The 144179-nt window shown below is 43.3% G+C and overlaps 1 protein-coding gene across 1 annotated transcript; it reads left to right on the forward strand.

The window, feature by feature from the left end:
* The first annotated feature begins 1257 nt into the window (after positions 1–1257).
* On the forward strand, positions 1258–70800 carry COL1A2 (collagen type I alpha 2 chain). Its single transcript, XM_085630839.1, has 50 exons — positions 1258–1474; positions 6159–6194; positions 7198–7272; positions 12082–12138; positions 20233–20277; positions 20643–20696; positions 20804–20857; positions 21893–21946; positions 22140–22193; positions 23445–23498; positions 24613–24657; positions 24874–24927; positions 25038–25082; positions 28728–28781; positions 29662–29760; positions 29869–29913; positions 31345–31443; positions 31589–31642; positions 31753–31860; positions 32539–32592; positions 32689–32787; positions 33676–33729; positions 34178–34276; positions 34809–34862; positions 36721–36774; positions 36864–36917; positions 37121–37174; positions 38073–38117; positions 40963–41061; positions 41195–41302; positions 42556–42609; positions 44006–44059; positions 45157–45210; positions 45324–45377; positions 45473–45580; positions 46757–46810; positions 46905–46958; positions 48633–48794; positions 49659–49766; positions 50655–50762; positions 52700–52753; positions 52842–52949; positions 56547–56600; positions 56830–56937; positions 59673–59726; positions 59838–59945; positions 60869–61118; positions 64864–65054; positions 65834–66076; positions 69859–70800. The coding sequence occupies exons 4-50, from the start codon at positions 12136–12138 to the stop codon at positions 70003–70005; spliced, it is 3822 nt and encodes a 1273-aa protein (XP_085486965.1). The 5' UTR covers positions 1258–1474; positions 6159–6194; positions 7198–7272; positions 12082–12135; the 3' UTR covers positions 70006–70800.
* The last annotated feature ends 73379 nt before the right edge of the window (positions 70801–144179 follow it).

Genomic DNA, 144179 nt, shown 5'->3' on the forward strand with positions numbered 1-144179 from the left:
ACACGCATGCAGACATGTATAAATGTAATTAGTGTGCAATTGCATTGGCGTTTTAGCCTGATATACACATGGATTTACGAGACTACACGTGTTTTAAACATTGATGTGAGACAACTTTTGTCTATGCAAAGTCTAAAGAAATGCATTTTTTTAGCTTTCACCCAACGTGACATTTAACTTTAACGTGATGTACTTTAGGAAACATTTTACGAACTTTTTAGGAGTGCAAATAGCCAGGCTAATGAAAATAAATCGTTTCAGGGGCACGTGGCTCTCCAGAGAGCACATCTGGGTGAAAGGGTCAGTCAACGTCAAGTGGTCGAGTCAGCCGACCAGGCAGCGCGCTTCATCAGGCTCTGGAACATCTGTACTGGAGCTGGCCAACACCTGTGCCTGGTACATGGCAGAGGTGGGTGCACACCGTCCTTCGGGAGGTGCAGGTGGCTAGCTGGAGAAGTGACTTAGACTTCCTCTGGGGGTGCCGGCATGCAGCTGGAGAGCGGAGGTGCACCACCCCGAGGGAGATGCAGGCACCTAGCTGGTGAAAGGGGCTTAGACCACCCTCTGAAGTGCAGGTAGCTAGCTAGAACGCCAGCACAGACCACCACCGGAGGTGCAGGCAGCTAGCTCAAATACGGCCATGGAACACCACCTCCTGGGAGGAGTGGGGTGGAAATGAAGGCTGCAAGGTGAGAGCGCCCTCCTGCGTACAGGTAGGTAGCAAAATAGGGAGACTTAGCCCACCATCCGGCGGTGCAGGAACTAGAAAGAGAGAGCCCTCTCTAGGGCTTCAGGCAGCGGTATGACGAAGAAGCTACCCTCCGTGGGTGCAGGCAGCCAGCTGAAGAACAGGCGCATACCACTTCCCGGAAGGGACAGGCTGCTAATCAGAGAACTGCAGTGCATGATGTGGCAGCGGCAGTACCTGGACAGCTCCCACTTTGAAATGACAGCACAGCTCTGCCAGCCTGGGATTCTGGAGAGACACAAAAAAAACACACAGACTAGAAAAGGGATGAACTCCCTTTTAAAGCTTCAAAGTGTCCACGTCCTCAAAAAGAATGGAAGTAATTTAGCAGGGCTGCCTTCGTCACCGGAGCCCCTTTGTTGCCAGAGAGGCAGGAGATAAGGACCACATGACCCCGCGCACTGGAGTCTGGGCGGTAAGGAGCGGGGATCCCGCGCTTCCTATTGGTCCGGAGGCGCGCGATGACAAAGCAGCCCAGGGAACCTCCTGCCATATAAAGGGGGCTGGACGTGCATTATTAGTTTAGCATCACGGGCGGCAGGTTTCTGCTAAGTTTGGAGTTACCAATCATCACGACTGCATGCCTGCAGCCCCCAGGTCCTAATCAGCCAGGGTCTGCGTCACAAGGAGTCTGCATGTCTAACAACTAGACATGCTCAGCTTTGTGGATACACGGATTGTGTTGCTGCTCGCAGTAACTTCACACCTAGCAACATGTCAATGTAAGTGTTTTCATCTTTTTTTATGGGACCTAACTCTCGACTCACCCGATGCATCGCAATTTTTGGGGGGTCCGGAAAACGAAGGGGTTTTACCACGCATAAGGATTTTTAAAGCTTTAATCCCTGCATAATAAAAATGCACATTCGATGAAAAATATCATTTTCCTACGGAGTAAACATCCGTTAAAACGGCAGTGTTCTTACTAAAGTAGGCAACCTGCCAACGTTTTTATTCTCGTCTAGATAATATATATTTGAGGAGTTATAACTATGTCTTATCCGTTTAAAACAAGCAATCACGTGTTCGAATACAATTATATCCACTTTGGGAAAAGTTTTGAACATTTTCGTCCTGCTTTTACTTGGACTTGGATGTGGCAGAAAACAAAAGCTTCCATCCCCTTGTGTAAATTCAGGGCGTTGTACTGGTTGAATGGAACAAAGGCGCTTGGCCGCCCTCTGGTGGACATAGAGGCAAAAGCAGGGATAACGTCTCCACACATCAGGGGAAAGTGTACTCCCACCAACGCACAGGAAATACTAGTTTTATTATGGCTTGCTGTTGGTCAGTCTGTGATTTTAAGAACTTGTGCATATGTATAATCATAAAATGACAACGTATCTGGGCAAAATGGTCACGCGAGGGGCTGGTTTACAAATTACAAGATGCAGCATAGCAAATACCAGCAGATTATATGACTCTTCAAAAGAGTGCATAATGTATCGAAAGGGATGTGTCTTTTATGAAATGGAATATGTAAATGTAATGAGAGCGACCTTTATAGCGTTACTTTTTAGCAACGCTACAATTTTGTTGAGTCCAAAGTCACTTGCGGACAAAACAGCAGCGCCACTTAGTGGTCGAGATCTGCAACATTTAACTGTTCTGAAAGGAATACGTCTACAGTAGTAAATTGTGCGACATTTCATTTGTATTTGGAAATTGTGGAAAATTTCATTTGTATTTGGAAATTGTGGGACATTTCATTTGTATTTAGAACAAGCATAAGTGAGGTTAGTTTATGTTATGGCTGTAAATATTGTTATTAACCTGGCGTTGGCTATTTTATTTTAATTTAAAAAAAAAAGGTCTGGTGATGTTCTTGTGCACTAAATTCCATGTGAAATGTGAGTGAGAACACGTAGCCTGCTTGTTGAAAAGAGAACGGCCCTACCAGGCCGTGTCCCTGGCTTTGCCAATTTTGATAAGGTGGGGTAATCAATCAGATTTCTCTTCACTCATTGGATTCTCTGCACTGTTAAGGAGGCGTTTCATGTTAAAAAGGCAAGATTGGTTTGAGAGATTATCACTTGCGCTATGTATTTGGTCGTCATGGACACATCTGTCTATCTGGTGGATGTATACATCGCAACAGCTGCGCATTGAGTGGCCCAGCGCTTTATGCAAGACTGATACTGAGTGGCCTGGAATGTCCGAAAAGCCACGCTATAAGAGATGCTTAGAGGTCTGAATATCCTCTGTGCCGCGCTGTGACACAGGGGCCCTTGATAGACTTTAAAAAGACCTGTTGTGGCAAATTGTGAGCACGATGTTTGAAATGTCTTCTTGAGCCTTTTAAAACACATATGCAATGACACTCTATAGTTAACACATTTGATATACGCGAATGATCTGGAAGTTGCATGTATAAAACATATGAACTAAAATGCAAGCGACACGTTGCTGAAGCTTTGTCTCTCTCTGCTGGCACTTATGGGGTACAACATCTGTTTTCTTTTTTGAATGGAAAAAGTGGCACATTGAGAATTGAAGCTGTTACAGCCGTGGCACGCTGAGGCCTTTTGAGCATATCTCTGATACTCGAAAGTTGAGGGGAGGTAATAGAGGTGAGGGGAGGTACTAGGAGAGCAAGGCGTTCTCTAAGAGAGCAAGACCCCCCTCCTCCATCCACGTCGGCGGGGTTAGGTTTCGACCCCATGACCCCAAACTTCCCACGTTGCTTTTTCTTCCTCATACATTCCAAATTACCTTTACAACTGATGATCCTCAGTATTACACTCCGCTAGTTATGGAACAGTGTGCTGCATACATGTATACATTATAGTGTGACATATATATTGCATTAATATCAAATATTTACTATATAATTCCTTTTATTGCTACTGAATATATACAACATGCTTATATGTGCATCTATGTATATGTGTGTGCAGCATATGTATATATTACATATGTATATATGTTCACCTCTCTGCATTCATTCCACCTCCTCCTTGTGTGTGTGAATATATATATATGTATATATATATGTGTATATATATATATATATATATATGTGTGTGTGTGTATTTATAAAATCATTACCATTTTGCATTCGTGTATGTATGTCTGTATATATGCATGTATTTCTGTACATCTACATACACACACATACATATATATTTATATATATATATACATACATACATATATTCAGTAGCAAGTAGACAACATATGCTGTGAGTAAATTAAACATGTGTGTGTTCATTGGTGTTCATTGGGGTTGTGAAATAATTGTGTGTGATCGTGTACACACACGTACATATACACAAACTCACATAAAGTTACATGTGCATATATTTGTGTATATACAGTATACATTTATACATATCTGAACAGCACACAGATATACTCTAACGTATACAACTGTGTATACACATACACACATATTCATTATTTGCATAAATGCAAAACACAGAGATGCATATTTGAGGCCTGTACCAGTGCATACCCTGGCCAGGATGTTCTCTGTTTACCGGTTGGCATTACCCTTAGTTAGACAACTGTCCTGGGAAGGCTGCTTTTAAGAAGCTGCTTGACATCTAGCCCACTCATGATTAAATACAAAAACTCCTGCACAATGAAGGTGATAACTTCATGCTAATGTGCGTTATTGAAAAAGGCTCAATCATTAGTTTCTGTTTATAGGAACCAGAAGTCGTGGGCTCTAATCACTGCAGTGATGCCATCATGGTACAATTGAAAATGTTTTTGTTTTAACTTGAAAGATATGTAATATAGCCAAATCACGGCCCCCAGCTAATATTATTGCTACAACACCATTCGATGGTGAATATGTTCTGCTACATTTGACACCTCACACAGTCATTATAAACACTGCTATCTAATAGGCCCTTTTACAGACTGTGAACATAGTAAAGTAGACGTCGAAGCTGGCTTTCACCTGCAGGATAGATGTTTCAGTTTGTTTGACTTCCCAGGGACTATTTTGCAGTTTATATGGTCATGGATTTAATGTATATAGATAGTTTCCTAATAATATCAATTTTTACAATTATTTGAGTACAGTATTTTAGAGATGTAAAGTAAGGACATGATGTGTTTAGTCAATGAAATTATGCTTGTCTACAGAAAGTTGGAGGTATATTGTACTTATATACTCTTTTACTTCTCTTTTTCCCTTAATATTTCTTCAAAAGACACAAATGAGGTCAGTATAAGTATTTCCACCCGTTTTTCAATGCTCAGCAATATATAAATAACTGATCTGCTTGTTTTGAAGAAAATGGACATATTCAAAATAGATTTCATGGCCGCGGCCATTTTAAAATCAGCTATTGATGCGAGCCTCATGGGGCTGTCCACACGTGTGTCCTCCCCAACTTCCTTAGTGGGCTGGTCTTCAAGAAAGACTGCCCTCACACGGGCACTTCAGTATAAAAGGGGGCAATAAGGTGGGTAAATTTCAGGTTTGCCCTAAAGGTAAAAATCGCAGGTGGGCGCTCAGCAGCAAGCACATTAGGAAACGGTTGTCTGTTTCTGAACTTTCGGAGGATTATGGCACTCAGCAGGTGTGTTTTTTTAGTGCATGCACATTTGTGGGAGTTTCTGGGGAAATACTGAGCATTAGAGTGCTAATTTAAGTGATCAGGGGACATATTTTTAATAGTATTGTTCAACCCGTTTTTTTCCTATTACTTTGATATGAAGGGCTAACTGAGTGGGTTTACCGAGAAAAATAGGCAATACTGTACCAAGATTCAGAAAGTAAAATAAGTCATATATTCTCTGCGCAGCGTGTTGTTTTCCTTGGTGACATCTGCAGTGCATCAATGTGCACACTAGGTGCAAACAAAATACTTTCAGCTGTTTTGCGACACTTAGTAACTTGTGCCTTTCTCTGTTTTCCTTCCTGTAGGCTCTCAGGGTAAGCACAGTTTCTTTTCAAATCAACTTTTAATATTGCTCATGGCACTGTGAAACGTCTGGCACACTGGTTTAATAATTAGAAATGGAATATACTCAGAGAGTCTATCTCGTTCTTAGCTAGTTTTAGAAAAAGTTAAAAGTAAGTTATTTCTTGAGGGTGTTATTGTAATATCCAGTACCACGAGATCCCCAGATATAGATCTAGAGGCCTGTTTAGAGCCCTCTTCTCTGCTGATGTGTGTATTGTTTTTATCTCTAAATCATGCAGCAGCTTAGAGAACCTCTAGCATGAGTGAACATGCACAGCTCTGCTGTACTGTCGGGTGGGGAGAAGGTACGGCTGCATGTAAAATGGGTTCTCTTTTAATGTTAAAAGTAATCTGTTATATTAAGTTTCCTGGTTGGATGAATCAGTCCAGTAAATATTTATACCATAGAATAGAGAAGAACATTTTTAATCAGATCACTGAATTGTTTGCTTAAATGATGCTAATGCATGTTTTCTGGCTTCGTGTAGGGGCCCAGAGGAGACAAAGGCCCAGAGGGAAACAGGGTAAGAAATCACACGCCTTTTCTAAGCCTGTGGTCGCTACTGCTGTACTGAGAACATACCATGATAGCGTAGAGTCAAGTTTGTTGCAGCTCTGCACTGTTTGTAAAATGCTTGTCTCCTAGCGATGCCACTCTGCTGTCAATAGAAGGTGCGTCATAACAACTGCACAACTTCACAAATGCGCTAGTCAGACAGGAAAGCATGTTCCAATGTACTGTGCATGAAGGCAGACACAACATATGATGGAGTACTTGCATATGATGACAAACGCTTGTGTCTTTGTAAGTGTGCAGTGAGATAGCTGCACTTCTTGGATATATGGAAGGTAAACATTGGTTGTAAAAATAGGATCTGGAAGGCAAGCAGCTTGGTTTAGAGCAACCACATCAAGGCTTAGATTGGCACATCCTAGCGAGGCATGGAAGTTGGATTTAGTCTCCCAAAGCGGTCTTGTAGAAGGTGCACAGTACTTACTGCATTGCTTCGTGTCCCCTACTTGTATGAGTGGAGATGGTTGAGGGTGCCCCTGCTGTACTTTTACCCAGAAAATACATCCAACGTGTGCATATAAGATTGCAAACCCTACCACCCGACCCTGTAGTATGTCCACAATACCTTATTGTTCCAGTTCATAGGGCAGATTTGAGCTGATCATGTAACTAAGACGCTAAAATCAAAGACATGAGAGCATTTTAATAGTATCCACTTTGTACCAATGTTTATTCTCATTATTAAGCTAGACCGCCAAGGGCAGTGCAATTTCTGACCATTCCCATGGTGTTTTAGACTATCAGGTCGCATCTTTGTTATCACAACTCCGATCGTACAGGGCTCTCTTATCACAGTTGAAGAAGTAAACACATTGATTCTGTTCCCATTACTTGAAGAAGTTCACAACATTGTATTATTATGCATGTAATGGTGGCTTTTTGGCCAAGCTACCATGTTTTTAGTCTCTTTCTGCTTAACATGGTGTAAGGAAGTGTTTCATGTTTGTTTCTAGGGTCCACCCGGAGTCCCAGGCAGAGATGGAGAAGATGGTCCCCCTGGCCCTCCCGGCCCACCTGGACTTGGCGGAGTAAGGCATCTCTACTAAGCTATGAGTGAAACTGAGCAATTTGTGTCAACCATTGCACGACCACAAGAATTGCGATTTTTTTTTCAAAACAAATAATACACAAGATCTACCTGCACATGGAAGTGGAGTTTGTTGTTCTGCGCCCAAAGCTCGTTAGAGACCCGCAAAGGATTCTTTGCTCCTCTACCATTTGTCCAAAAGCCAATATGTCTACCTCAAAGGAAGAAGAACACGCGTGGCATCTGTTTCATATCCATGCCGAGTAGACAACATTCATTTGTATAACATGGGCACAGTTTTCATCTTCATGAGAGGGCTCCTCAGTCCATTTTAGAATGGTGAAGCACCTTGGCAGCGCTTAATTTGTAAACAAATAAGTGCGTGGCCCAAACATGTACTTTAGGATCCTTCCCCTGGTGATGCTAAATGCCAGGGTTGTTGAGGTTTCCAAGGCTTGATTCCACCTTATACCTCTTCTTCCTCCACCCTCCACTTCCTTTCTCTTTATCTCATTCTTGCAGGTTCTTTTTCTTCCCAACTTTCTCACTTTCGCACTGTTTTCATATTCTCTACTTCCTCCTTTTTCTACCTTCTCTGCCCACATCTCTCTTCCTCTGGGCCCAAGCCTTATATAGCCTGAGAATGAAAAATAAGCCCTAGTCCAGACACATGAATGGTAGTACCCTCCACCTGCAACCACCTGCACAAATTAAGAACCCACATGAGTTGCCTCTGCAAAAATTAGACGCTTTTTAAAAGATAAGTTGAAAGAATACCAGGAAGGTACTGGGGAAATATTTTGATTACCCCCGACTAATATTACAGCAGCTAGAATTTATGGACTTTTTTACAATTCAAAATGTTAACAAACATTGCCAATATGTCTTGCTTTGGCTTCCAGCTTTTTGGCTTTGCCAATGCTTGTTTTGATTTGTCATGGATTTTGTAAAACTTTATTATTCAAGAAGCTGCAGACCCTAATGAATTTAAAAACAGGGCTAGAAGCAAAAATATTTTTTGATCACAAACAACACACATTGCCATAGTAGCAGTCCCTGGCCATGGAAAGAACTACCTGGATGTGCTCCTTGTGACCGTCAGAGTGCCGGCCCTCACAGTGAAGTTAGCATCGCTGAAGTGGGCTAACCCATTGCCCCACACTGTAGGCTGTGGTGGGTGGAAGAAACATGTAACTGGAACTATAACATGCCAATGAATGATAATGGTTGTCTGAAAGCCCCTACAAGTAAGGATGTTACACATATACCTTTAGTAAATTCAAAGGGTCATGCCCAATGCCAGACCTAAAACTGGTGACATAAAATAGGAACCTTTACAATATTTTATTGGTGATGCGCTGTATATGGCCTCTTATAATACAGACGCATATGCCTACATAAATCCTTAACAGTGGAACATGAGGGAAGGCACCTTATAAAATACTAAACAAATCAATCCATACAACACAACGTAGTGTGCACTGGATTCTAGGCTTAATAATACAATTCAATGTATTGGAAGGCACCCTTCACAATAATCATGGTTCCCATTGTTTTCATCGATTATCTCCAGCTGGGAGATGTGATGGAAAGGGTTGACCTCAGGAACCTGAACAGTTCCATTTGATAAATGTAACAGGAAAGCACATGTACACTGTAGAGGTTTGATCATTATATGGAAAGAACATTTTCTACTTGTACATGACTATGAACAGATTCGCGAACAACAATGGCTACATGAAAGTCAGCTGACCTCACACTGTGATTTACATTGACATTATAGAACATGCCACCTGGTCCTAGCCATGGGGCAAATGCGAGCCTCCGACGCCATGACTTCCAAGCAGTAAGAAACACACAACCTCACAGAAGGAGGGCACTTACTACATGTTATTGACCAGTTTACAAGGTCTTTAATCGTACTAGAGCAGCAATGCACAGAAAGTATTGATTTTCGGAACGGAGGCAAATGAGTCTCACCATGTCTTACCTTTTCCTGCTTGTTTCTTACCTCTTCTCGCTGTTCCCCTCCTCCTTCCACCCGTCGCACCGCCATCCCCCATTGATCAGGTCCTCGTGCCAACTCTCCCTCGTGTTCTTCTTTATAACTTGTCCACAGTCCGCGACCCTCTGCTGCCTCTTTACCTGCTGCCCTCTGTTTGTGCCTCCTCTCCTCATTTCTTGCTCTGTTTTGCGTTTTCTGCCCTGTGTTTTGCATTTTCTGCTCGTTTTTCTGTCCTTTGTTTTGCTTTTCATTCTCGTTCTTCTGTCCTCTGGTTTGCCTTTCCTGACCATTTTTCTGACCTCCATTTTGCCTTCCTCTGTTTTTCCTTTTCTGCTCGTTTTTCCTCCTGCTCTTTTGCCTTTTCTGCTAGGTTTTTCACCCTCTGTTTTGCCCTTTTCTGCTCTGCCCTTTCTGCTTTTTTTCTGCCCTCTGTTTTGCCTTTTCTTCAAAATTTTATGCCCACTGTTTTGCCCTTTTCTTCTCGATTCTTCCCTCTTTCCACAGTTTTCTCAAGGCCCTGCTCTGTTTTGCCTTTTCCGCTTGTTTTTCTGCCCCGTCTGCTCTTTTTTTACCCTCTGTTTTGCCCTTCTGCTCTGTTCTGCCTTTCTGCTCATTTTTTTGCACTCTGTTTTGCCTTTTTCGTCTCATTTTTTGGCCCTCTGTTTTGCCTTTTTCTGCTCGTTTCTTCCCTCATTCCACCGTTTTCTCGAGGCCTAGCTATTCGACGGAGACCTTGCACCCCAGTGCCCAGATCCCCCCCAGGGGTGACAGTGAAGCACTCTACACATGCTGATTGATTGACCATAGCAAATAGACAAAATAGGGGCATGTCTCCCAGAAAACATTTTTTTAACATTCAATGACAATAAAGAAATATACACCAGCACTTAAAAGAACTAGAGTAAACTAGGGCTAAGTAAGACCAGTGCAAAGAAGGAAATATTGTGTAGCCCTAAAATTTATTTTGAAGCTACTTGATATCTTGTTCAAGTGCAAGAGAGGAGAAACTGAAAAATGGTTGCTATCAGCAGCTATAGAGTGATACCTCAATATTCAGGCTGACTTTCATACTAAAAGAGAAGAACATACAATCCAGGATTAGATAGAATATGAACCATTCTTCCAGACTAACTCTCAGTTAAAACTATGAATTTATGGGAGTCTATTCTGTAAAATGATAATCTATATTCAAGTTCTCATTGTACGGGTATAGAAACCAAGGCTATACTGCAGTGCATGTTACCAGTAATCTTGGTTTCAACACATTCTTTGTATTTCATGAGTGTTTCCTGTGTTTTGTTGCTTTGTAGCAAAACACATTTCAGATTCCACAAAGCCAAATATTTTAAACTGCAGTATGTTTGCATTAGTGCTATGCTGTGGAAAATAATGGTGTGCTAGTCCTGTATGTAATCTGACCATCAAGGATAAATCATCCTCTTTCTTGGTGAGAACAGATTTAAATTCTGGAAATATTGCTTCAATTCTACATGTCTTCTGTGATCAGCTACAATTTTATCTGGATAGTTCACATTCATGACTGTCCTATTTTACAAGGACATTTGATTTGTAACTCTGCTTGGTTAATTTTTTTTTACTCAAGCAAATGAAGGGGATTGTAGATTAAGCTCAACATCCAACAGACCCCCAGGTATAGGACAAATCCTTAGCTCTAGAAGTTTCCACATATATTTTGAAGAGGCCTTCATGTTATCACAGTAAAAAGAAAAGAGTCCATAAAATATCCAGAAATCAGCAAGAAGTGTGATCAGTCAGCATAAACAAAATCTATCCCTATAAAATGTCGCCCACGATCCAAGAAAGTTTACAGATTTGTGCTGGAAATCTAGACAAAGATTCATGCAGCAGATCTTCAAATATTTTCCTGGTTCATGTGCTCAGATGTTTGCACAAAGCCACTGAGCTTCTTTAATTTGTAATTCTCCACTCAAACGGTTTTGATAATCTTGGTCATCTCTGCAATCATGATCTGAGGGATTTGAGCGCCATTTATAAATTGTTAATCCACACCATAGCAAGATCAATATGTGCTTACTTCCATGCACTTGATTACAAAATGGGTAATGTTTAACCTCTCTCTGTATGACTTACAACAGTAGTAAATTCATATATTTACAGTTTTCAGCCGGCCAAGCCATGTATGATTTAACACAAATTTGTCTACCTTTGACCTACGCTGTCCTAGATGTTTTGATACCTACTACAGCCAGTGCAAATTCAAGCACCATGTTCAAACTTCTTCAAGGGTTCTATATCATTGACTACAAATATTTTCAAGACAGAACCAAGATATACCCACATAAAAGGGTTGATTTGTATATTAGTGGATTCTTAAGAGCAAGCAGTCATCGTAAAGGTTGGGTTAACTTCAGTTCTATTAGAATACAATGAATAGACCAAAGATGAAATCAAGATGATAGAGGCAGCAGGCTTAATATGGCTCTTACAGACATCTTCTCCTAACATTCTGTACTACTACTCTGTGTTTATTTCATTCTGTTTCATTTGAAACATCCTGTGAGTGGATTGCCCTCATATCATAATAGTTCTTCAACCTCGGGCTTCCCCAATAGTTAGCTGCTCCCTCTCTTGTATAGGGCCCAAGCAGCTGGCCAGGCCTATAACTCAGACATGGTACATTAAGTGACTGATATACAATTCACCAACAGGCAAAGATGTCTCTGTTACTGTTAAAACAGATTTTTTTGAAACAATGTTGATTCATGTAATTCTTTGCATATATATGAGATATAATATTAATTACAATATTCATTTTCTTTTCAGAACTTTGCTGCTCAATATGATCCATCCAAAGCAGGAGATTCTGGACCAGGACCTATGGTAGGCAAAACATCCTATTTTGAATGGAGATTTTGTTTTACTAATGTATAGTAATGTTCAGTTTCAAGACAAATGCACATTAGCACATGGTGAAAGAAATAAGTTGTTATGTTGAGTTGTTCTGTTATGCTATGTTATGTTGATATATATAGCACACTAATGACTCAAGATGGCATCCAGGCACTTGAGTTAACTATGACAGATGCTGAGAGTCAGTAGCTTACTATATTGGTTGAGTCCAATGTCAATAATCCTGTTAGAACATCCATATCATATTCTGTCCACTTTGCTTAATGCTTGTAAAACTGTGTATTTAGAAATAGATCCAACAGTATTCTTATCTCAGGCATTATGAACCGCATTCTTAGGAAGCTCATTGTCTGGTATTCCAATTTTGATGACTGTATTAATCATCCCTACATAAATGAATAAGTCTTAAAGCCTTCCCCCCCTTTTGAAAGAAAACTGATAAAAATATTTTATAAGAAATATGAACATATGAAATCTTGGTTATTTAGAGCATCATCTCAATGCCGATAGAACCGCCACCGACAGACCGTCGGTGGCGGTTCCACTGACAGACAGACCTTCGGGCTGACCCACACATCATGGTGCAGGCGATCGGACACCTGAATCTTGGGGGATGGACTGCCGCCTCTGACAGGATCTACTGATCCTGCCAGGGTGGCTGCCATAATTGTGATCCTGATTGGGGGCAGTGCCTGCTCAGGCACCAGCATCTGGATCACCATGTCCCTTTCCAAATGGCTTTTCATGGTGGTTACACCATGTGCTAGGGCCCTTTTCCAGGCCACAGCACAAGCAGCAGTGGAAAAAAGCATTTTGTGACTGTCTGCAGGGTGGTCGTATCGTAAAAGGGCGGGCGAGGCCGCTAGCACATTGTCAGCCGGTCACCTGCCTGCAGCGATGGCAGTTGAACACTCGTCCAACCGCAATTGTAATGTGCTCCTTAGGTGGGGAAAACACACATTTTTCCAGTTCTACTGCAACTTCAGTGATTGTGAAAAGAATCTACTTCACAAACCAAGAGCCTGAAATATTATCACTGTAATGTTGTATTACAAACTATGGGGCATATTATCAACGGCCAGCGATAATTATCGCTGGCCGTACATAGCGATAGAAATATTATCGCCGGCTATCGCTGAATATTATCGCCATGATAACGCTATATTTACAACGCATAGCGCTATGGCGATAATATTTCAGCGATAGCTGTGTTTTCAATGGAACATCGCTGGTTTTCCAGCGATGTTCCATTGAAAATAGCGATAACATTGTTGATAGGACCCTGTGGTCCTATCAGCATAATCCATCTCCCATTAAAAGTATGCCTTAGTCAGGAATTTAACAGACGTTAAATTCCTGAGTTAAGGCTGAGTTGGTGCGATTTTTTTTATCGCTTCACCTCCTTGTTAATATGGCGAAGCTGCCTTCATGATATTAACATGTGTTGTTTTCACAGCCACACCTTCTTTGCATCTCATTAGCGATGCGAGGCGAGGCTGTGAAAAAAACGGGCTCTACATCAAGGAAACACGCGCTAGCGTGTCCTTGATGATATTGCGATATAATTATCGCCGCTTTTCGCCCAAAAACGGACGCTAAAGCGGCAATAATTATATCGCCAGCCCTTGCTAATATGCCCCTATATATCTATATATGTGACATGTTATGTATGGGATAAAGTACCCCCTGCAATACAATACAAGGATATTGCAAGTCACCGAGGAGTTCCATAACCATATAAAGTATCAAGGCTGAGTTCCTTTAAAAGTTTATTGAACTCCATGGTGGCCTGCAATATCATTGTCATGTGCAGATAGTGTCACTTTATGCCTTATAATACATGGTCACACCATTACCTTTCCCACAAACCACCTACATTCTTGTTATGTAGCTCTTTCATATGAATGAGTACATATTTGCAAACATGAGAAATAAAAATATAATCTCTTGTGCATAATTAAATACATCAAAAAAGCGGTGAGGTATTTGTTTCAAGAAGATATTAGAAACTGTTTAATACAAGTCCGTTATTTCTTAGAAAAGCACAGTAGCTTGGAATGTCTAGAAACATGTAGAAACATGCAGAAAAAATCTATCTTTCTACAAGAACCTAAGGATTGAAAAGAAATAAACACTTTGATATCTCCTTTCTGGTTGTCACTGTACAGCTAGAAAAACAGAACTGAAAGAAAGAAAAGTCATGTTTTGTTCTATAAACATCTGCTTCAATTATGCTCTGTGACTTGACCTGCCTTGCTCCACAGCTGCTGGCTCGGGCAGCAGGCATTGTGTAAAGAATTAAATTGAATTTAAATGAATTGAATTGAATTGCATTGTGACGTCAGAGCTCAAATGTATTAAGTTAGTTCAGTTGAGTTTTAACATCTTTTCTTTATAATCGGTGACTGGGTGCCTAAAGAACATTGTGAATGTGTAAGCCACAAAACACTAGTTATCATACATAAATGTATCTGGAGGTTCAGGAAAAACACAAATTCACTTAAAATTCACTGTTTCAAATGAGTTATTACATGTGTGGTCTTTAATAACAGCTTCCATCATCATTTTGCCGTTGTTGAAAATTTGCAATTAGTGCCCTGTGCTAGCTGCCAACATAAATATGCATGTATGTTTGCAAGCATTAATACAAAGTCTATAACAGAGCTTTAAGTGTATGATTATATCTTTGGAGAGCAATTTATGTGCCAGATAACATTTATTTATTTATTTATTTATGGGCTTGTAACGCGCCGGCATCACACCCGAAGGTGTATCTCCGCGCGGTGCTGTGAAGAAACAGGTAGGGCAGCGCTCCAACTAGAACAGGGTTGTCTTTAGGCGTTTCCTGAAAGCTAGATGGCTCGGGCAATCTCTGAGGGAAAGGGGAAGACTGTTCCACAGACGCGGGCCCATAATGGAAAGGGCGCGACCTCCCTGTCTGGTCTTGTTATGTCTAGGAACCTGGAGTAATAGCTGATTGCTGGACCTAAGAATGCGGGAAGGGCGGTGGTATACAAATTTCTCGGCCAGGTAGTGTGGACCGAGGTTGTGAAGACTCCTGTGCACCACACAGCAAATCTTGAATTCCACCCGTTTCCGGATGGGAAGCCAATGGAGGGCCTTGAGGAGGGGCAAGGATGGAGTTCTAGGGGGGGCATTGGTCACCAGGCGGGCCGCAGTGTTCTGAACCACCTGAAGTTTATTAAGCACTCCTTCATTGGCTGCTAAGAATAGGCCATTGCAATAGTCCAGGCGGCTCAAAACGAGGGCCTGGACCAAGGTCTTTCTTGTATAGTCTGGTAGAAGGGGGAACACCTTCCGAAGGAGGCTAATGATGTGGAAGCAGGATCCCGCCGTGGTGCTGGCATGATGGGCAAGGGTGAGATCATGATCTAGACGGACCCCCAGGTTTTTCACCACCTGTTTAGGGGAAGGGGCCTGACCCAGACTGGAGGGCCACCAGTCAGGGGTCCACAGGATTTTTGCCTCTCCGAATAGCATGACCTCAGACTTTCCCACATTACACTGGAGAAAGTTCTGGGCCATCCAGCTGGCGATCGCAGTCATGCCGTTGGAGAAAGCTTGTCTTATCTCCGGGGTAAAGTTTTTAAAAGTGAACAGCAGCTGCGTATCGTCAGCGTAAGAGATGGGCATAAACCCGAAAGACCTCATAATGTTAGCCAAAGAGGAGACATATACGTTAAACAACGTAGGGCTGAGACAGGAGCCCTGCGGGACTCCTCTGGTGATACTGGCCGAGGGGGAGCTGAAGGAGCCCATATTCACCTTCTGGGTACGTTTGGAGAGAAAGCTGGTGAACCACGCCAAGGCGGATCTATCAATACCAATCTCCTTTAATCTGGTAAGGAGAATGGCGTGGGATATGGTGTCGAATGCTGCGGACAAGTCCAGCAGCACCAACACCACTGACATCCCTCTGTCCAGGGACAAGCGTATAGCATCCGTGACGGAAAGAAGAGCCGTCTCGGTGCTATACCTAGGCCTGAACCCCGACTGAGAGTGGTCCAGACTGCCGGTCTGCTCAATGAAGCTGGAAAGGTGGTGATTCACATGCTTCTCCATCAATTTGCTGATGAACGGCAAGAGGGAGATTGGCCTCAGATTAGTCATATCTGACCAGGGGATGGAGGTGTTTTTCCTGATAGGCTTGACCATGGCCTCTTTCCACTCCCGGGGGACCAGTCCCTCGGAGAGGGAGCGATTGATCACCGTCTGAATGGAGGGACTGAGGACACTCCCAATGAGGTGCATGACACGGGCAGGTACAGGGTCCACTGGGCTGCCTGATTTAATAGTCCCGATCAGGGAGTTGACTTGGTCCAAGCTAATCTCGGGGATAGAGGACAGCGCAGCGGAAACAGCGCCGACTATTCCGGGCTGGGGGCTAGAAGAGGGGACCATTTCCTCAATAGGTGGGCTTGCTTGGGAGATGTTTCGATAAATGGAATCAATTTTATTGGCAAAAAACCCAGCGGTATCCTCACACAGTTTTTGGGTCAGCATTTCTGGACTGTCACAGGCGACGGGCTTGGTAAATGTGCAGAGAACCTGGTACAGTAGTTTAGAGTCATTGCCAGCCTCAGACAGTTGGGAGACAATGTGGGATTTACGGGCAGCTCTGATGTTTTTATGATAGAGTCTCATGGCTGAGCCATAGCGGTCTTTATCGGTCATACTGCGTGAGATTCTCCAGGATTTCTCCAACTTCCTGCAGGCCTTTTTCTCCGCACGCAGTAGGTCCGAGTACCATGGTTCCTGCCTGCGGTCAGAACGCCGATTACAGCGTCTTAACTTTGTGAACTTTGCTATTTAGAGGGTGTTACTCAACAGGACACTTTGTTGTGCTATAGTCCTATCATAGCACACATAAGGACCTTCATACACGAAAAATGCTCCAGGTCATTGATGGAGAAAGAGACAGGAAGAACAACTCCATCTCAGTGCACACATTCTGATAAAGGTGTTATGACAGTCATATGTCATTCTTTGTTGATCTGCCCCTTAAGGGCCGTCCAGATTGAACTGCTTGCCCAAATCCTCTCTGAATTTCAACACATGTAACCAAAGGCATGTTTCAGGGTTATTTCACTGGATTGACTCACTGGGCGTGCTTTTGTTCTTTTTGAAAAGGGACATTGATAAGATGTGCAGGCTTGACTGCTGATTGTTCAACAACACAGCTAAGACTAGTTTGCACATTGTTGCTTCCTTATCTGTAAAAGAGCTATGACATTGGAATATAGTGTGTTCAGATTAATTGGCATGAGCGATGTCCTTCATCTCTTGTTTGCAAGTTATCTAGTGAAATAAATAGAACAGGCTCAAATTGAAGGCCCAGGAGGCATTCGCAGATGTGTTAAGAAGTCATTGTTTTATTTTTCCTACCAGCTCTTAAATTTGCCCCACCCAAACCAAAGATAATCTGGATTTATCTTCATATTCCTTGATAGCTTCTTGGTCTGATGAATGTCACATGACTTAATGTATCCTCTCTTGATCCAAACTTGTAAAGTCAGAGTGAAGTTATTTGGGTCATTCAAAATGAAAGCACATTTCTAAATCAGAAGGTGCAGCATTTGAAAAATCTAATTCTATGTATGAGGGCATTCAGTGGAGTTTTTATTTGTATTCTGGTATTTTTAGGTCCATTTGTCCTATTAGAAATTGAGGACCAACAAGCACCAGAATGCTAAGAAAAAAATACCAAGACTGATGAGCCACTCACACATAGAGTAAGCATTTACTCAGATCTCCATTTAAGTCAATATTAAAAGTGCTTTACTTCTCAGTAAATATTCCATGGTTGAGCTGTTGTGTTGCTAAAACTAAACCTGAAAATAGTATAAGGTAACTAGGCCAATTATCTATAGCCAATGCATTTAAAGACATTACAGGAAACCTCATTTTCTATAACATCAGCTTTCTCCTTCTGCAGTTTCAGCATACATTCTGGAGTGTTTAAAGTGTTTACCATTTCTAGTATGATTACAAACAAAATACTCTTTTCTTCTAACATCCCTTTAAAGGTTTCCCAACTGCTTACAACTTATGAGATAGTACTGTATAAATTTCAGAATGAAGGTTTACCCTATAATAGACTACACAGCCCAAATATTTCAATTTGACAGTAACTGATCTCTAGTACCCTCCGAGGGATTTGTGTTTACAGTGACTTCCTGCTAACAATTTCCATAACAGAGGCCACTTTTAGAATTCGGGACTGCCCAGACTAACTGTAGTATATTTGTCAGGTATGCCACATTATCCAACAGAGATAGGAAAGAAAAACGCAGTTCTGAACACAAATTCCTTTGAACACACTTACTTTGGGCTACATCCAAATCCAGGCTTAGAATTTGTATGTGGGAAATCAGTAAATGTAAATATGAAGTATAAAGTTTAGCACTTGTTATGTTTAGGAGTGGCGCTATTGGACTTGGACAATTTCCTCCATTTTTAAAATTGAAATGAAATTAAACTGATAGTCTTAAACACTATTTTGTTTTTCTAAAAGTTAATACTCTGTTTATAGGTTACCTATGCCCCCGCAATATTATGCACCACACCTGTTCAAGTTAACTTCTCCGCAGCTGGGTATTCAAACCACAAGATTCTGAGTCTAACTCATGAGTCTTTAGACAGCTTCAGTTATAGAAAACATTTGCTTTACTAGATTTATCACAAAGACATTTTCAGATTAAGATGTAGGTACATTTGCCAATGATTCTCCTTCGTCACACATTCTTGTTTTGTCCCTAACCCAAAACCTTGCTGTTGCTGATCCAAAAATTGTGAGCAACTCTAAGAAAAATATTTCATTGTGCAACCAAAATCAGTTGTTTTGTAGTACTGATGAGGTCTTTTGGCAACTGCTCTAAGGGAGACAGCAGGTGGATCAAAGTTCCCGTACTAGAATATTGAAACCAAAACATCATCTGACAGAATTATTGTGTCGTAAATATTGCCCCAATGTAGTTAAAAATAAGAAATGTACACCCGATGTTACAATGTTTTGTGAATGATGTTTAAGACATGGTATTTCTGCCAGATGATGTTTTTGCTAACACTATTCTTACATACCACATGAAGGGATTGGCTGTGTTCTATGTGCTTAGTAATTTCCCAACACTTTCTTTTGTGAAATTATTAATAAAGCATACAGTCCTGTTATGCCACCAACAGTTACATTGAAGAGTGAATATTGCATTTTGAAATGTACATTAGGAATTTAATAGTATTAGATAAACTAAATGGATGAGAAACAATGCAAAAAACAGAGTGCAGTTTACAAATTTAAATTGCCAGTTAACAGTGTACAAAAGTGTTCTGCAACTCATAATGGCCTTACAAAACACAATGCATATATCACAAACCTCATGCAAGTTCTAAGAGAAAGGGCGCGGCCAAACTTGCTCTGCGACCATTTTTGTGGTTACAAAGCATGGAATGGGTAAAACCTGCTGAGGGCAGCAGATAATAATTTACAGTATGTAAGCTGTCAATATTTTCAACTCCCACTATGCTTGTGTAGGCTGGGGTCATCTGGAGGAGCAGGCTGCTGGCTCATGGCTTACTGAATGCCATAGCCGATGTCTAATTCACAGTGTGACAATTCTTGTGGCATTATAACTCCTTTACTTTCAAAGGACAGGGGTCACAATGTGGATATATTGCAAATACAAGTACTGGAATGGAGGTATGCTTTTACATGTGGTTTTTGTCCCAGCATTTGCAACTATTCACAGTTAATGTCAAGCTAATTTCCACACAATTGTTATTAATGAGGTTGGTAGTTTGTACCTCATTGTAAACTACCTCTGTCCTGCAAGGGACTTTATGTCTGGTTGCCAGTGCATGGCAAAGTTTTGTGCAATTACCAAACTCTTTGCACATGAGGCCGAAGATGTTTCAAATTATATTACTCTGGATACAAACAGATTTATTGTCAGACACATTGTTTTTCTGACTATAATGTCTTTATAAAGTTTTAGTGTGTGGCAACAGTTTGAGGATGATGAAATAACTTGTTTCTTCTTCTTTTAGGGTCTGATGGGACCCCGAGGCCCTCCAGGACCATCCGGATCTCCTGTAAGTATAAGTGGATATAAGCATTATTATATAGAAATGACCATGATCAATAGAAAAATAATTAGAAAGTAGCCTACAGTATCAAGTGGAAACAGAAATATGAGCTGTTCTCATCATAAAAGCTAACCATTATTATTTTATGTCTAACTGCATGTGTCAAAGTTTCCCGTCAAAAATTGACACAGTGAACAGCAATTTCCCAACACAGAATTGCTGGCAGATTCCTATTATCCTCCGTTGTTGTGGAACTCTGATAGCCCTTTTGTAAACTTGCACTCCCATCTAAAGGCATAGCCATTTTTAAATGTAGTCAGAATCCAATATAGTTATTTACTAAATGTTGTCTTATTATATTGTTCTTATAGGGTTCCCAAGGATTCCAAGGCATTCCCGGTGAGCCTGGTGAACCTGGTCAAACTGTAAGTAGATGTTCTAATATATTAACACAAACACCACACACACCTTTGCTTGCAGGTAGATTGCAGCACTGTCTAAATCTCCATATTTTTGTTTTACAAACTAACAGGGCCCTGTGGGTGGCCGAGGTCCAACCGGTCCACCTGGAAAGTCCGGCGAAGATGTAAGTAAAATTTTCTCAGCAATATTTTGTCTGATTTAGGAAGGAACTTATTTTATTGCAAAGATATCAACAAATTAAAAAGGCACAAAAAGCTGAGCTAGAAAGACAATACTCCAAAACAAGCTTCTTTTTCAAATAAGGCACTAAATAGAAGCACGTGCACCAATATAGAAACGCGTGTTCTTCATGTGGGGTGAGAGAATTGCCTATTCATCTTATGTTGAAGCCAAAAGAGAAATAGTGGGGCATTACCCTGCAATAGTTATACACTAATTGCCTATTTTGCCTGGAGACATACCACAGCTGGCTTCTTCATTGACAACTGCTAGTTGCAAAAATGAAGTTTTCCCATGGGTTCTCCCCTCGACCTGCTGTGACATAGATTCAGGAAAAGATGATACTTCTTAACTTTTTGTGTGAAGAACAGTTTTACCTGAAGTCAATTCACTGAGAAAATATACAAAACAGCTACCGCAAAGAAGTATCTCCCGAAGAATGCTTTATGGAACAATGCTCTTTTTGGATTCCATTCCTACTTGTCCACTTATAAATTGTAACAATGCCCCCGAATTGTATAAGTAACTCATGATTTCCATCAGTTGTCATTTCATATGTTTTATGACATGCTGGTAGTGGAGATCTGTTCTTTCTGCCTTCATAGAGGAAAGCTCAGGATGGAGCCTTTAAAAAATTAAACAATCCAAGTATAGATGAGGTGTGACATAATGAAGAGGCTCCCAGATCACTTTCTTTTCAAGAGTTATGCTTGTTTGTTGCACGTTGTATTTTATTATCAAATACACAAATGACGAATTGAGCATATACAACATGTTCAATAATACATTAATGGGCCACTGTGATCACATGACTTCAAACTGCAGCTATTATGCAGTGTATGGCACCATTAAAGCACCAGTTTCCTTTTTATTGATGCAGCAGAAAAAGAAAGATTGAAGTAAACCTTACCCAATTTCTTTTAATTTTAATAATACAACTTGTTGGATGTACTCACTGATTCTCTCTACTCAACTTCAGGGCAACCCTGGAAAACCTGGCAGACCTGGCGAGAGAGGCACTGTTGGTACTCAGGTAACACAACATTTACTATTTTCTTTTTGTTTGCCTCTGGCTTCAGCAGTTTATTAACTGCTGTAATATTAAAAGTTAGTATTAATGAATAAACGTGGTTTGCTGATTCAGCATGATGGATGAATGAGAAAATGTTTATACTATTTTTATTGCTTCAGTTCATTAAATACGCTGCATTGTAACTCTTTTTCAGGGTGCCCGTGGTTTCCCTGGAACACCTGGCCTCCCTGGCTTTAAAGGAATCAGGGTAAGACAATTGTTTCTTTAATAGTAAGAGATAATGCTAATACAAGTGTGGTCAGCTTTCAGAAAAAATATTTAAAAAAGTCACATCAAAACAAAGGTAAAAATAAGTTATACGGCTCCGTTACAAAATGATGAAGCCTTACAGCGAAGTTTCCAAATACCCAAAGTGGGTTTTTGGATTTGAAAATTAAAAAAACAATGTCCTCCTCGCCACGGGAGCCATCTCCCATGGCGAAGGGGCAATCTTTTGTTTTTACTGCCCCTTACCTCCAGGTTGTGCCTGGCGTGACGGCAGTAAATAACAGTTATAAGTCCGCCCATCCTAATTGGGTAGGTGGACATACAGCCAATTCTCCATCGGCCCTTAATCCATTGGCCGTTGGAGAAGTTTGGTCATGGAGGTGATGGAATATTCTCTTCCCATAGTCAAAATGTGAGTTGACCATCATGTTAGTGGTAAGCACACTCTGTCACTGGTGTGACAGAGTGTGTTTGCAGACAACATTTATATTGAGCCCAAAATATTTGTTGCTAGGCCACCTGTTTCTAAGCACAACAGATTAGGAGTGATATAGGCTATCTAGTACAGTGTAAAAGCTTTCCACCATTAATGAGCCATCTCCAACATTCAAGACATACTGCCTATCAATTTAGCCAGAGTGTAATCTCTTTATACAGAAAAAATGCCCAAAACAAACATGGAGGTGGTGGTCTCTGGCCTACTTTGCTCCCATTTATATCCATTGGATTCCAAAAACTATATTATTTTAACATGTCTTTACACAGGGAAAAGAGCATGAGCAAATTCACTTTAATTTATCTTCTAACTGCATGCAGTAGTTTCACGGTTCTGTCATTTACCATTGAACCTGCTTTGAATGTGTGGGACTGAAATATCCAAGTGAAAACTGTAAGTCTTGGTTACACAGTTACAGATTTTTATTGGATTAGCAACACCTATTCTACAGCTGTCTGCATTGTTTGACACACTTATCAAATTGGAAGATAAAATACTTCACTATATAGCTAAATCTAAGGATATATCCTCTGTGCATAATGTACATGAGACACAGTGTACATCTAGTTTTCAGGGCATCCACAGAAAAGATTGACAGCACGGTTATTAAAAGGTTTATGTTTAGAATGTGATGAGTCTGTATTTGCATATGATGAGAAAAAGTAGATGCAATGAACTAAAAAGACTGGATGATAATAGGTTGTGTAGAAATAACATATACATATATTTTTTCAGGGCCACAACGGTTTTGATGGTGTCAAAGGAGCTCAAGGCATTGCTGGTTCCAAGGTACGTGTCATTCACGCAACACGGTTCAAATTCATGTCTATTTCATTTTTATCTATAACAAGGCAAATATTACAAGATCAAGGGTGCAAAAGATATTTACTACGCACACTCTAAATTAGATGACATTTCCAGATAGAGCCAAATTCTCTATTGAATAAAGTAGTCTATACTATGTTTTTGCAAATGCACATCCGATTAAACATTGGTTGAAAAAGTAAACCATTAGGTAAAGACCTGTGCTCTGTAGGCTCTTGCCCTCACCAAGAAGAGAAAGACACAAGTCCCTATCTTATCAATGATATCAATAGTTGTGTCATGTGTGAGTGGAGTCGCTTTCCATTATGTTGCAATTTTTGCTAGCAGGCAAATCTAAATTAAGACAAATTCACTTAATTATAGGAAGGTTTTTATGGTGTTTGCTTGGTCTTTCTCCTTCGACTGCTTGGATTTTCATGTTACCTTAGAAGATTTGTACCTAGTGTGTTCCCTTTAGTTGCAATGTTTACTCTGAAGAGAAATGTTAAACTTTCTAGATAGGACTGTCTTCTTTTATATAATCCGTTCCTCACTTATCCATTACCTTTGTAACCTTCATTAATATATGAAATTCAATATGCCCACCATTTTGTTCGATATAACAACATGCTGAACGATGTGAAGTCATGATCAATTAATGGAATAATCAGACAGATATAATAAAAATCAACTGAACAACAGTGCACAAAAACACAACACAATAATCAACACAATTAAGAGGATACTCAAGGAAAATGTACTTCTTGTGAGTTATCAATTTTACATTGTGATGTATATCTTGTTTTCACAATATAAAAATTGTCCTTTGTCTTTTTGAGTTGGTAGGGGAGTAAGTTAGGTTTTTTGAATTTGGGGCATAGCTAAGGAAGAAAATCTGCATGGTAGAAAATACATAATTGCTCATTAAACATAAATAATTGGGAAGGATTGTTACATAGACCTTACAGAAAATGGAAACCACAAGACTCGTATGTTACCTAATACATAGAACTTTCCTATAACATGCTCAGCTTTGCTTCAAGGGAGTTTGTTTGTACATTACCAGTGCACTCATTTTTAATTCTTCATTTGTTGTTAGGGAGAAAATGGTGCCAATGGTGAAAATGGATCTCCAGGTCAAGCTGTAAGTAGGCAAAACGTATTGTTTTTTTGTGGTAAGAAATAATAAATAATGCTTTAGCTTTTCATATTTAAAATGGATAGGTGCATGATATTGTCATATATATGTAACTCGCTGGCCAATGCTAAACTTTGAATTGACAAGTATGGTTCTTGAAATATTCCTACATGTATATCATAAAAAAGTTTAGCTAATTGTTAATCTTTATGCTTTTTGTAGGGTGCCCGTGGCCTCCCAGGAGAGAGGGGGCGTGTAGGTGGCCCTGGACCAGTTGTAAGTAATGTTTAGTATAGCTTATTTTCCAAGCTGACAATAACCCACCTATCATGTAACAAATGGTACATGAACTCACATATTTATTCTCCATCTTTTACTTTTCCAAGGGAGCTCGGGGAAGTGACGGCAGTGCAGGTCCAGGTGGCCCAGCTGTAAGTACAAAAACTCATTATTAACCTTTTAATCAGCATCATACTAAGTTATCAATTCCCAAAATAATGCTTTTGCGGCCATTGAATAAATAACAGAAAATATTCAAAATCCCTTTGAGGGATATTATATCATATTTTATACTTGCTTTCCATAAAGTTGTGTAAGCTTAGGTCTCTGTGTTAAGGTTTACTTGGCTTTGCAGAGAATCTGTAAAAGCAAAATGCTTCACGTAAATTTAGTTTCATATCAGAGCAAACTATTTCCTAGAAAGCACTGTTGGACATGATCTCTAGCATGAAAATGAGTAAATCTCCATAATGTGATGATAAAAAAGCATGAAAAGTGCCAAATAAACCAATAAAAAAAATAGGTATTGAAGTTAATATAGGATAATCTGCTGCCTAGTGTATTGTACCAGGATAATGCAAGCCATCAAGACGTTGCACTCCCATGTAGCAGCAAGCAATGCCTAGAGGCTTAGTACGGTAATGGGGTGGAATGCCAAAGTGAATTGCCATTGCCTTGTTACCTAGATTTGGCAGTATTTTATTTCTAATAACACTAGAATGTTAGGGCCTCTGATTTCCTGCTATGATGCTCCGTGACCTACAGATCATGGGAACAAGATATATAAACAAAGTGCTGTGCATTTTGCCACACCCTCAATTTGTGATGTCATGATTTTATTCCACACTAGTCCTATTCTGGGCTCTGTTTTCTCCCCCACCCCAACCCTGAAGTCACCCCCACATCCGTAGTACCATGTGTTACATTTTTAAAGTAGTTTTTTTGTACCTATGTTGTAAATATTCTTATGGTTGCAGTGATGGCATACTGTTTTCACTCATCTTCCTTTAATGAATTATCATGCTTATTTAAGTATTTTACGGTATACCATCAAAGGTAGACATATACTAGCTCACAGTGAGATGCACACTGAGAAAGCAGCATTGTTGTTTCCCAGAGACTGCAGAGGAACTGTTTATGCCAACATAAGAAGTATCAGAAGTGCTAAGAAATTTTAGATGTAATCTGACATTATGTTCTTGTGAAATATCCAACAAGGACTGAAGTCTGGTCTATCGTGTTGTGAGAAAGGCTCTCCAAGATCATTAAAAGGCTCAAACACATGTACATGCAATAAAGCTCCCCGTCTTGTACACTACAAAGATGTTGTCACTGAGAAAGTCTGTGACAATGGAGAGGCTTGCAACCATTGGCGTTTGAACTGCAATTTGATTTGGAAATCCCCTTTATGCATAGTAAGGGATAGTTGCAATGCGTGGGATTTAATTGGGAGACAAAAGGAAGATATAAGGCATGTGATGGAGAGGATGAAGGGTAACACAAAAGACATTGGGCCTCATTAGGATGTTGGTCAGACTGCCACCGACAGGCCGTCGGTGGCGGTCTGACTTACATCCAGTAGAGCGGTCCGACTGCCTCATTATGATGCGGTCAGTCGGATGACATTGGTCGGAGGGACTGACTGACATTCCGCTGTAGGGATTACGATGTCCCTTTCCGTCAACCTTTCTGTCAGAAAGGGACTTTGGGGCCCCTAGCAGGACCCCTGTCCCCCATGGACCTGTGGTTGCCCCCCCCCAAACAGCCATACACCGAGTGTCAGGCACCACATGTTGTCTGGCACATGGATGTTTAAAAACATACCCTTTTCAATTGCAGCTTGTACTGTGATCTTTTTCGGGCCGCAGCACAAGCCACAATGAAAAAAGCTATGATTCCGACTGCCTACACGGCAGTCACATCATAATTTGGCATGTGGCACCGCTGACTAATTGGCGATCAGTCCCAATCCTGCTGTGATGGTGGTCAGACGCTTGTCCAACTGCCATTATACTCGGGCCATTATGTTTGATTACCTTAAATAACTGATTTTTTTTTAACCTCCCCCAAATCCCTGGTGTTCTGTTTGCTGCGCATTTTGCCTAGTTCATAATATTTTTTCTCCACATTGCTGTTTTAACAGTTTAGGTTTTCTTCCACACCCCACTTCAATGTAACCACACCATTCCTTCAAGCACCCTTGTGGTTTTCTCTTACTATATTACCGTAGAGGTGTCTGCAGTGCAAGCACAAACTGATGGTCCATATATATGCATAAGGCAGCTGGCAGACAAGGAGTTTCCTTCTCTCTAAAATTCTAAGTTTCTCACCCAAGCATTCAGTATATGTGACGCCTGCAGGCTGACAAAAATAGCCCTCTTGCTGGAGTCACATAGATTACTTAATGTCCATATACCAAATTTTCTCGTTGAGGAATCATGACTATCTACTGTGCTCTAGTAGTTCACAGTTCCATTGTGTTAACCCTACAAACCATCACAAGCTGACAAGGCCTTATTAAGCATTTCTGACAAGGTTGTTTCACATGAAACTTATTATAATCTTCCTCAGACCATTAACGTCTATGACAAACATACTACATCATCAAACACACTACTTGATGTATGTGTGTAATACCTATACTATCATAGGCCACGTTTCTTTCAGTCAGTCAACTTAACTTAAATATGTTCCTTATCAACAACAAATGCCGAAAATAACCCCATGCAACCATTCCTAGAATGAAACATAGTTAAATACCTTAAAGATACCAATGTTCAAATATGTTAAGCTTTTGCTGATGTAATGACGAAATATTGCAGATCCAAGTATCACATTTTGTCCATTGTTTCAACAATCTTAAATTGCCCAGATTCCCATGTCTCTATTTTTAAAATATAAGGCCCACTTACAGGTTGAGTGGAGTGGTATCCACGAATGGAACACTGCTCTGTTTGATCACAAGTACTAAGTGTTCCCGTACATGGGAGTAGTAGTTATGGAAATACTGAGAATGATTTTCCTAGGTGGAAATGGTTGCTGTAAAACAGAGAGCTGGACAGACATGGGCTGGCAGCAAACATTGAGTTTGTCTTATGGTACAGGGAGCATGGAATACTCCCCACTGCCATCCATCATCCGGGGGGGGGCTACGCATGGATACCCAGGCCCCCAGACTTCAGGGATCCCCATTCGTAGTTCTCACCTGTTGGGAGCAGAAAAGGCCCAGCTATTATACACAGAATCAGGATCAGCATACAGATATTGGTCTGATAAACCCAGGTCTGCATGTCATTCTCTATTCTGGGTAGAAAAAATCACAATAGCCAGATTTAAGTGTGGACATACACGATGGAAATGATAATTATGGTCAGCTGGTATTCCTGCTAATAAATCTGGCTAACTTGTTACAAGGCCCATAATCAACATGTCTACGGTTAAAGGACAAATTGCGATTTGGAATAGGATACAACCCACTGCACCTAATTATTTTGGACTATGAGTGAAGCAAGATAGTTCTTCAATATTCAAGACTAGTTCTTGTGTGGGCTAAAAAACTAAATAGTTGTAGTCAGACTTTAAAGTTCTTTAAATTACTTTAAATTACCCGACTGAGACCCCGGACTTTGAATATAAATTTCATATTAATACCATTCCAATCTGTTTTTAATATCATCGGGGATAAAATGAAGAATTGATAAACGTGAGGACAGTAGGCTTATCAATTTTGTTTAATCTATTGCCTTAACAATGTCTGCTGCCACATTTATGAGTCTATTTTGTTTAAATGTTTACAGGGCCCTATTGGTACTGCTGGTGCTCCAGGCCTTCCAGGTGCCCCCGGTGCCAAGGTAAGGATATCCCTTCAGGTTGAATATTTCCATTTGATGAAATCTACTCCTTTGCATGCTCAATTTTCCACCAAGAAAGAAGACCTTTTGAGTTGTATTTTTCACCATTCATTACAAATATATATCCAGATTTCCATTAGCTGCCTAATGTACTTGACTGTGTTGTGGTACTTTTAACCTAGTAATAACTCAATTAAATATTTCCAATATGAAAAGTTTAGCCTAATGTCAAGGCAGGATTTTCCCGTACCTACCACTGCTTCATTGCTAGAGTAGCATGCTTTAAGTTGCAAATAGGTACAGTTTCAAACTTATGAAGCTATTGTTTTGTGCATAACTTGAAAACCAAAAAAGAATCTGGCATCCTTCATAAGACGTAAATCAACATGGGAGGCTACTGCTGAATAATTCATGCTGCCCAATGGCAATATGTCTGAGTGACCAGTGGCCTTAAATTGCATGACTGACCAACTATTAAATATATGGAATGGATGCAGCAGACATTGGTTTGTATTATAAGAATCTTTAGAACTTTTGCAAGGATTTTATGTACAACTTATTAGGCCTTTACTTCTGATGACTCATAGACCTCCCCATCATTGTTCTGTAGACAACGGCTTCTATCTCAGTACCTGCTCATACATAATTGCCACAAAATCTTGCAAAGGAAGTAGCCAGTGATATGTATTATCATATTAGAATTAATGTTTGCCTCTGTATCATCGTAAAAGAAATGCAGGGAAGTGTCTCTGTGTTTGAGAGTTAGTGTGTTGGGTATGTCTGTGTTTGTCTGTCTGTCTGTCTATAAGAATGTGTGTCACTGGTAATTGAAAACAATCTAGAAAGACTCGCAAGTAATGTAGATATATTTTTCCAATAGGGTGAAATTGGCTCTGCTGGAAGCACTGGACCTTCTGGTCCTGCTGGTTCTAGAGGAGATCCTGGCCTCCCTGGTTCTGTTGGCCCTGTTGGACCTGCTGTAAGTACAGATCAAACATTTCCTTTATGATATTTACTTTGTTAAAAGTTGAAAGAAGGGTGATACCTTGAATATTAGTAACACACATTTCTTTCTTTTCTCTAACAGGGGAATCCTGGTGCTAATGGTGTCGCTGGAGCAAAAGGTGCTGCTGTGAGTAATATTATTCATAATGAGGTGCTTTTAAACATTCCCAGTGTGATGAGGAATATGATGAGTTACATCAAAAATAAAGATTATGCAAATATTTTTGTAATTAGTTCAAACATGTCCTTACTGGTCACTGCCCACAAAGTCAAGCCTTGCAGTAAGCTATAGTACCAAATGTCAACCATTATTCCAAAAGAAAGTGATGCCTATTGGAGACTTCTGAAATAGTCTCAGCCTAATTTTCTGTTAGACCCAGATATCAGCTGAGTAAAAGGCTTAAAATACACCATTATCGATTGTGGCTTGCTTACATTCTCACCTTCGAGTTGAGTGAAAGAGCAGAGAAGTGAAGCAGACTGGGGCAATTGTTGTATGTCCTTTCATCGAAAGATGGGATTTTGGTGACAGGTGGGAAAAGCTTACATTCCATTGAGCATTAGAAGCTATTAGGTAGACTTCCCTCACATTATATGGATTAACATTGATTGTTAGTGGAGCGATATCATACGCACTTTGACACCCATAACATGACAGGGCATGCAGCTTTGGCTACACATTCTGTGTCACCAGATAATTTTCTGCCTGCATTTCACTGTTTGATGGAACAGTGTGTGTGAAGCTGGTGGGGAATCAGAAAAAAAAAAGTGAGGATGTGTTGAAGGTTGTGGGGAAAACCTTTTCAAAATAAACAGGGGGTACAGGTGATGCCGCCTCCCCCATCAAAATAAAAGAAGCAGATGGCCATGGAAACACGAGAAGTTCCAGAACATGGCAGACCCCCATGGGAATGCCACCCTTCCTTGAACAAGGCAAACAGTTTCAGAGAAGGGCGGCTTAAAAACAAACAAGGTGCATAAAGCACAGAGGTGAAGGGCCAGTAAAGTGTGACTCTCACTGTGGTTGACTCGCAAACTTTAATTATGTGTCAGGGAACTTTTCAAGTGCGATGTGCTAGTATCACATGACAACATGTAAACCGTTAGCCCCTCAACACCCCGTATTAGCGGCTGGGAGTCTAAGGGTAAGTGCAGGGAGTGGAAACTATAGAAAGGAAACAAGTATTTTAGAGTCCTGTAATTATTTTTTTGCTTGTGACACCACTTTTATGATCATGGAGACGAAGGGTAGCAAGGGCAATGCCAGCCCTAACAAAGGGGATAGCAACATTCGAAGCTGCTCCCCTGATATTCCTCAGTTAACGCTCTTAGTATATGTCCTTGCTTCCAGCTTGTGTCCATAAAATGAGGCAGGAATTTAACACTTATTAATGCACTCTATAATAGCTACTAATCCTTAATTGTTTGTCAAGGGTGATAGTTATTATGTGACATGTGCTTATGTCATTTAGGACTAAATTCATGTTACTTTATCCAAATGATGTAGATACTGTTTTTTTATAACAGCTGTACCTAAGTAATTGTTTCTCTACTACAGGGCCTTCCTGGTGTGGGTGGTGCTCCTGGTTTGCCTGGTCCACGTGGTATTCCTGGCCCACAAGGGGCATCTGGCGCTGCTGGTGCCAGGGGACTTGCTGTAAGTACAATTGTTTTCAAATACAGTGCTTATTTGCTAATTATTTTAAAGCAAGTCACACAAATGATGAAGGTTCTTGGTCAGTAAATGGACACCTCTTGATACAGAATAATCATAATATCAGTTTTTTTCTGTTTTGCTGTAGGGTGACCCAGGAACTGCTGGTGGAAAGGGAGATACTGGCTCCAAGGGTGAACCTGTAAGTAACAAACAGGTTCTTCCAAATATAATATTCTGGCAGAGTTGAAAACCAACCATACATGTTGACCTGATCCTTGTCTCAAAGTTTGCTGTATTTGTCTCCTTCAGGGATCTGCTGGCCCCCAGGGTAATGCTGGTCCATCTGGAGAAGAAGGCAAAAGAGGTCCAAATGGTGAGCCTGGATCCTCTGGCCCTGCTGGCTCTGCAGGCATAAGGGTAGGTTTATGATCATCGTGGTTATGAAATTGTGGATTAGAGAATGGCAAACATAATAATTTAGCTTCTGATAACTTTGTAACTATTTTTTCAAAGAATATGTTCAAGGCCCTCTATAAGTTGCTGTGTACAAGAGTAGCAAATATATATATCATCCCTATAGCACATGTGCATTATCAATGGAAAAATGACATTTAAATTATATATCTATAATACTGGTCCTTTAAGTGTTCATTCCTAAAAATGATAAAAAATGTGCTCTTAACCCATATTAATTGTTGTCCAAAGACTTAGTTACTTATCATTATCAAGAAACTATCAAGTTGTGCATTGTGAATACGAGTCAGTTGTATATGGAAATCTTTCCACTTTGACCATCATTCCAGAAAAACTTTGTAAGGGCATTATGTATTAAGATGACCTTTCTAACGCCATATAGTACATGTAGTCCGCCATAGTGTCCATATCAGAATGATATTATATCTTAAATTAAAATGACTAGAATATCCTCAGAACTCTTTAATGTGTGCTAGTACCTTTATGAATTATGCCAAATCTCCCTCATGTTGCTTTACGTTCAATATAGTGCATTCATGGACCAAGTATTCTAATAATTTTGCTTAATGACTCTACATAACTTTTTTATTGTATTTATTATGTTTATTTATCACGTTGTAGGGTGTTCCTGGAACCCGTGGTCTCCCTGGTGCTGATGGCAGAGCTGGTGGAATGGTAAGTTTACAGACTGAAATGATACTGAAATATTGCTATTACTACTCATGATTCATGGTTATGTAACTCATAGTCATTGTCTTTGGTGTTTTCTAGGGCGCTCCTGGAAGTCGTGGTTCTTCTGGTCCTTCTGGTGCTCGTGGCCCTTCAGGTGATGCAGGGCGCCCTGGCGAGCCTGGTCTCTTAGGAGCAAGGGTATATTGAAATTTAAGTTTATACATTATGATCTTTAGGAAATGTAAGGAAATAACTTTAAATAAAAGGCAAAGACAATCAGTGGAATGGATTTTTGAAATGTTCAGGCCTAAGTCAAAAGCTGAAGATTTCTGAGCATGCTAGAGCATGGTACTTGCTGTCAGGTACGAGAGCAATTTTTGAGTTCTGTGTCACTAGTAATTCAGTATAATCAGTCATTATGCAAATAATACCCAGCAGATCCAAGTTAAGCAAATAGTACAAATTTTAAATCCTGTGGAACTTAGTGAATTTAGCCCTCTGGTGTTATCTATCAATGCCCATGTGTTACAGAAACCTCAAAGTGGCACGAGATCATTCACCTTAGTGGTGAACTGTTGCAGTTCAAGTCCCTTTTCTCTATGCCAAAGTAAGGAAGTTAAACAGACATCAGTTTGCATATAGAAAATGTTATCTTAAGAAAGCTGGGATGAAAAACCTGTAGCCAGTTGGGTGACACCATTTCAAGAATTAGCATTTCAATCCTTACACCAATAATATTATAACATAATTAAACCATCTTTTATTTTTCAAACACTACTTAACAATTATTAGGATTCTACAGTGTTGCCCTAAATAAATGTTTGAAGTAAAACATATCACAAAGGATAGCGTCAATAATAATTTATAAAGAAAATGTATTGCCCCAATTGATTCTCTTCACTTTGATGCAGTTAGTTTAGATTTGGATGCTAAATAGTCTTAATGAAATGTTTGAAAGTATCACAATGTGGAAATAATGTATTTGTGTATAAGTAATGTTAATTGAAGTAACTACAATTTTCAAAAGTAAGTATATGAGATAATCACCAGTACCGTTTTTTTAACATAATATATTTTTTGTTCTAGGGAATTCCTGGTTTCCCTGGTAATTCAGGTCCTGCAGGCAAAGAAGGCCCCGCTGTAAGTGTTTTATTCTCATGTCTGAAAGCAGTGCAGCATGTGTACATATTTTAAAGAAGATAATGTTAACAAGTAAACAATCTTTACTAGTCTGTTCTAACTATGTGGGCAGGGCTCTTGATAATACCACTGATATAAAGATCAGTTGGGACAAACCAGGTGTTTTGGAAATTGAGATGAGTGATAATGAACCCTTTTACTTTTTAGTGCTTCCTTCAACTAAATGTTGCAGTAAGCATTACATAAAAATGAATGAATCTAAATTGTGGTTGCTTTGAATACATTAATGGCCATCTGGAGATGACTATTTTATAGCATTTGAGATTATGGAAATGGACATGTTCAAATCCAGCTCTGCATAGGGATATGTTTTTCTGATCAAATGGATGAATGGAATCTTAAAGATGCCTGGCCTTATACTAATGAAATCATGTTTTATCTTTTGTAGGGTCCACAGGGCATCGAAGGCCGTACTGGCTCCGCTGGTCCAACTGGTGCTAGAGGCGAGCCTGGCAGCATAGGATTCCCTGGTCCAAAGGGCCCAGCTGTAAGTAAAGTGGCCTAGGATATGAGTAAAGTGCCACCTGCACCATCAGAGACATTTATGGCATTGGAAATCTTCATGAGGCAAATTCAGACTTCCCTTAATTAAAATCAAATTATTGTACTTAATTAACATGGAAAATGTTGCCTCTTGCAGTTTATTGCCATAAGCATTTTCTGGCAAAAGTGATGCCCGAATGGTTGAAAGAGTAAATTAAGTGCTTATTGAAGGCAGCCCACCATGATTTTAGCTTCTTTGTGGATCAAAAGATAGCTAAATTAGACATAACTATTTTTCTCAGTTTTATGGTTGTGTAACAATTCAACTCTTTGACTCTGTGTGGTTGCCTTTACCCGTCAAAATAATAGTTAATTTCAATCTGGAATTTGCATAAAATGAAATTTTCTCACAGTTTCTTTCCGCTATCAGTGCCATAATAACATCCACATTCTAAAATTAAAATATGCTCTTTAACTTTTTAAAATCAGAACATGAATTGTATTTTGTGTAATCAGATTCTGTTTATGATACACAGGGAGAGCCTGGCAAGAATGGTGACAAGGGTAGCGTTGGACCTGCCGGTGTTAGGGTATGTATTTGTTTCTTCTTTTGTATTAATAAGTTAATTGTAATCATAGTGAATCTAAAACACCCATAACACCTTCAGCTATGCTTCATTGTTAGAAACGAATAGATGGATCGGACACACCATTTTATCAGCTTTATTCTGTCTCTTATATCAGGGTTTTATTGCAAATTAGGCTCAGTTCTGGTTTTTGTGTCTATACAATCTGCCCCATATGCTATCTTGGGAAAACAGTGTGGGTAGAGCAGTACGGTATTCTGAATCCCATGCACTGATTATTTTGGTTGCAAGGACTGTTCCTGTCTATTAATACCCTACCTATCTAGATTGCCCAAACTTTAGGGCATATTTCAATACATGGTAGCAAACAGCATACCTCCTGAGATAATGGTGATAACAAGGATACAGAATCAGGCAGTAGATTAGCATGGAGTTCGATTACTAAAATGCAGGGTAGTGGAAGTGACATCACACACCATTTGACCTTCAATTACATCACCAGGTCAACCCTTTATTCCATCAATAGCCTGCTTTTTGTCCCTTTGAAAGGCTAGGGAATAGGCATTAGTGCAAACTATAGTAAACTGGGCTAACGGAGCCACACTTGCATTCTGTCTATGCCGCTGCCTTCCTGTCCTGATACCAAGTGTAAGAAAGGACAGTGCCAAGGATGACAAATTTAATACCAAGGATACAAACCTCTACCCATCACAACCCTTAATTAATATCCATTTAAATCAGAACTTGCAGGATACACCTAGAGGGTCATTAGGATGGTGCGCGGACTTTATCCGCCCGCCATCCTGTCGTGCAATGGGACTGCCCACCATTGGTGCGGGGGTCCCGTAGGTGAAATTAGGATGCGCCCGCCACACTGGCAGGTGCATCCTGCATTCCTGACATTGCGGCGGGCGGTGCTCTCAGCACCGCCCGCCACAATGCCAAGAATGCATGTCGTGCACTGTGCCTGCCATGTTGTGCATGGAACTGCAGGGGTACACCCCCCACCCCTCAGAATCCCTGGGGGCCTGTTAAGGGCCCCCAATGTCAACAACCGCCTGCCTGCATTGTAATATGGATGGCGGTGTCTACCAGACACCGCCACCATATAAAATGCTTTTCCGCCCTGTAGGCAATCGGGCGGATTGCCTACCGGCGGACGGTCTTCCCTTCCGCCGGGGTCCACCCTGCCATGGTAATGTGGCGGGGGGAAATTAGCAGCGAGCGGTGATTTTTAGCGGGCGGATCGCCACTGCCATACGGGCGGTGGCGATCTATCCATTATCCTAATGGACCCCCTAGTCTTTACAGGTTTCTGACAACAGCTTGCAAATAATTGATCTATAAAATAATAGGATATGCTTTTTAAAGTCAAACAACCACTGAAGACTGGTACTCATTAGTCATAGTAAAAAGCAATCCCTCAGGTTGAACAATAGTAATAGAATATATGTGCTAATCTGATGTGAATTATTTTAAAAATGGTTCCATGCTAAACAAACTGGACCCATCATGGTCCAATATCCCTTTGAATTACTGAATGATAATCCAATGTAATCACGGGGAATTTAAGTTTATCTAATTCTAAAACAATTGAATGTGGGTGCAAAAACTATTTTTGTGCAGGCCTGTCTCAAGCGGTAGCAACACTTGCTCTGTGCTCATAACAGCTGATGTTACGATATTAAGAAGAAGAGGAGCTCAGATGCGTTATAGTCTGATGCTATGGTGCACCTGGGTAAAGTGTATATAAACACATAGCAAACCAGTCGAGAAATAGCAGGTCATAGTTTGAACAAAAAGCATGTACTTTTTATAACATTAAACAATACAAGTGTAATGAATGTTTAAGTTTTTTTAGGGAGCTCCTGGTAACGATGGAAACAATGGTCCCCAAGGTCCAATTGGTGTTGTGGTGAGTATCATTTTGTTCACTCATGTCATGCTATTACCTAATTTGCAATACAAGCACCGCTTCATTTAATCATATATTTTCTTTTCCAGGGAAATTCTGGTGAAAAAGGTGAACAAGGCCCAGCTGGTGCTCCTGGTTTCCAGGTAAGAATTTCAATTGTATCATTTTATCAAGAATCCTTTGAACTCTCATGGGAACTCGACAAAATGTAGCTGTCCAAGCATTGCATAGGTTCATTCTACTAGCTTAAGTGAATGATGCTAATATCTAATGTTTTTTTTAAACATTTGATATGTTCACACTTGAAAAAATTGATGTATTTGAATATTTCTTATTTCTTTTTTAGGGTCTGCCCGGTCCTGGAGGTCCTGCTGGAGAAGTTGGCAAACCTGGAGACAGGGTAAGTAATACACTGAGAACAGATGTTTGGGAGTATGATAAAGTTGCTATCAATGAATAAATTCAGCTCGTTATAAATTAGATGGCTGGTGATTAACCCAGTGGGAAATTACATTTGTAATATATTTTGGAAAATGTGCTTTTAGTGACACCTACTTTTGAACATGGTAGGTGTGTGGTTCAGTCAAAAATCTTAAAAGAGGCTTTCCATTCATTATTGGCTTTCTTCCACCCAGTACTAGTAAAATACAATTGTTTTCTAGTAATATTAATTGATATTGTGATAATACATATTAGTATTAGTAGTCGTAGTAGTAGTAGAAATACTTAAAAAATAACTGTGAAGCCCATCCCTTGCCATGGCCACTCCCTCTCACTTCTTTTCTGTTATTAGTTAAACCCTACTACTCCTCAGTCTTCTTCTACCAAGCTAAACCTGGCATTTAACGTAAAGTTTTAAAAACTTGTGCTTTCAAAATTAATTGTGAAAGGTTGTATAAGCGCATGTTAAGATTCAAGAAGGAATCCCAGACGCAGTCCCAGCCTGTTATTTATACACTGAATATTAAAGTCTGGAGAACCCTGATTGAACTCCTGACATCACTCTTACATTTCTAAATAAGCCACTAAAATGAACAGATGCCATTTAAGGGCTGAGCACTTGTGAAAATCTTCAGTGATGCCCACGCAAAAGGTCACTATTAACCCTGTCAACAACTTAATTTACCTTTTTGTAATGAAGAACTTTTGTAATGGACTCAGGTTTTAATTTTGGATTTCACTATGTATTCAAGACATAGACGAAGAACACTGTACAGCATAGTGTACACTGTTTTCTTTTAGATTATTTGTCTGATAGGATATTTTAAAATGTAATAACACTGTTTTACTTGTTGCAGGGTATTCCTGGTGACCATGGTCCTGCTGGTCCTGCTGGTGTGCGAGTAAGTATGAATTTATAATTTGTATTTTGTCAATTAATGTGATTAATTTACTAACAAGCTCATTTTAAGCCAAACAGTAAATTAAAAGTCAGACGCGCATGTTGTTTGCGCACAGCATTTGAGTCTGAGATGGATGCAAATTGCACTTTGACTCAGCCTTTTCCCCACACAGACTCCTTGAGATACTACCAGGTGGAATTTGAATGGGTGAAATGGTTCAGAACAAGGGAAACATTCTTTCCTCATCCTATTCCTTATTTAACCTGCGAGCATAGAATCATGGTGTGCATGTTATAGAGAATCTTGATATGATATAGAAAATGTATTGAGGGCACAAACACCTGAATGTCTCTTGATGCTAGCAGCTAATATGTGCATGTGGGAATTAGGAGCTAAAAATATAGGTTTCAACCTTTTACATAAGGCCAAATGTGAAAACATCTGCCTAAACATAAGAGATAGCTGATTCCAAAGTCGAAGGGCAAGCCATAAAAAACCCTGCCATCCACTGAAGATTTTTTAAAACCTGGACCAGAAGAAGTTTTGAATGGGCAGATCTTAATGCTCTAGTTGTGTATGTGTAAGTAGGCAGTCCTGCTTTGAGAAAATCAGGGGCTTCCCCAAACAGGCACTTGTGTACTTTTGAAAGAGATTTAAATAAAACTGTTTTGTGGATAAGAAGTCAATGTAATTTGAGCAATAAAGTCCCAGCCTTTGTGAAATGCGGGCCTGGTAGACACAATGGGTATCTTGATTTTAAACCATTTGCAGAAGTCTCAGTTGGCTTTTTGGATGCTCAAATAAGGGCTTTGCAGGAGTGACAAACAGTTGCTATTTTGGCAGCAATCATAGATCTTCTAGCAACTGCCTCAAGGAAAAACTACAAAATACACTAATGGTATTTCACCAGGGCACATGGCAGGAATGACTGGTATATTGTCTCACTCTATGTAACCATTTTCTCAACCAATGGCTTATTTCGTTGTTTTCCATAACACATTTTTATTGGAAACTTTTGTGTATATTTTCAGCGAGCTAATGTTTCTGGTATTTTCTTTATAAGATTCCATCCATTTTTATTTTATCGAAGCATCTCTCGTGAGATATATATTAGCTTCCATTAATGTAATCCTTGGTCCATTGCAGGCCTTGGCAGTGGCTTGCTTTAACCTATAGCAGCTTGTCTAAACCTTAAGCATGGTGAACTGAACAAAATCTTTTGAAGCTCCAAATGCTTCTCCTTCTTGATGCTGGAAATTGAATTAATCTATCCTTAGAAGCAATTACATTAAATGTGAAAACTATGAAAGCAATATTATCATTTTGAAAGGAAAGTGGGGACATTCATATCTTACAAGCCATAAAGATAAGAGCCCATTATGATAGTTAAAATGGGAAGTAAATCAAATAAAAAACCATATTGAGAGTGGACACTGTGCTCTATTTGTTGTTTTTTTGTTGGACGTAAATTACAATCACATTCTGGATCTTTCGAATTTTGTTTTTCATTCAATTTTCATTTTCACCCTTTTGAGTTTTGTTGTGAAATAATTTGTGCCTGTCTACTCACACATAGCCATGAGAAATATGTTTGAGGCATATGAGCTGTAGATCGCATACTTTTGCATAGATCGCCATCTGGTGTTCGGCTCGGATGTTTGCACTTTGTTATTGTAGAAGTCTTTGTAGTCTCGGGTTAGGTGACTCCTCCTCTGGTTAGTAGTGCGCATGGGCATCGACTCCATCCTTAGATTGTTTTTTTCCACCATCGGGTTCAGATGTAATTTGCTGCGCTCCGGGTCAAAGCCGTTCGATTCCCTTTCGATGCTCAAATACTCTCACCGCTCGAACAGTATTGTTTCGATCGCGATCTCTCTCGACGTGTATCCATTGCCAAAGACTTTTTCGAGTCCGGTGTTTGTCTACTGACCATACCACTGGAATGCCATGAATCAGTACTTCTGAATATAGGTTGCCATGCCTGCTGAGGAAAGTATTTTCATACTAGGTATATTTCTACTCCTCTCTCATAACAACTATCTGCAGCACATTCTGAAGAATTTTCTGAATTCAAAGATACTGCCTCAAATATTTCATAGAGTAATCTCTTTGAAATTGCTTAAGCAATGATTCAGGGTAGAGAGGTAGAGTGGTAGAGCAGTAGAAGTAGAGCTTGTAGTAAGCAGAAGGAAGTACTCGGACGACTGATGTGAAATCTTGTTTAGGGATTGCATTGCAGTGGCATATGCATGAATACTGCATTATTTAATAGTCATTTCAAACTTAAAGGTCATAACTTTCATTATGCAAACTTGATACCGGGTTGATTGTAATTTATATATCTGAACTTTAGCACTTGAGTTATATATACGTGGGTGGCAAACAGTGTCATTAACAATTATCTCCACATGTTGTTCACAGAGATAATGCCTCCATAAAAAAATCAGAAAAGCAAGATTAACATAAATTAATATAGAACTCTAAAGCAAAATCACTCAATATCAATGTACCCTTCTCAAGAGCAAATAATTTAAGGCTTTGCTATGAAAATAGCATATCACAGGAAAAGAGCTGGCTTGACAATCCAACGTATTACTTTCCAGCTTATGAATTTGTGCATAGCATATGTCCACTGATCTAATCTCTTAGTCGAACCTTAATTTAAGAAAGAACATTGCTTAAGAAAGGCCAGTGCTTCATAAATATTTACTTGTAGCTGAAGTTTTCCAGACCTTTTTTGGTTTGCAGTTTTGTTGTTATATATGTTGCTATATATCACTCAAAACTTCTATGTATTTAAATAAAATGAACCTTGTACCTATACTAATCAACATGTCTTTCTTAGGGTGAGCGCGGTGCTCCAGGTGAAAGCGGCTCTGTTGGACCTGTCGGCCCCATTGGATCCCGTGGTCCATCTGGCCCTCCTGGCCCTGATGGTACAAAGGTAAGTTCAACTATTCCACCTTTTTAAATAATTATGAAATTAGTTTAAAAGGGATCCTCGTTATATGGATAATGTTGTTTAAAATGTCTGAAAGCAGCAATTTCATGACGTTTCTTTCTCTTGTGTTTTTAAGGGTGAGCCTGGCGTTGCTGGTTTAGCTGGTAGTGTTGGCCCATCTGGCTCCGGTGGAATTCCTGGGGAAAGAGGTGCTGCTGGAACACCAGGTGTCAAAGGAGAGAAGGTAAATGAAAACACAGTGATATGCCTCACCTACTGTATCTCTCCATATACATATACTAATGGATTGTGAACCTCCCCTCTGCTTTCCACTGCGCTTCTAATTGGTGTGCATCACAACAAAAAACACTACTGTTCTACAATGACTGGTGTAAAGGACACATCAAACAATGTATAACTCAAAATTATCATAGAAAGCAAACTTAACAATTTAGGCCTCAATTATAACATCTGTGCTAATCCAGGAACAAACTGTACACCTGTAAATATTAATTGTGTGAGGCACAGTATTTACTATCTGCGTAGCTTGTTTTAGTTTTTAAACTCACAGTAGGGGCTAGTTCATGAATCGACTTTTTTCTCCTGTTCTGTGATTGGAATAACACCTGGGAAAATCTTGGGGGTAAATAGTGTGCTGTGTACAACTTCTGCCTGACCCGAAACCTTCATTTAGGCACAAATGGAAGTTTGCACCCAAATCGGGATTTGTAGCAAGGCCAGAAGGAGGTTTTGGAAAAGGGTCACTTTCTCAGATGCCTCTGGTGATGCTAATTGGAACAAACACAACAGCAAAGCTTGATACATCACAATGTTTGTCTCACTAATAAACTATACTCATCTCAATATTACTGAACCAACAAGAGCCCACATTTGAGGTCTTTAGGCACCTTTGACACCACTCTAATCTGAGATTAAAAGGCCTTTAATTTTTGTGCAGATTCGATGCCTCTTTCCCAAAAACACTCTCAGGCTTGGAGCAAAACAATATCATCACTTATGTTAACTTGTAAACCTTAAAATGCAAAACATGACGGCAAAAAAAAAACACTGAACAATACATTTCTGAGAATATCAAACGTAAAGATGATGCAAGATGGGGAACACATTTGGATAATTCCTATGTGATGCCAGTATCACTTATATCTGGAAATAAGCAGCTGCATGGAAAATCAGTACAATTATTTTATGTCCATGCAAGACATAAGTGAATTTTGTAAGATAGGGAATGTCATAAATGTAAAATTTTCAAAACAATCCAAATGTTGTTTAGTTATTAGTGGACTTCCATGCTCAAATGTTGGATGAGCAAGCCCAAGTCATGCTGGCACTGTCGTAGTAATGCCCACCAGCTCCTTAAAGTTGATAAAGAAGTACACATACCCAGTACTGCAAAGCCACAGAGAACCCGGCCATTATGAAGCATGATGAACACATTGCGCTTTCTAGAACAATGACAAACGTTTTTTTTCATTCTAGGGTGAATCTGGAAACCGAGGTGAATACGGAAACCAAGGTAGAGATGGTGCACGTGTAAGTACTTTGAATTGATTATACACAATACTTGCTGGGGTTTCAATCCTGTACTCTCAGATCACTACACTGGACACACAAGGTCCTCTATTATATATTTTTTTTAAATACTGCATCTTGAAATGCATAGTGAATATACAATTTTACCAGGTTAAAATAAGGTGGACTTTTACACGTATTTGAGTTTGATATCATTATAGCAACATGTACCAATACATACAGGTAAACTATTCCTATACAGGAAGTCAATGATAATCAAAATACCTTTGTTTTCCTTTACAAGTTTCAAGTCTATGACAGTCTTAACACTGCCTAGAACATCTTGATAACTTACTTCAGCTTCAGCATGCTTTAAAACCATATATGGTAATTAGGTAAATATGGAGAACATTAAAATTAGTATTATATTTTGAATAAAATACACATCTTCTTCTACTAAATGCAAGCAAAGTGTGTTGCTGGACATAAACAGAGGACAATATTGCAGATTATACCAGCCTAACTAATCTTTCCATTGGTGCTCTCATCAATTAGTGTTTCTAATCCTTCACATTTGTAGTTGGGAGCACATGTTGCTGTGCTGAATTCCACCACTATTATTTTTGGTGTACATTAAAAGGTGGGATCAGGACACAGTGCTCCATACACAGTACTCATTAAAAAGTAGAACATTGAAACTTGTATAGACCCTAATTGAAGGTAATTACTTTTGCCATAGTTGTGGGCCCGAAACACTGGCAAAGATGCATTATAGGAGGGGGTAACTGATAGCCGTAATTTCCATGCAGGTAAGGGCAGCTACACTGATAGCACCCTCCTATTCAGGAGCCGGGAGTGCTCAGCGCAGGAGCTATCTCCTATTCGAAAAGACAAAGAAAAATGGCTCCTTTTTTTCTAGTTGCCCTGCCTGAGCCTCTTCCAGTGCATCCTGTTATTAACACTGCCGGGGCACCTCCTTTTGATTTGGCTAACAGAGAAGACCAATCAGCCAATAGGAAGTAGAAAATGTTTATTTACCAATTGGCAGAGTGTTCAACAGTGGGATACAATACTATAATATTTAATTGAGTAAATAGAGCCAGGAGACTTTTTTAAGTGGTAGAAAATGTGATAGGACACGTTTCTGCTCCTCTTTAATGCTTTATCAATTACAGTGGGGCTTTGTAAATATTTTTAATGGTAGACTAACCACACATTCTAAATAAGGCTCAGATAAACCAAGGTTGGATATGAAATATGTGACAGTACCATGCATGAAGGCTTTCCAATGGTAACAATAACAGACAAAGAGAAATGTAAAGGTAGCGCTTAGACAGTTGATATTTTCAAAAAAATGTGTATTGTTGTAACTGTTTGATTAATCAATGGTAAACATTTGTTTATGTATTATCTTTAGGGTCCAGCTGGTGCTTCCGGTGCTCCTGGTCCATCCGGAGGTCCCGGTGACAGGGTGAGTCTACAACTACATACCATATGATAGTACAAACATGGTTTAACCTTGGAAAAAATTATTGCTATCTGGTTTCATACATTCTGGGTGTTTTTGGCAGACAATTTGTGAATATTACACACCTTTTTGTAAAGTAGACCAGAGAAAGCAATTTGGATTTTAAAAAAGGCGTCACTCAGCCAAACATAAAAATCCACATTATGTCATTCTAACCCAACAGCACCAACAAAAACATCAATAAGGATTTCAGGAAGTCATTCATTGTAATTATGTCTGATAGGGTCTGGGCACCTTCTGGGGCATTATTCACTAAATGCCCCTTTAATACAGATATATATATATATTTTTTAGATGAAAGTGAGCCTTGTTCGGAGATAATTGGAATGTATTCACAACAACCATGTCACATATACAGTTACATGTTACCTGTGTATTTTTTTAAACCTTGATGATTGTGTATACGTTTTTGACTGTATTGACGTTAGCACAGTGTGGGCATCATATTGGTGCTCTCCTTATGGCTTTAAATACTGAAAATCATTAAAAGCAGAGAATCAGTTCACATAAACACTGTGTTTATATACAAACATTATTTTATTTTGCTCATGGATGTTGATTCACCAAAATATAATTTTAAGTGAATATGGCTTAATACACCCTTTGACTGTCAATAACATCCCATCGTTCATTTTGTAATAATCTTCTACTGTTCGCAGAATTGCTAGGGAAAGGGCACAGAGAGAAACTACAGAAGGTATACAGAGCCTTTATAATCTGTACGAAAGACTGCAGGTAGCAGCTGTTACCACTGGCCACCCCTAATTAACATTCAGGATTCAATAGCTAGTATTCTCTGCCCATTTCTGTTGATAGTAATAGGAATTTAGTGAATATTTCAACTTAATATCAAATAATGATAAAAGAAGATATCTCCTAAAATAAGAGTGCACCTTGCTTAAAAATGCAAGACATAGAGCCATGTGTATTTAAAGAGAACATAACTGACCCATATAAACTCAATAAAAGTGGCAATTTATCATGGTCCTTATATGGTACTGATGTAGAACAACATTATAAATTGTTTTCTTCCATTTCAGGGTGAATCTGGTCCTTCTGGCCCTGCTGGTCCTGCTGGCTCTCGAGGAGCACCTGTAAGTATCCATCATTACAAGTACTCCACTCTTATAAAAAATACATTTAACCAAGAAGAGCCATAGTTCTAAGCCTGTATCATTTCTCATCTGATGTTTTTCTTTCCTTCTAGGGTGAACGTGGCGAGCCTGGTCCTGGTGGTCCCACTGGCTTTGGTGGACCTCCTGTATGTATCTACAACTCTTGTTAAATTATTACTAGTACATATACATTTCTTTATTCTGTACTTTAAGATTTTTTTTCACATCCCATTTTGAATAGGGTGCCGCTGGACACACTGGGGTGAAAGGAGAAAGAGGCGAAAAAGGACCTAAAGGTGAAATTGGCTCACAGGGTGCTGTTGGTGCAGCTGGTTCTAGTGGTCCTGCAGTAAGTAGCTTAAATATATAATGCCAACATTATGGAACTGGCTTTGTTGTAATGATGCAGAGCGTTGTCATTGGAGATCAATGTTACATGATTTTTAAGAATATTTTACTGTGTTTTTAGACCCATAGTCTTCATTTTAATAGGACTCTTAAATAATCAGATGGCTTAGTGGACTAATGCATGGATTTGTCTTGATCATATGGCCACAGTATCATGCAATTAAGGCACCTGAGTATATTTCTTGCAGGAGACGTTTAAAGCTTCTTTAGTCCCATTGAGCTTTTATCATAATAATTACTCAACAGCAACGGGTGGGCTATATATGTTATATTGGTCAAAAGACATTTGCGTCGATCATAATGTTCTGGAATTGGAAACACCATATTTCATCTTTAGGATCTTAGGTGGACACAGCTTTGCTGATTCCATCCTTATAAGACAACGCAAGTAGATTAAAACAAATACTAGAAAAATGTGTCTTTTAGATTGTTAAAGTAAAATATGTTTGTATAAGAACAGCGGTAAACTAGAGTGCCATGTTCTTCAGACCAACTACTGAGTGCCACTAACCAGATGGCACATTTGGTCACAGTAAGCTTACAGAAGCAGATCCAAAACTGCAAATGATATGTATGATTATTCAACCTGGAAAAACAAGATCATATAACAAGGACTTTGAAACTTCTCCTGTATCCATTAGACCATCAGGTAAAAATTAAAATATTGGGTACCATGCAGAGACCCTGATGTTGCAAGACCAATGGCTATGTGTAAAAACTGCCCTCTCCCTTCCCCACTAAAGAGGTCTGAATTAAATTGCTATGATACAATCTGTCAGGAGAGATTCAGATGTGACCAACAATAGACTATATAGAGCAATGACAAAGAGTGATAGTGTTTCGCTTAAAATCTGCACCCACTGCAGCTAAAATATGCCTTCAGAAAATAGTGCTATTTTGCATGTTTTCGTGTAAATGATTCTTGTGACATTATTACAACATGTATGTATAATAGTGAGTAACATTTTGTGATGACATCAAAGTAGTTCTAAGTACTAAAAAGATGTTTGTTCAGACACCATGGCTAAGAAATTTACATTTGAATACAGAATTGCTTTTTATGTTGATGTATACATCTGTCTATAATGTTTACATTATACAATGTCTCTCTACATAGGGTCCCAATGGTCCTGCCGGAGCTCCTGGTGCTCGTGGTGATGGTGGTCCAGCTGTAAGTATCACTCATGGCCAGCTTAATATCCTTTCTTCAAGTTTTTCTGTTCTGGTTCTTCATTTTGAAACCTCATATTGGTGTCTGCTTACAGGGTGCTACAGGATTCCCTGGACCTGCTGGTAGACCTGGTGGACCTGGCACTGCAGTAAGTCAATCTTAGAAATAAAAGGAGGCAGAAAACAAGACTCATTTATGACCTTTCTTATTTAACCTGATAAAAAGCATTTATTTAACAGTGAACAGCTGTTTTATTGTAGATTTCCACATTGTTAGCCTGAAAAGAAAATAATATTATTACATGGAAAAGAGATTATCATCTTGTTCTTAAAGTATCTATATATATTCTCTATGTCCTTGATAGTGAATATAATGTATTTCACATTATCAATAACACTGGGCAACATCAATAAATATACATGGATTGGGACATACATGGTACATAAGGGAAATTATAAGGTGATCATTATTTTCAAGAACTTCCTTTTCCTACCAGCTCACTTAATAATATGGTCAGTTGCCTCTTAAACCTGGAATCATGATTTTCTTTTAGTGCTCCTAAATTAATCTGCATTAAAGGAGACATTGATGTTGCAATAGGTATAAATACCCAACCATACACATTGAAACAAAGAAGCATTCTGGAATGCCTATTGTTTGCGATTGTTAGAGATGCCCAAGTACATAAATAGCATTGTTGTTTGTTTTCTCTACACTGGATGGTGCTTTTAATAAATGACTTACTATTTACTCAAAATAACTGCAGCATCTTGCCAGTTTTGCTGTATGGTCTGAACTCCGGCTGAGCTCAGGGGGACTGTTTTCATGCTCTTTGTTTGGGTGGCATATCTATCGGTACAAGCATTTGAGAAATTATTTTGACTGTAATTGGTTAAAAGACTAGGGGCGTAAGTACTAAAGCATTTTCTCATAGCCACAGAATGGGTAAAACCGTTCGATAGATCTGGCCAATGGCTCTGCATTAAAACTTTGCTTTGTCAATATGTTTGGTAAATATAAATAAACACTTTTTCAGATGGGTTGGCCTTCACTATTTGTTCAGTAGATGCATTTTAAGATTAATTTCACCATGTTCATAGCTATTTTATCACATCCATTCTGCTCGTAGTGAAATTGCGATGGAGAGTTAAGACAGTTAGTCCCTCTGATGATTGTTGCATGCACATCCTGTAATGAAGAGCTTTTACCGATTCTGAGTGCGCATAGTGAAGAAAAATGGCAATGACCAACTGTTTACACCAATAGTCAATATTAGCAGTTGTCCCAACACTCCTACTAATAAATGCAGACACACATTTCAATTGTTCTTGCCTGTTTCTTCCCTTTCCTCCACACTTTTTCTAAAAAAGCAAAGAGTAGCAGTTATTGCCTACATAAAAATATTTCTTTTGGTTGAGCCAATTCCTGCATTATAAGGCGGATACTATTACACGCATAATTGTATGTACGTCTCATGTAGTCTTTTTATTAGAGCTAACAAACTTCAGACAAAAGTTTGATATTATATCATTACATATTTGATCTGAGCTCAACAATATCAATCATATTTTCTCACACTCAAATGCCCCTCTAGTTGTTTGTTTCACCCCTTGATGTATGCCATTTCAAATTCACAGCTGAAATAGTCCTGTTTCAAGAGGCAACATAGTGCCCAGTCACGAGCAGATCAAGATAAACTCTACAATGTGTATCCATTATTGGGACCCAAATTAAAGTCAGATCTTATTTTAAAAAACCATAAGCACAACTTAAACATGTGTTTAGTTGTATGATGATACACATTTTCCTGCTTTGTCCCTAGGGTATGGTTGGCCCAGCTGGCCCAACTGGCCATGCTGGTAAAGATGGCCCAAGAGGTCCACGTGGTGATTCTGGCCCAGTGGGTCGTCCCGGTGAAAATGGTGGTGTTGGTCCCCAGGGTATTGCTGGTGACAAGGGTCCTTCTGGTGACGCTGGACCTTCTGTAAGTAATTATCTAATTTTTTGTGTTTTATGTAATAATTGATTATGATTAGGAATTTCTCTGTCATGACCTTTATCAATGAATACCGCTGCTGATATGTAAAGAAAATTCTTTGACTGTACATAGTAGTTCAAATTTAACAAAGTACATCTTCTGTGACTATCAGGGCAAAAATTATTAGCACACTTCATGATAGTTTGAGAAATAATACAATAGAATCCAGTAGAATATCTAAAATTCTGTCTAGTGAGGTATTGTGGGAAGATAGGTTATTAACCAAATATTAACACAAAACATTAATAGTTCATCAGCGTTTGTTGTCACTGATGTCTTGTTCGACTTGGATGCAAGTTAAATGTAAGGCGAGGTCTTGTGTGGCATAAAGACCAGAAAGAGTATTCTGCAGATGCCCAGCACATAATTTGTGTTACTTCTTTTTAGATAACTGGGTTTATCACGTTTACTCAAACATTCTCCAGTATCTCTTGTACTGTAAATAATTGTGAACATCTTGAAATAAAGCCAACAGATCTTGATCACAAATGTCCAACTCTCTCAGCTGCTGGAAATTACCTAGGCATTGTGCTAAAACATAATGCATGTGCCAGTTATCACATCATCTTTATGCAGGGACTTTACCTTGAAGGATACACTAAAACTCCTGCATTGTTTGATGTACCAGAATGGCTCATACCTAGCAGATATGCTGCTGTGTTAGTAGAAAGAAGCATTGGTAACTTCAAAACATTGCCTATTGGGTAAAGTAGATAGAGTTTGTTGGATGATGCATGGAGTAGGCATTATGCAGAATAATGCGAGATGTATACTTACCTACTCTGTACCTGTTTCAATCTCCTTTCTCAGGGTCCTCCTGGTAGTTCAGGTCCATCTGGTGTCCTAGGTTCTCGTGGCATTCTTGGTCTTCCTGGTACCAGAGGTGAACGTGGTCTTCCTGGTGGTCCTGGATCGAATGTAAGTTTTGACTATTATGTACCTCACAAGAACATAACTTAATCAACCAGCATCAGCAAATCCATTGAAGATTCTGTAGCCTTAGGCCACTTCAACCTTTGATGTCTGTCCCCATTGCATACCCATCTATGTACCACATTTTTAATCTTTCCCAGCAGCCAGTATCTCCCTATATGTCTATCTTGTGAGCAGTCCATTGCTCCAAAGATTTGTGTGCAAAATTTAAGTACTGACACCAAAAGTTCTAAAACTATAATGTATTAATGTTAAATAGGTGCACTAATTCAGGAAATACATTACGTTAACATAATTGCAATGCAACAGTTAAATATGATGTGGAATTTATGAACATATCTCATATATACATGCTCAGTCACACATTTTTTAACATCTTACATTCTAAGTGAACTGAGGAAATGCTGCTTACTACCTCATAATATGAATTTTACAAAAAGTGACAGCGGATGACCAGTATGCTAATGGTCAAGTGGCCAATTCAGTGTGGTTTTACATCATTGGAATTATTTAACACCTTGTGTCCTGGATTTAGTTGAATATCTTTGTTTAGGACTACCCAACATGACTTAACAGCATGGTATAAATCACGTATGCCGACCTGCACAGAGTAATATGTCCTTTATTATCAGTGCTGATGGAGTAGAGGGGCATTATGGCCCACTCAAAGCTTCCCATGTAATGAGTCATGGCCCCTTTCCATACACAACTATGGTAATACATAGATATCACATTCTGCACTCCAGAATATATAGTCTATATAAGCATACATATCATGCATTACAATACAATAGAAGATTGGATAATTGTGAGCATTGACTTTTACAATGGTACTACTCAACTAAACTCCACCTGCTTGTGCTTCTTTCACAGGGAGAGCCTGGTGGTTCTGGACCTGCTGGTCAAGCTGGCTCCCGTGGTGCCCCTGGTCCCGTTGGGTCTGCTGGCATGAATGGTGGTCCTGGTGAAGCTGGTCGCGATGTAAGTCAAATGTGCACTACAATCATGAAGATGTGAACAGATAGCAAACTACTGTCAAGTGAAGGTCTGATCCCAATAGCAAACTATCTACTACTGTCAAGTGATGGGCTGATCCCAATTGCAAAATATGTACCACATGTTGCTAGACTAATTTTAGGGGGGGTGTCACACTCTCTCAAACTACTCGTAGTATTCACTTAACTCCTACAACAAGTTCAATTCACTATGCTTTTTTGTTTGGAGCATATCATAGAGGTATCAAGTGGACAGAATCTATAGCCACCGAAATCTCTAGTCTTAACTAGTAACAAAATGAAGCAGACTGCTGGCTGACCAGTTTGCTTTTGTTTAAAACTTTTGGCTCATTCAGTTTTATACATTTGGTAGTTAAGGTGAAATACCCACTGATACCACAACATCATTACAAGAGACAAAACTCTCAGTGTCTCTTTCTAACAGAGGGTTCACATATTCAGTCCTAAACCATTTACACCGAATGCAAGTGCTATCACCTCCAGCTTATCTGCACTTTATGTAGTACAGTATAAATAATCACTTTGGGGCAGATTTACAAGAAAGTGATGCATCTGTAGAGATGTGTCACTTTCCCTGCGCCACAATGCAAAACGCTTGCGTCATCATGGATGTGCCGTATTTACAATACGGCGCACCATGGCGCAAAGATTGACAGATGCGTCAGAAATTCTGGCGCATCTGTTGATGGAAAAGTCACGTATTGCTGGAGTTGTGTCGCAAGCATGGCCCAACTCCAGCAATGCGTGTTGCGGCCTATTCCCAATACACTGCATCACTCCTTACGCCTGCTTCAAGCAGGCGTAAGGTTTTGACGCAGTGGCGTCCTAAAAGTCACGCAGTGAAATCTTGTAGATTTCACTGCGTCACTTTTTCGAGGCTTTCCTGCGTGGGAACGCCTACCCTGCATACATTATACCTGACGCAGGAATAATGTCACCCAGGGCTTTACAACATGACACATCTCCCTAGATGCGTCACGTTGTAAATGGGCCACAACTTTTACGCTGCTGATGCGTCACAAAAGTGACGCAACGGCGGTGGAAAAGTGACGCAAGGGGCTTGTAAATCTGCCCCCAAGTCTTTCTTTGAGCCACCATATCCTCTATGAATCTGCCATGGACCTGGTTGTAAAATTATGTTCCTGTGCAGCAGTAACATATTTAGGTTTCTCACTTCACTATCATGCTATTTACTAACACACTGCACTAGTTCCACTTAACATGCTGTTGGAGTGCAAATGCACACAATGCTTTTAGAATGCCTACATTATTGATTTGAATGTGCATTTGCACTGCAATACTCCATCACCAAATATGTTCTCACTCAAAAATAGCGTTATCTCTATTCTAGCTTGCAAAAATAACACGATTTTCTGATAGTTCTTGTTAGTTAATGTGTTTATCTGGGGCATGGTGCATTTCTGCTTTATTTTGGTAGCTGGGTTAACATAATCTGTATATTCTTCAGATTATTCTTGATCAATATTTCCAGAATATTGCATCAGTTTCATGCAGATTTTTGGATGTCTAAATGTTTTTGGACTACTTTAAACTAGATTCGATTACATAACTGACATCTTATACAGTTTATGGAAGAACAGTTTTCAAAAAACCATATTCGATTACTTAGTAAAATGGCTCTTTTTTATCACTGTAATTCCTGCATGAATAATAAAACAAGGTTCAAATTTGCATCAGTGTTGACCTGCAGGAAATCACATTGACTAACGTATTATTCAGGAAATTAATAAGTGTGTAGAAAAAGTGAGTATAGCATCAGGAAAAGGATAACACATCTTATATCTTAGTTGGAGGAGCTAGACTTTTATAGGATTGATATATGATGCACATGAAATAATTTTGTACTATAACACTTGATATCTCATTTTTATATCCTCAAAGGGCAACCCTGGTAATGATGGTCCACCAGGCCGTGACGGAGCCGCTGGTGTCAAGGTAAGTGTAGTTACTTATATTGATACATTTAATTCTTACTCTTTGCTGCCTCTTTGTAAAAATGTTCTACATTTGTGTTCTAATGTAGGGTGAGCGTGGTTATCCTGGCAACACAGGAGGTGTTGGACATGCTGGTGCTCCTGGACCCCATGGCTCTGTCGGCCCTGCTGGCAAGTCTGGAAACCGCGGAGAGCCTGTAAGTTATGAATTCTGTTTCTTTATTAAAGATATAATTTACAAAAATGGAAACACAAATCCCAGATATACTTATACCTGACCAAATCAGAACCTTTAAACTGCATAATGTAGCAGAGTGCACACAAATGTTTACTTTGCAGCTAGAGCTAGAGTATGAATGTGAACGCACAGATGACTATACAGAAACTACTAAATCTGGTTTCAAACATTGTGGTTAAGTATTGAAGCAACAGAAATGGGAACTAAATGACAACGTAAGAAGCAAGAGTACTAACAAATCTTCAAGGTCAGTGCCACAAAAACGCAGTGTTACATTTAGTGGCAAAGCTGAAAGTAAAAAAAAGAAGTTGACAGAAAGAGACAAAGAATGAGGCCATGTCATTTTAACATTAAAGAAAACAAGGGAGAATCCTCCGCTATTTCAAAACCAGATGATATTTAATTACCTAAAACTGTGCTAAATTCATCCACAGCTCTGCTTACATAAGACTGAACATCCAATTATCTAAAAAAGAAAAAAGAAAAGAAAAAATAGGAAAAGGAATATTTGGACTCTGTACATTGTAATTAATTACTGGGAAGAAGTAGGCATGGCAAACATATATTCTCCTCTACCCAAAACATAAGACAATCCTGTTAAAGTTGGTTATTTGTTGTAGACTGAGATGCAGATAAAGGTTAGATTCTTGATCTGGTTGGGAGAATCCACTGTAAATGAGACGATGTGATCTATTGGGAAAAGGAAGGAAGGTAGGGGCATATTATAAACGCCCAGCGATAATTATCCTCCGCTATTTCAAAACCAGATGATATTTCATTACCTAAAACTGTGCTAAATTCATCCACAGCTCTGCTTACATAAGACTGAACATCCAATCATCTAAAAAAGAAAAAAGAAAAGAAAAAATAGGAAAAGGAATATTGGGACTCTGTACATTGTAATTAATTACTGGGAAGAAGTAGGCATGGCAAACATATATTCTCCTCTACCCAAAACATAAGACAATCCTGTTAAAGTTGGTTATTTGTTGTAGACTGAGATGCAGATAAAGGTTAGATTCTTGATCTGGTTGGGAGAATCCACTGTAAATGAGACGATGTTATCCATTGGGAAAAGGAAGGAAGGTAGGGGCATATTATAATTGGCCAGCGATAATTATCGCTGGCTGTCCATAGCATAAGAATTGTTATCGCCATGCTAGCACTGTATTAACAACGCATAGCGCAATGGCGATAATTTTCCAGCGATGTTCCATGGAAAACGGCGATAACCTCGCTGATACGACCCTGTGGTCGTATCAGCATAATCCACCTCCAATACAAAATGTAGGTAAGTCAGCATTTGTGCAGATGTTAGTTTTTGGCAAAAACCGCGGTTTTCGCCAAAAACTAACGTCTGCAAAAATGCCTGGGCCTCCTTGTAAATATCGCAATGTGCACATCAGCGATATTTACAAGGTTGTTCTGCCCAGTGACGCCCACTTTGCATCTCATTAGAGATGCAAACGGAGGTGTCGGGTAAAAGGGTGCTAACATGCACAAATGCATGTTATCACCCTCTTGTTAATAGGGCGAAAACATTATCTCCGCAAAGCCAAAAATGCAGAGATAAGGCCCTTGATAATATGCCCCGTAGTTTTGTAGATGTCAGAGGAGGAGCAGCAGAAAGGACAGACACATCAGTAACTCCTTTCATTGGTTATTCCTGACTAGTGTAAGAGCCAACCAAAGTGGGTAGAAAGGTTCTGAATAAAGAAAGTAGCCTCTGTAGGTTCAGAGACTTAGTTCCTCTTTTCTACCTTGCTAGTGGTTCATTGCTCCTAAGATAAGTTTGCACCATTTAAGTACCAATTTAAGTACCAATACCAATAGTTCTAAAACTATGATGTTTTATTGTTAAACAGGTGCAATAATTTAGACAATCCAATATGTTCACCTATAAGCAGTTGGTGAAGAGAACTCCACACACCCATTATCCACATTGATCTTTAAAAAAACATGGGTTTCAATAGAATAAAAAGGAACAGAAGACCATGATGCAGCAGGGTGGACCACGGAAGAGTAAGATTTTTAAAAAGTTGTTGCAGGAGAGCTGCTCTGCTGCATGAAAAAATGGCCGATAAGCCAGTTATTTCAATGAGAAAGAATTTCTCTGGTACGGGTGTGTTCAGAGTTTGGAGAGGAAAATATGAAGTAGGTATGACTATGAAGTAAAATATAGTTTATATGATCCTAGCAATAAATTATTGCTTTAATTAGTATTGTAGACAACTTTTTTAGACCATTTAGTATTCTGCAAGATGATTCATTGGTTGTGCAGCTGCAGATAATGAATTAGAAATGTAAGCAACATGAACTTCTATGACATCAGTGCTTCACAAGCTCAATAATCTACAGCGATGATTGAACCTTGTTTGCTAATGCTTTATAAATTATGTTAACTATTAGTGGTTATTTTGGTTCCTAGCTACTAGAGGTCGCCAGTTCTTACTAGATGCCTAAATGAAGACACAACATTCTACTTTTAACAGTGTTTTTCAGTGTCTGTCATGGTTTTTATGATACGAAGCATTGGCTTGCCATGTACCCAATCTGGGCTGCACATGGCCTTTGGCCAAGGCCTGCACTCAACTGCCTTCGGCCGTGTGCTATTGGAGTTAGTTACAGGGCCCATGTGGCAAATACCCTGGAATTAATTCATAACTATCTGCCAAATTTCATACAAATTCATCAAACACAGCTAAAGGAGCTCCATTGCCCTTTAGCAGGAATAGAAGTGCATGGTTACTGTCACATGACAGTACCCTTTAGGGAAAGTGGAGCCCCTGTGAGAATACAATTATTTTTATTTGTGAGGAAAACATTTTTCTTCATATACAAAACTCTTCCCAAACACTGTCCAAAATCTAGGGTTGATGCATTTCCTTTCCAATCATGGAAGGATAGTTAAAACTCCAACCATTTGAGTGAAGAGAGTCAGATTTGAATTTGGGTATGCTCAAAAACATATATGTTTGTTGAGGTTCCCAAACTTCCAGGGTAAAACACACCTTAGAACACCAACTTCCCCCTGTTGAGTGGGATTTACAATTACAGATTTCTCCAAACCCATGGTGGGATATCAACTTGCTCGGGCTTTGGAAATCCTTAACCAGTGGGCACACAGGGGTGTAAGCATTTGAACATGACATGGCTCACGCTATTTAGGGCCAGTCTTCTGATGCTGATGTATTCAACCCGGGTCCATCATGCTTGTACTGCACGATTGTAGTCTAGACAGGAAAAATAAGCGATGATACCTATGATCCAGGAGAAATGTCCAATATGTCATGACCACTTCTGTTTTACTTCACAGAAACAAATCCCACCTTTTTCTGTGAAACAAAAATAATGGTGAGCAGGCTGCCATTCTTCATTACATTTTTACTGAAACTACTACCACTGTGTTGGCTGGAGTTTTTGTGTGAATATCCTATGCCAGAGTGGCAGGGATTTCTACATTTGGCGGAAGTGAAGTGCCAAGGGGTTGGCTCAAACTTGAAATTAGTGTATTTTAAATTAGTCCGATTTAAATAATCTTTGTTTATCTTTACAGGGCCCAGCTGGACAACAAGGCTCTATTGGTCCTGCTGGTCCAAGAGGACCTTCTGTAAGTAGTTGTTACATATTTTCATTCATGTGTATCATATGCACTTACGTATCACTCTGTCACTTAAATATCATCCATGATTTGATAAGTAGTAACTGGAAGTATAGGTGCATTTATATACCTCAATCATGTTGTAAAATGATTAGAGTGCTTCAATTAAATTATCTTTGAAGAGTGCTGGAAATTAGAAAATGTGTATTTAATACTTTCTTAATTATCCTCTTTGCAGGGCCCTCAGGGTGGCCGAGGTGATAAGGGTGATGCTGGTGAGAAGGGAGGCCGCGGTCGGGATGGTGCCAAAGGTCACAATGGATTACAGGGTCTGCCTGGTCTCCCAGTAAGTGTCTGCAAGTATGCTGAAAATACCTAAAATAGGCTTGTCACAGGCTAAGTATGTGTGAATATTAGTCAGCCCAAAACACAAGTTTAGTTCATCCACATCTCATTCTAATGTATAGACACTTAATTTGTGCCACATTCACAACTCTTTCCATTACATCTGCTCTTCCGAGCACCTTTCCTATCATGGGCACTTTATTATTAAAGTATGCATACACTCATTCCTAGCCAGACGTCTAGAAAATCTTTCCTCTTTATATATCTGATAACTTATTTAAATGCCTTGGTCTGAGTGCCCTTTTTTATTCATGTGCCTGGCCACCAATTCATATTCTCGAGTAGGGGTCTTTCTGATTTATATGTATGGACACACTTTTATTATTTGTGCATCTGAGCTCTGATTCCTCATCCTGTTTCTAGCCATTCCTTCATAATAAGATGTATTGACACATAGCCGGGTCTAGTGGCTCAGTGGAAGATGCATCCACTGCAGGGGCCTGTGTTCAACCTCATGGTCACAGAATAAAATCCCGACGGGTCCACTCAGCCTTTCATCCTTTCTGAGGTCAATAAAATGAGTACCGTTGGGTAACAATAATCATCTGTTATTCAGCACCAAGATGCCCCTTTGGGGGTGAACGTGCGATTTACAAAGACACGTTATGTTCTCTTCATGTATCCAAGCACTTATGTATAGAAACAGCGGCTGCTCCTCCGCTAAGGCAGAGGTGCACCACCCCACTGCTTTAAGAGCAATGAAAAGGAAAAATAAAATGATAATATCTGTTATGACCATTTTATTTTTAGTATTGAGCTTGCATTTGCACTGCAGCCAGGTTAGGTTAGGGCGGGGCTGGGCTCCTGTGACCCAGAGGGAAGAGGAGTGGTTGCTGCACTTGAGTGCGCAAGACGACTTGGCCAGCCATCTTGGGCCAGCAAAACTACCATGCGCACTTTGCATGTTCTCCACATGTGGAATTGTATAGCCTGGGTGAAGAACAGATGCACAACCTGCCAGTCCCTCGCTGAGCTCCGAACCACAGTGCTCAAACCAATCCCAACGCTGCTATAACACAGCATTGTGATTGGCTATGGGAGACTAAGAGCCTGTGTGCTTCCTGGTTCCTGCAGCGGAGGAGAGGCGGCATCAGCTGGCGACCGGCGACCAGCAGGTAAGTTTCATTTTTTCTAACCCCCGCCACCGTTCCCTACAAGCTGCCACTGTATCGAAACGTCAAGGTACACTTTCGTAGGCATGTCTCTGAGTACACCTTCCTATTCATGTATCTAGGCACTTTTGTATTTATTCGATTGGTCACACTTTACTATTCATAATTGTAGCCAATCTTTTGACCCTGCCCTCTTTTCATTTTATGAGTCTGAGCACTCCTTATTGTTCATGTTTTTCCTACGAAGTTCTCTTAGGGCTTTTTATATTCATGTGTCTCAAAACTACTTCCTTTTCAGTGACTAGCTACTCCTTTCTAGTTATGTATCTAGTCATCTAACCATATGCAATACTTTGAGCAGTGATTTCCTTTCAGGTGTCCTAGCTCTAATTTCTATTCTTCTTTCCACTTCACACAAAGTATTAAATGATAAACTTTAGTTTGGTGAAAGTCTTTGTTTTAGCTTTCAGTGCATATCAAATAATTTGACATCATGACCACCATATGCACAATGCAGAAGGACATAGTCTATACCATAGATGTATTTTTTGCTGCACATATGGAAAGAAATCTTGACACAGGGGACTAGAGATACATTTGTCTGGGCACTCTTAGCTCGTAATGTCTCTGGGTACTATTCTCTATATATTCTTCTGATCACTGTCCGTTTTGTGTCTAAACTCTTTCCTTTTCAACTGTCCTGGCACACTTTCAAGATCAATTACTGGGCAACTTTTTCCTTTTAACATGTCTGGGTATGGTTTCTTCTTCACATGCCACAGAACTCTCCTCTTATCGTGTCCAGGCACTCTTTCCTATCCATGTGTCTGAATTTTATGTTCGATTATTGTGTCTGAACACTCTTTCAAATTCAGTTGTCTGGTACAACTCTCTATTGAAACTAGCTACCTAATATAAGACTATTGTGGCTTGAAGAATATTAGAATGGTTATTGTGATCAGTGAAATAGCAGATGATCACACTCATGCATTTGCCAATTGGCAAATTCTACATAAATTGTGTGGCTGTGGTGGTATTTCTATTTAGAGATATTCTGTGAAGAACAGTGATTGGAGTAAGTGGCTTCAACAATTATTTAGTTACAATATCAAAAAATGTAACATCAGAAATACATGTCTTCATTATTGCCATCTCACAAAACGGGTATAAATTTTAATTAAATGTTAGGGTAGGACTTAAGTCAAAAGTAAATATATAAAAGAAGTTCTACAGTTGGAATCCAGAGTTAGGGCTATGGCTTATGTCAGGGCCAGCATAAGTGTACATGTAGAGCTAGGAAATTAGGGTTAAGATGATTGTTAGTTTGGATGTGGATAAGTGAAAAAAACATCTTGCCATAAGGAATCTATTGCAGTGTTTTTACACTAACATACTATGTAAAGTTTAGGAAACTATTTATTGCAAATTGTCCCTCACATAGCTGAATGTCTTTAAAAGTCCTAAATCTTCATAGATTCTATTTTGACTGGCGATTTCTAACTTTAGAAAAGTCATGCTTGCTGAACAGTTTAAAAATTGACAATAATTTGTTCTTTCTTAACAGGGTACATCCGGAGAATCAGGTGTTGCTGGTCCAAGTGGTCCCTCTGGCCCAAGGGTACAAACTTTTTACTTAACTCTATTCAGTTTGTGGTGTAATATGTGTTTATTTTGATAAGGATATGTTTTTAATTTCCTTGTTTAGAGTAATATTTGTTGCTTTTCTTAGGGTCCTGCTGGCCCATCTGGCCCTCCAGGAAAAGAGGGTCGCTCAGGACATCCTGGAGCAATTGGCCCTGTTGGTGTTCGTGGTGCTGCTGGACATCAAGGCCCTGCTGTGAGTAAATTAAATTAAAATACTTGCAGTAGACATTTTTTTCGTACTTGTCTTTCAAGAAAGTGTTTTTTTTTTTTGTTGAAAGTCAAAATTAAGAACAAGCAGATCTTTAAAATACTGAGGTTCCAACATACAAGAGGTGGTAAGCCACAACAGAGGTTGCTAGTCCATTCTTTCAATGTCATCTGTGAGCTGCAACAATTAACAGAAATAATCACTATTAGAGTTTGTGAGTCAAGCCAGTTTATTTGCATTCAATTTGTAGCCATCCAAGGCCACATGCCTTAGTAAACTAGCCTCTCTGAAGCAATTTACTCGAGCAACCCTTAGACAAATAGAAAATAGTGTACAAGAATGAAGGCCTAAAACCACATGATCCTTAAAACATATGCCTCACTACTACTTGACATTGTCCATCTACTAAATAGGGGTTGAGAAATGGTAAAACTGCCCAATGGAAGTGCACTCAGTAGCTTCACAATCAGTATGTCATGTGCCTTTAGTGACAAACATCATTTTGATAGAAATCTAAGAGACATGTCACTTGTAATCTAGATACTGATATGAGTATGACTTCAACTTGATAAGAGAATAAACATGATCTTAAAAGTGCACAGCATTATGAATATCACCTTAGTAAAGGACCACATTGAATTTCTTATTACGACTCACACAGTGATCTATGAATAAAACTAGACTTCTGTTTTAAGACAAAGAAATGCTCCTGCATTTACCATGCTTGGGTTTAGTGAAAATTGTAAAGTAAAATAAACCTGCAGTCATTATGATTGCAATGAAACACAATTGTCAAGCGAGGGTTTGCCAGGTTAAAAATGAACCTTCAAATACCATACATTACAGTGTCTGGTGAGATGCCAAATAGCCAACAGTTAATCAATTTTGGTGATTATGTTTAATTGTAGGGTCCCCCTGGATCCCCAGGTGCCCCTGGCCCTGCTGGCCCTTCTGGCGGTGGCTATGATATCGGATTTGAAGGTGGTGAATTCTACAGAGCTGACCAGCCTTCTCTGAGACCCAAGGACTATGAAGTTGACTCCACACTGAAAACATTGAACAACCATATTGAGACGCTGTTGACCCCAGAAGGCTCAAGGAAGAATCCAGCTCGCACATGCCGTGACTTAAGACTCAGTCACCCAGAATGGTCAAGTGGTATGTATACATTAATATAATAACTGCTTTGCAGCCCGTCATGACTTTTCTCCCATTTCTCATTTAGAAAAGGTCATTTTCAAATAGTCACAATTATAAGACACCATAGGTGGGTCTCCCATATCGGGTTTTATAATCTTGAATATATCATGGACAAAAAGAGAGTAATTTATGCCTCAATATTCATGTGTTTATTGTATATTAATTCTTTGAGCCTAACAATATAACTGTTGTAGACATTTTTGTATCCGTCACTGTGACTATTGCATTGCCTCTTGAAGTATGTGTTAGTTGTTGCCTACGGACAGTTTTCAATGGTTGTTGTTGAAGACCTACTGTCTATAATACATTTTAATGTATACATAGGGTGGGCGGTAAATTGGGCCCTTGTAAAGCTTTCTTGACTATCTCATTTCTCTAGTTCTTATGTAATTGCTTTTCTCTCTATTCTTTCTTTTTTACCATGATATGATTAGATGACTTGTATCGTTCAACTACTTACATTAAGGGAACTACTTTTTCTCTTTAGTTCTCCATAGGAGTGCATGTAAATTCTTGCTTTCTCCCCTGTGTGATGCTTCCCCCTTTGCACACCACCTCCTCATACTATTTATGTTGTTCTTCTAGCTTGTCTGTTGCTAATTTTGCGCATACTAAACATCTGCAATAATAAAAGCTGTGTTATTTTTGCTGATGCTCAACAGCATCCACAAAAAGCATTGGCCCCTGCCGAAGGAAAAAAGCCAATGTTTTGGAACTCATCTTTTAAACCATGAGACTGGCTTTGCCTGCGCTCTTTATGCTGTTCTCCCAAAATAGTGGTTCACTATTCATCCTCTGAAGGCACCATTTAACATTTCATTAATATATAAAGGTGTTCCTGGTTCAGGAAAACTACTACTTTCTTCTGACTCTGATTAAAGTAGCATGAGCAAAGCATTGTATACTAAGACACCGTCCTGGGTTCTGACACAAATTTATAAGTATCAAAAAAGGAGGGGGGACCAGGAGTCGTGTTTAAACCGGTCCTGCACACAGGCTCCAATTAGAACTGTGTATCAAAGGGTATGCAGTCCCTAACAGGGAGTACAGGGGAAGGGATGTCTTTCTTCGTGATGCCCTCACACACCACGGTGGTGTCATGCTTCATCATTAGGCTGTGCTCCTCGTCGGCCCAGCGCTGCAATGCCCGACGGGCTTCCATAAACGGGGCTCTCTTTGGCAGAGATCTTTTGAAGAAGCCGTGGGGTGCGTGCGGGTGTGAGGGCAGGGTAGGGTAGTGCACGGGTGATGGGTTTTAAAATAAGTCTGGAGCAGTCCTCTTCAGAAATGATTTATTTGCTAAGGTAGTTCCAGCTTAGTTAAAATGTGTAAGAGCCCTGCGTGGGTGCAATGTTCCTAGAGGGCTATGGCAGAGTATAAGTTCCTAGTGGTTCACAGTGTCCTTGCTAGGCACTCATGATACACACTGTGGCAGCTTGCTATTGTTATTGAAATCCTGTTATCTGGTCTTCCATAAAGTTGAAAAAGACATTTGAGTGCCAGAGAAGTATCTTTTAAAGAACTGACTTGCACTTGTTTGTTTCACAAGGAGTCATATATAGGGAGTATAAAGTCAAACACGCTTTTTTGTTTGGCATGATTCGTCCATTGGGATCTATAAACTTCATAGCACTTCTTTGTTTTAAAGATAGATGTTCTGCATGATTATTAACTCTATAGTATGAATATGATTCTAAAGGAGTTGTCCATAGGAATGATATGTTCTGTATTTATTTGTTTGTTTCACAAGTGACATCCATAGGATTATGAACTCTATGGCTCTGTTTACTGCACAAGAAATGAGCAGTGTGAGTTACTCTAATGGAAGTATATTAGTACAGAAATATTTTTTCATGGTTTCCTGTTATCAAAAATAGTGAATACAGATATGATCATGGTTAATAATTACACATGCAATCCTAACAAATGCTTTCATGATACAGTTATCAACTTTTCATATTGCATGCAATCCATGCACTGCGATAGTCCTCTAGGAACAGTGCATCCATGGAGGGCTCTTACACATTTGAACTAAGCTGGAATTAGCAAATAAATCATTTCTGAAGAGGACTGCTCCAGACTTATTTTAAAACCCACCACCCGTGCACTACCCTACCCTGCCCTCACACCCACACGCACCCCACAGCTTCTTCAAAAGATCTCCGCCAAAGAGCCCCATTTACGGGAGCCCGTCGGGCATTGCAGCGCCGGCCCGATTGATGAGCACAGCCCAATGATGAAGCATGACACCCCCCTGGGGTGTGTGAGGGCATCAAGAAGAAAGACCTCCCTTTCCCCTGTACTCCTTGTTAGGAACTGCATACCCTTTGATACACAAATTTATAAGTACCATTCTCTGACCAAGTAGTTCACAATTGATCCCTTTTCAAATGAACAAAAAAGAAAAGTTATTCTAACCCCCCTCAATATAATTAAACCAACAGGATGATCATAAGCGCTCTAAAACATTTTTCTTCCAATCTAATTCACACAAACTATTTAGAAGCTTAACATTGTACAAACACAATGAAACACCAACAACGTAGGATATACCACTTCTGAAGTCTAATGGATGGCCTTCCAAGATCTGCAAGTAAGGCCTCCCAAGAAAGGGAATGCATTATGGTTCATTTGCAATGGTGATTACCACTATTCAAATGTGAAAAATCTAACATGCAGAGTTTGAGAACATGAGCACACTGGTTATCTTCACCATTAGATATAGATAGATCATATGAATTAGAAAGAAGTGACATTAGTTGTTTCAATGATAGCTAACACATAGGGTGGAGAAAGGACACAACCAGTGTTTAATTTGACCCAGTGGTTTCCGGTGCTCAGGACCACCACCTAATCTTCAACACAGGCGCTTTTCATGAGCACCAGTTAAGGATGGATACATTTCCGGGAAGATTAGCTGATTTTCCCAATGCCGAGACTCGAACGTGGTTCCCCAGCTTCGAAGTCGGCAGCTCTGTTCATAATGCCACATCCTCTCCCTACTTTCATGGTTGTTAGTTCTATTTTTGGCAGCGCTAAAAGGAGAAATGGGCTGGTGCAAGCTGCCTCCTGGTGAGAACCCCAGCACTTATTTTTTTACAAATTAACCACTGGACACGACAATGTATTAGAGTGAAGGATAGTCATTTAGGTTTCAAGTGGGAACTGAGGGAAGGAAGAACAGCACATTATCAGCACTCGTAGTGAAAATTCTGGCATTCGCCCCCTTTTCCCTCTATTGCCTCTATGCCCAAATAGAAGGAATATTTGACCAATGATGGTGTTTATTTATACTGGAGAGGATATCTAGAACTTACTGATACTTGATTAGAAGATGTCGTATTTCAAGGCATCAGCTGGGCATCAATGTCAGGGCCCAGCATATTCGTTCAGCTCTGTCTCAAGTAATATGACTTTGAAAATAACACTGAACTTTTCACGTAAAGGGCTCACCTTCAAGTCCTTCAACTTTAGCTAGACTAAAACCTCATAAACCTATGCATACATTGCTACATTTTGATTAGGTATGGAATTTAAACTTCAGTATCTGTTTATTGTAGACATTTTCATCTGTTCTTGAATGTGCTTTGCATGTAAATTAGAAAAAGAATGATGTCATGTTAATCTCTGTTGCATAATGTGTAGCATTGTTCTTGAGATTTCTAGCACCTCTTAACAAAATATGGTTTTATCTCAATGGCAGGCTTCTACTGGATTGACCCTAACCAGGGTTGCATTACTGATGCCATCCGAGTGTACTGTGACTTCTCCAGTGGAGAAACGTGCATCCACGCCAACCCAGACAACATTGCACCCAAGACCTGGTACATAAATAAGAACCCCAAGGATAAGAAGCATGTATGGTTTGGAGAAATCATAAATGGTGGTACCCAAGTGAGTATCCAAAATAAAATCAGCAAACACCTCTACGTAGATGAAAAGTATTGTCACAGGCCCATTTTTAAGCATTCCTGAAATATACTAGTACCCTCTGGGCCAGTACGTCTGATCCAATTATGTAATTTACTCAATAATCATAAGGCTGCTTACACATGTTGTTCAGTAAACTGTCTATCATCAAGAGTGTTACAACAAGCCTCAACCTCTCGTGGTCAATGACTGGAAGGTCAGATCTTCTATACTAGAATTTTGGATCAAACGTCAACCCAAAAATTGTGGAAATTAAGAGCCTAATTCACAAAGAAAAACTTAGACCTGAAGTTTAAGTTTAGACTCGAAGTTTAACTAGACCCGAAGTCTAAGTTTAGATCAAAGTCTATCTTTAGGCCTGAAGTCTAAGTTTAGACCTGAAGCCTTTAGATCTACATTTACCTTTGTGAATCGGGCCCTAAGACTTTCAAATGTCTTGCCTTGAACATGAAATTTTAATATATTATTTGAAGATAACCAAACACATTTACAGCTGTGAATGAAGGATCCCAAAGACCAGTAAATTATTAAAATCACATCTGGTTGAAGATCTACTACGTGTCAATGCATTTCTTTGATATACTAGTCTTAGTCTGCTTCTTTGAGTCCATGCCAGGAGATGGAAATGCTCCTTTCTGTAAATTACCAAAACAAAAACTATTCATTTTAGTATTGTGAAGAAAATCCTATTTTGCAGTTTTCTTTTGAATTGACAGAATAAATGTGTTGTATTTGTGTTCTAGTTTGAGTACAATGATGAAGGTTTGACCTCCAAGGATATGGCTACTCAGTTCGCATTCATGCGTCTCCTGGCCAACCACGCCTCTCAAAACATTACCTACCACTGCAAGAACAGCATTGCATACATGGACGGAGAGACTGGTAACCTAAAGAAGGCAGTCATCCTGCAAGGATCTAATGATGTTGAACTCCGCGCTGAGGGCAACAGCAGATTCACCTTCAATGTCCTTGAGGACAGCTGCACGGTAAGAAACTCGCAATAACTGCAGTTTGGTCTTAAGTATGAGTTTTTAGTTAAGAATTATCTAAATTATCAGGCACATACATGAATGATGGGATGTGACTAAGAGCCTGAATACAATGTCAGGCGGAGCGCCACAGATAGGCCGTCGGTGGCAGTCCGCTTAACTGACATCCCTTTGGTCCAACCGCTGCATTTTGATGCATGCAGTCGATCTGTCAGCAGTCGGGGAAAACCGCCGCCTCTGCCAGAATCTCATATCCTGACGGGCGGCAGTCAGAATCTTAGTCACAACAAGAGGCGATGCCAATGCAGGCACTGCTGCTGGCATTACAATGTCTCTTTTCAACAGCCTTTTCATGGCAGGGCGACCACCAAAGAAGGCTGTCGGAAACTGAGTTTGGGGGTTCGTGGGCCACTGTAAAATAGCCCCGGGGTTACATGTAATGTCCCCATGCATCTCCATGCACAGTGTGCCATGCATCAGATGGTGCATGGCACACAGCGCATGGATGTGCACAAAGTGCTAATTTACACTGCACCTTGTTCTGCAGCCCTTTTACTAGACCGTAGCACAAGCCACAGTGGAAATGAGCACTTTCCAACTTCCATCCAGGTGGTCGCATCGCAATTGGGTGGTCAGGCAGCCAACTGCTTGCCGGGCAGTCTATGGAACGCCGCAATAGCAGTCGACGGTTCGACAGCCCAATATCATTATCAGGGCCTAATTGTCTATGATTAAAAATTATTCTATATGTATATAGACAGATCTGCATTATTGCCACAGATTTATAATTCATCACAAGATACTTTGACCTCTCCCCTTTATATTGGTAAGAGGATATGGTTTCACAGATTTTAGAATTCAAAATGCTTTTGCAGTTCTGATCACAGGATTTCTGAAAAGTAATACAATTATTGAGTAAACCTGATACTGCCAATTTTCTAAATAAAGTATTCCGTTTAAATTCTGGAAAACACAGATGATGTGGATTTGAAAACATGTGTGTGGCATTTGGCGCTATATCACATGATGATGATATTTTGAAAGAAGATAAACATAATTCTATTAATGAATAAGGTCAAAATGAAGAGGTGACATAATTCGACTGGATGCCATGAGGTCAATCCACAAAGACATTTATGAGTATGTAAAGTAGCTCTCCTGAAGTACTATTATATATACTCATAGATGCCTTTGTGAAATGGTCCCATAATCTTCAGGGTAACTCTACATTAATGTTTTAGTGGCTTCTTTTATTGATGATCACACATGTGGCACACATGAAAACTGCTTTTTACACGTGTTTTAAATCCCAAACTATGGTGCCAATTCACAAAGGCAAGTATACATTTGTAATGTAGCAGTGCAGGTGTATTACTTTTTAGGATCATAACGTCCTTAGTAAATTGATTTCCATAAGCATATACAAATGTCATCCAAATTAAGACGTGTCAGCCAGATGCGCTATTCCCATTCACAAACCAGGGATGTGCAAATTACACACCAACTGGTGGGCAAAAGGGGATATTACTTGCAATGCAAACTTTGTGCTAAAAGGTAGCATCACAAAGTGTCAATGAACAGATAGTCTCAAATGGCCTACCTATTGAATAATTATTAGGCATGTTGGGCCTCATTTATGAAAAGTGACGCATCACTGCGTGAAAACAGTGATGCGCCACTTTTCACTGCGCCCTCCCTGCAACTCCAGTGATGCGTCATATTTACAGTATGACGCATCATGTCGCAAGGAGTCACAGATACGTCAGTATTTCTGACGTATCTGTAGGCGCAAAAGTGACGCATCGCTGGAGTGTGTCCCAAAAGTAACGCAACTCCAGCAATGTGTCCTTTCACATGGGGCAAGCCCCATGTGAAAAGGCCTGCGTCAGTCTTACGCCTGCTGTGAGGCAGGCGCAAGAAATTGACGCATTTGCACCCTAGAAGTGGCGCAGTGAAATCTCGTAGATTTCACTGCGTTACTTCTACGACCCTTTGTTGTGTCAAAACGCCCCCCTTGCATACATTATACCTGGCGCAGGTATAATGTGGCGCAGGGGTTTACAAAGTGACGCATCTACCTAGATGCGTCACTTTGTAAATATGGCGCAACATGGCACATGTTTTACGCCACTGGTGCGTCACAAAAAGTGACGCACCGGTGGCGCAAAAGTGACGCAGGGGCTCATAAATGAGCCCCGTTGAATTTTGTGACCAGTTGTAAACAGCTTAGAATTCAGTGATGGTAGCCCTGCAAGGAATAACAGAGAACCATTCCTGCATTTGCTTTCCCAAATGAAAAACGTTTTTAAAGCAGCCTTTTTTCTTTAAAGAAAAAGGTGCTACTTTAATTTTGAGAAGTTATCGAGGAGAATGCAGTGGCGTTGTGGGCCACAGATTCTCAAAAGTGAAGCAGTCCAATGAGGACAGTTTCTTCATCGCGAATGGGTTACCACCCCAACCTAAAATCTGGTAGCTTTTCAATGGTTTGTGGCCACAACTGATATCACTTGCCACTGAAACATTACTTTGTGACTTGAAACACTCTTTCACATCCTCTTCTGTCTTCAATGCAGAAAGTTCACACAACCCCTTTTACGAGTTGAAAAGACTTTACCAACTCTTAATGGGGAGGTTCACTTAAAAAAAAACATTCTGTGTTTGCAAATCCTCTTTTACACGAGGCCATATACCTTTTATTGTCCTAATATTTGGAAGAAAAACACAACACATTGCTATTTGACCAATGCAACATGTGCAACCCGTCTATATTGCTTACCAAAACCCCTGCTCTGTGTACATAGAGGTTATCAATTGATAGGAATGCTGGCTTTTGGCACAAGAGTGCCATGGTTTAAATCCTATTTTGCCTATCTGAGGCTAGACTCAGACGGGACACATATCTTTATCTTTTAGCATCTCAGTAGAAACCCTGGCCATCATTTACAATGGCCAGGGCGTAGAGCAGCGCAGACAGTCTGCCGCACTGCCCTTCGTCAAAAGAAAAGGGCAAGAATGTGCTGTGTCTATGAGATGTGGCACATTCCAGTCCTCTTTCATAGCGCTGGTGCACAAATGGCTGCCATGCGCCAACACAGGCACCCTTACACCATGGGTGTCTGCATTAAAATAAGACTGTTTTTGTAAGGGGAGAGACCCCTTCCTTCACAAAAAGAACCCATACGCCACCCCTAGGGAGGAGAAGGCTTTTGAAGCATTCCCAGGTTTACAGCATGTTTTAAATCTGGAAATGTGTCAAATGCGGTGGGAATACCCACTGTAACGCCCAAGGCGCGCTTCCCTGTGCAAGTCACTGCGTTGCCTCACAGCATTTCTATGAGGCCTTGAAAAGCCACGCAGGGTGGTATTACGTGGCCTTGTAGATATGGGTAAGCCCAATACGCCCCCCGAACATAAAGAAAAAGCACACTAGCTCGTAAATAAGCCCCCTATGTTTAATGCTGTGCACATATAAACATTTGGAGCTTGATTCTCACACCTTTTTTCCATGAAGGAGTGTGTCTTATGCTTAGACTTTCAAGAGTAAATATCATCTAAGCCATAAATAAGTATGATGCAAGTACTTACAGAGATAGCTTTGTGAATGAGGCCCGTAAAATAGAAAAGTATTAAAAACTTGGCTCAATCATTATGAGAATTTAAATGATTGCATGTTTTGGCAAATGACACATCCTGTTTGCAAACCTGTTTAGATATTGTATTCAAACAGTCATATTAATCATCTAACCTCAAAAATCTAATCTTTCATTATCTTCTTACAGAGACATACTGGTGAATGGGGCAGAACGGTCTTTGAATACAGAACAAATAAACCATCCCGCTTGCCCATCTTGGATATTGCACTTATGGACATTGGTGGTGCTGACCAAGAAATCGGTTTTGACATTGGACCTGTCTGTTTCAAATGAATGAACTCAAACTAACTTAAAAAAATGTTCTCTCTTTGCCATTTCTCTTTTTTTGTGCTGAAAGCTGACTCCTTCCATTTCCTCTGCTCACCTGCTTGCTTAAACTCTGGGCGAAAGAGAAGGAGGAGGATCGGTTGGAGCATTGTGCAATACACACTAAAACAGCCCCGAGGGACCTGGAAGTCATTCAAGATGTTAACAACTTGATTTGGGAAATGTCAATCTTTGTAAAAAAAAAAAAAAGCTAAAATGAAAAATAAACACCCTGAAAGTTTGTACCACTTGTGGCCTTTGACTGTATCCCAAAGAGGAAGTTTAAAACCACAACTTCCAAAGGTTTGAAACTACCTCAGACACTTCTCCCCAAGTGTGATATGCATCCCAGATAGGTATTCGTGCTACATGTAAAAAGGTGGTTTCTTCACGTGTGATACAAAGGTGCAAACTCCAGTATTACAGCTCTCAAATACTTGAAGAACTTTGATGGTGCTAACAACATTTGAATACCACTTTTTGTGTGTTGAGTTGTAGTGTTTGGTTTGATTTTTTATTTTTTTTAAATAAAGTAATATTCTCCAGTCTACTGTAGCCCAAAGATTAAGCATGTGGATCATTTCTTTCCTTTCTGCCCTCTTCCTAAAAATCAGGTTTTCATCTCTTTTGAATCTCATTTTCATCCTCTCAGATTGGGTAAATGGAGGCATCGTTAAATTGTACCTATTTTTTGTATATGTGAGATGTTTAAATAAATTGTGAAAAATTGAAATAAAGCATGTCCAGTGTTCCGAACGAAAACCTTCAGTGAGTAAACTTCCTTCCTTACACCTGTCCATTTGTATATCGCACTTCAAAATGTGCCTTTGTGAAAAAAAGTCAGTACTTTTGCCTTTTTGGTTTATGTTCCCACCTTTTGTCGCATTTTTGCACGCCTAAATGAACATTTGTTAGAAGTTAACAACCTAGAAATCATTGTGACGATAGCACTTAAGTTATGGGACAAATTGCTGGACATCATGAATGACCAATCAACTCCCTCTCTCTTTCTGTGCTATTGGAAACACATCCAGTTGAAACCCTAATAGATGTCTTGACTGTCCTGCTTTGGTTTTACAAGGACAGGAGCTTTGTGTCTATCAAAATGCTACTCTATAAATAATAACTTTGATAAAAGAACATTCTGAGTCATCAAATTCTTCAAACTGAAATTAAAAATTGAAGTGGGTTATTCCAAAGCTGCGTGAGGCTGCTCTAGCTGTGACGTAATGCCGCTCTATGTATATTCCAGTTTGATGAACAATGGCCGCCATTGTCTCCTGCTGTTTCTTATGTGTTGCTGACGAGTAAAAAACGTCTGTTTGTTTATAAACTGCCTAAACGTATTTGATTTGAATTGCTTGTGTGTGTTTTCTCCAACTAAAAAAATGCATATATTTTTTTTAAAGAGATTAGGCAAGAGGTCTTGCAAATATGATACTTTTAATCAGCTAACTCATATTTTAGCTGGTCGTTTCAATAACACAATAGGTTCTCTCCTCGGGCAGTCAAAATACAACTATAACGAACAGTTTCTTCCCACTGGGAATACAGTAATTTAATTGTATTGTATTTTACCGTGCACAAAGAGAAAGTTTAAAAATGAATCCATGGACAAAGGAAACGTTCATTTCGGTTCACTGCATTTGCTCCAAGTGCATTTTAGAGTGCGTGAAAGGAAAGTAAGTGCAGTGTTGGTAGAAAAAAAGTGAAACTTTTGCTTCCTTTTTGTTGCACTCAGCTTGTCCAGAAAAAGTACCTACAAGAGGGAGACCTAAAAATCGTCTGCCACTCCAGCAATAATTTGACAACCTTTTCTTAGAAAAGGGAAAACACACTTTTGTAGAGTTCAGCATCTTGAAGGACTGGCTTTAGCAATGCTGCTCATTTTCATTGGCGCAGCAAATTGTGATTCACAGAGTTGCACAACCCCATGCACTTTCTACTTTACTCACACATATTTTCTTTTAGTAACTTGCTTATTTATGTTGGCAAAGATTTAATCACACCCACTAGAATTGAGCGGCACTTCGTGCAGACACTGGAAATACATGTATTGTATGCCGAACTCTGTGAATAAAAAGAGGTCATATTTTTTAAGTTTCAAAACCAGCCATTAGCCCACTTATAGCAGTGCTTAGTGTGTAAAAGAATAAGTGAAAGGACCCAAAACCTTTTTTCAGAGAGCTGCCACAGGTGCTGCAGTATGCCATGGTTGTTCATACCCTGACTGCACTAGTTTTCTTCTACTTCATCCCTTTTTCATCCACAACCATACACTCCAAGCCCCATTCTCTCACTATTGTAGGTTCTTTCATCTCTTCTTACTCGCTTTGTCGCTGTTTTCCTATCTTTCTCTCCCTCCTTCTTTCCTTTTTTTCTGCCTTTCTCTTTCTCTCTTGTGCTGGATCAAAGTCTGAGGGTGAATATTAAATCCTGGTGCCAAAAATGAGTGGTAGTGGGCCAAACCTGCACCCACTGGCTCCAATTATGCACTGTCCCATGGCACCATTAGACATGTCATCACTTGGCCTTAAGCTAGATGATGACATTACAGGATATCATATAATATGACAATGGATGTAGATGAGAGTAACTTACAGTGTGGCATTAGACCTAGATTGTATTGCATAATACAAATTACATGACACACAAACAAGCGACGTTTAAGCTCTCTGGCCAATCTTTACAGCCCTTAAACATATCTGCACAAAGAAACATATATATTGAGTGTAGTTTTGTTGCCCAGTAACATCAGCGGCGGTTGTGCAGCATTCCTGTCCAGGTACTATGCGGTTCTCAAGAAGTTGGCGGTAAGTATCTTCTTGTTCAGGAAGCTGAAATTTACCTCTTAACTTGTTAAATCCACAGCTGTCTTGAAAAATGTTGGACCGGGCCCTTTCTAGAGAGGCACCTCACATTTTTACCTTCCTTTGCTGAACCCCCTTTAAGTTGTCTTTCAGGACGCTGTGCGCTTTACTCCTGCTAACTAGTAATAAAGGGGCATATTATTAGGAAACTGCGTTAAAATTATCAGCGCTTTAGCGGCAGAAAACTGCCGCTAAGGCGGCGATAATGGGCTTGATAATATGCCGCAGAGAATTCCCATAGAAGCCCATGTTCTGGTGTCAACATGGGCTTCTATGGGAATTCTCTGCTGCATATTATCAAGGCCATTATCGCCACTTTAGCTGCAGTTTTCTGCCGCTAAAGCGGCGATAATTTTAACGCCGTGCTTGATAATATGCCCCATAGTGCTTGTGCTCTCACTTCTAAATATGGCAAAGTTGGTGTACACCTCATTGGTCCATTTAATTTTCACATCCTCCCCTAGTAAATGGTACTACTTGTATCCAGGGCATGTAAATTAAAAGCTACTAGTGGACTGCATTACTCTTTATGCCACCCACTAAAGTAGCTTTGTAAAACCTACTGCAGGCCTGCCACTGCGGTCTGTAGTGCAGTTTTCAACTGCCACATTAAAAAGTAGGACGTGTACTTACATTTTACATTTCCTGACAGTCAAAAAATCTTAAAGTTGTTTTTCATTGTAGCAAGGCTACCTCTCCCATAGACTAACACTGAGTAGCCTTATTACACTTAACAAGTGATAACTTCAATTTGGGAGCAGATAGAGAAAAACATATTCCTCATTTGAATTTAAATTTAAAATCCTCTTTAAGGGTGAAGTTGAATATTAAGTTACTGTTCTGAAAATGCCACTTATACAATATTGCCATTTTTCTGCCTAAATCAAATGTGCTTTTCTGCCAGTGTCCTGGATCACAAGACTGTTAATGCCTCTCCTGTGGTGTGGTGTGTATTCCTTCTAGACGGTGGACAAAAGTGGTCTGGGTGTAGGGGAGTGGGTCTTCCTGACAGGATGGCTGGAAGAATTTGTGCCCTGTCCTGATTACACTTCATAGGACCCTACATAAATCTGACACCAGGCATGCCCTTGCCTTTTTCCCTCTAGCGAGGAAGGAGCCAAACCTTGGGAAGAAGGTACACTGCCAGGCAGTGACACCCACACACAAGCTGGCATGGGTATAAAAGCAGCACCCCCAGAACATAGAATCAGAACACTCCTGGACCTGATGAGGATTCAGAAAAAGTACTGCCCTGCTGTCTGAAGAAGTAAAACTGACCTTCATGTCTTGAACTCAGGATCCCCAGAAGTGACTTTAGGGGTCAGTTGGCTGGCTTTCTGTTTGAGCCATAGGGACACACCAAGCTTCCAGAGGACTTCCCAGAAACATACCAGGTGACCAGCACCAACTGAACCTGCCTGAGTCCTGCTGCAGACCTCTGCTGGAGTGAATCCTGACCCCCAAGTGGTGCCTCCCCTGGTCAGGGCCCCTTGGCTGATGTCATAGTGTACTTCTCCAACTTTAAATCTGCAACAACTGAACTCCAGATGAAAACCCAGAAGTTTTGGTCTCTTCGCAACCACAAACGACCACCTGCATCTCACATCAGCACTATGATCCAACATCACCCTCCTCTTCGTGTTAGCCACAGACGCTCATGTCTCCCACCAACGTGATGCTCTGAAGGCGACCGGTACTTCACGCTGACAAAGCTCTCTTTGTGGCTCCCAGCAACGTGAAACTCCGACTCCGACTGTGTGAGAAGGTAAACTCTCCCCCAGGATGAACAGGGTCTCTGCACCCTATATTCGACCTAGGCCTTGTCACAGTTGGCTTGATCTTGTGACTGTCTCCCGATCCAGCACAACCAGATATTCTCGAGTGGTGCTTTTTGCTTCTTGGTGCTATTTTTATCTGAAACTTTAAAAATTCATAAGTTCGGCTCTAATTATTGGATTGTTGTCATTTTGTGCAATTTAATTAATTGAAAAAATTCTCTATTGTTCTATACACAATTCTCCTTGTGTTTTCACCATAATACTGTTTGAGTGCTGCGAAAAATGCTTTACACGTGTCTCCAACTTAGACCTGACTGCTTTTGTGCCAATCTACCAGATGGTTAACCACAGGTTTATTAATTGATTTTTGTGGTTCACACTGACAAGGATTGGTTATTATCTGAGTGGGACTCTCACCTCTCTCAACTGATAACCCAATTTCTTACAAACAGCAGTAGCCTAACTCATAAATTTGTACGGCTCATAAATACGCACTAATAGTTAGGCATAGGCTTAGAAATCCTTAATGCTCACCCACACATCCTGTTAAACTATTTACTGCTTTCCGGCTGCTCTGAGAAGAGGTAACACATACATTTAAGACTGTGGGTTCAAACTGCAAAACTCTCCCTGGGGTTAATTTATGGCAGTGTTTGTAGGTGGCAGATACCAGCAGTCTTTTTAGGAAGGGGAGTGCCTTTTGATCATCAGACTTTAACACGCAGAAAGAGAGAACCAGAGCAAGTAGGAGGACGAGAAGCGGGTGAAGGGTAGAAGTAAAAGGGAGAGAAAGGTAGGAAAACATTGACAGAGGGCACCCAGAAGTTTAATATAAAAAAACAAGAAATACAGGGAGGAGAAATAGAGAGTCATGAGGTGGAATCAATGCTCAGAAGAGTCGCCAACTCTGGTATTAATCAGTGCTGGCCGTGGCCTCCTAAGAAAATCTTGGACCCCTGCATTTATTATATTTACAGATTAAGCACTGTCTATTTGCAAATGTAAGTCAGACTTATATGACATGACAGACACACACACACACACACATACCTCACTTTATTGGTGGATATAAAACTCGTTTTCTAATTAAAAAATGCAGGTTGTCTACGTGTAAATGGATTATTGGGTGGGTAAATTTAGGATGGGGTGAGGGTGTTAGTTACAGGAATACCCTCTGAATTTTAGATTACCCACAAACTAACTTTTGTGGGTATTCACAAACTCCTCTCAAACCATCTCCCTCTCTGGAAAATTGTGGGGCAGATTTATGTTTCCTGGCACATCCCTGCAAATCAGCAGGGATGTGCCAGGAAAGATGCGTCACGCAAGTTTACCCTTGCGCCACCACAGATGCGCTGCATTTACAATGCAGCGCATCGTGGCACAAGGATAAACAGATGCATGACGCATCTGATGGCGTAAGGGCGGCGCATTGCTGGAGTCGCGTCACAAGCACGACGCAACTCCAGCAATGTTTAGGGGCTGCCCATACCTAACATGCTGCGTCATGCCTTACGCCTGCTTCAAGCAGGCGCAAGGTTTTGACGCAGCAGCGTCGGAAAAGTGACTGAGTGAAATCATGTAGATTTCACTGCGTCACTTTTCCGAGGCTTTTTCCGATGGAACGCCCACCCTGCATACATTAAACCTGACGCAGGTTTAATGTAGCGCAGGGCTTTACAACGTGACGCATCTCCCTGGATGCGTCACATTGTAAATAAGGCGCAACATGGCGCATGGTTTACGCCGCCGCTGCGTCACAGAAGTGACGCAATGGCAGCGTAAAAGTGGCGCAAGTCTAACATAAATCTGCCCCTAACTTTCGAAAAGGGCACTAGTGAATAATTCAGAAGGTTAAAAAGGGGATCAGAAAAGTCACAAAATATGAGAGGTGTAAGGAAAAGGATTCAAAGTATTTTTAATGTGCAGAATATTATTTTGTTTATTTAAAATGCTATTACACAAACGCAGTGGCATTTTGGCTGATGAAATTATACACTAATACACAAAGAAGTGCCTCCGCATTGTCACGTTTATTAATTCATCAACGATTTAAACTACACTTGGAAAATTGCTACATTCGTAGGTTTTCGAGGCATAATCTATGAATCTTTTGTAAATTCTAAAAATGAGTAAACCTATATTTATCTGAGGTTATAATCTTCCAGCAAAGAGTTATTTATTTATTTGAAAACCTGGCCCTGTGATTGCTTTTGAAACTTCCTCAGTAATCTCTGCTAGGCTCTTAGTCCTGCTGGGCTCTTAGGGCCACATGTACCACCATTTCCTTTTGCAACCCTCAATTTGCGAATTTTAGCGACTCATAATTTGCGAGTCACAGAAGGAAATGTACTTATGTGTCTCGGACACATTTTGCGATTCAAATGTGGTAGAAAATGACCTGCCTCAACAATATTCATGAGGTAGGTCACAATTTCCGACCCATTGGGAACGGGCAATAACACAGGGATGGTGGCCTGCTGGGGACAGCAGACCACCATGTCTGTGTTTGCTTTGAAATAAAACATATTTTATATTTTTTTAATGCAGCCCATTTTCCTTAAAAGAAGACGGGATGCGTTTCAAGAAGAAAAATGAAACGCTTCTGTTTAATTTTTTAAGGGTGGGCAGTGGTCTTTGGGACCACTGCCTGCTCTTAAAAACCTTTTTGCCTCTATTCGCAAAGGGGAAGGGGGTCCCCTTCCCGTTTTCAACTGGCTTACTTGAAGAAGGTGGTAAACTGTGATCGTTTTGCGACCACATTCCAATTGCAAAACAACTGAACGTCCCCCTGCGACTATTGCAATTTGTGAATTTTAGCGACTCACAATTTCAGAGTCACAAAAGGAAAAGTACTTATGTGTCTAAGACACATTTTACAATTCCCAGTGCGGTCGCAAATGACCTGCCTCATCAATATTCATGAGGCAGGTCACAGTTTGCGACCCATAAATGCAAACAGTACATTTCCCGGACAGGTGTGAAACCAGACCTGGATTACAAGGGTTGATTATGTGTCTTGAAGCTCCAGGAAATTAGCCTACCTGCTTAGAGTGCAAAGGAGCTTGCCAACCCTGAAGGAGGAGTGACTATGCAGGAGGAATAAGGTGCAGTGTGACCACAGTATGGTAGTTATGTTAAAGAATTGGAGGACAATGGAGAGCCATCTGAGTGCCCTGGTATCGGAAGGCCCCAGTTTCTCCAGTGTGATTTCTGGAGGAAATCATGAACTTGCGGTGTCACAAGAGCCGCAGAGCCCAGACTATTAAGTTGCAAGGTTACCTGGGCCTCTGTGCCTGATCTGTGAACTTGCAGCTTGACCCAAGATGCTGAGCCTGCCCTGTGAGGTTGATCCGAGCCCTGAGCTACTGCAACTGAATTTTGAAACCGCAACTAAGCCCAAGGCACTGCACCTAAACCCAGTCACAGCATGATACAGAGTTGCTGTCCTGAAATATTGGTGTGCCTGAAGCTGTGATGCACCATACAATCAGAGAGACCTGTGCGAGGGATCACTATCTGCTCAAGCCCGGACTTCTGTGACTGCACTGATCTGAACCAGAGCACCCGCCTAGCAGTGAGAAGATCCAGCACTTACCTAATTAACCATCCTGACCACAGCTGCCTTACCCAGTGGTGACTGCTGAGGAGGCAGGAGAAACTGCAGGCTTACACCCGGTTCAAAAGAGGATGAGTGAGTGAGCATCAGAGCTGCCGTGAAGTTGCCCAAGATGGTCCAGCCAATTTACAGAATGAAAAGGACTCACTTGGTGAACAACAGTGAACCGATTTAAAAAGGCTGTGTGCTAACATAAGAGAAGAGGGATAATCAGCACCTAATCGTAGCCTAATCTTACTAGAATCAGACCTGGGGAGGGAACAGCCTGGATCAAATGGAGGGACTGCAATTAATAAAAAAGATGTAGCACTTACTTTTTCTAGTGCCAGGACACTAAATTGCATCATATTAAATTCCTGTGTGTATTATTTGGCTCTAGTGTGTATTAACATGCTTTTCTTCTTGAAAGTCAAGCATTGAGTTGGGTAATGTTTTACTTTGTTGGGTGCAGAGCTACAGCACCGCCACATTACATGGCATGGCCGAAAAGTGAAGCTGATTGTCCACCATTCAGACAGGCCAGTCACCACCATATTTGAAGCCTCATGATGGTCTCTCACTAGCCTGGTGGTCCTGCTGTTTGACCAGGGATGTGATTCATAAGCAGGCATGGACCCGTGAAACAACCCTTCAACTGAAATATGCACAGGTGGGTGACTGGCTGGCTGGTCTTGAACCCCACCCTAACACTGCTGGAACTGGTCCCTACTCCGACTGGCCTGGAGAACTGCTAGACCGCATGAGACCTGATTGCAAAAAACTGAAGCCCCTCTTTCTCCCTGTGTGCACTTCACACTGCTCATTCCCCAGAAAATAGACTCAAAGGAAGCTGACAGACTTCTTCGCTGCTGCTCAGACTACGCAAGGGGCAACCTCCATGGCCCATGTGGGGGTCCATGTGACATTAAAGCAATTGGAATGTACTTTTACCAAGGCAGATCTGCTGGCCAGCTTGTAACCATTCAGAATAGAACAGAGAAGAACTCAAGGTGGATTTTTCAAGGGAGCTCCCACTGTTGCAATCATATATGGGAGAAAAGATTGCTGCACTTCGATTGGATGTGAACTCTGGAAGCTCTAGAGTGGTAGAGGCGGAAACTCAACTGGCAGCCCTGCTGGCCCAAAGTTTCACCCTAATTGGGAACTGCCCCTCCCTCCATGCAAACAATGATACAATGGCATGGAAGATTGAGGACCTAGAAGACACTCTGTGAGGGGGAAGTGAAGAACCTGACACAGTAAAGTGCATCCAGTCCCTCTTTGCGTCAGTTGCAGAAATGGATCCCTACAAAATTCAGTTTGACAGGGTACACTGCATAGTCCCACAACACCCAGAGGAAAAGAGAAGACCATGAGACATACTTGACAAGTTCCACGAATACCAATGAAAAGAAGTGGTCCTTAAAGTAGCAAGGACTAAAGGCTCCATTGAGCACCTTAGGTACAGTTGCTCAGTCTTTCAAGACATCTTCCCGACTACATTTCCACGACTTCAACTAATTCGCCCAATAACGGATCACATGAGACAGCATAAAATACACTATAGTTGGCTCTTCCCCAGTAGCATTGCCTTTGAACATGGGAATTGCTCCAACCCCTTCTCGTAGTTGGAGACTGCAGCCTGTATTTTAGGAGTGAACCTCATAGACCAGGCCCCAACTCAGGATGAGCTTCCACTGACCTCACTGCTCTGGGTTTCATCATGGCAGTTCCTTGAATCTCACAGGAGGAGAGGCACAAGATGCAACAAATGCACATCCGGGATTGCAACGAAGGGACAGATGAATTGCACGAAGTTCAAATACCAGCCACCACCATGCTTAGACACTTAGCTGTGTGGCTTTCCAGTTCTTCTGATATGACAACTGCAACTGGAAGGATTGCTCTAGCAGCAGTGTTTGCCCCCCAGGGGTTTTTAACGCATAATGAACTGCTCAGCATCCTAAATGGACTCAGTGCATGACCCACCCTCTGCCAAATGGGGGGGGGGGAGACCCTGCAGACCTGACGGTGGCCCCCAGAGCTCAGTGGGCAATTGAAACTTTTCTTTTTCATGTTACGCTTTATTGCGGGGGGACACAGGGAGGGAAGGGAGCACCACAGGACATGCTTTGTTCTCCAACCACACAAGCGGTACTAACGTGATGGAAATTCGTCAAAACCTTAGGGAAAAACCTATAGCAGACACAAAAGGAAGTGCATGGGGTAATGAGGTCTGACACCACTGCCCCCATGGTTAATGTTGTCTCGCTTAATGTGAAGGGTCTCAGTGCCCCCAACAAACAAACGACATTCTGGCAACTGTTATGCCATGCCTGTGACGTAACAGGCACGCTACATTGGGTCAGGTGACCCGAGTTAAAATAAATGGCGACGCGCGTACGTATCGCCAGTTGGGCGTACTACGGCAATCACCAATGCAGCATAATTACGCCTCCTGTCATTATTGTGTAGATCAGGCCTCTACATATATAAGCCACCCCAATTACCTGAGGTCATGTGGGTCCGTGACCCAGCGACACAACAACTGCCGGACGAGGGTGGGCGTGCCCCGCTTTTGTACCGCGTGGCGGCCGCAAAGGTTTCCTACTGACCTTGCGGTGCTCGTGCCACGGTGCGTGCATGCCTAGTGGAATCGCCCGGACATCGCCTCTGCCGATCACAGCAGGGTGTCTGCACGAGGACGCAGTGTCTGGACGGTGAGTGGCTGCGGCGCTGTGGTTCCCCTGCCGCGTGTGCAGCCTGAAGTCACGCGGCCGCATCAGTAAGGGGGTGCGCGCTCACTGGAACTGCGGGCGCCCGCTCAGGACTCGCACGTGCTCTGCATGCTGGCGGCCGCGTGTCCCTGTGCTCTCCACAACCCTGGGGGATGGAGAAAAGAGGTGAAGTTGCCATGGGCAGCCTGAGGCTGTCAACAAGGTCAGGAGCCACAGTGCAATAAATACAATACACAAAACGAAGTTAACAGGCTACAAAAGAAGAAAAATAAAAGTCTACAAAAGAAGACTTACAGGAGGAGTTGTCAGTGTGAAGACTAGTGTAGGGCTCTGGCACACAGCGCCTGAAAGCTGCAGCTGTGTGGGAAATCAGGGGGAGTCACACAGCGCAACAGCAACAGAAGTGAGGTGCATAGTGGCACGGCTGTGACAGAGACCAGGCAGCGCAGGTCAGCAGGGTGCAAGCATGTCTACCATTCCCCCTATAGAACCATTCATCGTGGAGGGGTCCCCATCTGCTCTTGCGCCCAAGTGGAAAGACTGGGTTGAGTGCTTGCTCATCTTCTTCGAGGCCACGAAGGTCCACAAGGACCAGAGAAGAGCCATGCTACTACATCTAGGGGGCAAGGACATTCACAACATCACCAAGACGCTTGCAGAAGCCACCCCTAAGACTCACCACACACTGATAAACGCTCTCAACGGACATTTTGAACCAATGGCAAACCAAGACTACGAACGGTTCATATTCAGACGAGCGCCACCTCCCTGAAGAATCGCTAGACACCTTCCACGCCCGGCTCAAGAACCTAGCGGCTACGTGCGGTTTCAGGGATGAAACAGAAGAGATCAGGGGACAGATAATTCAAGGCTGTGCATCGGCCAAGCTCCGCGAAAGGATCCTGGAGGAGTCGGGAAAGCCTCTAAAGGACATACTGACACTGGGTCGCACCAAAGAGTTATCTAAGGCCCGTGCGGCTCACATGGAGGCCGCCGTTCAGTCCCCAGTGAAGGTGGAACCGGTGAATGCGGTGTCGACCAAACCAGCATCGCGATGGAACAAGAGAGACACTGGGACCGCGTCCCCTGGGCAGGTGAAAACCTGTAGATACTGTGGGGGACCACCTCACAAAGCCCCGACAAGTGGTGAATTTGGTGCCGGAAGGAGAGAGAGAACCCAGTGATATGGATATGGATGATGATGACGAGGAGGAGCGAGTGGTGCACATGATCGTAACGACCAACCGGAAGGCACGACGACTGCCTCAGTGCAACATCCAAGTGGGCCCCCATGACGTCAGGGCAGTGGTGGACATGGGTGCCACCATCAATCTCATGGCCGCGGCCTTGTATGAGACCATGGATCCGGCGCCAATGCTGCACCCCACGGCAATCACCGTGTTCGCCTACGGCCAAGATACGCCCCTGAGGATAAGAGGAAAATTCAAGACCCGGATCTCACATGGCACGCATTCCATCAATACCGACATATATGTGACGACAATGGACAGGGCATGCTGTTACGCTGCCGGGCCGCAGAAGACTTGGGGGTAGTAACGTTCGCATTTGGAGTGCACCAGGAGTCCGTTCAACATATCCTGGCGGAGTTTGCAAAGGTGTTCGAAGGAATTGGAAGATTCAAAGGCAAGGAAGTGCATATCCAAATCGATCCTACTGTGCAACCGGTAGCCCTTTGTCACCGGAGAGCGGCCTTCCACCTGCGTCCTTTAGTGGAAGATGAACTAAAAAAGTTAGAAGCAGTAGGCATCATTGAAAAGGTGACGGGGCCCACCCCGTGGGTGTCCCCGATTGTCGTCACAAGGAAGCCCAAACAACCAGGGGCTGTCAGAATCTGCATGGACATGAGGCTACCGAATTCGGCCACATTACGCCAAACATAGATGATCTGATAGGAGAAATGACCAGAGCATGTTGGTTCTCCAAGTTAGACATAAGGTCTGGGTATCATCAGCGGGTATTGAATGAAGCTTCCCACAATATTACCACCTTCTCAACTCATGTGGGGTTGCGGAGATATACCCGCCTGAGTTTCGGGATTTCCAGTGCGGCGGAAGTGTTTCAAAACATAATACATGAACTGATCATGGACATACCCGGGGTCATCAATGTCAGCGATGACATCATGGTGCACGGCAAGACAATCCCAGAACACAATTCACGCTTAACTCAGGTGCTCCGCCGAATACAGGAGGCCGGACTCACTCTCCACAGAGAGAAATGCGAATTCCTACAGAGGAAACTGCAGTTTTTTGGGTATACTTTTTCAGCCGAGGGAGTCAATCCCAAGAAGGTCCGTGATATTAAGGATGCCGTGGGCCCCACCAATGTTGCGGAGGTCCGCAGTTTCCTTGGAATGGTGAACTATTGTGGGTGCTTCATTAGAGACCTCATGCCGCTCACCCAACCACTGAGGGAACTCACAAAGGACTCCACACCCGGAAATGGGACAAGGAACAATCGAAAGCCTTTAAGGACATCAAGGACGCTCTCTCGGAGGCGACTACGCTTGCCTTCCTTGATCCCAGGAAAATGACGCTGATTGCAGTAGACGCGGGTCCATCAGGATTGGGAGTCATGTTGCTACAACGGCGGCACCCCGAAGAAGATTGGGCTCCCGTAGCATTCGCCAGCCGATCCCTTACGGACATGGAGCAGAGATACTCCCAGATAGAGAAGGAAGCCATTGCGATACACTGGGGGTGCCGTCACTTTCATCTCTATGTTTACGGCAAGCCGTTTGTCTTAGCAACAGACCACAAACCCCTGGTGGCTCTATTTTCGGGAACTTCCACCAAGCCACCCCCCAGAATTGAGAAATGGATGTTACAGCTGCAAAACTACAACTGCAGAGTGGAGTATCAGCCAGGATCGAGGAATCCAGCCGACTATCTGTTGTGTCATCCTAGAGCGGCGACTGAACAGGAAAAGGAAGATGCTGCTGATACAGAGGAGTATGTCAGGTGTGTCACAGCTCGGTCATGCCCTCTTCCACTGTCGATGGATGATTTACGGAAAGAAACAGATAAGGATGACTGCCTACAATGGGCGAAAATAGCCATACAATGTGGCAGCCGGCACAGAGTGAAGGAAGAGTGGAAGATTCTGACCGTAGAGGCACGGCGCATTATGGACAGCTTATACATCGTCAGGGAAGAGCTCACGGAGGACTCCACTGGGTGTCTACTGAGGGGACATCGACTGGTATTCCCGACAGCCCTAACAGCCCGGGTCATGCAACTGGCCCACACTGGACATCAGGGGATGGTCAAGACCAAGTCGCGACTCTGGAGCAAAGTATGGTTCCCCCTCATGGACAAATTAGTAGAAGCTACTGTCCGCGCTTGCCAGTCATGCCAGGTGACGGGAGAGGCTCCTTGCCCTGCTCCGATAATTGTTGAACCACGACCCCAGACACCGTGGTCCTGTGTCAGTTTGGACTTTGGCAGTTTACCTGATGGCTGACTTATGTTTGTCACCATTGACGACCATTCTAAGTATCCCGAGGTCGAGATTATATCATCACCTAGTGCCGCTGAAGTAATTCCAAAGTTGGAGAAAATCATGGCGACTCACGGACTTATCCAGGAGCTGCGAACGGATAATGGACCTCCCTTCCAAGGGCAAGAACTAGCTGCCTACCTCACTGCGCTGGGCATTCAGTACCGGAGGATCACACCCAGATGGCCCCAAGCCAATGGGGAAGTAGAGAGGTTTATGCGAACTCTAAATAAAGTAATACGCATTGCCCATGACAAGGGTCAGTCAGTAGAACTTGCCATCTTCACATTTCTACGGAGCTACCGCCAGACCCCTCTCACCACTACTGTAGTGGCCCTGGCTTATTTGTTCATGGAAAGAGTAGTGACTGACTCAATTCTACATCACCCCCAGTGGCGTCCTGAAGCGATTGATGATGCGCAGGTGGACGCTCAATGGCAGAGGGCCTACAATCGAGTGAGTCAATGACAGCGGGCCCAAACCATGCGGTTTGCAAAAGGGGACTTGGTGCTACTCAAGAACTGGATAACAAGTCGCACATTTAGATTGACCTATGAAAGAAATCCATGGACTGTTGTGGATGTAAAGGGTACCAGAATCATTGCGACCCGAGGAAGAGAGACAGTAACCAGAAACACATCGCACTTTAAGAGATTCCAGCCAGTTTCATCATCCCCTGAACATTCCCAGACAGACTGTTCCCAAGTGGCCATGTCCATGACGGACATGGAGGTGGACCAGGGACCAGACGTCTCCCAAGCAAGTGGGAGTGTTGACGTCTCTGACGGAACTCCGGCTCCCGAGAATGGGCCTGCTGCTGCTGTGTCCGGAGAGGGGCCTGGTGGTCTCTTGGGCGATCATCGAGAGGTGCAGTCTGGTGGTGAAGCAAGCAGAACCATGGGGCACAGTTGTTCAAGGTATCGCCTTCGAGAGAATCCTGAGCCAATTCGCAGGTTGCGAGATTATTTCACGCAAGACTGTTCCTATCTGTGTTGTTGAATGCTCTTGAGAGTGCGTCCGTAGACGGTGTGGACTGCCAAAACCGCTGGGCGTGATCTTTGTGAATTTGATGATAATTTTTATGTTTTTTGGGGAGGAAAGTTATGTCGTGCCTGTGACGTAACAGGCACGCTACGTTGGGTCAGGTGACCCGAGTTACAATAAATGGCGTCTCGCGTACGTATAGCCAGTTGGGCGTACGACGGCGATCACCAATGCAGCATAATTACGCCTCCTGTCATTATTGTGTAGATCAGGCCTCTACATATATAAGCCACCCCAATTACCTGAGGTCGTGTGGGTCCGTGACCCAGAGACACAACAGCAACTAGTGGGGTGAGGGGAATACGATAGCTTAGCTTTGCAGGAAACGCACATGAAACATACGGAGGAAACAAAATGTAAACACAAACTCTATCCCCAGGGGTTTTATTCATCAGGCAAATTAAACATAACAGGGTAGTCCTTTTTTTTTTTTTTTTTTTTTAAATAAAACTTTACCCGTTATAAAACTGAATATCAAAAAGGACAAGGACCGCAGATTCCTCTTTGTCAAGGGAACTCTATCAGGGAAACCTCTTACATTTGGATGCTGTTTTTATTATTCAATAATTTATTGATTCTCTCTACACTCATAGAGGATAGGAGGCTTTGCTGATAAATATAAAGAAGTATTTCCTCCACTATCATGTTGTCATTGAATAATGTTCCTTAGATTGGCCAATAGCTGCGACTCACAGCTCCATCAAACAAATAATTGAAGTGCTCTCCAAGTTCTGGGCAGGTAAGCAGTCTAGTTGTGGGCTCCATTTCCTGCTGAATTCTTTCTCTGTACCTAACACATTGTGGAACATCTTTTCCATTCTTAATACCAGCCAAAACCTATGGTAACAGTCCAGTTTACGCAGTGTTTCTATCAATCACACTTTCCCCCAGAAGCATCTGGTTTTGCAGTAGGTAGCATAATTAACACTAGTTTCTTGGTGATTTTCTCAAATCCCCATAGAACCTCATGCATCCAGATCAAAATAATGTTGGGAGCCAGTGCCAGAATGTTTATTCCTGTAACACATTCTATGTCTTCCAAGACTCTCTGCCAGAAGGTGCATTGCCTTTTCATATGAAAAATTGTACCACCTCCTGCACAACTCCTCCAACAGAGGGCCCATCTGGAGATGTCAAACGGCTAGGGCGGTCGGCCTCGAAGCTGGGGAACCAAGTTTGAGTTATGGCAGGGATGCTCAAAATCTTGTGATTCTGGGCAATCACTAAGGGCATAATTCCGATGTCGTCTGCCCGACACCATTGCGGTCTCGGGACGAACCGCCCTCCGGACACATGGTGCGTCGCATACTCCCATTTTTCTATAGGAGCTTGTGCTGCGGCTGTAAACCAACCATAGCACAAGCTCCCATAGAGAAATGGGAGCCTGTGTAAATCCCTGCACTGTGTGGTAGGCACCTCAGGGGGCCTGCCACACGGTGCAGGGATTTACAGGGGGGCACCATAAGTGCCCCCCAAACCCCCAACCGGAGTGCCGGGGGTGAGGGAGGGAAGGGAACCCCTTCATCTCCCCATGCCTAACAAAAATGAATTTGCTCGTCTGGAACGCAACTTGTGCTCATGGAAAGCACTCTGATACCTTTGGGTCTAGTTTGCGCTATATAAAACAAAAAAATAAATAAAAGCGTGTAGGTTATGAACAGGAGTTTTAAAGTCACCTGCTTCCATCTGTATTAATTTTCAAGTGTAAACTTACTCATGTGTAAATCTAGTACTGAACCTAGTATTACGTAAAACTTTTTTTTGCTATTCACCCTTTCCAAATGTAAATTTACTTCCAGGTGCAGTTGTACATGTCTCCACCCCCTGGTGAAGCCTCCTAGAACAAGAGTATAAAGTTACATCGAATAACTTCTCAAATGTATTCAGAGTTCTCTGCCACAGGGGCGGTGAGCATTCTATGGTAAAGTATAGGGACATGCATAAAAGTTTATTAAAATCTAAACAAAATAAAACAAATATTTTATATAGAAATTGATGTACAATAATGTTACATATTTATTTTAAAGTTAGAAATAATAATATAAAATGTTGCAGCACATTAACTTGCATTAAAAAAAGTTATTTAAAATAAATGTATTTAATGTATAAATATTATTCCTAAAGAACACATTTAGAGAAATCACAGCTTAATTAAGATTTTTTTACATTCATTCATTGGGGCGTATAACAATGTTGGTCGGAGTTGTCTCCGACCGACACGGTTGCTGTGTTGGGGCCGACCGACCTCTGGTCGGCGGTTCCGACCACCTGACTACGATGCGACCAAACACTGTTCGGCCGTATACTCCCATTTCCCTTTGGGAGCTTGTGTTTTGCCCATAAACCAGCTGGTATCCAGGCTCCCATAAAGAAATGGGGGAGTGTGCAAAACCCTGCACCATAGGTGCATGCCACACAGTGCAGGGATTTACAAGGAGGCGCCCTAGGTACCCCTTCGGCTACCAACCATAGGCCCCAAAGTCACTTTCCAACAGCCTTTCCGTGTCGGAAAGGCTGGCATGGAAAGGCTGTTGGAAACTGACATCACAATCCCGATGGTGGAAACGCCATCCATAGGGGATTATGGTGTGGGTCTGATTGGCCGGAAGATTCCAGAGCCGATTGGAACTGCTTCGGAATGACCGGCCAGTTTAGGCCGTGACCGCCGACATCGTAATTTGGCAGTCAAATCTCAAACTGACCATAATCTGCCCCTAACTATTAAAATGTATTAAATGGTATATATGGAATAATCTTAAGTACTAATAATTATTTAACAGAATTTGTAAAGGTTATTATAAGTTTTTTAATGTAGTAATGAATTATTAATTACATTTACATATTTTAAAATGAAACAAGATGTATATATTTATTTTAACAGCACATTATTTCCTAAAGGGTGTTATTTTAAGTCAGTGGCCTTCCGCTGCTTGGCGATCTTCTTCTTGTCAAGAGAAGGTCCAAATTAGTGGATCTGCATTTTTCTTTGTTCTTTTTGGTTCGGGGACATGAGTCTCACCAGATGTGTCTTGGGGGATTGTGGCATTCTTGTATCAGAAACCCAATCTGCCATATATTATCTGCCCAATATTGTGTTACAAATTAACAACTCCAGAACATAAGCAGAAGGTCAGTGTTTTCTGGGACATTGATCTAGCGTTGCTGGGTACATGTTATAGTGTCCCCTTCTTTGACTTCAAATGCCATACGAGCAGAAATGAACACAATAAACACACCTCTAACTAAAATAAATTATATGTTCTCTACTCTCCTAAAGTACACTTTTAGTTAAAATACAAATTTGGGTTAAAAAAGGTTGTAAATACAGAACACAATTCATATATGTACCTAACCAATACAAATAACCATTGACAGAGCGCAGCATATCCTCCGATAGAACAATTATGCTCTTACTTTCGGTACATGTGACATAGATCGTTGCTTTTATTCTATTACTTAGGTTAGAAAATGAATGCGCCTTTAATCACACTTAGATTATATATGGGATAACCTACACCCATGATACATTATAAGGATTTTGCACATCACAGAGGAGTTACATGACCATATAGAGAAATGAGACCAAAGGCCGAGTTCCATGATAAGGTTATGGAACTCCGAGGTGACTTGTATTATCCTTCTCACTTATGGCACAGAGTACTTTATTCCTTTCAATATATAGTCACACCATCACCTTTTCCACAAACTACTTAAATATTTGGTGTGTAGCTCTTTGATAAGAAAGAGAGAATATGTTTGCAAATATGAAGAATAGTGCAAAACTAAACACATCAAAAAGCTGTTAGATATGAGTTGCAGAAAGATATTAGAATCAATTTAATACCAATCAGCCTATTTAAAAAAGGCACAGTAGCTCAGAATGTATAGAAACATAGAGAAAGATTCTCACTTTTGTATAATTACCTAAGGAGTCAAAAACGAAACCTCTTGCCATAAATATCTTCTTTCTGCTTGTCATTCTTCAGCTTGAAAAATGGAACAGAGGAAAGAAAAGCCACATTTTGTTTTCATACTTTAAACAGCTACTTCAATTATGCTCTGTGAACTGACCTACCTTTTTCCTTCAGCACTGGAGGCTCTTGCAGCTGGCATTGTAACATCAGAACTCAACTGCAAATACGTTATTATAGTTGAGTGGCTATGTCATTTCTTTACAATGGGTAACTGGTTGCATTACAAGTCGCCTATTATAAAGAAATTAGAAACAGGTTTTTATGTAGGGATTGCAGACTCCCCTGTATAATACTATAGATAGTATCCCAAACTGTAGGTCACTATGAATTGGTAGGTCGTGAGCTGAACTTTGGTGAGTTGGGCGAGTCTGATCAGTAAATAAAGATAGATTAAAATTCTGTGTTTATCATGTCACATTTGCCAGTGCTTCAGAGACAGAGGCCAAATGTCAGGCTATGTCTTCTGACACATTTCAGTTGTATTCTTTTAACAAGGGGGTTGGCCTTTACTTTTCTTTCCCTGACTGCAAAGTGAGAGGAGGTTTTAAAGTGAACTATGTGGCAATCTTGCTTGAGTACAGGAAGTGTGAAAGGAAAGAAAGGCTGTTGGATGTTGATTTAAAAAAAAAAAAAACACACAGCAACATGTAAATAACTGTAAATGGACTGTATGCATTCAGCAGTTAGCAAAGCAAAAATGAAGAGCAGTTTTTGCAATTCTGAAGTGCGCTGGAAACAGAGATTTTAATAGGATCAAATCAAATCATGCCATTTTACTTGGTGATGTGCAAATGATAAATAGTCACAGAAACCAAATTTCCACATATTATCTTTTGCATGCTATACAGTTTTATAAGTAAAACTGTGCAAATTTAGCGGCCATTTCAATGGGAAATGTTCAGTCTGTAAATGACAATGCACTACGACATGTTGCTTTAGTTACATTAAAAAATCGCCCCTCATCACGTCCATTAACGGTAGGTGGGTCATGAAAGTTTGTTCTAAAATATGTTTTTTTGTTCTTAAAAGTTTGGGAAGCAAAATAAAACAGCTGAAAGTGCATACTGCCCTCTAGTGGTCAACAATAGAAATCATAGATCTAGGTGTTACTGTACCTCACCGTGAGTTATTCACTTTATCCCTTTTCTGTTTAGTTCATGTTGGGGCAGAGAAATGACTTTACATGACTTATAGAGAGCATAATCATGCATACATTTCAAGTTGTACTTTATGGTAAAAAAATATTTTTACTATGCTAACAATTGTAAAGGGTTAGTGAACATAGGCACTCTGTGCTGCGCATTAAGGTAATGTCGGCTTATTTATATATTTATATATTTTTAGGTCTGGCCCTTGATACAGCTTTAGATCTCTCACCAGACTGCAATTTTTCCTAAAGATTCACACATAATATACATAGATAAAGGGGTTTTGGACAGCTTTCTTCGTCCACTGGTTTGTTAAATTGACATTCATCTTTGTTTCCTCCCAGCAAAGCATAGAGCATGAGTCAATAAACTTTACCCACTGGCACCATTCACTTTCAGTAACTGCATAAAGCTTGTGCACATTGTTTACATCCTCCCAAAAATAGGCCCTTTCTCTTTATTGACAGGTCTGGCTCAAAGTGTTTTTGATTTGACTTATTTATTATATTAACTTTAAACAATTGCTACTTCTTTTTCCTGCTCTTCGGATGCCCAGTTCGATGGTGATTTATTCTCCATCTCCCTTTTAAATTAGCTGTTTTAAAATGTTCAAGTGACATTGCAACATTGCAACTGCCTGCAATTTAAGTTCATGTTTAGGTGGTGATTTATTCTTATCTCCCTCACAAATAATAATAAAATTCATGGTACAACTGACAGGCTTGATTACTGAATGTTTTTTAATTTTAAAAGTTCTCTTGCAACCGTATGGCGGAGAAATTTAGGTGGCTGATTTCTTTTTTCTTTTCAATGTATGGCATATGCTTGCTTTAAAATAAAAACAAAAACACTTGTGAAGGACAGTAAACAAGCTTTGCCAATGCTTGTTTACTGTGCTATGACTACACAGAGCCTGATTGCCACTTGAGGCACTTGTGATCGACAGAGGTTGTCAGCGGGGTGAACCAGAAAAATGAACACGTATGTAGAAAGTGAAGTGCAGTGTGTTTAATAGTGCTGTGCTGCTGAGTAGGGTCCATGTTTGGTGCCTTTATGGAACTTCTTGCGTCGAACTAGTAGTACGCTCTATGTTGATCTAATGAGCAAAGGTGAAGTGGGTTGGCACTTGGCAGTAGCTGAAGGTCGAGCTCTGCTACTGGTCTATAGTTAGGGTGATCAGGCGTCAGGTTGGGGGTGCGGCCGAGCTCTTTGCCAGGGCCGGTTTTCTGCCGATTTTGTGACAGGGCCGATTTTGCAGCCCCACCCGTGCGGCGCACTGGGGATTGCCCAGTGCCCACTACGGCCAGTCCGGCCCTGCCCGGATTGGCTCGGACAGTCCCGGTTTTCAGAGGGAATCCCGGTGTCCCAACATTTTTCTTCATTTTCAATACAAGCCCCGGTTTCTGCGACAAAGGTTAAGCAACTCTGCAAAGCAGCCTTGAAACCCATGCTCTCCTTTCAGCAGGCACCTCTAAAGTCTGAAGTGATTTAAGTTATTCTCTTTTTCTTTCATGCGGGCCAGGAGGAGGTCGGCTGCGCGATAGTAGCAGACGAAAGGCAAAGGGCAGAGGAGGGCTCATTTGAGGGCAACTAACAGGGGCGGCTCCTCCCCAATGGCAGAGGGGCATCGCACCACTGCGAGCCAGCAGCTAAAAAATAAAACAATATTTAATTATCATTTTTATTTTAAGCATCTGGCTCAGCCAGCGTGTGCAGGGAGGAGTGGGGCCAGGGCATGGGAGGGGGTAGTAGGAGGAGTGCTATGTGCACTCTCTAAATACGCATATGTGTTTGGCTGGCCGTCTCAGGGCGACCAAACACACATGTGCACTTAGGTTTCTCCAGACCAGCTACACTGAGCAGCCAGGCTGGAGAAACCCCACAGACTCCCTGAGCGGAGCATCTTTTCCGCCCACTCAGGCCAAGCCCCGTGCTGCTATTTTTTAAATTCTTGCCTCCCCCCGCTCTGCCACCCCCGCCCCACTACCATTTGTATGTGGCTCCGCCGCTGGCAACTAGGATGTCAGAGAAGTGTGTGGAGGTGGGGGAGCCAAGTTTCAGTTATGAGGAAGGCAATAAGTGGATGGAGCTTGCGATGTCTGCTGGCTTGCTGGCTTCTGCCTACATGACTGCTGAGGGAGCTTTGAAAAGAAAGAAGCGTAATGTTTGCTCAGTTAACTTGTTGTGTGTTGTGAGAGCACTGCTTACGAGGTTGGGTGTAAGCACAGGTGCTGTGGGTGATTAAGGCATGTCGGTGAGATGGTGAGGATGATACGCAGAGGTGCTGGTATGAAGCAAATGTTGAGCAATTGTGATACATTTGAGTGGATGCTTGTGTGTGATTCAAAGGTTCTGGCCCTTCGACCTTAATAGGTTCCCACATGTATAATTAGAAGTTACCTTTATTCTTATCTGGCTTTGGGCCCTTTCTAACAAAGCGGGTATTTGAAATTTCTCTTGCATCCTGCTTGCTTGTCTTAATTTGAGTGTTGCTGGTTTGGTTCTTTGGCAGGATGGAAGGAAGTACCTCGAAACTATATTCAAGGCATTGACTCAAAAAGATATACTGGTTGCCATAATTGGTCAAAAGCACTGTGCTCTGCCAGTTTCAAGACACAGACTCAAAAGGTTGCCATTATTGGTTAAAAGCATGGTGCCTGCCCCCACCGCCCCTTTAATTAAAGCGACAAATCTTGGTGTTCAGCAAAACTGTTGTGCAGGTGATTGTTCCTTTCCACCTGTCTTTGGGAATGTTGTCTGTCTTGGTCAACCACAGTACTTGCAGCACAAATTGCAGCTTCTACAGAATGTAGATGCTCATATGATTCTTGTTCTCCCCTGTAACACATCCTTTTCTAGTCTCCTGGTTCCATTGCACTGGCCACTTATTTTCAAGAGAATTGTCAAAAGATTGCGTGTTTACCACCATTCCATCTTTGGGATCGTCCTTTCTTTTCTTCAATCCCATTTTCGTCACTATGTACCTTGGAAGCACCTTTGATCTGCATCTGCTCATAGGAAAATTTTATGTAGGAGATTGTACTTTCTGCAGGGTTATTCTCAAATTGTTCGCCTTCTTTCTCCAATTTTTCTGACCCTCTTTTGCTGGCTTAAGGATTCTGGGCACTTTTTTACCACTGCTAACAAGTGCCAAAGTGCATATACTCAGTTCTCTAAACATGGTAACATTGGCTTATCCACAACTGGCATCTTTAATATAGTGCATTATGTGTGCTAAGGGCCTGTAAATTAAATTATACAAGCAGACCTGGAGCACAAGCCGTGCCATCCACTCAGTAGCCCTTTAAACATAGCCCTGGCCTGCCATTGCAGAGCCTGTGTGTGCAGTTCTAAACTGCCATTTCGACCAGGCAGGTTAACCTACTTGCCAGACCCAAACCTTGCCTTTTATTACATATGAGTCACTCCTAAGGTAGGCCCTAGGCAGCCCCAAGGGCAGGGTGCAGTGTATTTAAAAGGTAGTCTTGATAATCAACGATCATTAAAATCACTCACCTAAATATTTGGGATGTGTGACAGTGCACCAGAGGAGTTTTGCATTACACTCCTGGCATGTCTTGATTTTACACATGATATCTTTATGTCATTATGTACACCCTGAGGGCAACTCAGGCTACGTATAATTTTCACTACACCATAATTATTTTCTTTCAGGTGGAACATAGAAAACCTCAGTAGGTTTACTTTCTAGTAGGTACTTTTTTCTACCTAACTGCCCTCCTAAGCATGTTTTGGTAATCACTTGATACTGAAACTCATCCACCCAACCCTATTTAGGGTAGGGATATTCATTAGTACTTATTTGGTCCTGATCCTGATGAAACGCTATAGATCCCTCCTGGATCGCTGAGGCATAAAACATGTCAAACTACACAACCTACACACACTGTTGGATTGTTTTTCTTCATAATTACTATTAGACCTGGCATTATTGGCGTGGGTTTCCACTGTATTTTTGCCTTTGCCTCCTGTGTTTTTGCTGTGTATTGGACTTAGTTTTTTCTGGTCTAGATGATTTGGGCACTTTGTCACTGCTGTTCAGCACCAAAGTTCAAGTGCTCCCTCTGTAAATTGTTGTTACGGAATGGTGATTCTATGATTGGCTTATTTGATTTACTAGTCAGTCCGTAGTACAGTGCACTGTGTGTGCCCAGGGCCAGTATATCAAATGCTGCTAGTGGGCTTGCAGCACTGATCGTGCCACCCACATAAGCAGGCTGTAAATGTACTCAGACCTGCCACCGCAGTGTCTGTGTGCCGTTTGGTACTGCCATGTCGACCTGGCAAGTGTCCTACTTGCCAGCCCTAATCTTCCCTTTCCATACATATGAGTCACCCCTAAGGTACCCCTGTGGGCAGGGTGCAGTGTATGTGAAAGGTAGGACATGCCCTGGTGTGTGTGGCATGTCCTGATAGTGAAATAATTTGAACTTCGTTTTTCACCATTGAAAGGCTATTAGCCCCATAGGATAGAATGGGAGATACTTTGCAACATCATATATGTATAACTTTCCATTGGGACAAGATAGGAAGATAACGTTTAGTATGCCTGAACTCAGAATATAAAGATGCATCTTTTAGTGAGGATGATTTTTACATTCTGTGTTTGAAAATACCACTTTTAGAAAGTAGGTATTTTCTTGCTTAGCCATCCTGTGTGCCTCTGCTAGGTTTGTGTATTGACTGTCTGGCTTTGGAGTGACAGGGGCTGGGGATGTGCATTCTGTTCAGACAGCTATTCGGAGAGACAAGGGGGAGGAGATTTCTTTCACACTTGAATGGGCCTGGTCTGCCTTTGACAATGCTGTCATCACCTACTGGTAGGAAGCTGCATCAGAGAGGATGGAACTGCTTTTGGCTGGGCAAAGAGCTTGTATGCCACCAGAGAACAAAGGATTTTGTGCTCTAAAAAGTGGGGCCCAGACCCCAGACTTTTAGATCGTTTCTGGAATTCAAGAGGAACCTTTGCCAAGGAGAAAAGCTAGAGAAACTTTGCTGTGTGCTGTCTGGTGTTGTCCTGCAGTGGCTGTTTCTGACAAGGACAAGGACTTTACTATGTTCTGTGTCCCCTGCTTGAGGAAGATCTCCAAGGGCTTGAAATAGAGCTTGACTCCTGTTTTGAAGTTTCAAGGATACAAAGACTTCACCCCCAGCTCCCCTGAACTTAATTGCTAGGAGTTCTGACCTGCCAGGAGGTGTCTGCTGCTGTTCTGGGCCTCTAGATGTTGTTCCTGCTGTTGAGAGCTGGAAAATCAACGCAACTAAGAGAAGCGCAACGCATCCACACTTGTTTCCAACGCATCGCCGAAGAAAATGATGCAGCACCTTCCCGCAGCTCGAAAAATCGATGCACGCCGCATCAAGTGCACAGATCTATGAAGGCCGAGATCACTTACTAATTCCGACACAGACCCTGCTGTGTGGCTGCACGAACCATTGCATCATCCTAAAATCATCACGCATCGAGGTGCCAGGACTATTGCATCCCTGGGACGCATCAAGAAACCAACGCAACACCTCCCCACAGAGTAAGAAATCGATGCATCACCTCCTTTCTGGTAAGGAACCAATGCATCACCTCCCATGCTCAGCAGTAAGGAACCAATGCATCACTTCACAAAGAGCAAGGAACCGACGCATCACCTTACCTGTGTGTAAGGAACCAATGCATCACCTTCCCTGTGACCATTTTTGTTTGTGTGCATGACGCATCCAAGGTACTGTGTGAAAAGTGTCACATATGCAATTTGCTTTGCACAGATTAGTTTCTACCTTTTGAAAGTCACATTTGTATTACTGTACTGTGGATTTTTGTCGTTTTGGTCTTGTTTGGTTTAGATAAAGATTACTTATTATTCTAAACTGGTGTGGTGTCCATTTGTAGTGTTTTCACTGTATTACTGTATGTGTGCACAAATGCTTTACGCACTGCCTCTGAGATAAGCCTGTCTGCTCGTGCCATGCTACAGAAGGGGTGAGCAGGGGTTATTTTAGAAGTGTATCCCCCTTACACTGACTAGGAAGAAGGGTCCCTACTTGGACAAAGGTATCTACCTCTGCCAACTAGAGAACCCCATTTCTAACACTTACCAAGGGGATCCCGGATTAAAATTACTTTTGGTACCCCTTAGGTATTTTTAAATATACTACTCTACTTATCCCACACACCCACACTCATCATCACAACTATTTTTATCAAAAGATCTCCACCAAAGAGCCCTCTTGTGGGGTCCGTAGGGTATTGCAGCACCAACGCCACAAGGAGCTAAGCTCGATGATGAAGCATGGCACCCTAATGTGTGCGTGAGGGCACTACTTCCTAATAAGGAAGAACCCCCTCACTACTTCCACTAGGAGACACACCACTACAGGAACAGTTACCTTACTGGTATTTTTCATACTTGATCTTGAGAGCAAGGGTTCTGGACTTTTTAATAGCTCCCTGTCCCCACTATATTTAAAAAAAAAAAATTCAAATCCTCATCCGCCTCCGACCCCAGTCAAATAAATAAGGTAGGATGTCATTCCCGTTACTCTGTTTCCAGAGACGTAGGCAATCGGTATAAACCCAAAAGATGCCACCCGCCTACCAGAAAACGGCAAACCTACTAGATGTTGCTGACCTCTCGTTTTACAAGGAGAGGGTGTTCGCACTCTCTACTGGTTGATCGTGACCGAAGATTGTAGCTGATGGCCCAGCCAAGAGAGAAGCCAAGCTCAGCACAGTTAGAGAGCTTCCCAAGAGGCATAATCATAGGATCAAAGAAAAGAAAAAGAAAGAAAAAAGAAAAATGAACAAAAGAAAAAATAACAATTATTTTCCGAAAACCCCTAGCAAAAATAATCAACCAGTTTAAAATTGCCCCAAAACTAATGACAAGACCAGTTAAGCAAACAATCCCATAGTGCCTTCTTTCTCCTATTCTGCAATCTTCCCAGATCAGTCTTGGAGGTCTTATATAAGGAGGACAGCCAGTCTGAAACGGTACGGGGTGTCGCATCTACCCATCTTCTACATATTTCTCGTCTAGCTAGCAGGGTTGCATAAAATAAGAACCCCCTAGCCGGACCAGTGACTCCATTGGCTATGCCGAAAATGATCAGGGCGAGAAAAATATGTACTGGGATTCCCAAAATGTCAGCTAGGGTGGCCCCCACTCTCTCTCAATTTCAGAAATGGCTGGACAGTCTTTAAACATATGTATGTCTAAGGCATTAACCAAGCCACACTTCTTGCAGCTGGCGGGTGGGCCCTTTGCTATTTTAGAAAGTCTAGAGGGAGATAAAGAAGCTCTATGTGTAGTAAAATAGTGGTTTCTCCTCAACCTGGCTGGTTTTACAAACATAAACAAGAGATTGAAAGAAGTTTGCCACAAGTCTTCCCAATCTACTTCTGGTATAGCAGCTCCCCACAATTCTTCAGCTAATTTGAATTCCCCATTGATGACTTCTTCTATGGCCCAATAAAAGAAAGACACCTCTTTCCTCCCTGCCGGCCTCAGTACCAATTGCTCCTCTAGAGCGTTTCCTTCACCTATAGATTTTTTAAGATTCTACGACCACCCCTGCAGTTGTACATATTTAAACCTAGACATGCCCTCCTCTAGTTTGGCATCAAGTGATGCCCAGGGCAAAAGACAACCCTCGATAGCCAAGTGCCCCCACACCAGAAGGCCGGCTGTTTTAAGTGGAATTGCCAGCTTATCTTTCAAGCAGTCCGGAGCCACCGGAGAGTCCCACAAGGGAAACAAACTTGAAAAATAATTTAAGCCATGCATTGCTTAATTCTGGCCCATGTACGAGCCATGCCCAATAGCACTTTTAATCTGATCTACTTGAAAAACTTCTGGTCTCCATATTTAAAGAGAAACCCCTCGTGTGACAACCCCACTCCATCAAGCATGGCCGAAAACATGAACCCTCTCTCCGACAGGTCTGGGGATTTCCACAGCATTCTTGAGTGTGTTAACTGGAAGGCTCAAGCGTAGTAATGAAGATCCGGGAGTGTGAGACCACCTTTCTCCCTCCTGCGTCTTAGCTTCTTCCAGGATATTCTCGTGGCTTTGTAGGCCCACACAAAAAAGTTGATTGATTGCTGCAATTTATCAACGGTCTGCTTCTCAAAATGTAAAGGAATAGAATTAAAAAGAAAAGTAATTTTTGGCAAGATTATCATTTTAATTAAGTTAATTCTACCCAGAATAGTCAATGGGAGATGAACTCATGATTTCATGAGTTTCTGTCACTCCCTAGAGACGTTTGCAAGATTGGTCTCCAAAATTTTGTCTATATTTTGAACGATCCTAACCCCCAGATATCTTATATCACTTTTTGTCTGGTGTCGATACTTCGGCAGATTCCATGTCATAATGTCAGTTTTTTCCGCATTTACCTCATAACCGGATACCTGGCCAAAATCCTGTGCTAATCTGATGACATGTTGGAAAGATGACTCCAGATCTGATGTAAGAATCAGGATGTCGTCCGCATACAGGGCTACCTTTCTCTCCCATATTCCAAACTTAAATGATATAATACCCGTCTCTTCCCTGAGACGCTGAGCAAAAGTCTCAATTTACATATCGACTAGGAGAGGGGAGAGGGGGCAGCCCTGCCTGGTTCCCCTGGTGATCTTGAAAGGGCTAGTCAATTTACCATTGACTAAAAGTCTTGCCGATGGGTCACTATATATTAACTGGATAACTCGATTAAATTTCACCCCAAAGTTGAACTTTTCCAACACTGCCGAGAGATAAATCCAGTTGACCCTATCAAAGGCCTTGGACATCTAATGTCATTGCTGCCAGGGGTAATGAAAAGGTAGAAGCGAGATCAATAGCTCCAATAAAATCGTAAGTAAGGTCGAAGAGGTTACTGCCTCTCACAAAACCTTTTTGATCCAAATGCAGCAGTCCACCCACCACTGCACCTAGTCTATCTGCCAAAATCCTTGTGAAGACTTTATAGTCTGTGTTTAAAAGGGAAATGGGTCTATATGACCCACAATTTGCCGGAGATTTCCCTGCCTTTAAAATCAATGTTATAGTGGCTTCTCCCCACGAGGCAGGAGATCTAGCTCTTCTACCAATATCTTGTTAAATAAGGCAGTCATAGTTGGAATTATTGCCTCTCCCAAAAATCTATCCAATTCCGCTGAAAGTCCATCGGGTCCTGCAGCCTTACCACCCTTACAAGCAGAAATAGCTTTCCTAACCTCCTGCTGCTCCACATTTTCTCGTTGGGAGGAGCTTAAAGGGGGGAGCTTAATCCCACTTAGCCACTCCAGAGTGCAATTGCTATCCACCACATTGTCTTTATCATATAAGTCTTGTAAAAAGTCAAGAAAGGCTTCTCCAATCTCTTCATCAGTGACTACCGATGTATTATTATGCTCAATGTCGATTTGCTTTATAGCGTTCCGTACCCTGTCAGTCTTGGCTTTCCATGCCAGAAGTTTGATGGCCCCCTCCACATATTCAAAATGGGCAAGCGTACTAGCCTCCCATTTTTTTGAAATCCTCGTCTGTATAGTGCTCTCCAACTGATTTTTCAGGGTTGCAAGTTTCACCAACTGATCCTGACATTTTGATGTGTCAACCTCCCTATTCAGGCTCAGCTCTACAGCCTTCATTTCACACTCAGTACGCGCAACCTCCTTTCTATATTGCCTGTTCTTATATGATATCCTACTTGTTACCAGGCCTCTAAGATAGGCCTTCCAGGCATCCCACACTACTGAGATCTCAGTTGACCCAATGTTTATGTTTAGGAAGGACTATGTCTCTTGGGATAAGTATCTGGCTTCTGTTTCATCCAAAAGCAGTGAACGGTCAAATGTCCACACCCTTGGCTGTTCTTCCTCTGCCCAGGTTAGATCTATCCATAACGCTGCATGGTCGAATAAATGAGGAGTCAGATAACCTATTCCCTTTGTTTTGTCCCTCAAGTCATGGCTGGCGAGCATGTAATCAATCCTTGATTTATGTTTATATTGACGGTTGTAGAACAAGACACCTAATTGGGAGCCCGACCTTTCTCTCCAGATGTCACTCAGTCCATTCTGCCTCATCATCATTTTGAGATCTGTCCTAGATGAAGACAACATGTTTGCCCTGCTACTTGAGGACTTGTCTAACTGGGGATTCAGGACTATGCTGAAATCACCAGCAAAAATAATTGGGTCTGGAAACTCCAACATGTTTGCGAAAATAGTTTTCAAGCTAGAGGGGTCATCTTGGTTAGGGCCATAATAGCCTACCAATTTTAAGGGAAAGCCTTTAATAGATAATTTGACAATGACCCACCTGCCACCTAGGTCTGCCATTGAGTTCAAGAGCCGGGCATTCCCTTGCCTTTTAACCAAAATAGCATCCCCCCCTGATGTTGGCACTCTGATTGGAGCTAACACAATGTTCCACCCATCTGACCGATCCAAAAATCACATTCATTTCCTCTTTCAGGAGATGAGTCTACTATAAGATAATTATTTGAGCTGGGGAGTCTTTGAGATATTGAAAGATTTTTGCCCTCCTACTTTTCACCCAGAGGCAATTAACATTCCAGGATAAACACTGTAGAGTTCTCATGGTAGTTTAAACAGCGGAACCTTAAGCATGCCAGGTCTCCCCGAATGCTGACACCAGACCAAGCGCAATAACCATAAACAAGCCAAGCTAAAAGGTGAATGACAAGTTTATATTTTTATTTAAACCCCTATGCTCCCCACTCCATGCTTCCTATCCCCCCCTTTGAACCCCTCCCTGGAGAGCCCTACCCCCATTTGCCTGGACAATAGTCCAGATTCTGCCTACCGGGGCCACCTACCCTGTCCCTAATCATTGAAAATAGTGCAAACAGGCACTATCATCTTAAAAAATCAACCTCTAACACTGTGACCCTATGTGTTACGATTTCCCCCGAGACCCCACTGTGTATGTATCATCATAAATAAGCTATTTAGGGACTTTGGATAAGTTTTCCAAAAGTTCATCCTTCTCCTGCACTGATTTTAGATTACATATTTTATTATTGTACATAATTTTTAGGAGTGCGGGAAATTTTAGCTGGGCCATCGCACCCAATTTATTGAATTCTTCCATTTTCCTGCCCAGTTCTCATTGTTGATCCAAAGTAATGCATGCCAGGTCGGAGCAAATTTCAAAGGCGAAGTCTCTGGGTTTCAATGATTTTTGTTTTAAGGCACAGTTCAGAATCTTCTCTTTCAAAGAGAACGTAAGAAAGTTTATTAGGATCTTTCTCGGCTTTGTCCGATTAGGATGTTTCCTGAAGGGATCCCTGTGAATTCTCTGTATATCTTTCTCTAAGTCCTCCTCAGATTCCTCGATCTGGAAAGCTTCCTTTATGAGAGTTACAATGAATGACTTAAAATCTTCCCCTCCTTTCCCTCGGGAACATTCAAAAGACGTAAGTTATTACGCCGAGAATTATTTTCCAACATTTCAAGTCTGTCATGAAGCACAGCCTCTTCCCCTTTAAGCGATGAAATATCTGCTTTAGCTGCTCCCAAATCGTCCCTCAGTTCTCCAACTGTACTCTCTAAAGCCACAGTCCTTGAGTTTAGGAGATCCATTTTTTTCTAAAGACACTCACAGAAGAGCCTGATCTCCCCCTAATTTGCCTCTGAGACAGAAAAGCCCTTTTTAATATCTGTTGAGAGAGTAGAGAAAAGCACCTCTAAGGATGCCCCCGAAGATCCCACAGTATGGTAGACCACAGAAGTTTTTTCCACTACTCCACTTCCTCTAGCCTCCCTTCTTACACAAACTGGGCTTTCAACTTTTCCCTCGTCCGATCTCAAACTTACAAGCTCAATCGCTGGTACAGGTTGTGCAAAAAGCATGGGGGTGCCAACCGCCTCTGTCTCCTCCATATATTCCAAAAAGGGCCTCAACTGCAATTGTCCAGAAGTTTTTCTCAGGGTCTCCCCCTGCTCTGTCACGTCTAACACCTGAGGTTGAATTTTAAAGTAAGATCTCAAGGAGGGGGTAATCCTATTTTTTTAGTCTAATGCTTTACCCTTAACTCTGCCAGCGTTAATGCTTCTGCCCTTAATTTCACAGAAGTGAAAAGTTAAACTATTCTCAGGTTCTGTAGTCAAGGTAGAACCCCCCTTCCTGTAAGTAGTACTATTATCTGAGGAAAATTCGCCTTCTGAAGGCGGCTTGATGTTTTTGTCAAAGGGTTTCCCTTTAATCGACACCTTTGCTGCTCCCCCCCGCTTTTGACTTTTCTTACGTGTTTTTACTATCGGAGATTTGATGTTCACAGGAGCTGTACTATGCTGTATACTATGCTGCGCAACGCTGATTTTGGAGGGACCCCCCTGCTGACCTGCCAAAGTCTGCTTGGACCAATTTTGTGGCGTGCGAAAAAACGGCAGGACAAACTTACCATCCTCTTTTGCGCACGGTATGGCCAAAAAGACTGCACCGGAGTTGCTCCCTCCTCTGGCCCCCTTGTACCTCCAGTTGTTGTGGCTGCAAATAGGGTCAAATTGGGGAAAGCCCACCGTTCTCCGTAGACAAACAACCAACAGCCCTCTCCAGCGTAGACAGCGTCGGCAGACTCCCTGTGCTGCCTCTGTCTCTTCCGGAGTCGACCCGGAGGAGTCTGCAAGCTACCGCTCTGCAGCCCCTCCTCAGCACCAGGGCGGTAGGTCCACAGGCGTTCCACAACACATCCCCCAAAACACTCAAAAAGAGACAGACCTCTAAATAGTAGCAGGGGTCACCAGAAAGAATCAATATGAATTTTGCGGGTATCGGATCTCAATTTCAACTAAGAGGAGCTATGCTACCAGGAGGGACTGCCAATTTGAAACTGCTCTCCTGGGTTGGCCTGCTACAAGCTCTTTGCTGTTTTGTCAGGAGGGACTGCCACTTTGAACTATGGTCTGCTATGTTGGTCTTTGCTTGCTATTTTTGCAGTGAGGGGGGATGGATCCTGCTCACTCTATCTACACACCCCAAGAACTGCAAGGGCTTATTGGCTTGCCCCCGGTTTTACATTTGAGATCCCTGGCACATCAAGGACCTCACATTCCTACTCTATCAGTTTTTGTGCTCCAAGTGACCTGAACATGACTGGACACTGTTGTGACAAACTCGAGTGCAGTGTTTCATTCAAGTCCTGCACTGCACTCACTGTGTTGGAGCTGTCTCAGTATTGTCTGTTGGTCCCAGGCACCCACACATCCAGTGTCGCGTAGTTCCTAAAAATACATAGGATCCGCGTGTTTATAGGTAACATAAACTGAGGGATTGGTGTCTAGGCAAATTCCGGACACCCCCGCAGGATATGTCAGCCTATAGACCAGCTAGCTCACAGTGCCACCATAAGCCCCCTAACCTTACCAAGGAGTGAATAGTTTCTAGCAACCATTGAACATGACAACCCTTGACCCTTCAGGGATCGTGGAAACAGTACAGTACTTTTCACTCAGTCAATCATGCTCACTTAGTCTTAGAGAGATACACAGAATAAACGCTGGGGATGTTTTCAATAAGCATTTATTGAACCAGGGTCATTTTAGTATAAAACATGTTTGCTGCGACAATCATTAGACAGAAGGAAATGTAAAAGATTACAAGCACCAACAGAGTAAATAGAAGGTAGAATTCAACCATGGTGCTAAAACAGTGAATATATGCAGGCATATAAACATAACAGTAATTAAGCGTACTCCTACGATGCATACCCTACCTGAGGCACCTCGATGTACCTAGCATGCATAAGGGTGTAAAGCCAAGAATTCCCTAGAAAAGAGCCAACCCCATTACCTGATGGGAGAGAATGAAAGACCTCATCTTGGTCTCGAGTTGGACGCACCGCAAGGGATGTCAGACCGCTGCGTTTTGAAGTTTCAGTATGCAGGGATCTAAGTGCCTTGTGTCAGCATGGAAGCGTCTCCTCTACTTACCTAGTGAAGGTGCGGTGCTTTTATGCCACAAAGATAGCCTTGGGTTCCTACCACAATCGATATGTTGTGAGGACGATTATTTAAATGAGTCTAAATCAATATTATGCAAAGTAGTTCTGTCGCCCTAGGATGAAGATAGTCACGATCTTCGTACAGAGTATGTTAATCCTGTTATGTACGTTATGTGCAGGGGATTTTACTAAGGATCCTCACACATAATAAATAGGGCTAGTTTTAAGGAAACCAATCGACATTTATTCAGCACATAACTGGGTAAAAGGTCAGTGCCAGAACCGTTATGGTAGGTAAGGTAGGCCAAATATGTAGGTGAAAGGTCGCTTTGCTACTTTGGCTTAGGTTGGGGAAAATAACACCAGAAACATTCCCGCTGCTCAAAATAGTCCATTTAACCAAGACCCCAGGTGCCGATGCAACAAGGACAGCCCGGGGGGCACTGCCACATCGGCAAAAGAATACTGCTGACACCATGGCATTGTACATGGCACATTCTTGAGATTGCTTTGATACATGAAAGAACATCCTCGGAATCCCCACTTCAAGCTCGTTCCCACACATATCTACAGTAGAAGTCCCCACCCCACCCACAGCAGGAGATGGCTATCACACAGCTGGGCATTCCGCCAATTCCCGGGGGGTGAGCACGACTGATCGGGTCACAGGGGTTGGGGGCCTTGATCTACTGCAATCCCTTAGATGTGAGGTGCTTCCTTTACAGTAGGGGCAATAAAACTGCGTCCGTAGGGCTAGGTGATGGCCTGGGATCAGTTCGGACGATCAGGCGTGGAGGAAGGGGTTACCGAAAGGATGTATGACCATGTAAGGGATAAAAGGAGGTGTTGGCCAGGTGCGGGATGTGGTTTCATGGCAGGGTCGCGCAGAAGGAGAGGGTTCATGGCCTATGTATGAGAGAGCGGGGGGTGACCGGCGCGCGGGGGATGTTTTGCAGCGCCTAGGAATGCGCTGGTGGTCGGCGAGGGGGGGGGAGGGGCAGAGGGGCCATGGCGCTTTCAAAAATGGCTACTGCTTGAGGGAGCGTGCGGGCCTGAGAGGGGACAAGATGGCGCCGATTATGTTGACATCGCAAACCAGATTTTGACAGTCCTCCCTTTTCAACATATCTAGCCAGCTTGTCTAGCTGACATTCACCTTCGCTAATCTCTTAGCCATAATATCGTAAATGCTTTCATGCGTTCCTGTTTTAAAAGTACAGAGTTTTGGGACAGACAGGAACAATCTGACACAATTTGTACATAGTTACATGTGGTTGATGTGACAGGCGAGGAGGTAGTGTATACAAAATTACATCAGCTGCGTCATATGTCAGACCCGGAGATAGGTGGAGGGAAGCTCGCTTGAACACAAATTTGATACCGTAAGAGGTGGCCCGGCAAGACAAGGAATATTATGCACATTACTCAAGGCCTTGACTTTGTGTGGATCAAACCAAACAGCATAGTCAGGTGTACGGCTGATGCTATACAATTTTCATTTATACCAAGCTAATGTTTCTTAGATATTAGTGTGTAGTTGGAAGTGACCGATAAAGGACCTTGGAAACTTGATTGGAAGATAGTCAATTCAAAAGTGGTTGGGAGAGGAATACAACTCAACATGAGTTACAGTCAGGGAGGGGGGGGTTTCTTCTTTCCAGTGTCTTATTGCATCGAGCCATCACTGGTAAGCTCTCATTGTTCTTCTTCTTTCGTTGGCACTGTTGAGCACCGGCGGTGGAGCTAAGGTCCAGCTCAAATCCAGGCTTTCGCGTTGCAGGGTGCGACCATTCTTTGCTCTTGGAGCACAGTCCTGTTTTGTCCTGTCCCTTGACTGGTCTTATCATAGATACCTTGAGACGGAGTACCCGCATTTTGTTCCTTTTTTTTTTGTCAAGTCAAGTTCAAAATCCCATATGGAAAAGAGGGGGGGGGGGTAGGGACGTGCCTTGGGAGGCCGAGGGAAGAGGGGGTGGAGTGGGATCGGATCAAAAAGCGGACCAAGGAGAGCAGAATCTTTTAGCACTGAGCCCATCAATCGGGCTCGACGGGCTGGGACTTCAGGCACGAGCTGATCAGTGAGCAGGGGGCTTCGCGATAGCCCTTCTTTTTTATCGCTTTCCATGCTGAGAATGGTGCCTCGTCCCGCCTCTTTTTGCTCCGTGGCTCCCCCTTGGTTGAGGCCATAGATGTTCCATGATCCGCAGCCAGGCTGTGCGTCACGTCCGACCCCTCTTCTCCGGTGACCACGTGTTATCTTTGAATGAGTACAAGAAACAAGATCTTAGAGAACTGGTTGGGAAGACATTTACACACTTCATTCTCTCTCTCCCAACCCCAAGTTGTCGGGGAAACGTTTATCGGTCGCTCTATGATGGATGTCTATTAACTCTTATGTCGGTGTATGTTACTAACTTATTAATCATTGCTGTGGTGCATGTTTTGTGCGTGTTCCTGCAAACTTCCATCGTCTGGCCTGCTAGGTGTCTATTCCTGTACCTTATAATCGTCGCAGGAGGCCTGACATCTGTCAACTTCCTGGTCTATCAAAATTCGAACCGGTTTCTCCGGTAGAAACTCGTTCTTCTAACACAAGCTCTGTTAATTCACATTTTTCTCCGAGGACTCCTAAGTTTATGAAAAAGTGCAAGGTGCTACTGTCATAGGTTCACAAATATCTATTTCGGGGAGGGACACAAGCTAAACATTTTTTTCTTGCTGGAGACAATAGGTAACCCTCATTAATTTAGGCGATGTATCTTCAGAAAATAAAGTCATCAGCTGTATTATTCAAAATACCCTGGGACGGCTAGTACAAAACTGGGGATATTCTGGGAGGACGGGGTGTTTAGACGTTCCAGTTCTGAGCAATTGGGCGGGGCGATTCTGAGCGGTGGAGGTGGTGTCGTTAGAGCTCTAAAACGAAAACCACTGACATATAGTCCCCGTGATGAGGGCCAGATTGGGAGACATCAGTCGTCGTACCCGTCCTTTCTTTCCCAGCCAGTTAAGTTCAACATTTTACAGAAAGGAGAGGTAGTAATGTGGTAAAATACGGTTGTTTTACTTCTGTCAATTTGTTCGAACACTGTCGTGTTTTAGGCCAATTATACACATACTGAGGAGGTATAGTGTAGTTAATTTATTCAAAAAGAAAGAGGGCAAGAGAGCCTTCAGCGAGGGAGAGAGAGAGAGAGAGAGAGAGAGAGAGAGAGAGAGAGAGAGAGAGAGAGAGAGAGAGAGAAAGAGAGACGTGCGCATCAAGTAGGCTATTTGGTATACGTACGACATAAAACGAGAGAGAGAGAGAGAGACATGTGTACGATAATAGGCTACTTGGCGCACACACAACATGGAGTAGCACGGGTCAGTTCTACATAAGAAAACACAAGCGGGGCAAAACCATAAATTCGGCGATCACGTACACACAAATACTGGATAGGGCGTAACAGTACATACATCAAGCGTAGAAATTAAGACGAAGACACAGAGCTACGTTGAGTACGGGGACCTCTCCTTTCCCGTCCTCTTTCCTATGCATGCTGCGTATTTTTTCGTAATTCATTTTTGGGGGGGGGGGGGTGTCGGACTTTTTACTCCCCTCCCTTTGATCGGTAGACAAGCACTCCAGTCATACGATGACGTTCTCTTCCAGCGACCCAAGCACACATGAAATGCATACACATTCATACCGTACAGTCAGGGCACATGCGCACAGTCATAACATACAGTTTTTCACGTTCCCAGTGGTGGTCTGCACTTCACGCACCATCCCACAACGTTTGTCTATGCTTTTCCCTACATTGAGCATGGTGCGGTCCATGTCCACTCCCTTCTTCAGTCGGAACTCCGATGTGACCTATAGAGAAGAAAAGAAGGGGGGGGGGTGTGTGCAGCATTCAAAGTACGTTTGCGCGCGTAGACACGAAAAAGTTCTACTTACCACGTACCAGGCTAGCTGCAGGAGAGGGTAATACCACAGACCTACTATATCCTTCCTTTCGACTATACAAGATGCTCCATTTTATTTGTCTCCTAAATTCGGGTTCCCTTGTCGTGCATTTGTTTCTCAATCGGTCGCATATTATGGGGCAAGGTACCGTACCTTGCATTCGGCAGATACCTTAAGCTATAGTCAACCATTTTCTAACAACTCTGAAAGAGACAGGCGTGATGGGTACAAATTTCATTAATCCAAAATTCAGGCAAAAAGGAAAAGGGTCTGCATTATCTGCCTTCTATTGCTTGGGAGTAACAGTCATTAAAAACCTTTACCAACCTAGATGATTTGTTATGACGCTGATTCCGTAGTTCCTTCAAAAAGCCCTTTATTGAAAACAATGTCAGTATACAAATACGGGCCTACAACCGTTACAGGCCGGCCACGGTGTGAGAGGCGTCGAGTATCATGAGCAACACTACCTTAACATGAAAAAAAAAAGAAAATGTTAATAAAAAATGGGAAGGCCAGCATTAATAAGGTTGTTCGTATGCCCGATCAGTACCCTCCCCGTCCCTCCGCCCATCATGTGTGAAAACATCGCATTCATATCCCTTTAACATAAATGTCAAGTAACCGAAACGCCATAAGGAGTTGTAGGCCCCTCCTACGTCGGCGCCATTTTGGGGCGAGGTCGGGTGGGTCCAGTGTACAGTCTAAGTCCTTCCATTAACTAGCTGCCGGACCAGAATCCCTTTCGGTAGTTCAAGAACTTTCGTTAGAGCCAACGGAAAGAACAGACAGCATGAATCATGATTCGGGGGTGGGGAAACACAGTTTTTGTTCCTACCGGGTCATGTTGAGGTTCCACCGGAACTGATCCGAGCGGATAGGCTACAGTGTCTCCTGATAATTCAAACAGAAGCTTGCGTCAGCAAGGCGTCACCACGGTCTCGCAGCAATGCCGTGATCCGTTCTTAGGGCGGGACAGCAGGCGGGTCTCTCTGCCGACGCCTTGAATCAGTCTCTCTTACGGCACCAAACGGAGGCAAGATGGCTGCAGCCCGAGGCAAAGACAAGTTAATGTGGAATGATCGAGCAATTTATTTTATTTATTTATTTATTTGCGGGTTTATATAGCGCTAGAATCGACTCCAATGGAGTATCTCTGCGCTTTGGATCGGGTTTCAGCTGATCATTAGCAGACAGGGAGAGCCGGCTTAGATGTCACTTTTGAACAACAAAGTTTTAAGCTGTTTCCTGAACTGCAAGTGTTCGGGACATAGTCTTAAAGTTTGTGGTAGACTGTTCCACAGTGTAGGTCCCACGACTGACAATGCTTTACCCCCATGTCTAGCTTTTTTGGCACGGGGCACTACCAGCAGAAAACCATTGCTGGATCTCAAGGTCCTGGTAGGAGTGTAGGGAATGAATTTGTTTTCCAAGTACAGGGGACCTTGGCCATTTATACTTTTGTGGATCAGGCAACAGATTTTAAACTTAGTCCGTTGACGGATTGAGAGCCAATGCAGTTTTTCCAAAAGAGGTTTAGAAGCTGTTCTCGGAGGGGCATTAAGGACCAGTCGAGCTGCTGTATTCTGGATCACCTGTAGTTTGGCCAATATTTATTTATTTTATTTTAATTATTTATATAGCGCAGCTGATACCTTGCAGGCTTCCTGGCGCTGAGGAAAAAAAATACTATACTGAAGAGGAGCACGAGTAGGTACGGCTGGGCGATCTAGGGGAAGAGCCAGGTCTTGATGCACTTCCTAAACGGGAGAAGTTGGGGGGTTTGGCGTATATTAATGGGCAGACTGTTCCATAACTTGGCAGCTGCGACCCTGAAGGATCTGCCCCCAGTTCTGGCTTTATTGTATCTGGGCACCCTTACCAGATACGCTGAGGAAGACCGAAGCTCTCTAGTGGGAGTATACCACTGAAACAAGGTTTGCAGGGGCCTAGGCCCGAGTCCATGCAAGGCCTTGAATACAATGCAGAGGGACTTAAAAGCCACCCGCTGCTTTAGGGGTAGCCAGTGCAATTCGGCCAGTGCCGCAGTGGCCGAAGACCTTCTCGACCAGCCGAGAGCCAACTTGGCCGCGGCTGATTGAATTCGTTGCAACCGGTCCAACAGCGTAACAGGGGACTCAAGGAGAAGGGCGTTGCAGTAGTCCAGGCGACTCAGAATCGTACACCTGACTACCAGCGCCCGGGCTTGTGCAGGGAGAAGTGGCATAATTTTTCGCATGGAGCGTAGCAAGGCCGTGCAGATCCCTACTGTTTTCGCCACCTGGGTTTCCATGCTCAGCTTGTTATCGAGCATGACCCCCAGGTTGCGGACCGAGGAGACAGGTTTAGGTTTCTCCCTTGTCTCAGGAGGCCAGAAGTCGTTCGGGAACTGGTGTGATAGCATGGTGCCGGCATGGAACAGAACCTCTGTTTTGGAGGCATTAAATTGAAGAGAGTTCCTATGGAGCCAGCCAGCCGTTTCTCTAAGACACTCATGGAAGGAGGTCAGGGAGATGGAATCCTCTCCTTCCCAGGAGAGAATGAGCTGGGTGTCATCTGCGTAATTAATTGTTTTTAACCCGAAAGACTTGATTAATGTAATCAGTGGTTTAAGGTATACATTAAAAAGGATGGGACTGATGGAGGACCCCTGGGGAACTCCCTGTGGCACCGGTGAGAAAGCAGATTGAAAAGGGGGAAGGGAGACAGCCTGTCTCCTGAAAAGGGGGAAGGGAGACAGCCTGTCCAACACTCCCTCATTTGCTGAGAGGAGCAGGCCATTACAGTAATCCAGCCGACTTAGAACAAGAGCCTGCACCAGGGTCCTTCTGGAAGAATCCGGCAACAAAGGAAGAATCTTACGCAACAGGCCAATAGTGTGGAAGCATACACCTGTGATATAATTGGTGTGTTGCCTTAACACTAAATCCTGGTCAAGGCGTATCCCCAGATTTTTAACAACCTGCTTCGGTTCAGGAACCATACCCAGATCGGGGGGCCACCAATCGGGGGACCACAGTATCTTGGCCCCTCCAAACAACATAATCTCTGTTTTGCTGACATTGCATTGTAGGTAATTAGAGGACATCCATTGTCCTACAGCCTTCATGCCTGCCGAGAAAGAGTTCTTAATTTCCGTCGTGAGGGTTTTGAAAGGGAAGAGGAGCTGTGTGTCGTCAGCATAAGACACGGGAATAAAACCAAATTCGCGCATCACTCTTGCCAGGGGTGCCACATAGATGTTAAAGAGTGTAGGGCTCAGACAGGAGCCCTGTGGCACCCCTTTCGTGATTTCTACTTCCCTAGAATGGTAAGTACCCATGGTGACAGTCTGGGTACGGCCAGTAAGAAAGCTTCTCAGCCAGGCAAGGGCTTTGTTCTTCACTCCCATGTTCGACAACCGGTCAACAAGAATGTTATGTGACACGGTGTCGAACGCTGCTGACAAGTCAAGCAAAACTAAGATTACAGAGTAACCTCTATCTTGAAGCATATGTAGGTCGTCTACCACAGACAGAAGAGTAGACTCTGTACTGTGTTTTGGCCTGAACCCGGATTGTGAATAGTCCAGGCCACCCACATCTTCAACAAAGCCTGACAAATGTCTATTGACATGTTTTTCTGTCAATTTCCCCAGAAAAGGAAGCAGTGAGATAGGTCTTAAATTGGTAAGCTCGGTCCACGGGATAGATGTATTTTTCCTGATGGGCCTTACCAACGCACGCTTCCAATCCTTGGGAACAGAGCCCAAGTCAAGAGATAAGTTGACCAGTCCTTGAATCATGGGGCCAAGTTGTCCAGAAAGGATGGGCATAAGTTTGGCAGGTATGATGTCATCCGGACTACCACTTTTTATCTGGGTCATCAAAGCCAATAGGTCCGGGGAGGAGATTGAGGGAAAGGTGTCTAAAACTTGTGTATTAGGCACATGTTCAGTATCATTAAAGACCTGACAGGGGACCATGGCAGTGGAGGCGATGTTAGAATTGACAATATTCTCATAAATCCTGTCTATCTTATTAGAAAAGAAGGACGAAATTTGATCACAAAGAAGTTGAGATACTGATTCAGAGCTTTCACAGGCAACTGGCTTCATAAAAGACTGTAGAACCTGATAGAGAACCCTTGAAGAATTCCCTGCCGCAGCAATTTGTGATGCTATATGGGTTTTACGTGCCCCACGAATGGCTTTGTGATAGATGGATAGAGAAGCCCAGTATTGCTTTCTATCCTTCTCCTGATGTGAGGTTCTCCATCTTTTTTCCAGCTTCCTAGAGGTCTGTTTTAAAATTCTAAGCTCATCATAAAACCAGTTCTCTTGTTTGTTGGCAGGGCGTGGTTTAAATTGTCTCAATGGAGCAATGGTGTCTATCGTTCGCCTAGTGGCTAAATCAAATTCCCTTAAGGCACCATCAATTCCCTCTAAGGCAGTGTAGGAGGGTTTAATAAAATTATCTTTAAAAGTTTGTTCATTGACCTTATACCAAGGACGTCGTTTACAGGGAAGAGAGACTGATTCACGACCAATATATTTATGTTGAAAAGTATGAAATTCGATAACAAAATGATCAGACCAGCCGGTTTGAATAGGCGGTAGACATGAGACTAAAGGATGGTTTGCTAATATGAGGTCTAATGTGTGTCCTGCCCGGTGTGTGGGCCCAGAGTTAACCTGTGATAACCCCAGAAGCAAGAGGTCCTGTAAAACCGACTGGGCTTCTTTACAATTTTTTAATTCACTGTGAATGTTAAAATCTCCAAGTAAAATAAAATCTTTATCATTGCTGATATATGGAGCCAATGACTCAAGTAGAATGTTAGAAAAGTTTGCACATGAGCCCGGGGGGCGATATACTAAGGCACCCATCTGAGTGGCTGCGTTTTTTTCAGAAGAAGAGATTTTAAAAATTAGTAGTTCAATTTCCGGTGTAGATAGCTCAGTTACCATAGAACAATCAATATCTTGTTTGTGAACAATAGCAATTCCTCCGCCTATTTTCGAGGGACGATCTAATCTAATTATTTTAAAACCCAAGGGAATGGCTAATGCAATTGCTGGAGTTGAGCAGGGTTTTAACCATGTTTCCGTGAGGAAGCATAGATCTGGATTGCTAGTAGAGATTAGGTCCCATATCTCAGAAGCATGTTTCGGTAGAGATCTTACATTACACAATAGATTTTTCCTTCTTGTAGTAGTATTGGTAATATTGTTACCAGTGTTACCGGAGGGGAAAAAATCCGTCCTAGGTCCATGAGGATGGGCGTTCTGACTGACAATGGTAAACTGGGTCTGACAATGGCGGCAGGAGAAGGGGCCTTCCACCTCCACATTACCTCCTAGTCCACATGTCCGAATGGGGCTCACGCCCAGCTGATGTAGCGTCCCACTGGAATATGTGATCCTCGTTGTAGTGGTCAAAGGTTGAGTTATCGTCGGTGTCCCCATAGCCCCTAGCCCCGTCCTGTCGCGGACGGGCGCAGACGGGCTGGTCTTAGGCTAGTCTTTGGCGCCGTCAAGGGCGCACCTCTGCGCGCAACCGCTGCGCGCTCGGGCCGACTCCTGGCTAAATAGTCTCTCGTCAGGGCTACTAGAGCGCTAACCGCTCAGCTGCGTCAATGTCAGTAGGCGTGTCTGGCTCTCACCTGCCCCGCCCTCCGCTCAACGGTAGCCAATACCGAGTCGGACCGGGGCGGGCAGGCAGTGACACCGAGCACAGACCAAGTTTGAGCCCTGAAGGCCCCCGCAATCAGAGGACAATACAAGTAAGTTAAAATTAATTAATAGGGCGCTAAGTGAAACGAGCAGAATTTACAGTCTTTCAAACAGATCATTAAAACTGCTACATTAAAATGAGTGTTAAAAGGGTACAGTGAATTCGCGTGCAAAGTACAAAGTGCAAAGTAAGACCGGCGTTTTACCCAGGTCAAGCAATTCTCTCGTGACAAGTCTACCACTCTCTCAGGGCAATGACAGCTGAAGCCGGGCGCCAAGCGGATTAGGAAGACACTGCCACCGTCTTCCCTTTCGCGAAGAGCCCAGGCCTCCTCCCGCCTAAATAGTCTCTCGTCAGGGCTACTAGAGCGCTAACCGCTCAGCTGCGTCAATGTCAGTAGGCGTGTCTGGCTCTCACCTGCCCCGCCCTCCGCTCAACGGTAGCCAATACCGAGTCGGACCGGGGCGGGCAGGCAGTGACACCGAGCACAGACCAAGTTTGAGCCCTGAAGGCCCCCGCAATCAGAGGACAATACAAGTAAGTTAAAATTAATTAATAGGGCGCTAAGTGAAACAAGCAGAATTTACAGTCTTTCAAACAGATCATTAAAACTGCTACATTAAAATGAGTGTTAAAAGGGTACAGTGAATTCGCGTGCAAAGTACAAAGTGCAAAGTAAGACCGGCGTTTTACCCAGGTCAAGCAATTCTCTCGTGACAAGTCTACCACTCTCTCAGGGCAATGACAGCTGAAGCCGGGCGCCAAGCGGATTAGGAAGACACTGCCACCGTCTTCCCTTGCCGCGAAGAGCCCAGGCCTCCTCCCGCCTAAATAGTCTCTCGTCAGGGCTACTAGAGCGCTAACCGCTCAGCTGCGTCAATGTCAGTAGGCGTGTCTGGCTCTCACCTGCCCCGCCCTCCGCTCAACGGTAGCCAATACCGAGTCGGACCGGGGCGGGCAGGCAGTGACACCGAGCACAGACCAAGTTTGAGCCCTGAAGGCCCCCGCAATCAGAGGACAATACAAGTAAGTTAAAATTAATTAATAGGGCGCTAAGTGAAACGAGCAGAATTTACAGTCTTTCAAACAGATCATTAAAACTGCTACATTAAAATGAGTGTTAAAAGGGTACAGTGAATTCGCGTGCAAAGTACAAAGTGCAAAGTAAGACCGGCGTTTTACCCAGGTCAAGCAATTCTCTCGTGACAAGTCTACCACTCTCTCAGGGCAATGACAGCTGAAGCCGGGCGCCAAGCGGATTAGGAAGACACTGCCACCGTCTTCCCTTGCCGCGAAGAGCCCAGGCCTCCTCCCGCCTAAATAGTCTCTCGTCAGGGCTACTAGAGCGCTAACCGCTCAGCTGCGTCAATGTCAGTAGGCGTGTCTGGCTCTCACCTGCCCCGCCCTCCGCTCAACGGTAGCCAATACCGAGTCGGACCGGGGCGGGCAGGCAGTGACACCGAGCACAGACCAAGTTTGAGCCCTGAAGGCCCCCGCAATCAGAGGACAATACAAGTAAGTTAAAATTAATTAATAGGGCGCTAAGTGAAACGAGCAGAATTTACAGTCTTTCAAACAGATCATTAAAACTGCTACATTAGAGGGGCGGAGCTTGACTCGCGACGAACATGGCCGCCTGAGCCCGGAGCTCCGTCACACCGGCCTACTATCCTGCATTTATCTGACTGCCCCTCAGGCGAAACTCACCACTGGACGGCTGTTACTGGGTCCGGGGGCCTTGGCGACCCAGATCTGGACTCTCGACCCTCCGGGGCCCCCCCGTTCCGGAGCTGTGAGGCGGGGACTCTGGCGTGCGGCTGGGCCTCGCATCCCCGAGGCTTGGTAGGCGAGAGGCGTGGCTGCGTCGCCTTGCGTGCGGCGGAGCTCTGCCGTGACGGGCCGGTCCCTGGAGCGGCCTGAAGCAAGATTCGTTGGCCCTCGGCTGACTCGCGCCGGAGCGGAGGCGGAGCGTTGGTCTGGCCGCGGCGGGGTCGGGACGGCCCCACGGAACGATCGAGCCACCTGCATTGCGTCTTGGAGTGGGGGCCCGTGTCCCGCCGCCCGCCCACCTGCGCGCCTAGAGAGGCTTGGGCTGTGGCCCGCTCCGCGAGGCGGCCAGCCGCGAGGAGGAGCAGAGGTGGACTCGCCTGCTACACGGAGGTCAGTGGAGATCGGACTGTGACTCGACCGCTGCGGCGCTTGCGGCGCCCAGCTGCTGTGTGTTGCGGCCTCTCTGCGGCCTTCTGAAGGAACTGTGAGCGCCTGACCCGGTGGGGGCCCCTACAAGAACTCCCGGTGGACTGCCGGCCAGCACGTGTAGTGGTGTGATACAGTGCATCGCCCTTGTGCCTGCTGCCTTTATTCTGACTTCGGTGCTGGCCTGTGGGGAGCGTCGCTTTGCCGGGGGCTGGCCGGGGCTGTGCCTCACCTGGGGCAGCGGGCGCTTGGGCGCCTCGGGCAGCGGCAGTCGCGCCGTGGGGGCGATCTGAACAACTGGCGACCTGGAGGGGGCGTCCCCGCGGTCTTGGGGCTTCGGAGACGCTTGGTCTGGTGATATCTCGGCCCACTGCGGCTCCCGTGGGTCTGGCGGCGCCGTCTCCGGGCCCGCCCTGCACGTGGGTCTGACTCGCCCGTGGTAGCCCTGTGCCTGCATCGGCCGGGAGTGGTCACGGAGACGGCTTGGCTCTATGGGAGGGAAGGGCCACCACAGTGGGGCACAGGCGAAGCTGGAAAAGTACGCGTTCTGTCAGGATCAGAAGCAGTCCCCCCCGGACAAGCCTGCGGAGTACACACTGGCGGACGTCATGGCCACGCTGACACAGATGCAGGCCTCGATCGGCACTATTTCCACGGATGTCGCGCTCCTCCGGGCGGATGTCGCCAAAATTAACTCCAGACTGACTGAGGTCGAGGCCACCACGGAGACCCTCGCGCGGGGCACGGCAGACCACCACAAACGCATACAAGCTCTTGAACTGGTGCAAAAGCAGCTGCTGGCCAAGTTGGATGACCAGGAAGGCCGGTCCAGACGCAACAACGTGCGGGTCGTGGGTGTGCCTGAGAGTGAACGCGGCCCGGCCTTAGACCTTTTTGTTGAAAAACTGATCACTGAACAGCTAAAGCCCCGAGGGCTCTCCAAGTTCTTCTCGGTGGAGAGGGCACACCGGGTGCCGGGTGGGAGGCCTAGGCCTGGGGCCCCCCCGCGCCCGATCCTGGCCCGCATTTTCAACTTCCGCGACCGGGATGCTATCCTCCAGGCGGCGCGTGCCGCCCCCCCGCTGCGGGTGGACAACGCTAAGGTCACCCTCTATCCGGACTACACTGCGACAGTAGTGCGACAGTAGTGCGGCAACGTAAGGACTTTATGGCAGTGAAGGCAGACCTCCGCTCTCGAGAGCTGAAGTACTCAATGTTGTATCCAGCGAAGCTGCGAGTGGAGGCGGAGGGGCGCACATGGTTCTTCACGTCGCCGGCGGAGGCCTCGGAATGGCTCGAGGGGTGGCGTCCGGCAAGATTGAGGGGCAGGGGGGAGGGCCTTCCCGCCTCTCACGAGACCCTGGACGTTGAGGAATCAGGCGCAGGTGACGAAGTGCCTTGAGGCATGGTGCTGTGATACAACCGGACTATTGGACGCTTGGCGACCTGGGGCCTTGCTGCGGCTGTCGGCCCGTGGGGGCCTTGAACCTACATGGGGCTGAGGTCTCCGGGCCCTTTTTCTCTTATCTGACAGTAAGCTGCTTGAGGGGACAAGCTTACGGTGTGGGGATTGGCGGCTGTACGCTGAGCGGCTTCCCCCCCATACGCACGTACCAAGTTTATGGGAACTAAGCACTCTGCTGAGTTGGGGTGGCGGGTAGTTGTGAATCCACAGGGCAGGGAGGCAGGGAGGGGGGTGGGGGGATGGGGATTTCGTTTGAATGTTGGTTTGTGTTTTGTTTCAGGTTCACCAACCACTCAAGGATGCATTCGGCTGACTGGGCAGGTACAGGTACACAGGGGTGGCGCACAGCAGGGCGCGTTTCACACACCCTCCCTTAGAGATGGCATCACATAGCTTGACCCGGGCGACCACAGACACACTGCCGGGTGCCCCCGCTCAGCAACGTTCTCCTTCTTTTGCGGTCCTCTCCTGGAACGTTAATGGATTGGGAGACAAGATCAAGAGGGGGCTAGTGCTGCAATACCTCAAGCACAAGGGGCCCGCGGTGGCGCTCTTGCAAGAAACACACCTAGTGGGTACGTCCACCAAAGCCCTGGATAGATGGGGGTTTAAGATGGCGACACATTCAGAGTTTACGACAGGATCCCGAGGGGTGGGCATACTGGTCAACAAGCGTTTTCCCCTGATTCTTCTTGACTCTCGTAGGGACGACTATGGCCGCTTCGCGGCACTCACCTGCCAATGGGAGGGGAGGGTATATAATCTGGTTACCGTCTACATCCCACCGACACTACACCAAGCCTCCTTCAGGGCACTGGGTGAATTCCTTTTGGCGCTCCCGCCGGGGGAGCTCATCATGGGTGGGGACTTCAACGCAGCCATGGACCCTACACTGGACAGGTCTTCACACAGGGCGCTCGGGGCCGACGCCTCCACTCTCGCAGACTTTACTACCGCGCTTGGCTTAGTGGACGCATGGAGGGCATATTGGCCTGATGAGAGACAATACACCTTCCTTTCCGGGGTACACCATACCCTCTCACGTATCGACTACATCTTCACCTCACCGGCCGGGTACAAAGGGGTGACCGATGTGTCGCACCTCCCTAGGGGCATCTCAGACCACTCGCCGGTGGTCATCACGTTTGCGTCCGGTGACCCGTGTAGGCGCACGTTGTTCCCGATCCGCCCCGGATATCTTAAAATCCCTAAAATCGCTAAGACCCTCAAAACGGCGACCAAGAACTATTTCACCGAGAATGCTAAGTCCGTCGGGAGCGCAGCAACCCTCTGGGAGGCCTTTAAAACCGTCCTCCGTGGCCATGCCATCTCCATCATTACGGACCACACGAAAACCCAGCGGCTCGCTGTACTGGAGCTGGAGCAGGCGATAGTTGAGGCGGAAGCATCCCATACATTACACGGGGATGGAGATTCGGCACATACACTCCATATGGCGCAGCAGGAGTATAGGTCCCATCTTTGGGAGATGGCCCGTGCTAGACAGGTAGCGACCCAACACACCATCTACGAACTCGGTGACAAGGCGGGCAAACTCCTGGCGTGGTTGGAGAGGGGGGACCGAGCGTCGCGGTGGGTGGCGCGGATTCGCCTGGGCGAAGGGGACTTTACCTCGGAGCCCCAGCGAATAGCGGGGGCCTTCGCGGCCCATTATCAATGCGTCTATACACCCGAGGCCTCCGCTACCGTTGCGGACAATGAGCTCTTCCTTAGGGACATCGCTATGCCTAGGCTGACCGCCTCGGGGGCTGAGGCCCTGGAGGCTGACCTGACGGCTGAGGAGATCACGCTGGCGATCTTGGCCCTTCGCACGGGTAAGGCGATGGGGCCTAACGGAATCCCTATCGAATACTATAAGCAAAATTCCTCTCTAGTGGTCCCTCACCTATTGGCCATGTATAGGGATGGTCTATCGACTGGGATCCTCCCCCGTGATCAGAGGATGGCTACAATAGTGGTGATCCCGAAACCCAACAAGCCATCGCACGAATGCTCCTCTTATCGCCCGATTTCGCTGCTTAACGCCGAGGCGAAGATTCTGGCCAAGGTACTGGCAACACGGCTGCAGCCTTACCTCTCGACCCTAATACACCCTGACCAGTCGGGATTTATGCCCCACCGGAACACCGCTTTGAACCTGCGGCGTCTCCAGGGCATCATTGCTTGCCGCTCCTCGATCGAGGAAGATGCGGCCATACTGTCGTTAGATGCGCGGATGGCGTTTGATAGAGTGGAGTGGCCTTTCCTCTTCGCCGTTCTCCGCCACATGGGGCTTGGCCCCAGGATTTGCGCGTGGATTCAGCTGCTGTACACTCAGCCGCTTGCACAGGTGGTAGTAAATGGCCGCGTCTCTGACGCCTTTCCTCTGGGTCGGGGGACTAGGCAGGGTTGCCCCCTCTCCCCGCTCCTCTTTGCTATGGCTCTCGAGCCCTTGGCGGCGTGGGTGCGACAGGATCCGATGATCCGTGGCCTTAGGTGGACGATGGACTGGGAGGATCGCATATCCCTTTATGCGGATGATGTGCTCCTCTATCTTGCCTCGCCGGCGCGCTCTATCGCCTGTCTTCTCAACATATGTGAATCATACGGGCGTAGGTCCGGATACGAAATAAACTGGGAGAAATCCATTTTATATATGCTCCGAGGCTCCCCGCCTCGGCTTCCGCGAGGCTGTAACATTCTAGTAGCTCACGACGGGTTCAAATATCTTGGCGTGTACGTCACGGCCGAACGAGACAAATTTGTCGCGGAAAATCTGATGAAGCCCCTCCAACGGCTTCGCACCGACGTCAAACACTGGCGCGCCTTGCCACTGACATTGCTTGGAAGGGCCTCGCTCTTTAAGATGCTCGCCCTCCCGAGATTCCTCTATGCCTTACAAAATACCCCCTTCCCCATTGCGCCCTCTTACTTCACGGCAGTCAACGCTGAGATCACTCGTCTTCTTTGGGAGGACAAGTCGCCTCGTATTGCCCTCCACAAGCTTACCAGCGGCTGGTACGATGGGGGGATAGCCCTCCCAGATATTAAGACCTATTACTGGGCGTCACACCTCATGATTATCAACCAGTGGCTCCATGTGCCGGGGGACGACCTCGCATACCGCATGGATAGACAACTACTCGGCCCCGGAGGGGTGATGGGAGCCCTTTACAACCCAAAAAGAGGTCGCGTTCCGGCGGGGCCCGCAGCCCATACCCTCCGGATATGACACGCGGCGCAGCGGGCGATGGGCTGGGCTGGGAGGATTACCCAGGCAACGCCGCTTTGGGACACTAGGCAGCTCGGGGTACTTCGCACTACCAAGGGATTCCACCAGTGGGATCTTATTGGTATCTCCAGGGTTGGAGACCTCTGGCGTAAGGGAGAGGTGGTCACTTTTGCCCAACTGCGGGCGGAGTACGACTTGGCGGACACCGAACACTTCCGATATTTACAAGTCCATCACGCTCTTCGGACGGCGATTCCACATGGGACTCGGCTCCCTGAGTCATCGCCCTTGGAAGACCGGCTCCTCATGGAGCATCTGCTCCAGAGAGCGACGTCCCTGACGTACCGGAAGATAATAAATAACCGCCCCGACCCTTTTTCCACCCTTAAGGGGAAATGGGAGGCAGAACTTGGAGAATTTGATGAGACGGACTGGAGTTCCGCGCTCTCGTCCCCTAGGGAAGTGGGCATATCTTCCAAGCTAAGACTGGTCCAACTTAAAATTCTGCACCGCACATACTATACCCGTACCCTCCTGTTCAAACTCCACCGGGTGGAGTCCCCGCTGTGTCTCAGGAACTGTGGCCTCGAGGGGACCTTCTTGCATACCCTCTGGGAGTGCCCTGTCGTAGCGACTTATTGGAAAGGGGTGTTGCGTATTCTTTCCCATGTAACCAAAATTCCCACGCTGCCGAAACCTCGGCGATGTCTCCTTAATGTCTGGGAACAGACGGACCACAATAGAGTGACCCAGCTTTGGGTGACATTGGGGCTCATGCTTGCGAAACGTAATATAGCCCAGAAATGGGGATCGGGGCAGGTGCCTACCCTGACGCATTGGATCCGAGATATGGACCTTGTAATGGTGACTGAAAAAACGGTGTATGTTCATAGAGGGTGCCCCAAGAAATGGTCCCAGGTCTGGGGTGGATGGAACGTCTACAGGGGGAACATCTGTGAGCCCCCACCGGATGCAGCAGATTCGGACCTCAGTGACCATGACTAGTGGCTCCACCGCTGGCGATGAACAGGGAGGGGAACGATGGTCTGATATCTTTGGGCTGTTTATTTCTCTCTGTGACACCTGTACTGCCATTGCAGCGATACCTCGAAACCTTTGTATGCCATGCCTTGCACTAAACGTGGTGTTTATTTTCTGTGTTGTTGAGAAACTCAATAAAAATATTTCAACAAAAAAAAACTGCTACATTAAAATGAGTGTTAAAAGGGTACAGTGAATTCGCGTGCAAAGTACAAAGTGCAAAGTAAGACCGGCGTTTTACCCAGGTCAAGCAATTCTCTCGTGACAAGTCTACCACTCTCTCAGGGCAATGACAGCTGAAGCCGGGCGCCAAGCGGATTAGGAAGACACTGCCACCGTCTTCCCTTCCCTTCTCTAGCGGCGGTTGCCCCCACCGGAAGTCCGTGGGAGTCGAGGGCCAAAGACTCCCGCAGAATCTGCAAAGCTGAGAGGACGTTTTCAAGGGTGTGGCCCACGGCCGAGCAGGCAAGCTTCCGAGTTCCAAGGTAGCCCAGAGCCATCTTTTGGTGAACCAGGCCTGAATCTGAAGAGTCGACCGCCATTTTGAGAGTCCAGTGGCAGCAGCAGCTCTTCATTACAGCCACCGGGGTGGGTCCCCCCGACCACTTGGCTGCGGGGGGGGGGGGGGCCCACTTCTTGCGTTGAACGCTAATGGCAATCTTGGTGCAGAAAGGAACCCGCGCCTGGGTGATCGTCCGGTAGGCGAGACGTAAATGGTTCCCCTGCTGCAGCTGGCCGGTGAGTGCAGGGGCGCCTACTCAGCTGGACGGCGAGTGAAACGGCAGGGGTGCCTTCTCAGCTGGTCGGCGAGTGCAGGGGCGCCTACGCAGCTGGTCGGCGAGTGCAGGGGCGCCTACTCAGCTGGAAGACGAGTGAAACGGCAGGGGTGCCTTCTCGGCTGGTGAGCCTCCACCTGGGGAGGCGGGGGAGGCCGTTCGCGTCGCTTCCCCCCCGCCAGGGCACCCTTCGTTGTCGATCTGTGCAGCATAGTAGATTGGCAAGACCAGTACACTTGTCGGACACCACTTCTTATGCCGTCCTGGTCTTGGCGCGTCGTGTAGCCTCCGGCCTATTCGCACAATATTCCACCACTGATGCCGCCTCACAGGCCGGTGGACTTTGTGGGCCTTTTATAGCCCAAGCCTACTAAAAGACCGCCCAAAACAGGCCAATGTTGCTATCTCGAGGAAGGAGGGGCTAGGACTATGTCATGTGGACGTGAATGCTTTGGGATTTGTAGCAGGCGATCATGTAAATAGTTAAAAAAACGTGTTTTAGCATGTTTACCCTGTTGGAGTGTTGCATATACCTACAAGTTAATAAAAACGTTTTAACCATACTACTTTGTTGGAGTGTTGTATATATTTGTAATCTGGCAACGAGCACAAGGATGTCACTGCGTAACCGGAAAATGACATAGCCCAATTGTGCGTGATCTAGCCCAGTTCGGTAACGTCGATGGTGGGTATCGGCAGACTTCCATTTGTGCAGGATTTTGTTGGGTTTACTGGGCGGGGTGGGTGGTAGGGCAGACATGTTTAGACAACGAGAGCGATGGAGCCGAGCTACCTCGTGGCCATCTCGACCGTGAGCTTGGCTCCTTCCCCTAGTTTCATATTTTTTTGCAAAGGGCTATTTCCTAGTGTTTCTTATTTTTGTAGGGTCAAAAGGGTCCCATCAGTGGTCTACTGGTCTCTCTCGATTATTTTTGTTTCTCTATAGCGATTTGTATGCCCTAGTTTGTTGTAGGCTACAGCGACTGGTCCATATTTAGTAAGTATGTCCTTATTAGGGGTGCCTTCCAGTGGAGCCGGATGGTTCACCTCTAATAAGCGGTCCGGGCAGAACCAACTACCAATCAGTGGGGAGAAGATAGGCATGACGGGTTACAACGGGGACAAAAGTCTGCACTACCTATCTTTTCACTGCTTGCAAAGACTAGACAGAATATCTCTATTCCACGTTATTTGCAAGCAGAGAATACCTCCAAAGAACCAATATCGAACAACTAGTGTTCGGGCAATCAATCAATCAATGGTGAGAAAGAGATAGGCACGACGGGTTACAATGGGGGCAAAAGTCTGCGTTATCTATCCTTCACTATCTGCAAAGACTAGACAGAATATTTGTATTCTACGTTATTTGCAAACAGAGAATATCTCAAGAAGTACTATTCTTCAAAACAATCAATATTCGGACAATCAATCAGTGGGGAGGAAAATAGGCATGACAGATTACAATGGGGGACAAAAGTCCGCGTTACCTACCCTTCACTATCTGCAAAGGGAGAGAGTGTATTTCTACTCTTCCCCGTTTGTAGGCAGCGAAGACCTCAAAAAGAGCAATCAATGAGCAATACTAGTATTTTCAATCAATCAATCAATCGTTTCGCAATTCGTCGTGTTACACGACCTTACCCGGACCGCATGGACAGTTTCCCGTCTTCCACCTCCAGCGCCCGATCGTCCTCTACTCTCCGTATTTGCCGCGGCACTCCTGATGGTTCCCAGTCAGGACCGTAGATCACTCGAGAGAGGTCTGCTCGGAACCAGTGAAGTTCGGATGATCGGCTGCCAGACGAGGGTCTATCAGGCAGGAGCTCTCCCGATCGCTGCAGTCGTTCACTCTGTCGTCGGGACCTCTCCCACTGGATCCACGTGTCGCTGATGGGCCCCACGCTTGGGGCGCCAATTGTTAAATGGTAGCGGCAGTTGCAGTCGATAACCTTTCAAGTATTGCCCGGCGGTAATCGCCTCTTATACCATTCGAAAATTAACCAACAAAGAGGCAGGCGCCGGAGACTGGAAGGCAGGAAACAAAGGTTTATTCTCTCCGGAGGAGAACACATCAGATCAGACCCACAGGGAATCTTCTCGAGATGCTCTGACCACATCTCTGAGGCCTGGCCTCTTATACACAAGTTTATTGCTTTATTACACGGTTTATTGTACATGGCACATTCTTGAGATTGCTTTGATACATGAAAGAACATCCTCGGAATCCCCACTTCAAGCTCGTTCCCACACATATCTACAGTAGAAGTCCCCACCCCACCCACAGCAGGAGATGGCTATCACACAGCTGGGCATTCCGCCAATTCCCGGGGGGTGAGCGCGACTGATCGGGTCACAAGGGTTGGGGGCCTTGATCTACTGCAATCCCTTAGATGTGAGGTGCTTCCTTTACAGTAGGGGCAATAAAACTGCGTCCGTAGGGCTAGGTGATGGCCTGGGATCAGTTCGGACGATCAGGCGTGGAGGAAGGGGTTACCGAAAGGATGTATGACCATGTAAGGGATAAAAGGAGGTGTTGGCCAGGTGCGGGATGTGGTTTCATGGCAGGGTCGCGCAGAAGGAGAGGGTTCATGGCCTATGTATGAGAGAGCGGGGGGTGACCGGCGCGCGGGGGATGTTTTGCAGCGCCTAGGGAACGCGCTGGTGGTCGGCGGGGGGGGGGGGAAGGGAAGAGGGGCCATGGCACTTTCAAAAATGGCTACTGCTTGAGGGAGCGTGCGGGCCTGAGAGGGGACAAGATGGCGCCGATTATGTTGACATCGCAAACCAGATTTTAACACATTATTTTACAATGATTGTCTTTCATTTTGTTCTTTCTCTCTCTTTCGCCTAATGTAGTCTCCATCTTCTAAATGGATGCTCACAGCAATCTTCCTTAATCACTTGGTTATGATTATCTGCCGTCCTATGACACTGCAAGTCCTGCAGGCCTATTGCCACTACTCAGGTCACAACCAAGACTCCTACCGTGACCCTGCAACCGGGATAGAAACTACATGGAAGAGAGAATCTCAAGTTTTCTTCTTCAGTCTAGGTCTTAAATCGTAGTGAGCCTTATCAGGTACAGTCTGATCCTGAAACAATGTTCGTGGATTTGTGGTATTCAGACGAAAATGTGGTGGTACAGCTTCTTGGAGAATGTCGTCATTTTCTTTTTCTGACAGTGTTCCATTCAAGCGTGCATCACTAAAAGGTATAAATCGGGGAACCGTCTCGCTTTCAGAGTCACTTATACCCTTGCGGATCCACTGATCAAAGGGCAAAGGCAAAGGAACCTTCTTGCAGTGCACGCCGTGAATCCAGTTCTTCTTTCCTTCGATCTTCACCGCTGTACGAGTGGTCAAGAGAACCTGACGGGGTTCTCTCCAGCGAGGCTCCAAATTCTTAGTCCTTTGAAAATTCTTCACACAAACCCAGTCACCTGGTTGGATGGAATGACCTGAGTCTGTGGAGGCCTCTGGCAAAGCGCTCTGAACCTGTTGATGGAGAACACGCAATTTAGTTGTGAGGTCGTGCAAATAATCAATCAGCATCGGGTATGGTATATCAGAGTACTTTTTAGGGCGAGGGACTCCCCATATATTAGCTGGGCGTCCGAAAACTACCTCATAAGGGCTAAGTCCCAAACGAGAATGCACAGCCGTTCTGGTGGATAGAAGAGCCAAAGGTAGGGCATCGGGCCAACTAAGGCCTGTACTAGCCTGCACTTTCGCAAGCTTAAGCTTTAAAGTACCATTGTAGCATTCCACTAGACCCGCTGACTGTGGATGGTTTGCCGCATGGAACTTCTGTTTTATACCAAGACCTGCACAAACTGTTTGCATGACTTGGCCCACAAATTCACTCCCATTGTCACTCCAGACAATGCACGGCAAACCAAATCTAGGGAAAAACTCTTTTAGAAGTACTTTGGCTGTAGATAAAGCAGTATTGTCTTTCAGGGGGTAAGCCTCTATCCATCTGGAAAAGGCACATACCACCACTAGAACATATTTGAGATTGTTGCATCGTTCCTTGTGAATGTAATCGATTTGCAACACCTCAAATGGATAGGTCAGAGGAGCAAAATGACCTGCTGGAGTTGGGGTTCCCTTTCCTGGATTGTACATTAAGCAAATAATGCAATGATTCAGTACATTGTCTGCACACTTCGGGATTCCTTCATTTTGCCACACTGGAGCCAGAAGTTTGCATATTCCCTTCGCACTTAGGTGGGCTGGAACATGCGCCATAGTAACTACAGGTAGTACATAGGCATCTGGTAACAGCCAACGTTGGTGCTCGGACAATTCCACCCAACATCCCATCTCATCTAACATTCCTGTACTTTCTTTCCACCTACTCAATTCTTTCTCTGTAGCCTCTTCTTGAATTGATTTCACACTTTCTACTGTGTCCTCATACATTCCTCTTTCTCTGACCCAATTTCCAGGGCCCGCAACATACATGTGACTTGTAGCATCTCTGGCTGTCTTTTTCGCTACCTCATCCGCAAATGCATTCCCGCGACCAACATCGTCAGTAATCTTCTTATGTGCACTACACTTCACAATTGCTATCTTGGTAGGCAAAGCAAGTGACTCAAGTAGGTCAGTCACCAACTGACCATGTTGTATCTTAGTGCCGTGGGAAGTAAGGAATCCCCTTTCTTTCCAAAAGCGTACTGGCCATCAGTATACACGTTCACTCTTTTTCCTTTGGATAACACACACGCTCTGGTTAAGGCTATCAGTTCAGCTTCCTGAGCTGAATTATGTCTGATGCGTGCTGTTTCCACGACTGTATGCAAGGTAGTAACAGCATAGGCTGAAGTTGTCTCTCCATTAGGAAGCTTAAAACAGGAACCATCTACCCATAGCGTTCCATCCGGATTCACTAATGGCGTATCTGTTAAGTCAATTCTACCTTTTGTTTCTTCCTCAGTACGGAAGAAACAATCATGTTGTTCTTGAACACCTTTCTCTTCTGGAAGAGGCAACAAAGTAGCTGGATTTAAAGTATTACATCGTTTGATATGCGCGTGACTAGCCAAGAGCGTCAGCTCATATTCAGACATACGAGCACTCGTAAGATGTTGTGTTTTTGTGTTGTTTAGCAAAGTATCCACTGCATGTGGCACCATAACAATGAGAGTATTATCTAGCACCACTCCAGCAGACTGTCAAATGGAAATTGCTGCTGCTGCTGTCGCTTTAAGACAACTAGGCAATGCTTTAGCTACTGGATCTAACGTAGCCGAAAAATAGGCACATGGCCGCTGTTTGTCTCCAAATCGCTGTGTTAAGACTGACAACGCACAACCTTCTCTTTCGTGAACATAGAGTGTAAAAGGCTTACTGTAATCAGGAGTACCTAGTACAGGAGCGGAACACAGAGCAGCACGTAAGTCAGTAAAACTCCTCTGACATTCGTGAGTCCATGGAAGGGGCTGAGGCGTATCTTTCAAAGTGAGTGCCAACAAAGGTTTGGCCAACAGAGAGAAGTTAGGGATCCACTGCCTACAATAGGAAGTAATGCCCAGAAAGGCACGTACCTCTCTTTGTGTGGATGGCACAGACATTTGTGCAATTGCTTGGATACGTTCTGGGGTTAATCGTCTTCCCTCCTTTGATAAGAGATGACCCAAGTAGGTAACCTCTCGGCGAACATATTGTAGCTTAGAAGGGGAAACCTTATGATTAAGATCGGATAAGTGTTGCAACAATGCAACCGTCACATTCTTACAAATATCCTCTGAATCAGCAGCGATTAACAAGTCGTCCATGTACTGAATGAGAGCAGCACCAGACGGCAAAGAAAATGCATCAAGATGACATTTCAGAGCTTGACTATAAATAGAGGGACTTTCACAATAGCCTTGAGGTGCGCGCTTGAACCGGAAGCTTCGGCCTCCAAGAGAGAAGCCAAAAATATCCCTACTCTCTTCGGCAATGGGAATACTGAAGAAAGCACTTTTCAGATCGATAACAGAAAACCAAACCGCTGTAGAAGGTATCATTGTCAACAGCGCAGTGATATCTGGGACAACAGGAAACTGTGGTACAACAATTTTGTTTACCTCCCGAAGATCAATTACAAAGCGATAAACAGGAGGCTGAGAAGGATCAGTGTGTTTAAGAACAGGAAGAATAGGGCTATTACATATGTTACCTCTCGTTTCCTCAACCACATCCTTCTGAATCAAATCATGAATGATTTCCAAAAGCGCTCTTTCACCTTCAGTGGAAATTCTATATTGAGGAACGCGTGGCAATTCAGCATTGGGCTTGAGAGTAACAACATAAGGTGGAATTTCAAGACAACTAACATCATTTGGACCCGTAGCCCAAAGCGTTGTAGGAAGAGAGAGCAATTCAGGTGGGAATTGATCTTTAGACAAATACATTGGAAAAGTCAGTTTCTGTCCTAAAGTAAGATATACACCAGAAGGAGAACAAGATATTGTGGCATATATTCTTTTCAATATATCCAAGCCCAATAGATTCTCGCCGCAACCATTCATTAAGAGAAGCGGGACTTCTAAATCATAAGGGCCAATTGAAATAGGCAAAGGGCAAGAAACCGGATTACGAACTGGGGCGCCAGAAAAACCTACAGATACATTCGTTAAGCCAGACAAAGGTGCCCCAGGGAGTTTTGAATGAATGATAGAACTTCTCATCGCACCAGAATCTAAAAGAAATGGCTCTGAAACACCCATTGTAGTGACATTAACATAAGGTCCATTCTGATCTACTGGAATCGACACAACTCCCTTACTTTGTCCATGGCTGTCCTAGTTAGCATGAAGACTTTAATTCTCGCCTTCAATATAACAATCCTCATTGTAATACTGTGTAGACCAAGCGTTTTGCTGATCAAAGTAGTTCACGGAATTAGAAGGAGGAAGGGAACGCTGTTCTTGGGTCAACATACCTCGACCTCTACCTCTGTTCGCTGACTGGAGGCCACCACGACCTCGTGGAGCCGATAGTGTTCCATTGTGCTGCATTACAACCAGACAACTATTCTTAAAATGGCCTTCCTCCCTACAATAGGCACATTGATAAGGACCTAACAAAGGTCGCGGAATATATGGCTCAGGCTTCTGATACACCCTCTGAAACTGTGGAGGCTGTTGAAACTAGGGCTGAGCATAACGAGGTAGATAAGCCTGTTGCAAGAGAACCTTAGTTTTCAATTCTTTAGTCTTTTTCTCTTGATCTCTATTTTCATAATATTGAGCAGTAGCCAATTTCTGGGCTGAAGAGGAAACAGCCCATGAACTCTCGGAGTCTTTCAACTTATGCGACAGCTCGGGAAGTAAATTAAATACGAACTTATCTACAAATAATCGCTGTCCACCCTCCGTAGTCATGTCCTGACCACTGTGATCAATGAATGTCTCCTCGAAACGAGTGAAGAAATCGGAGACACTCTCATCTTTCTTCTGTTTACACGCGGCTAGTTTATCCCAGTTAACTCTCAAGGCAGGCATCATCGTTTTCATTAATGTAATAATCCTACCAGGGAGTTCTGACATCAAAGCATCAGGCTTCGCACCACCCACTTGGGCTCTATCTGCGGCAATTATAGCATCGCAGTCTCCACCTAATTCTTGGGCATGATTCTCTTTGCGAATCCTAGCCCATAACGCTTGTGGGACTACATTCCCCATCAGCATATCAATATCTGCTAAATTCATGATGCAGGCATCAACAGTCTGTGACAATTCTTTATAATAACAGTCTGTGACAATTCTTTATAATAACCTGCAGGGTTCTTACGAGGATCCGGTAGAGACTGTTTAAGAGCCAAAACTTCAGATCTTTTCCAGGGGACATGTACCCATATTCGCTGGAAGTGAGCAAGAATAGGTGGATTAGCACCTACTGCTGGAACCTCTTCTCTCCATACTGGAGGAACCTCTCTCATTGGGTAATTTTTCAGTGTCAACCTAACTAAGGGATCGGAGTCAAGAAAAGTCTGTGAGGTAAATAAGGTTCTAAAGGTAACAAGTGTCTTTACATTGTCCTCAACCTTAGAACCCACAATGAGTCCCTTATCAAAATTAGCCTGAATATCTAACAGACCCTGAGGAACCGAACCCAAGTCCATATCCTCCCATCCTTTAAAGAGAGTATCACACATAACATTGAAAACATATCTCTGCGTAGGCGCATTCCACTGTGACAAGGTAGGCATAATGTCAGGTACACTATACAGAGGACCCTTCTCAATTCATTTGCGAGCGACAGAGTCCAACCTTTCTCGTTCTTCGGAAGCTGGGAACTGACTACTAGACTGTCTTCGAGAAAAAGCCGGAGACACATTTAAAGCCTCAAAGAAAGGAGATAAAAGACCAGAGACCGTATCTGTGAGTCGTTTACGCATAGACGGAGAATTGGACATAAGGATAGGGGACAAGGTATTAGGCGAACTAACTGATGAGGAATCAGTATTACCGGGGGAGCAGAGGGCAAAGAAGATGAAGGTAAAGGAGTCGAAGGCAAAGCTGGCAGAGGCGGCAATACTTGAGGGGACAAATGTGGAAGAGCCGGAGCAAGCGGAGGCACAACTGGCGGCTGAACAGGCTGTAACAACGGGGTGCATTAGCACCTTGTACATAGGGCAGAGGCAATCTCAATAAGTGAGACATCAAGGGATCTTCCTCTAAATCCTTTCTTTTATCAGAAGGGGAAGCTGGCATCATCGGATAGCATTTATCTATCGCCATACGATGCTGTCTCTCTGAAATTTCCATCGCATTATCAACTTCATTATCTTTAAGTTGCTGAGCAGCCTGTATAATTGTCATACCCTGTGCTTTCCTATCTCGTTTTTCTTGCTTAATTTTTCTCTGTTTAGCTTCCTTGCGCCAAAGGCGGAAAGAGTCAAACATTGCCGGCCGGGCTTTTCTTTTAAATAGAATAGTTTCCAAATTATCTAGTATGTCAGGCTCAAAACTACCATTTTCTGGCCATTTTAAAGCACCATCATTCTTCGTGTATCGGATCCATGTCTCGTTAAAGGCAATGGGGCCAACACCATGTTTAGAATAGATCATAAGTGGGAGTTCCAACCGAAGGAATCGGACAAGAGTCCTCCAGCCGGGAATCCCTATTACAACCAAAGCAACAAAGTTTCCTAAACTTAGTCAGACCAGGCATCGTTATTTCACTGGACTGTTCACAAACATCAAGGGGGTTAAATCAATTAACACAGCACAAATGTACTTACCCCTCGGCTTCGGTTATTGCAATACCCGAATCAAAGACCCAAAGACCCAAAGAACCTAAGAACCAAAGAACCAAAGAACCAAAGAACCAAATGTGGGAGCGACCCACCAATACTTAACTAAGATGTCTTCTTACACCAACAGAGGCCCGTCTACCGTCTCGCTTTACCATACATCACCAAAAAGAGGGCCAAGGCAGGGCGGCAGTCAGGGCAGCAGTCGTCGGTAGCCGTCAGGAAGGAGTAACCACGCTGCAAAAGACCTTTGGACCACTTTCGACATACAGGGGTCGCTTGACGTGGTTCGCGATTCCTCCAGAATTTTCTTGCGGGGTTCCTCACGACCTTCAGGCAGAACCACTACCTCTGAAACCGCCCCACGTTGGGCACCAGTTGAAGAACCAGAACCTTATGGGCCTGGCGGCGCAGGGTACGCCTTAATCTCCTGGGTTCTCCTGCTTCAGCTAACAGAGACACGGGGACACTCTGTCGGCATAAAAGATCAGATTTTATTAGCTGCAGCTAGTACAGTTGTCCTAGAAGTACACACGGTATGTTCTCAGGAGATTGCCACTTCATTCCGTGGCGCACAATCTTTTATAGTACATAGGTGACATATACATTAACGAAGGACACACCTAAAACATACATGAAAAACCAATAAGAATAGTCTAAAAATAAGTCAGAGCCAATAGAAAAAGTTGGAAAACAAAGTATCAAATAACTCGAAGAAGCCTCTCCTCCAACTGTGTTTGCCACCCCTCCCCACAGGTTAAGGTATTAACGTGTCTGTAACTAACTTGCAGGTGGCGAGATACGTTTGTGTGTTTTGGAGGACAGTTGTGAAACGAGAGAATACGAGCAGAGGACAGCGAAGGCCAGAAGATAAGATAAAGTCAGAAGAGAATAGTGTGAACCAACAGATAGTTGAGACAGTTGAGACAGGGATTAGAAAAACCAGACAGGGATTAGTGTACTCGGCCAGTCTCTAACACCAGCTTTGTAAACAGAGGCAGAAGGCTATTTTGCTACAATACTGCAGGAAAAGCAGAAAAGACTTCGTTCGTCGTGCTGCCTGAGTGAGGGCAACACAAAATGGCGGCGGAGCACAAAATGGAGGCTCAATACGATTGTGATCGAAAATCGAATTTTCCTGTGCTGTTCGCCTGTGCGAGAGAGTCCAGAGAATCTTGAGGATCCGGACCGTTAATTCCAGCGCGCTCTTGAAGCAAGAGCGGCTTCGGAGCATGGCGCAGGCACGGGTTGTGGACCTCTAACTCGCGGGACTGTTCTTCCTGGATCAACAAAGCGTTGCAGGGCGGCGCAGACTTATGGGATCCACGGGATTGGTTCCTTCCCGTTACCGGCTTCTACCTGCCCCAGATCTACAGAGCGCGTGGGGTGGCCCTGGTTCAGATTGAAGGCACTGAAGGCAGCCCCTATTCTATTTGCCTCGTGAGCCTGTGTTTGCCAACAGTAGAGAGCTGGGGCTGCAGGGTATTTGGAGCAGCTGCTCATAGTTTGTCTAACCGGCGTGCTTGAGCACGCCACCCTACAGAAGCGGTCTGGAGGCTCTGGAATCGGTCAGGAGCGTCTGGAACTCACCTCCTTGCTGTGCTTGTCTGGTGTTCTCATCTTTGGGTCCTTACCGCCACTCATACGGTAAGAAACTTTGACTGTAAGCCTCACAATCCACAAATCCTGTTACACCTGAAGTTTTTGGGCTCTCTCATTTTGTTCTGTTTTGCTCTGTTTCACCTTTGTCCAGCTGCTGCCTCCATCCTCAGCAGGCTGATTGGAGAGAGGAAGTCACCGCCGGGGACTATTTCCCAGCAAGCAATCTGAATGGAGGCGAGAGTCTGCTGCCTTTTGTCATTTAAGTACGCCGGTGCGAGATGTCTGCAAAAAAATTATGCTTGGGCCATGTACTTTCCTCGTCTCTAAGGCATACAAGTAGATTAAGGAGATCGTATTGTGGGTCCAGACACAGCATCTCTGTTATAAAGCTCAACCAGCTATTACTGGCTACTTCTGCAAAACTCCCCGGTCTGCTCCTATGGAGGCAATACCGGGTCAAGAAGGTTCGCTCCTTAAGCCCATGCTAATAATATCACCTCATTTGTCCTCGGGGGAAGCATAGAGGATTCCCTGTGGCCTCACGGGGGGGTCATACAAGGCACTGCGAAGGGCCACAACCCAGACAACTCAGACAAATTTAGGACTGGAGGACGACTCAAGTGGGCAGCTATCGGATCCACCTCCAAGTACAAATATGGTCCCCGGGTCAAGCGTCCGCCACTCAACTCAACAGAGCCAGCAGAGTAAACAGCACATCCTTTTAAACCAATCAAACTTTTAGCACCTTACTGCTAGTTCATTTACTGCATCGGTCGCTGACTTTTATGCAAAACTGGACCCGGAACATCTCTTTACCGAGCAGAGTCATCCAAACATTACTGTGAATAGGGAAAAACCTAATAGTATGATTGTGGCTGCATCTGTTGTCTCTTCGGAAAAGGATGGCGCTGACAAAGGATCAAGCGTTGATTGTGCACTTGGGCATAACAGAGGCCCCCGGGAGGTCACAGGTGGGGATGTTCTGGTTACGGATGAGAAGGCGACTGCATGCAGAAAACTCGATCAAAGGGAAGACTTTACACTCCCAGACATAGACATAGAAGTACAATCAAGGGGTTGGGAAGTCCCTCATGACCAAGTCGACAAAGATGGCTATTCCAAGAGTAGATTCAGGGAGAAGAATACCCCAATAGCAAGCTCTTCCCCTAGACCAATTTCATTGCCCTTCTTATATTGTAGCTCAAGTCATCTGACTGGTACTTCTGTGGAGTCCGATAGTGTTGCACTTGAAGTACATGATGTTTTCTTGCCCTATTCTCAAGTGAAGCCGGAAAATGAAAATGAGAAGCATGATGTGCCCTCTGAATATTTGGTCTGCATTGAAAAAATACTAGGTTCAATTCTATCTTTACTGTAGAAATCTGTATTGAGTTCAGACCATATGCTTGAAATGTTGTTCGAAGTGCAAAAGGTAACAAAAACTGATATGATTAACCATTCAGATGCTAGGTCTCCTACTCCTGCTCCCCGGAGAGAGCTGAGCGATGCGTCTGTTCAAGCAGGAATACCTCTCTTTCTACTACCACCCGTTGAACCTTTGTGTAATCTTGACAAGGAAGAGCTTGGTTTAAACTCACTCTTCGGGGAGTCCTTAGTGGGCCTTCCTCTGGGAAATGTTACACTAAAACCTTACCCCTTGTTTATTAAGGGAAAAAAGGGGGGCAATATGGATAGCAAGAAAGATGAGAAAAACAGGAGCTATGTTGGGAAAAAAGGTAGGGGAGAGATGGATGGGGAGGTCCCACCCCATCCACCTCCCATGGTCAACTCCCTACTTTATCAGGGAAAGGGGGGTTAAAAGCTAGGAAGACGGGAGGTCTCACAATAACAAGGAAATAATATGAAAAAGAAACATAAAAAGATAAGACAATTCCCTAAACGTAAAATACAAAATTACATTTCCCACAGAACCTCGATTGCCAGAGTGAACCCCAAATTACAATGGTGGAGGGAGGTCCTAAACTGCCAGTTGAGGAGGGTGTTCCCAAAGACCCGACAACAGTACACTTTGCATTAGACGGGGGCATGGAGGTGACAGGAATGGCAGATATTCCATCAAACCCAGTGTTGCAGTCTCCACAAGCACCCTATCCCCTCCAGACCAGTGAGTTGCCAGCTCCCACGACTGGGGGGTTTGTAAAGGGAGGTGGGGCTGTTATACTTCAGACTCGACCTAGAGCATTTGGGGGCCAGAGTGGATGCAAGCTTAATGGTGGGGTCACATGTATTGGGTAACACACAGATGGGATCTAATAGAACTCTCTCAGGGACAACAACATCGTATAACGGAAAGTCAGATATCACAATCACCACTACAGTATCGCATCTAACTACTCAGTTTAATGAGGAGGCACAAGCTGTCAGTTTTGGCGATAGAGTGCCTCTATGGATCCCTCCAAAAGGCGTTGTAAAGAAAGATAATGGGGTGTAGAAGGTCTCCTCTTCCATTGTGGATTTTATCTGGCTATTCGATGGTGAATTCCGCCCGGTGCATAGAGGATTCATTCTCAAGCTCTTTTCTGAGATAGAGGCACTAAAGTTCGTGGAAAGTAGGGATATCTTGTTCGTGAAGATTAACTTGCATGAGAGCTTCTTCTATTCCAGGGTCATTTTTAGCTCTCTGATTGTGGCAAATATGGTCCTGCAAAATTGTGAACATTTTTTGAAACGAGGACTCTTTACGCCCTACACTTCAGTACCCGAAAGTACAGAGGCCCGGTAATCCTGTGGTGTTAGACGCTTTGGGCCCCGACTCAGAATTCCCATCGGGTAACAGTCTAAATATTAAGGTGTCATTAGATAAAAGGGGTCGTTCAATAAACTTGGTGTCAGAGGCTGTTGGCACCTATCAGGACACAGACATTGATGACGATTTGGCTCAGTGGAGTTGGGTTACAAAATCCTTGAATACCAACTGTCGGGTGGTAGGAAGAAGTGGTTCATTGAGGTAGCTAGTGTGGGGGGTCCTTCTGTCCTGGAATATGGCCGGTTTAGGGCATAGAGATGAGAAACTGAATTTTTTTAAATCCTTGAATCCCTCAATAATATGCTTACAGGAAACCTGGGCGTGTAAAGATTTCGATTGCGATGGCATTCTGTTTTTTCTTGTTATGCCAAGCACTCCGAAAGGGTCACGCTAGTGGGGGGTATCCATCTTGCTTAACAATATGACAAACTGGAATTAGAAAGTCTTCCGCTATCCAACAAATCTATGTATCTGCCTTAAGCTGTCATGTTTGGGAGAATCCGGGAGCCTTATTTTCTTTCTGGGGGCAAATTCTATATATCCCTCCAGGGAGAAACTTTGACCATTTGTTAAGTACACTTTTTTCATATATTCATGAGATAGCTACCCTGGAAGAATGCCACTTGGTTGTTTTAGTGGGAGATCTGAATGCGAAAATTTCGAATTCTGCGTTGGAGATTCATGCCAATCCAGATAAAGAGGAGATTAGGCATATTCCAGATTTTCTCCTACCTCATAAATTAAAAACAGACAAACGGGGTCTACTTCTGTTTGATAGAATCAGAAGTATGGACTTGGTTATTTTAAATGACAGGGTTCCGCTTGATAAAATAGCAGATTTTACTTTCAACTCCCATCATACACAAAGCTTATTGGACTACGTGGTTGTCTCCTACCAAATGTTTGGGGCCTGTGAAAACTTAGTGGTATTGCCATCAATATGGAGTGACCACAGCGTATTGGGTTTGACAATTGCCTTTAATTTACCCGCATTAAACCAAGGGAACCTGGACCAGGGCTCGGTGGTTTTTAATAAAGCTAATGGCTGCTCCTTTTGGACCCCAAAAGATACCACCGAGGTAGGTGTGATGGTGAAGAAAGGTTAGGTAGAATGGCAGGGTTCTGATTCCTTAAACATTCTACAGTTTTTCGAGGCACAAATAGAGGAGATAAAAAATTTAAGTACTGACTCAACTGGCCCCCGTTTTGTAAACCAGGGTCTGCCACTGCTGAAAGTATTAAATCAAGAAATTAACAGTTTAATCAGAAAACAACATTTACAATTCTCCATTGGTAAACAACAAGAAATCAACCGCCTTAAGCGAGCTAGAAATCGTTACAAATTTAGAGAAAAGAGAACGGAGTCTGATGCCAAATGGATCAGGTTAAGGGAAGCCACCACACCCAAAAATTCTAAAAAATACTGGCATCTGATCGCAGAATACTGCGATTCAAGACAGAGCGTTCAGCCTATTCCAATACCAGAAAGGGAGTGGGTGGTCTATATCTCACTATTATATAAAAATAAGGGTACAGTACCTTTTTTGGTGCCCTCTATAGAGGAGTCTTCTCTTCTGAAATATGGTCCTCCATCAAGTGATGAAGTAGTGGATTATATAAAGAATAGTAGATCCTCCGGCGCACAAGGGCCGGATGGAATTCCGATCGTGTTAATTAAAAAGGAGCCAGCGGCTTGAGGAGCTCTTTTAGCACCTTTGTTTGATTTCTGCTTCCGAACTAGTAATATCCTCTCCTCCTGGAAGGGGAGCATTATAGTTCCTTTGTATAAAAAGGGCCCAAAGAATCAACCTACTAGTTTTAGACAGATTGCGTTGTTGGACGCTACGGGCAAATTATTTGCTAAAAGCATACTCTGCCACCTGCAGTAATGGGCCAATGATCAGAACATCTTACCACCAGAACAGGCTGGCTTTAGAAAGATTCATGGAACCCTGGACAACATTGCGGCTGTTCAGACCATTGTAGAGAAATATACTTTCTCGCGAAGCATGCCGGTTTAAACGGCTTTTATTGATTTCTCCACGGCGTTTGATAAAGTGGATCGTCAAACGCTGTGGAGAAAGCTTCATCATCTCGGAATGCCACACCACCTTCTGGGCCTTTGATAGAATTACATACAGACACTTGGTGTCAAGTGATGATGGCAGGCCAGCAAGGTCTATCTTGCAGGATCGAGATTGATAATGGGCTGAAGCAGGGCTGCCTGTTGGCCCCTCTTTTGTTTTCCCTCTCTATATATGATCTTCCAGGCACATTAAATTCAGTGAGGGGGGATGCCCCCAGATTTTGTTAATTGTCTACAGCTTCCCTACTTTATGCAGACGACGTTGCAATTTTTGATTTAAGTCCTATCGACTTGCAAACTCGACTGGCTGTCCTTACTAAATATGCGGAGGGTCATTTTTTGAACATTAATATTTCCAAAAGCAAAATCTTAATCTTCCGCAAGAAAGGTCATAGAATAAAGAAAGGGTATAAGTGGTTGTTAGGTCATAAAGAATTAGAATTGGTCGACTCATATCTGTATCTGGGAAAGGTTTTTGCAATAAATGGCCGAGCCTCAGAACATATTAAATTATGAGTTGGTAAGGCCGCCAGCCAGGCTGGAGCTCTGAATAGATTTTATAAAATTTGTGGGAGACGTCATTTTGGTCATGTCCTGTCAGTATTTAAGGTTTAAATTCCACCCTCATTAATTTATGCTGTAGAAGTATTGGATAATAATTACTTTGACAAGGCCGAAGCCCGGTTCTTCCACCAAATTTGTAATCTAAATTCTCTGGCCGCCCCACATGTTTTACGCTTGGAATTTGGTTTAGTCTCCTCTTTTATTTTAGCTCTGTCAGCGGTCCTGAGGTGGGGGAACGCTCTCCTTTGGGGAGATGAGGGTTCCCTCAGGTCTGCCCTGAGAGTGGAAATCTTTGACAAGCTAAAGGATCATTCAGCATTTTTTAGATCATTTGCTTATGCAAATAACCTATTTGGGCTCATCTTAAATAGTAATTCACTTGTGCCAAAGTCTGCATTGAAGCTATTAATAAAGAAGTCTGCAAGCTATATTAGCATGGAAAGAGATATTGCTCTAAGTAAATCTAAGTCCCAAAAAAAGTTAGTTTGTGGTAGTGCCCTGGGGAAAAGGACACAATCTTATTTAATTTGGAATCATCCACATGGGATTAGAAGACTGATGCTTCTTTTGAGAATTAATCTGTTGCCCTTAAGAGATGTTACTGGCATATGGGATACAATCCCGAAAGAGGAGAGAATTTGTGAATTATGTTATACCAAAATCCAGGATCTTAATCATGTTTTATTTGTGTGTCTGGAATTACAAAGGGCAAGGCGTCTGTTTTTAAGACCATCATTTATCAAATTTAATATTCATTCAGCCCAGGAGGCCAGAATATTTGTTTTATCCCCACCAAACGAAATGGTCTGTTATAGGATATTCCAATTTTTAAAACTTTTTTGGCTATTTATTAGGGTTTATTTAAAATATTGCTATTAGTTGCCATTACTGTATAAAAAGCATATTTACCCTTCTGCCGCATTTTTTAAATCTATTGTTATATTTTAGGAAAAAAAGGGAAATACTCTTTGTATTGTATTTAAAATTGTTTTTTTTTTACTGTATTGATGCATTTTGTGGACCTCCGTAGGAGATCCTTAACAAATAAAACTTTTGGATGTTTTTTGATGTTTGATGAAAAGACACTTTGTTTTCAAACATTTGTGATACCTGCATCCATGCTTAAGTAGGTGTTTTTCTGGAAACAAGATCTGTATTCCAGTACTTGCACCACCATTTCAAAGTATGTGAGATAGGAGTCATACTTTGGGTTTCATTTTAGCAACACAAGGTCTAGCAATTATTTCTACTGTCTTAGCTACTTTCTAAATGCCATAGTTCTAGCAACTAGACAGTCTGGGCACACTTAATAGACATTTCTGTAAACCAACAGTCAACTATGGTTAAAGAAAATGACCTATTCATGCGACATAGAATCAGGAATGGTGAAATGTTACCCTGGAAATGGAATTTGCCAATAAGAAAATTATGCCCGTATGGGACTTGTGAGTACATCCATCAGTAAAAATGAGAGAACACCCTCAAATTCACAAGTCTACAGTTTCCCATGTTAAAATCGCAAGCAGATTTATTTATCTTAAGTGTGAAAGTAAGTGGCGTTCTCGGGTGTCACCGGGATAAGGACCACCTCTAACACTGACAAATCATGGTGGTGAAGGTGTTTATCCATAAGATAAAATGTTTTTCTAAAGGAAGAGACATTTTTCAGATGCGAAACTGTACATCTGTTGCAATCCTACATTCAGAAAAACCTATATATTTAATGGAGTTGTGCCCCCCCACCCCCCCTTAGACCCCCTGCAGCTTAAGCAGGGGTGTGCCACTGGATCTAAAAGTCTGGTGGCCTGGGTCCAGGTCTCCCTACAAAATAGTCATAATTAACACTGTTACGGAATGCCATGACGGTGAGGTGTGGTTCTGGACTGACATGAACAATGAAGGAAAAGGAGATAGAGACATGACCAAAATAGGGGAAACGCAGAAAGATGAACAAAGAAAATTGAGCATGACAGAGATAGGTAAGAGGAATGGGAAGAAAAGATGGCTATATTGAAGGGGAAAATAAAGAATAGGTGGAGGAAGGATGGGTGGAAGGAAAGAAACATGAAACAAGGAGGAAAAGGTGTTCCACTGAATGCAGAGGTGAAAGAACGGATCAAAAGGCGAAAGGATGGGTCTATGTTAAACTGAAGGAAGAATAGATGGAAGAGTGAAATGATGAATGGGAGGGAGAAAGGTCGATAGGTGGAAGGGCGGATAGGTGGCAGGACGGATCAAATGGACAGTTGGGTGAAAGAATGGAGGAATGAAGAAAGAATGGATGGGTGAAGAAAATGGGGTGGAGGAATGAAAAGATGGTTGGATAGGTGATCAGTGGAAGACAAGGAGAAGGACTGACACATGGATCTATAAACAGATGAAGGGGTGAAAGGACGGGTGGCCAAAAGGATCGAAAGGAGAATAAAAGTGTGAAGGGAACTCTTCTACGCATGTTGAGGTTCACTCTCTTCGAATGCTCCGTATGATTAGAGGCTCGATTCAAGGGAGGGGTATCCTCCTTGGAGCACACATGGACCTTTAGGTGTCACGGTCCAGAGGTGCTCCTGGAATTCACTCATAAGTCCAGCAAAGTTGGAATTTACTCCAAATGCAGGACAAACCTGGTCGATGATTCTCAACTTGTCCCCTGAAATGGTATAAAAGCCGGCGCTGTTTAAAGCACTCAACACCAACCCTTGCCTATTTATTCTCACCAGTAGATGTCACTGCTCTGTGATCTTCAAAGACACCGTGATTACACTGAACTTTGAACAAGACACAATGATCAGAGGGGAAAAATAAAAAGGAAATAATGGTAAATATTTTACTCCATGCTACAAATGTGTCTCTGATATTAAATCAGCAAAGCAAAGTTTAGGTCACGAGGGTCACCTGGACAGAATGTATCGGACAGGAACAAATAAACTAAGGAAGTTGCTAAAATGGGCATGAGAAAAATGCAATTAAATTATTTTGATATTTCTGTGGTGCTTTTATCCAAAGCTTAATATTCACTTCCCTTACTGAGGCAAACATGGTTTACGGACACCGAAATATCTGTAAATAAATTCATTCACACAGATCATTAACGTTTGAAAACACATATAGCATCTATGCTGCACGTGCAGCCACGACATTGCTTTGCCCAAGGTTTATTAATGTTATGGCGCTTCCACAAGAAAAGAGGGCGCTTCCGCCCAACATTCAGCACACGTCATGAGCCCTCACCCAAACATGCAGGAGAAGTAACTGTTGTTCGCAGACGCATGCCCAATGACCAACAATGTGAGGAGAAATAACAAGGGGACCCGATCTGGTAGCCTAAGGACCTCGGGTAGTAGCTTATTTTAAAGAACAAAGGTCCTTAGCATAGGAGGAAATAATGAAAGCATTGCTACATAGACTACAATGAGCACTATGAGTAGTCTTCCAATGTCCAGCCGGACAAAGGAACGTTTATTCAAACAAAATAAAAGGGAATGAACGGAATAAGGGAAACAACAAGGGTGGGAAAGGCACAATCCTGTACCGAGCTTAGAAGTAAAGGGATGGAGAGAATAGAAAATAATAGGAAAAGAAATTAGTTAAAAGAAGAGCAAAAGGTGGCTTACATTACACGATAATCTTACGTAAGCTCATACCAGCAAACAACACAATAGAATTTACACAGTGGTTAAATTGTGGTGTTTTGCTAAACAAATCGACGTTTCGATCCCTAGCTCTTAATACTGTGGGATCATCATCAGGACTAGAATGTGAACTGTTGCCTGATAAGTTGTTTGAAACAGCCTGTAAAGTTATGAGACAGGAAAAAAGGAAAAAAGAAAATATACAAGATTTAAACAGTAATTGTGGTCCACCAAACTTTAAGCATATCTAGTCGACAACCGTTTGGATAATGTAGAACATATAAACATATGAATAAGAAAAAAGTGGGGTGAGCGTGATGCTCAACATGAGGACAAGAATGACAACGTTGCTGTGTGCTGTAGCACACAGTACGAGTGAAAGACCCATATGGTCAACGACGGTGAGGGAGCAACATTGGTTGTGAAAATGCCCAGTGTGGGCAGTGGGAAGGATGTCAAGAGGGCGTATGCGGGTGGCGGAGGACGGTGTCAAGCATGCCTGGAGATGAAGCATCATCACCGCACTGCCTTCGCAGTGCAGAAATAACTGTGGTCTGTATTGCTCTATATTTTCTGTTTAGATATCTGGTTGGCAGTAGTTTGATATGGGTAGTTACACCTGTTGTGTATTCAGTCATAGTTGGTATTTCACATTCTACCAAAAAGGTGGTTCATTGTGGTAGTGTTTTAGTTGAGAAAGTAGTGTGTAGCTTCATGGTGATGTCTGAGTAGCGTTTGGCTGGTGGTTTGTGTGGCTGGTGTCTGGCTAGTGGTATGTTTGCACTGGTGTTAGGCTGCCAGTGTTTGTGTAGTGACCAGCAGCAAGCAACCACACTCACACCATCACAGAAACGCCAGTCCCCACGTTCTGCCAGCTGCTAGGCAATGTGAGTGTTGTGTCTGAGCTGGTGGTGTGTGTGGCTGGCATCTGGCTGGTGGTCTCTGTGAACTGGTGTTTGGTGGCAGAGTGTGTAGTGATTTGCTGCTAGTCACTGCACACACACTTTCTGCCAAACGCCAGCCCACACACTCTGCCAGCTGCCAGACAATGTGATTGCTGTGTTAGTCCTGTGGGCGTATAAAGTGAAAGGCACTGTTTGTTGATGTGAGTGGTTTATTGTGCTGGATCCGTGGCTGGTGGTGTGAATGGTTTTGCAAGTATGAAACATGTAAGTTGGGTGAATGGCCTGTAAAGCGGCTGTGGCCTTGCCGTGGCTTTACCGCTTAC

The sequence above is a fragment of the Triturus cristatus genome, chromosome 10, assembly GCF_964204655.1.
Source record: "Triturus cristatus chromosome 10, aTriCri1.1, whole genome shotgun sequence".
Taxonomy (NCBI): Eukaryota; Metazoa; Chordata; class Amphibia; order Caudata; family Salamandridae; genus Triturus; species Triturus cristatus.

Excerpts from the sequence above, each read along its gene's own strand:
- COL1A2 (XM_085630839.1), top strand. Across the intron at positions 38,118-40,962 it reads CTGGTCCTGCTGGTGTGCGA|GGTGAGCGCGGTGCTCCAGG; the intron begins GTAAGTATGAAT and ends TGTCTTTCTTAG. Across the intron at positions 50,763-52,699 it reads CTGGTGAAGCTGGTCGCGAT|GGCAACCCTGGTAATGATGG; the intron begins GTAAGTCAAATG and ends ATATCCTCAAAG.